We start from the raw sequence: 116,234 nt of genomic DNA, 5'->3' as shown, positions 1-116,234 counted from the left end.
AGCCGCCACACATGCAGGCATTCCCTATCGAACAGCCACAAGACATGCAGCTGCGTCTATTCGAACATTAGTATTCGAGCACGCCGAAGATACTCTGTTAGCACCCGAGTTTGCTTGCTCATCACTACATATTTATAATAAAGGTATCATCCTATACGTGTGAGTGGATAAGATTTGTTAATGTTTCACCCACTTTGCTGCTGCTGTAAAGGTAAATTAAATCTGCACCTTTCCCGCTAGATGTCAGTGGAGCCTAGCGGTTTACTACAGCAGCTAAATGGAATGAGAAATATTTGGTTTTAAGGAAATAACAATACAGTTTTACATTCCTTGTTAATATATTTCCGGGTTTGTAACTATGTCAACTTCTCTTGATGAAATTACCACCTCGATTTTTTTTTTTTTTTGGGGGGGGGGTTCTTTAAGACGTTCCCAGTATGGACTAGAAGGAACCGAGCCTTTGCCAAGTCTGTCCCGAGCCGTTGTTTAAATTTGGGTCAAATCAGAAGGTCTGTTGCCAGTTTGGAAAACGCGGGCCGTAACATGGAACTTGGGCATATGACTCTGGTCCAACATTGCTTCATATCCAAGAGGAGAGATTGCAGACATCATTTCTATGTATTGTAGTCAGATTTTCCATGAATTTAGTTTTTCACTTTTATTTAGACTCTTTATCTAACAGACTTTTGTGGCTTTTTACATATGAGAAGGCGCGTGATTCGATTGTCATCATGGCCCCATAGCTCATATTTAGTAATTCATTTTCTGAGGGCAGAATGGGATACAATAAATGAGACAAAAGGAGAGGAAGTTTTTCTGTCATTTTTACAATTTAGATTTTTAGAAAAAAAAAAGTATAAAAGTAAATATTGTAAAAAAAAAAAAATTGGACAGAATCGTCTAAGAGACTGTCCACTTACCTACAACATATTCAATAATTAGGAGAGACCGCTCCCTTTGCACAAAGTATTCTCATGAGTTGTGTATAGCGACTATTCTGTCTGGATTTTGTGTATTACTGTACCCGCAGATGCAACTTAACAAAATCTCATCCATTCAGCAGAGAAAATCCGTAACTTAAAGTGTTCAGTGATGCGGATTTGACATCTGCAACCTGTCAGTTTATGCTGCAGATCTTCAGAGTGGATTTCGCCATTATGGGGACATCGACACATGACGAAAGAAATCCATTGCGGACTATGTTGTGGATCCGCATTGAAACACATCTGCATTTACATCAGGATTTGACAAAACATGAACAGCAAAAACAGCAACTTGTGAACAGGCCCTTAGTCTCCAGGTGAGTGCTCTCTCTCGTTTGGTATATGAGATCCATATTTGCAGTGTAGTGGACAAACTCACTGGTAGGCGCTCACCCCACATGTGGTTAGTGGTATTGGTTGTATTGCTACTCTTTATTGTACAGAGTACTGATAGACCAGACATCCCCCTTAAGATAATAAAATGACAAGGAATAAAAAGAAACCATTATGAATAAATAAGACACTACAAAATTTAATAAGACAAAAACAAAAAGCATTGACAATCCTGAAGGCCGAGAGTACAGAAATAGCATTTCAGGAGTATAAAGATTTAAGCAAAAACTGTAAAAATGAAATCAACCTGGCAAAGTTATCTACAGAGAAATCGCCAGCAACATTAAAATAAATCTCCACAATTTTTATAAGTGCATCAATGCCAAAAAGAAAAAAAAATAAGATAATTATAGAGGACAAAGAAAAGGCTGAGATATTAAACAGTCACTTTTTATCCGTGTTCAATGACCTGTCTGTTCCAGTGATCTCTCAACAAGGCAAAAATCAAAGTTCACCACGTGATATAACTAGTTTAACACAAAAAGAATTACGCCTGTGTCTGAGCAAATTAAACATTGACAACTCCTCTGGCCCAGATGGTATTCATCCACGGATACTGAGGGATTTGAGCTCAGCAATTGCCAGACTGCTGCATCTCATACTCTTACACTCTCTACGGGTGATGCAACAGGATTGGAGGATGGCTCACGTGGTACCGATATTTAAAAAAAGGTGGATCCAGGCAACTACCGGTAAGCCTGACATCAGTAGTGTGCACAATTTTTGAGGGCAGTATAAGAGATGACCTGCAGAGATACATTGTAGATAATATAGTAACTGACAACCAGCATGGATTCATGAAGGATAGGTAGTGTCTAAGTATCATGTTGGGTTTCTATGAGGAGGTAAGTGCAAATCTGGATGTTGGTAATGCGGCTGATGTGATTTATCTGGACTTTGCAAAGTCACTTGATACTGTACCACGTAACAGCCTTAGGCTGCCGTCACACGTTCAGTATTTGGTCAGTATTTTACATCAGTATTTGTAAGCCAAAACCAGGAGTGGGTGATAAATACAGAAGTGGTGCATATGTTTCTATTATACTTTTCCTCTATTTGTGCCACTCCGGGTTTTGGCTTACAAATACTGATGTAAAAAACTGACCAAATACTGCTAGTGTGACGGCAGCCTTATACTGAAGCTAGAGAAGCAAGGACTGGGGGAAACTATATGCAGATGGGCAAGGAATTGGCTAAATGACAGGAAACAAAGAGTCGTCATAAATGGTACGTTCTCTGAATGGGATATAGTCGGCAGTGGGGGCCGCAGGATCTGTACTGGGAGCAGAAGGGACCGCAGGGATCTGTGCTAGGACTGATTGCTTTAAACTTTGCTGAGGACACCAAACTATGTAGGATACTACAATCTGACCTTGACATTACAATATTGCAAAACGATCTGGATAATATGTCTGAATGGGCAAACACTTGGAAAATTAGGTTTAATGTAGATAGATGTAGAGTAATGCACCAAGGACGGAGTAATCCTATAGCTGCATATACAGTAAATGAGTATACTCAGGATTACACAACAGGAGAAGGACTTGGATATTCTGGTTACAAGTAAGCTGAGCAGCAGTACTCAATGTCAAGCAGCAACCGCAAAAGCAAACCATAATAAAATCCTGTGATCCCAACATGTTGTTACCCCTATATAAATCACTGGTGAGCCCACTTCTAGAATATAGAATCCAGTTTTGGGTTCCACATTTCAAAAAGGATATTTATACATTAGAGACAGTTCAAAGACGGCAACTAGATTATTACAAGAGATGGAAAGCCTCTCATATGAGGAGAGGTTGTTAAAGTTGAGCTTGTTTAGCTTAGGAAAAATATGCCTCGAAGGATATCTCATTTACATGTATAAATATATATGTGACCAGTACAAAACACTGGCACGTGACTCATTACGGGTGGAAGAAAGTCGATGCCAGCAGCTAAACAGGAAAGGGTTCTTTACAGTTAGAGCAGTCAGACTGCGGAATGCCGACCACAGGAGGTAATAATGGCCGACACTATAACCGCTTGATGATTTCCTGGATACACATAACATTGTGGGTTATAATTGAATTAGTGACAAATGTATAATTGGTGGAGAAAGGTTGAATCTGATGGACCGTGGTCTTTTTTCAACCTATGTAACTGGTCAGTGATTTTTCTTTTTTAGATGCAAATGGCTAATGCCAAAAATTGGTAGCAGAGAGAATCTGTTCCTTTAAAGGGAACCTGTCACCTGAATTTGGCGGGACTGGTTTTGGGTCATATGGGCGGAGTTTTCGGGTGTTTGATTCACCCTTTCCTTACCCGCTGGCTGCATGCTGGCTGCAATATTGGATTGAAGTTCATTCTCTGTCCTCCATAGTACACGCCTGCGCAAGGCAAGATTGCTTTGCGCAGGCGTGTACTATGGAGGACAGAGAATGAACTTCAATCCAATATTGCAGCCAGCATGCAGCCAGCGGGTAAGGAAAGGGTGAATCAAACACCCGAAAACTCCGCCCATATGACCCAAAACCAGTCCCACCAAATTCAGGTGACAGAGTCCCTTTAACCTTTGGAGAGAGAGAGGCCAAAGGAGTTCAAGGGGTCGCTGCGGTTTAAGTTTAGCGTTCGCTCACCTTACTGTTTAAATCTGATTTTGCAGCATGCTGTAAGTGGCCGTGTATATTGGACGAGACTTACCAATGCAAGTCAGTGGGTGCGGGGGAAAAAAAATGAACGGCACGTGGACCATGCATATGCTGGCCAATGATTACATACACATCTCAAAGGAACAAAGAAATTGCATCAGCCAAGCACAGGAAGATCATAACCAGAACCCTGAGAATAGATAGATGCATAAAATCGATAGATATCCTGCAGATATATAATTTCACAACCCCAACACACACACACACACACACACACACACACACACACACACACACACACACACACACACTATAAATTTGCACCATTTAGTGCCTTTCATGTTGAGCTTGAGCTTTTTAGGCTTTTTTAACCTAATAAATTAATCAAACAATGTGGGGTCCCCCTTTTTTGATATCCAGCAAAGGTAAAGCAGACGCCGTGAGCTGATATCAGGCTGGGAAGATCCATAGTTATTGGACCCTTTGCAGCCTAAAAATACCAGCCCTCACCTCCCCAGAAGTTGGCCATCAAATAAGATCTACCAATTCTGGCATTGTGGCTCTCCCCAATTGCCCTGGTGCAATGGTAGTCGGATGATGTCAGCTGCGATTTGTCAAAAATCACAGCTGGTATGAAGCCCTGGGGTTAGTAATGGACAGGTGTCTATCAGATACTCCCATTACTAATCCGGTAATAAATAAAGCATTTTTTTGTGTTTTTTATTTGATTAAACCCTCACCGACACTTTTGCGGATTCACCAATTTATTGTGTTTGTTTTTAAATCCATGCAGCTCCGACGTAGTCCTGGGAATCCAACTTAGTCCACGGAATCCAACATAGTCCACAAATGGAAACCTGAAAATCATAAAAAGAGTGAAATAAAAACAAGACACCTTGTAACCAATTTATTAAGAAAAAAATGTCTGCCTTGTAGCCTGACACAGGAATGTTTGCATTTTATGGCTTTTCTCAATTGACATGACTCTCCCCTTACAAATCAAGCTGTGACGTCCCCTTGCTCACATCCTCCTAGAAATAAAAGGTGTGCTATTACTCAGCTGTAGGAATGCCACGTAGACTGTTTTATTATTTTATACTTCTTTGACCTGAACAAAGCTTTATTTGCCCACACTGATAGCACAAGGTTTATATCACTAACATTTTTATTAAATGACTAACAAACACTTCTAAGAATGGTCCAATCGTGGAATAAAATATTGACTTCTAATAACTTAGACTAAGGCGGCACTAAAACCGAAGTGTCACACTGCGACTTCGCATCTAACGATCTCCTAAGATGCTGCATTGTGACCTCCTACTACATAAAGACAGATATCTTGGATATTCTGTCCATGGTCGCACCTGACACACTTGCTATGTACTTCAATTCAAGTCGCACACGCATGTGACATGTCTGCAGCTTGGCTGTTATGTACAGCAAAATCAGTAGTCTGAAATAAGTGTGACAGTAAGTTGTGGACAAGTTACAAAATGTTTTTGTCATGCGACGTTTAAGAGAATTGCTGTTGCTTAACACATTAATAGAATCATAGAATATTAGAGTTGGAAGGGACCTCCAGGGTCATTTTGTCCTTCTCAATGCAGAATTCACTAAACCATCTCAGACAGATGTCTGTTCAGCCTCTGTTTGAAGACTTCCATTGAAGGAGAACTCACCACCTCTCACGGCAGCCTATTCCACTCATTGATCATCCTCACTGGCAAAAAGTTTTATCTAATCTGTATCTTCTCCCTTTCAGTTTCATCCCATTGCCTCTCTTATTTCCATGTGCAAATGAGAATAATCATCCCTCTACACTGTGACATCCCTTCAGATATTTGTAGACAGCTATTAAGTCTCCTCTTAGCCTTCTATTTTGCAGGCTAAATATTCCCAGATCCTTCAACCACATACTTTGCTGTCTGGTCACAATCCTGGTATCTCTTCTCTGAACTTGCTCCCGATTTTTAATGTTTTTTTTTTTTTAAATGTTGTGCCCAAAACTGTACCTACTATTCCAAATGAGGCCTGACCAAAGAGGAGTAGAGGGATATAATTACTTCATGTGATCTAGCCTCTATGCTTCTCTTAATACATCCTAGAACTGTTTGCCTTTTTTAGCTGCTGCATCACATTGTTGACTCATGTGCAGTCTGTAATCTATTAGTATATCCAAGTCTTTTTCACATGTGCTGTTACTTAGTTCTATTCCTCCTATTCTGTAGATATAATGTTCGTTTTTCATGCCCAGATGTAGAATCTTGAATTTCTCCATCTTCTACTAGTCGCTGCCCATTGTACATGCTTATCTAGATCCTTCTGAATTCTTTGTCTTCTCTAGTGTTAGCTATCCTTCCTTGCTTTGAATCGTTTGCAAATTTGATTAGTTTACCTTCAGTTCCCTTATCTAGATATTTATAAAAATGTTAAACAACACTGTGGCCAGGACAGAGCCTTGTGGAACCCCCACTTGAAACACTCTTCCAATTGGATGTGCAACCATTTATTACCACTCTTTGAGTACAATCACTGAGCCAGTTATGAATCCACCTTACTGCAGCCTTGTCAATCCCATGCTTGGTCATTTTTTCTATAAGGATAGTATGAGATACTTTATCAAAAGCTTTGTTGAAGTTGAGATATACTATATCTACCGCATTTCCCTGATCCACCCAGTCAGTGATTCCATCATATAAGGAAATTAGATTAGTCTGGTATGACTTGTTTGCTACAAACTCATGCTTGCTCCAATTAATTACTGTATTCTTATCCAAGTACTTTTATTATTATTATTATTATTAATTTATATAGCACCATTAATTCCATGGTGCTGTACATGTGAAAAGGGGTTACATACAGGGTTATAGATATCGTTATCAGTAAACAAATTTACAGTGACAGACTGGTACGGAGGGGAGAGGACCCTGTCCTTTCAGACTTACATTCTTCAGGATAGTGGGGAAGAGACAGGAGGTTGGTGTGCTGCAGCACTGGTGGTGGTGAGGTGGCAGCTCGGGTGGTCGTGGCGGCAGCTTGGGTGGTCGGAGACGTGGCGGCAGCTCAGGAGGTCGGAGACGTGGCGGCAGCTCGGGTAGTCGGTGACGTGGCGGCAGCTCGGGCGGTCGGTGACGTGGTGGCAGCTCGGGCGGTTGGTGACATGGCGGCAGCTCGGGCGGTCGGTGACGTGGTGGTAGAATAGTTATTGCAGGCTGTAGGCTTTCCTGAAAAGATGGGTTTTCAGGTTCCGTCTGAAGGATCCGAGGGTGGTGGATAATCGGACGTGTTGAGGCATGGAATTCCAGAGGATGGGGGATATTCGGGAGAAATCTTGGAGGCGGTTGTGTGAGGAACGCATAAGTGTGGAGGAGAGAAGGAGGTCTTGGGAGGATCGGAGATTACGTGAGGGAAGATAGTGGGAGATTAGTTCAGAGATATAGGGAGGGGACAGGTTGTGGATGGCTTTGTAGATCAGTGTTGGTAGTTTGAACTGGATTCGTTGGGGAATTGGGAGCCAGGGGAGGGATTTGCAGAGGGGTGAAGCAGGGGAGTAGCGAGGAGAGAGGTGGATTAGCCGAGCAGCAGAGTTGAGGACAGACTGGAGTGGTGCAAGGGAGTTAGCGGGGAGAACAGGATTGTGGGCTGAGGAAGGGACGGATTCTGGCAATATTTTTGAGTTGGAGGCGACAGGAGGTGGCAAGGGTTTGGACGTGCGGTTTGAAGGACAGGGCAGAATCGAGAGTTACCCCGAGGCAGCGGATTTCAGGTTCGGGAGAGAGCGTGATGCCGTTTACTATAATAGATAGGTCAGGTAGGGGGGATACATGAGATTGGGGAAAGATGATGAGTTCAGTTTTGTCTACATTGAGTTTTAGGAAGCGAGAGGTGAAGAAGGAGGATATGTCTGACAGACACTCCAGGATTCTGGACAGAAGAGAGGCGACATCTGAGCCAGAGAGGTAGATCTGAGTGTCGTCCGCATATAGGTGGTACTGGAAGCCATGGGACTTTATGAGCTGTCCCAGGCCGAGTGAATAGATTGAAAAAAGTAGGGGCCCTAGGGCAGAGCCTTGAGGGACTCCAACAGAGAGAGGGTGGGATGAGGAGGTAGTGTGGGAGTGAGAAACACCAAATGTGCGGTCGGAAAGGTATGAGGCAATCCAGGACAGGGCAAGGCCTTTGATGCCGAGGGAAGAAAGAATCTGTAGCAGTAGGTGGTGGTCGACTGTGTCGAAAGCCGAGGACAGATCGAGAAGGAGGAGAAGTACTTACATACATGCTGTTTAATAATTTATTTAAAGATCTTTCCTGGCATAGAACTAAGGCTCACTGGCCTGTAATATCCTGTCTCCATCTTATTTGATTTTTTGAACATATGTACAACATTTGCCCTTCTCCAATCTTCTGGGACTTCTCCTATTTTAAAGGATTTTTCAAAGATTCTGGCTAGTGGTTCTGCAATTTCTTCTGCTAACTCTTTCCGTACCCTTGGATGTAATTCATCTGGACCAGGATATTTAAATTAATTTAAATTAGCTAAGTGTTCCTTCACCATCACTTTATAAATAGTGTGGATTATTTTATTATTTTGATAGCACCATGAAGATCAGCTGATGTTACAATTGCTTTCTTAGAGAACACAGATGCAAAATAGGAATTTAAAAGTTCAGCCCTCTCAACATCATTTTTCACCACTTCACCCTTTTCTTATATCATCTTTGACTTTTCTTTTGACATACCCCCAAAATCCTTATTTTTACTGCTTTTGGTCTCCTTTGCAAGCCTCACTTCATTACTGGCTTTAGCTCTGCTATCTCTTGCCCTGCAATCCCTGCAAACAGCATTATACATGATGCCATTTAGCTCTAGTCTTAAGGAAAATTCACACGACCGCATAACAATTGTCTATACTGTGTCAGAATGCCTGGTAACTCAAAATAAAAGCCTCCTATCTACCTATGAGCCTGTTAGTTTGAGACACAGGACCCAGTGACTGCAGTGCCGCACTCCAATACTTCTGGCTTTTGCATTGACTGAGAACATATGCTCCTTTAAATGCTATTTTTGGTTAGAAAATAACCATTGATCTCCAATTTCCTATTGTCAGGACCCGTGAGTACGATGTAGAAAGAATGCAGCTCTATAATAGCGAGAACCTATGTGTAGTGCTCTGTGAATACTGTAGGGGGCGGCATTCCACTGTGAAATGCAATGTCTCCACCATACAGTGTAGAGGCTTTGCAGCCACGCTCATCCTATTGGCTATGCTAAGTGCTTTCTCTATTATATGGCCACTTTCGTAATTGTCTTGGCTACTGAATAATCCCTGCATTTCTTTGCTAGGAATCTTCTCAGTGTTGCTGCAGCATCGGTGCTAGTAATGGGGGCAACAATCCTTTTGCATTCAGGAGAGATAAGTTGATGATAGAAGAGTCTGGCAGCAGCTTCCTTCTCTCTCCCCATTGAAAACATTCGCCTGACAGCTATCTCGTGTATGGCCATCTTTAGACTGTTCTACATAGCTTACAATATCACTGAGATGGCCGTGGCCATATTGGCAAGAACACCAGAAATGAGAATGGAGGGACAGCGGCAGGATGCACCAGATATGCGGCAAGAGTAGTGAAATTGGAGGTTTGTGGTTGGAGAATCCCTTTAAATATTGTAAATTATTATGGTAGGAAAAACATTCCTATTTATTCGGTGGGCCATGAGGGTTCTCCCAAATGTACATCCATCAGTCAGGAACGTACTACAAACGCTAGAAAAATCCTTTGGAAAGGGATTGTCTAGGACTGGGGACTTGTGAATCCTCACATCGCGCAGTGTGCACACTGTCAGGATTCTGGGAGGAATCGTCTGATTCCAAGTATGCGATTTGCATACATGTGGTCACATGCCGACCAGACTGTGGGTCATTACAATAGCAGCAATCAATGGGCTCAGCAGCTCATGACTTATACATAGACGTCAATGCCCATCCCAGTGACTGCCTGCAGTGGTCACATGCACTCTAGACTCTCGAGCATGGGTGTGTTTGTTGTTTTATATGTTCGTAAGCCTATGGGAAAATGAAAATTAATATTTTCATAGCGCTGTCGGGCACTGCTGGAGTCAGGAGAAGCAAGTGTGCAGCTGTAAGTATGTGATTTGCATAAATGCGATCACATGCCGACTAGACGAGTGCGGGCTCACTCCATACAACTGAACTGAGCAAGGCCGGACTTGTCTAATCGAAATGTGGCCGGACTATACAAATCGCACACTAATGGTCGCGTGACCATCCGCTCTGCTCCAGAGAATTCTGACAGTGCGCACTGTCTTCAGTCACATAGACTGACTGCAAACTTGAGCCCCAAGCCTGGACAGCCCCTTTAAGGCTGGATTGACGATTTGTATAGCATTTTTACCAGCAGGGGTTGTTTGGTCAGAGCTCACAGCTCATCGCTACAGATGGAAATAGAAAGGCCTAAAATCAGAGTGCGGTGTGTTCCTGCAGCATTGAAGCATGGCGAAAATGGGATTGATCGTCTGCGTCTGGGAATAATAACACAAAAATTAAACAAAGGCTCATTCAGACGTCCGTGTGCATGTAGGGATTTTTTCCATTTTTTTTTTCACGGATATAACATGTACCCATTATAGTCTATGGTGCTGTTTACATGTCCATGTGCGCATGCAAACCTCACAAAGACAGGTCCGTTGTTCTCCAGCAACACGGATGACAAGGGCAAATACAAGTCTATGGGTCTGTGATAAATACGTACAGCCACAGATGGGATAAGTGTGTTGTTCATATTAAATTTGCCAAGTGCAGGAGAAGCTTTGTCATTTTTTTCTTTATTAGTCCATCTGTGAAAAAAATCACTGATGGTAAAAATTGACACATAGGCCAAACACTGATGACACACTGATGATGACACTGGTACTGATTTTTGTCATTAACACAAATGTGTGAATGAGGCCTAGCAGGGAGGTGCTGGACCTGAAGAGTCCGTGACGGTGAATTTAACTATCCGTGATATACTGCAACAGCACCTTAATAACAGCATTTTTTTTTTCAATCACTTCACTCCTAATTTTTCTTCTGACTAAAAACACTGAAACAAAGGCTTGTGTGTTTAAAAAAAATGTGCCTCCTGGCTTGTGAGACATACATGCTATAAGCAACATTTTTGCATGTTTTTATTTATTTTAAGTCAAAAGAAAATTACCAACATATCAGAAATGTAAATGTAACTGTCTATCTTAAATTGTAATATTTTTTTTTGCACACTTGTTTTATTAGTCCAATATTACTCAGATTTTACGGACAAATATTGTTTATCAGTTCTGGCGATTTGCTGCAAATTGATTCACTACAATTTATATTTTTCGGAAAAATTTGGGATTTCGAATTTGAAAACGAATTGGTCATCTCTGCCTCATATGTGTTTTTTGGTTATTTTGGGGGGTTTGTAGAGTTTCAGATAGTTCTGATCATGGCTAAGTGGCTGTTTTTCCCATAGGCTTCTGAGTAGGACTCAAAAAATACTTCAAAATAAATAACACTAAAAATACACTTGTAAAATTGCTGTGAAAACACTTACAATTTTTTTTTCCCATGGGGTATACTGCTGTCATGTTAGGACTAGTAATCATGTGATGTTTCTTATGGTTTAATAACATGGGCTGAGCAATGTGGTTTCGGGGAGATTTGCCGCTCAGGCATTATTTGTCTGCCTCTTATGGTACATAAGCGAGAGAATAAATGTTTGCACATCCTGATCAATATTTGCTTAGTGTAGATCTTTCAGATAAACATAGCATTTACATACCTCTTTGTAATTTTTTAGGCCCTGATCATATCACGTTTGTACAATACTGTGCAAAATTTTTAGGCAGAAAACTTTTTACTGTGCCTTTTTAGGCAGTGAAAAAAATGCTGCAAAGTAAGAATAATTCCATAAAAAGAAGTGTTAATAGATTGCAATATTTTTACCAATTAACAAAATAATGATAAGCAAAACAGACCATCATTTGGTGTATGGTCCTCATTACACTATCCCAACAGAGGCCAAAAGAGTTACTTGCAAATGTCAGACAAGAGGGTCCGGAAAACAAAATAATGTTTTAAATTTTTTTTTCTTTACAAGAATGAGTGACAAAAGCCGCTGTCTGGCATCCATAAGGCCAGTCTCACACGTCCAGATAATTCCGGTACCGGAAAAATCGGTACCGGAATTATCCGTGTCCGTGTGCCCGTGCGTTTCTGTGGCACATCAGTGTGGCACACGTGCGGCACACGTGTGCCCACTGGGTACCACACGCACCGTGCAGGAGACAGCGCTAAAGTTTAGCACTGTCCCCTGCATCTGGTGCTGAAGCCGCGATTCATATCTTCTCTGCAGCAGCGTTTGCTGTAAAGAAGATATGAATAATCCTTTTTTTTTTGTTTCTTGTGTTTAAAATAAAGGTCCATGTCCCCAAACCCCCTCCCACCCCCTGTGCGCCCCCCCCCTGCTGTTCTTAAAATACTCACCCGGCTCGCTCCCTCGCTGGCGCTGCTTCCTGTCCTGGCCGCGCCTTCTACTGTATGAGCGGTCACGTGGGGTGGAGCCGCATATTCATCACTGTAAATGAGCGGCCCCACGTGACCGCTCCTACAGTAGAAGGTGCAGATCTGTGCAGATGTCTGTTGCAGATTTTGCTGCAAATCTTAAGTGAAATCTGCAAGTCCAGCTACACTTAAAACAAAAATATATATATATTCCCAGAGTTTAAAACAAAATAAACCAAGTTGAATGAATTTTTATGCTGGATTTATGCTGAGCTTCCTTGGCACTCCCTTACACACAGCCTCCTGTAATGACATCTCCCTCATGGGTTTGAGTCGATCAAATGTGATGAAACTTCATTGCATGAAGTCAAGTGTGAGACCACAAGGGGACCAAGATACATTCCCAGTGTGCGCTCGCAAAAAAACTCTTCAAAAACATTTGAAAAACTAGTCCTATTCATTTTTATGGGAAATTCACTTTGTTATTCATATGGTTTTGATTTTTTTCCATAAAGGGGTTGTCCAATACCTATAATGCCTTTTAGAAATATTTATCTTTCACCCTTGAACACTTATGTATGGTAAGTTGCTTTATCATACGATTTCTTACCATTCTCCCTATAGAGTATTCCCTATATGTGCTTTTTTTTTGTCTTCACTTCCAGGGACGTCACAGGAAGCTAGCCCTGCAGTCGCATCCCCGCAGCTTCTATCACCTCGTCATAAACAGGACGCCATTATGAGGCGGCGCTGCAGTCACTTACCACTGCTTATGTCACCGCCATCTCCTGATGACGTCCTGTTTTAAGGGGAGAAGCGACTGCAACTTCAGTGGCTGCTGCCACATTTCTTCTGTTCACACGGCCACATCTTCATCTTCGGTTGCTACATCACTTCTGTCTGTAAAAAACAAAAGGGTTAAATGTCCTAGAAAACTGGTGATAGAAATGTTGGGAGGTGCACTATTTAATGAGTTTTGTTGGCCAGACAGGATGTGGCAACCACCAATAACAGCCATCCCAGTGCTTGTCTGTGTTATCATCCGGCGATCCACACCCTGAATAATTCACGGATCACATTATCATGCAGCAATGACGCTTATCTTTGCTTCATCTCTTCTGTTTCTTTGTGAATTTAAGATGAAGTCGGTGAGGCGTGTAATGAATGCACGAACGTAATATCACCTGAATAAATCTGTCTCTCCCAAATATCAAGTCTGGCTCATGGATCTTCTTTTAATCTTTTTCCTCCATCCCATTTAGACAATGTTGTATCTCTCATGGCCACTAAAGTAGAAATAATTTGCTTACGAAAAACTTAGGCGGGGTGGTCACACAGACGGTATCTTCTCATTTTGGGGGACAGTTGGGGACGCTCCATGGTTGTTTGGTAGTTTGTTCCATTGGTCTATAACCAATTTGTAAAACTAAGAATTGGAAATGTGGTGACCTATTTTAGTTGACAGGTATCTGCAGTCTAAATCCTGATACTTTTATCTTTTCCAATAAATGGTGTGGGAGATCATTCAATGTTTTGGTAACCGCACCCTTTTTACCATGATACGCCCCATTCACACCCGTTTCCCACCCCTTGAATGGGCACCTGGATGGCAGGACTTTATCTGATGATGAAGCATCTATGCACCACCCACCAGAAAGCTCCCAGGAGAACTGCGTATAATGAGTGAAGTAGATGTATCATGCACGGAGAGAACGTCATCCACCTACTGTATGTGGACCTGTTACTGTCTTGAAGTCACTGAAGCCATTGGTATTTGATTCAGTGTATTTTTTTATTTCATCACTGGAGTAGTATCACTTATGTATGTCACCTTCGTGTAGCAGAATATTTACCAACAGCCGTCTTCATCTGTTCTCAGTGCTGCTCCGGTCCTGTTCTGCTCGCTGTGACCTGCCTGATCGCTCCAGTTTTTGCTGGAAGTCACTTCTCAATATAAGTCTATGAGACCCAGAATAAGGCCAGATTGAGGATCTCATAGACTTACATTGAGAGCTTGTGACCCTTAGCTTTGGTTTCCGGTCAGTCAGGAGCTTCAGTAACAACATGGAAGAAAGGGAATGGAGCGGCGCCGGAAAGCGATTAAGACGATGGCTGATAAGTATTTTACAATGGGCAGGAGACAGACACTAGTGATAGCACAACGGAAGTGAAATTGAAAAAAAAAATGCTGGAGTGGTGCTTTAATGTTTATAGCAAGCAAAAAGACCAAACACTGGTGCCCAGAAATAATGGGCTCTAAGCTTACGGGTGGTAGTATTAGAACTGCACCATGTCACGGTGTGACTGTAGAATAATAGATGTCCATCTATGCTGACCCTCAGGGTGGGGGTCCCTGGCTATCTCTGTCCCAGGATTACCCCTGAAGGTGGAGATGCCTGGGCCTCATTCCTTCCTATGCTCCTAAATATCGCTAGTCTGTGGAGTGTATGGGGAAATACAAAACAAGACAAGGCAAAAACAGAAGCACAATCACACAGGAATCTCTCAAGGAAATACACAGAGGAATATAACGTGTGAAGCCCGAGAGGCAACACAGTAATATGAAAATACCTTGGGGAAAGGAAAGGGTTAACCAAACACCGCTCACAACAACTTTAGAAATAACCACTAATAACCAGGACGTGTCAGACTTTCCTGACCAGGATATAGAAATTATTACTGGCCTTTCCTACCAGTGTAGCCAACATGGTCCCCAGGAAATCAACAAGCAAAGTCCAGCAAAGATTTAACTCCTTCTAACCTGCCTAGGAGCCGCAGCAGCTCTTGATGTCGACGTTTGAGTCCCTCTGCTCTGACCATAGCTATCCATGGAGTCACAAGGAGTGTCTGTATCTATGGAGACCACAGACCCTAACGCCGCCATGACAGTTGGAGATGTTTGCGAAAACCTCCTTGTATCACATCCATTTTAAGAAATTGGGACAAATAGCAAAGCTTTTTAAGACATTCTAGTGTTAACTTTCACACAACTTGATGTCATTTGATAGGCATCCATCTCCCTGCTGTGTAACTTGCTGTTCACTGCTTGTTCTTGTCGGCTATAATCCGTCTCTAGCAGCAGAGACCCTGAGATGGATTATAGGACGGGGATCGTTATCGCTCTGCTCCTGCTCTCCTGTCTGTCAAACTCTATACAGTGTATACAGGCATAACCGAGAGACCACCTTTCAAAGCACCCATACAACATAGGACGAATCTGCCAATATATGCCGTTTCGGAGGCCAGCCTAATGTGTATGGGGACCATCAAGATTGCCTTGCGCAGGCGTGAACTATGGAGGACAGAGAATGAACTTCAATCCAATATTGCGGCCAGCATGTAGCCAGCGGGTAAGGAAAGGGTGAATCAAACACCAGAAAACTCCACCCATATGACCCAAAACCGGTCTCGCCAAATTCAGGTGACAGGTTCCCTTTAATGATGGTTCAGCTGAGCGCTATTTAAGGTGCATGGAAGGGTCTATAGTTCCAGACAGGCAAGCCATTGGACAGAGGCGAGAGCAATGCATGGAGAGAGGTGAGGGAGGAGAAGTTCCAGCACCTATGGTGAAGGCAGAATGCTGAGTAAGAGTAACCATATGTAACAGCATGAGAATCTGGACAGTCCCGGTACATATTAGTCTGGTGTGTGCACTGAAAGCTGTTTAAGCTTGTAGTGGGGGATGAAGAAGCAAGGCCATGTTTTTTTTACATGTTCCGTTTGAAAAGACAGCTACACACAAAATCTCCTCTGATCTTCGGTTATTCATAAATGTAATGGTCAACCTTGTAGACATCCCCAGAGTGAGCAGTAGATGCCATGACGTCCTGTTGGTCATACAGTGTCCAGCCTGAGTTTACTCCTGTTCTATCATCTTCTGGAGAACAGCATGTGCAGGACTTCTTTTGGGAGTGGACTGTCTGAGTGAGTTATTATTGCACAAGGAGGCCGACACCTTGGGTTACTTTATATTCAAATTCACCAACTTAATTGATGCAATTTATTTGACATATATTACTGGGCTTGGACGTTTGTTTTGGAAGCCGTCACACCATGCAAAATATCAAGCTTATTGCCCAATTTGCTTATCACTGAGCAGCCATAGCTCAAGAAATCCATGAAGCCGGCACCGTGTGATAAGACTCATGTGTGAGCTATGCAGCCGATCATCACACCCTGGGATTCACGGTATTTTTAGTGTCTGTGCTGTATGGGACTTGTATCTGGTTCACCTGAGACATTAGGTGTGTAAAAGCAAAACTAAAAGCTCTGTGCTAATTCCCTAATTGAGTATTAGGCAGGTAATCTGGGTCCACCTATTATAATCACTACTTAAGTGTTTTCTTCTATATACCAGTGTATGGTGCTGTCAAGTATGGAGTACTACTCCTGCTGCGTTAGATTTATGGGTTCTCTCAATCCCGACCTGTATTTGTATGCTTAAAACATCAAAAAAAGTCCTAAAATTATAAAATATTTAAATGGTCAATTCAACAAATTTTCTACAAATCAATAGTATGAACAAATATATGAAACTATGTAATACATGTTATCAGAAATGTTTGTTCTTTCTCCCCCTATGAGCCACTTCTTGACTTCTCAGCAATGTAGCAGAGTTGAGTATGTCCACTGGCAGACACAGACTGAAAAAGACCATTGTGCAAGATCAATATATGGGCCCTTTGCAGGCCAAGAGCTCCTAAAAATGCAAAATTGCACCTGCTTTGGAGGTAGAAATGGCGCCCCTTGCCTTCTGGGCCCCTGTGCGGCTGCGCAGGTTGCACCAATGATATGCCCGATCCTGAGTATGTGCCATTGTACAGTAGACGGATGCTGGGGAGCGTGACCACAGAGGTATGAGACAGGTTACTATGTTAGCGCACAGAGGAACAGAAGGATTCGATCAGAGTAGTAGACGAGTGGGTGATCCGGTGCGGGAGCCGGAACCGGTAAGTAACACGAAGGCTCTAGAGATCCTGTCCTCTTCCTCTTTGAAGAGACTATTCACCACAAGGCTACGTTCACACCACCACATTTTGTAGTTTGAGTGCGGTCTGTGGCAAGACGTCAAAGCACTTTGATCAACCGTGTAGTATCCTTTATTTACTGATAAATTGCAATTCTTAACATAGAGAATTTTATTTGTTCTTGTAAATGCTAATAACTACCAATGTGTTACAATGGAGGCACTTCAGATGCCATAGTCCGGCCATATACATTTTTCTGAATGAAATTTGGATGATTTTTTATGCACTCTTGTGAATTTAGCCTTTCATTTTCCTTCCCTTCCTATCGTTTTGTGGGGTCCGGGACTTTTCTTGCTGTCATTCTATACTCTATTTAGTAGTGTTCCCCGTAGAATACACTGGTTTTGTGAATAAACAATGTTGAGAATGGATCTGTGTAGATAGATTCACATCAACGCTGAATATATGGAGCGTTTCTTTTCTAAAAATCACATATTATAAATGACTAATAATAGAAAATCTTTATGTCCTAAAACATTAACGTTATGCACAGCAGTGCTGGAATTGTCAGGATAGAGGCTTCTATATACATTCTGTGGGATACGGAAGTATCTAATATGGCGTATATACTCACATGGGGCTGATACAAAGCAGATTTCTTCCATCTGGATTTTCTGATCCACAAATCTACAGAATTTTACAATACCAGAATTGTGGATTAGACTTTAGAAAATCTGCAGCATAAATTGACATCTGCAGCAGGTTTATAGTCCAATGCATGTCAGTTTATGCTGCAATGCAACGCATGAAATTAGCAGCATGTAACAGCATTTCTGCACACAAGATCTGCGCAATTTGGTGCAGAATTCATATTGTGAATCTAAAAATAAAAACCAGATGATTTTTCAATAATTAAATGGCATTTTATTGCATGAAATAAGTATTTGATCACATACCAACTAGCAAGAATTCTGGCTCTCATAGACCTGTTATTTTTTTTTTTTTAAGAAGCCGTCCTACTCTGCACTCATTACCTGTATTAATTGCACCTGTTTGAACTCGTTACCTGTATAAAAGATACCTGTCCACACACTCAATAAATCACACTCCAACCTCTCCACTGTGGCCAAGACCAAAGAGCTTTCTAAGGATACCAGGGACAAAATTGTAGACCTGCACAAGGCTGGGATGGGCTACAGGACAATAGGCAAACAGCTTGGTGAGAAGGCAACAGCTGTTGGTACAATTATTAGAAAATGGAAGAAACACAAGATGACTGTCAATCCTCCTCGGTCTTGGGCTCCATGCAAGATCTCACCTCGTGGAGTAAGGATGATTCTGAGAAAGGTCGGGAATCAGCCCAGAACAACATGGGAGGACGTGATCAATGACCTGAAGAGAGCACAGAGAACACTGACTCAAACAATAGCGTTAGTAATACACTATGCTGTCATGGATTAAAATCCTGCAGGGCACACAAGACCCCCTTGCTCATGACAGCACATGTTCAGGACTGTTTAAAGTTTACCAGTGACCATCTGGATGATCCAAAGGAGGCATGAGAGAATGCCATGTGGTCAAGAGACCAAAATAGAACATTTTGGTATCAACTCCACATGCCGGGTTTAGAACAAGAAAAAGGATGAGTGCAACCCCAAAACACCATTCCAACCGTAAACCATGGTGGGGGAAACATCATACTTTAGGGGTGCTTTTGTTCAAAGGGAACAGATGCTGGTAGGTAGGAGGTTTTCTAGACTCACGTCTGGTAGCCCTGAACTACTGATGTAGCGGCTGGACCAGGGTCCTGCAAATTAATTTTCTCACCTCTAACAGCAATTTATTATTTGCAATACATTATTATTTGGTCATACATGTATACAGTGTCAGACTGGGGTGCCAAGGGCCCATCAGTTACCAACTCCAGACCCCACTTCTCAGCTACATGCAAATGTGACATTATCCTCAATCACAAGTTTATATAACAATGATTGGACAGATTGTTAAATGAATAAGATGCCGCCTTTGTCAGTACATAGTGAATCAAGTGTATAGTACCAAGTACTGCTCATATAAGAGGGTGGCATCCCAGTCCCGCACAGGGCCCACCGGAGGATTCTCCTGTTCTCCTGTCAGCCAGTCCAAGCCTGTGCATGTAAATGGTAAATATGCAAATGGTCTCTTCTGAGAAAAAGAGGACTTAAACTCTATAGGGCCACCTGTTGGAAGTAGCGATCCTACAAGTCACAATCAACCCTTTAACGAGTCGTGCAATATGACTTAGGATAAAAGCCAAATCAGTATCTCATTTCGCAGACACTGTGTTTCGGGCTGTTGGCCCTCGTCAGTGCGAAGCATGAGAACTGATTTGGCTAGGTGAGAGGCTCTGGACTGAGGTCTAAGGGGTATCGTTTCTCCTTATGGAGAGTGACATACCAGCTGGCTTGTCAAGGTAAGGAGGCTTATTCGCCGTGCAATGCTCCTCTGGGAAATTAAATATGCAAATTGCCTCTTCTGAGGAAAAGAGGAGTTAAACTCTATAGCGCCACCTGTTGGAAGTAGCGATCCAGTCAAACACCCCACGATTGAGCAGACAGGAGGTTGTCCGTTAAACAATCCTTGAATGCTCCATGTTTACAGTTAGAAGTTGTGAATAGTGGTAAGTACAATGTAAGGGGTGGATTTGTAGAAGAGTAGAAACCCAGATTATCCCAGGATTACTAGAAGAGCAGGAGACACTGAATCACGAAAACAATAGATGATCTTTGCACCAGCTTTTGGATGAATTTTAAAAGTGAGATGAGAAGCAAAGAATAGAAGATTATAGTAATCACATTGGGACAAAATGAGCACAAACATTAGCGTATATCAGCCGAGTCGCACAGACAGGGACATGAGGAGAACATAACCTGCTAGCGCTTATATTATTAATATTTATATAGCACCATTGATTCCATGGTGCTGTACATGAGGAGGGGTGACATACAAATTACAGATATCACTTACAGTAAGCAAACTAACAATTACATACTTATACAGAGGGGTGAGGACCCTGCACTTGTGGGCTTACATTCTACAGGATTATGGGGAAGGAGACAGTAGGTTGAGGGTTGCAGGAACTCCGGTGTTGGTGAGGCGGTAGCTCCGGTAGTGGTGAGGAGGCAGCGGGGTCAGTGCAGGCTGTAGGCTTTCCTGAAGAGGTGAGTTTTCAGGTTCCGTCTGAAGGATCCAAATGTGGTTGATAGTCGGACGTGTTGGGGCAAAGAATTCCAGAGGATGGGGGATATTCGGGAGAAGTCTTGGAGGCGGTTGGGTGAGGAGCGGATAAGTGTGGAGGAGAGAAGGAGGTCTTGGGCGGACCGGAGATCACGTGAGGGAAGATATTGGGAGATTAGTTCAGAGATATATGGAGGAGATAGGTTACGGATGGCTTTGTAGGTCAGTATTAATTTGAACTGGATGCGCTGAGGGAATGGGAGCCAGTGAAGAGATTTGCAGAGGGGGGAAGTGGAGGAGTAGCGAGGAGAGAGATGAATTAGTCGGGCAGCAGATTTAAGGATGGACTGGAGAGGTGCAAAGATCTTAGCAGGGAGGCCACAGAAAAGGATGTTGCAGTAGTCGAGGCTGGAGATGATGAGGGCATGCACACGAGGAGAAGAAGGAGGATATGGCTGATAGACACTCCAGGATTCTGGACGGCAGGGAGGTGACGTCTGGGCCACAAAGGTAGATCTGAGTGTCATCAGCATAAAGGTGGCACTGGAATCCATGAGACTTTATGAGTTGTCCCAGGCCAAGTGCATAGATTGAGAAGAGTAGGGGTCATAGAACAGAGCCTTGGGGGACTCCAACAGAGAAAGGGTGAGATGAGGAGGTAGTGCGGGAGTGGGAGATGCTGAATGTGCATTTGGAAAGGTATGAGGAGATCCAGGATAGGGCAAGGTCTTTCATGCCAAAGGAGGACAGGATCTGTAGTAGGAGACAGTGGTCAACTGTGTCGAAAGCAGAGGACAGGACTAGAAGGAGGAGTACAGAGTATTGTCCAGTAGCTTTGGCTGTAAGTAGGTCTTTAGTGATTTTGGTCAGGGCTGTCTCAGTTGAATGATGTGAGCGGAAACCAGATTGTAGATTGTCGAAGAGCAAGTTAGATGAGAGGTGGGAGGAAAGTTCAGCGTGGACGTGCTGCTCCAGGAGTTTGGAAGTGAATGGAAGCAGCAATATTGGTCAATAGCTGGACATAGCTGTTGGTTCAAGGGTTGGCTTTTTAAGGATAGGCGTGATTGTGTCATGTTTGAAAGCAGAAGGGAAGGTGCCAGAAGATAGTGATAGGTTGAAGAGGTGGGCTAGGGATGGGATAAGTGTGGTAGTGAGGTTGGGGAGGAGGTGGAATGGGGTCGAGTGCACAGGTGGTGAGGTGCGATTTGGAGAGGAGACAATTAAGCCCCCCTTCAGTGATGTTGGATAGGGAGGTTATGGGGTTTGGGCATTGGTCTAGTATACAAAAGGGTTGTGGTGGCTGAACAATGAAGACTTGCCTTGTTTTGTCGATCTTATTTTTAAAGTGTGTGGTAAAGCCCTCAGCAGAGATGAGGGAGGTTGGAGGGGGCAGTGGGGGGCGGAGGAGGGAGTTAAAGTTTTTGAATAACTGTTTGGGGTTGTAGGATAGGAAAGATACGAGGGTTGTGTAGTAGGCCTGTTTAGCAGAGATAAGAGCAGATTTAAAAGCGAGTGTTGTTATATATAAACTGAAACTTTAAATAACGTTTGAACCCCATCTGTATAGTACTGCGACTATTCACCCCCTAATGGATTTCCCTGGTCTCATGACAGGTATATCAAATAAAGGCATCGTGGCTGCCACCTCATGCCATTGGCCTTAAATCACTACAGCATTTTTTTCACCCCTGGCACGGTAGCATGAATCCATATTGCCTGCCCATAGTAATATACTTACCAGCTGCCATCTTCTGCTCTTCCCAGAGCCAGTCATGTTCCTCCATCTTGTGATCACAGTAATTGAGTGATCGGAAGTCACAGACAACAGTCAGAAGCTCTCAATGTTACTCTATGAGATCCTCATCTTAGACTTAGACTGAGTAGAGACGTCCGGCTCGTCAAGCAAACATTGGAGAAGACGACCGATGAAGATGGAGGTTGGTAAATATATTACTAGGGGCTGGGAACATGCCTTACCGATACCACTTTGGAGATTAAATTAAAAAAACACGCTGAAGTGGTGCTTTAAAGATGGAGGTCATAACTTTTTTGTTTAACATAAATGAGGCTGATTTTTTTACTGGATGATTTTACTTTGTAGTAGTTACACTATACACATTAGTGTTTTTAGATTAATTTCCATTTTAGAGAAATGCAGAAAGAAAAACAATTTCGCATTTGGTATTGAGACAACACTTGCATTTGTAGCAATACCAAATTAGCGTTTACTGTTTTACATTTTGCATGTTTTTTTTAACATCATTTTATTAATTAGTTTTATTTTTTTTTAATTCTTCAGGTACATTTTTAATTTTTGATTATTAAGAAACAGCAAATATGATAAGGAAGACTTAGGTTACATTCTTACCAGGGCTGTGGAGTCGGTGAGCCAAACCTCCGACTCCTCAATTTCCATGACATTGACTCCACCAAAATGGGCTCTGACTCTGACTCCTCAATTTCCATGACATCGACTCCACCAAAATGGGTTCCGACTCCACAGCCCTAACTCTTACATCCATATGATATTCGGAGCAGGTCATAAATTTTGCGGATCATTAAAGTCTATGGGGATTTGTGAAGCACAGATAACACTAGGAAAACATTGTACTTAAGTTACATTCATTTTTCACTGATACGTTGGATGGGCGGCCCTGTTTTTAACATAGTTTTTTAATCGTTCCATTTACATTGTCTTGTGTACATTTGTTGTCACCTGACGTAATTTAATAAAATCATTACTTATTCACTATATATTTTGTATTTGGACATTATGGTCGGATTTTTCTCCTTTCCCTCTTTTCAGTGTGTTTTCCGCCTGTCCATGGGTCATACCTATGTCCAGGCTCTTGGTTGCAAGAATATTATTTCCATTATTTTAACTCATTAAATACCACATTTTTACCTTGCATCAAGAACATTCCCCAGCTCTTCTTTTCACAAGTAAACATTCTTCGTCGATTATCCCCATTTTAAGCGTTATTTTATTTTCAGAATAGACTTTTTGTGGAATCACTGTCAGAGAGATCTTAACAAATTACAAAAAATGGCAACATCGTCTGAATACTTGTGAGTTAGTACAAAAATTTAGAAAGCATGAAAATCACATTCTTCGAGCAGAATGACTAATCAAGTATATCCAAAATATCTATAAATATTTCCAGTACATGAGACGGCTTGATTGGTGATTGTATCATCGAAAACGTTTTACATTCAGTGTGTTCTGATTTTTTCATCCTAAAAAAAAGGGGAAATATTGCTTGCCGTTCTAATGCTACGTACATTGGATAACTAAGCAACAAAGGAAGCAACATAACGGTGTAGACAATATACTGTGCAAACAAACAATCTACATTCTATGCAAATACCCTGACAATATAGAAATATATTATTGTGCTATGCTAATTCACGTCAGTGCCAAAACAATTTTTTAACACAAAACCTTCTTTATTTGTATGCACGCCATTTTTTTTTTGCATTTAGTTTAATGTAACAAAGCACCACTACCCTGAAAATCGTGAGAAATACTCTTAGGTGTGTGACATATGGATGAGTTGAATGGAACAAATGAGTAACAACTGGATGATGTTGGCTCAGACGTAATAACGATGAGGAAGTATTGATGAGAAAACCCTGGTAAAATGGTTTACAGGCCTAAAAAATTGGGTTTGCTTTAAAAATAATATTTGAGCACAACTCAAAACCTCATAATTGCATCTAGATATCTTCTCTATCAGAGGACCCTCTGGTGATCAGCCGTGATCACCAATGTAAAGTATGGAAGCTGCACATTTCTCCTGCAGCGGCCACTGCTGGAGAGAGATGGTATAACACAGTGCGGAGTCATCCGAATAGGCAGGTAAATGATACACGGTCATGTCGAGTCCTCCAGAGAAGGAGGCGCTGTTTGCAGCAACTCTTTGTCTGGATAAGAAATGATGGTCACAAGTGAATAAAAAAAGTTTTGACTAAATTCATATCCCCTAAATACGACAACCCATTTTAAGCATCGTTTTATTATGCCAGTCAAGAAGCCTGAGAAATATGGAATTGTTTGGCTGGATCTTCACAATAAAGAGATGTTGGTCATCAGTGTTCTTCTTTCACTAAGAACATTGAATCCTGAGTGTAATGGGTTTCTTCAGGATTAGAAGAAAGTCAGTTGTGTCAGGTACTGAAGCCATTTCTTATAAATCTGAACAAACCCCTTACAAAATAGAACTAGAAGCCTTGACCTTGCTGATGATCCCTGGAGAACATCATCTCCACAGTGTAATAATTCTGTGAAACAACGACCCATATCTCACTTTTCGTTAACTCACAAGAGAAGTGATAAAGGTGCGGAAAAAGACACTGAAACTTCAAAGGGAATCTGTCAGTGTCGAGGATGCGATCTCTGCTCACTGTGAAATTAGCAGTGACTAAAGCCGCGCCGGCCCACCCCTATGACTGAAAGCCTAAGGCTGCCGGGAGGAATGAAGTTAATTACCTGGCAGCAGCTTCAGAATGCTATTATCCTGCAGATTGACCCCATAAATGCAGGGTAATAGCATTTTTTACATGACAGGATCCCTTTATCCATTGGATTTTCAGTGGATATTTGAAAATATTTGCAATTTGCACCTGCTCACATTGAAGGTAGATGTTTGCAAGTAGGAACCAAAAGGCTAAGACCGGTTTCACACAACCAACTTCCATGGTGTGAAGACAGACCGCTGATCTTAAAGGGAATTTGTCAGCAGTTTTTTTTGCTACCTCACCTGAGGGCAGCATAATGTATGAAAAGGGACCCTGATTCCAGCAATGTGTCACTTAGATTACTGGGTGCAGCGGTTCTGACACAATCAGAGCTTTTAGATTTAGCATGAAGCACAGCGGAGAACACTAACCCCGCCCACACCAGTCTCTCTGTATGTACAAAGTCCATAGACAGTGAGCTGCTTATTACAAGAGGAGAGGGTGTTGCCGAGCTAGTCCGCAGTGTTAATCTCTGAGTGATAAACCTTCACAGTTAGTAAACGACAGCACATACTTTGACAAGTGATACATCCCTGAATTCTGTGTTTGAGCCTCTATCATCTGCTATATTCAGATTACATAGCAAAAACCTGCTGACAGATTCCCTTTAACAACCTCATAAACATATATGAGACAGCTCAGGAGACCCCGGCCAGTCCTTACATTGACGTCTAAACATGAAGCGACCCTGGCCAGTCCTTACATTGACGTCTAAACATGAAGCGACCCCGGCCAGTCCTTACATTGACGTCTAAACATGAAGGATGAAAGTCAGATGTGTGAAACAAGCCTCAGTGCTCATTCACAAGTCACTTTTTCATGCACAAGTGATATCCATTTTTTTTTTTCACGGATCGCATTCGTACCCATGAAAGTCTATGGGGCTGTTCACAAGTCTGATTTTTTTTCCCTCAGATCGAGAGGTCCATGCAAAATCGCAGAGACGTATCTAATATTTATCCGAGTGTCGGATCAAAATCGTCAAATCAAGTCTATGAAAAATAATGGACAGTGCTCGGACGCCATCCGTTTTTCACTAACTGAAAGATGGGAAAAGGTTGAGAAACTGATGAATCTGTAACCAAATTCTGATGAAACTTGGTCTGTTTGTCTCGTATGTCAAAAAAACTGAGGTCTGAATGAGACCATATACTGGTTCAGATTGGAAAAAATGGCCTAAATTCTGTTTGAAGGCAAAATATATTGCTCTATGAGTCAACAATTGACAGCATACTAGTGATTTATCCAGCTGGCACATATGAGGAGTGCACCATTCCTGTGTATATATGCAAGTAATATAGTATTTGTGATACTTCATTAATCACATCCAGGTTTTTGCAGCAGAAGTAATGACATTTCTCTGTTTGGTTTCTCTGTTTGGTTCATTAAGAATGAATGTTACTACGATAACACTTTAAAATGAGTTAGAATTTCCAATAGGTTTTTTCATGGGGACATAGATACAATAGCTTTCAATTTAAACTAGAAACTTTTTTTTTTTTACTCGGCAAAAAAAGAACCCTAATGTGAGATTCATGTGTACATTCACAAGAACAATGTTCCCTTTATTGTCTGGCTTTATGGGTAACTATGAAGATGAAAAATGACTTCCAAAACACTATTTCAAGTAGAAGTAAAAAAAGAAAAATGTTAAAATAATGGAAAAAAAGGAACTGTTGTGTTATGGAAAGAGTAATCCGAGTCAATAAAATAAGATTTACAGGCAGCAATTTCTGATATGGCAAAAAAACAGAATGGCCAACGGTGGCAACGTAGTCCTGCAGTCCCATAGATATGATGCTAAGTCACTGCAGAGGGAGTGAACTCGGTCCCCTCACATGTGCCGGATTGTCTGCTCTCAGTCCACTGGTGACATCAGACCCTTAGTAAGGCCTCAACCAAGTTTGGTAAGCTGGAGATCTCCATTGATCTTAATAGTGTCAATAGAAGAAAGAAGTTCCACACGATGGTAAAAGTCAAAGAGCTGGTGTCCATCAACAAATAGCCTGAAACGTGGATGCTCGCAGAGGATTTCTACCTGCAAGAAAAAAAAATACATGAGTTAACAAAACGAGGTGCAGTGCAAAGTGAACAAAATGGAACATGACAGCTCCCCGATTGGTCCAAAAACCGGCAGCATGTCTATATTCTTATGTTAATACCCCGCCTAAAAAGCCCTTTGTACAATATAAGTGAGTGCAGTGTATGACAGAAAAATATATATATAAATCCATTTGCAACGTGCTAATTGTGTCAGACTAGTTGAGGCGGGCATCGATTTCTCCAGACTAGTCAAGGGGACGTTGGTTTCCCCAGACTAGTCGAGGGGGGCGATGGTCTCCCCAGACGAGTCGAAGAGGCGTTGGCTTCCCCAGACGAGTCGAGGTGGCGTCGGTTAACCAGACTAGTCAAGGGGACATTGGTTTCTCCAGACTAGTTGAGGGGGCGTCGGTTAACCAAACTAGTCGAGGGGACGTTGGTTCCCCAGACTAGTCGAGGGGGCGTTAGTTTCCCCAGACTAGTCGAGGGGGCATTGGTGTCCCCAGACTAATTGAAGGGGCGTTGGTTTCCCCAGAGTGGTCGAGGGGGCTTTGGTTTCCCCAGACTGGTCGAGGGGGCTTTGGTTTCCCCAGACTAGTCGAGGGGGTGTTGGTTTACTAGTCAAGCATGAGTTGGTTTCCCCAGACTACTCGAGGGGGCATTGGTTTCTCCAGACTAGTCGAGGGGGCATCTGTTTCCTCAGACTAGTCGAGAGGGCATTGGTTTCCCCAGACTAGTCAACGGGGCGTTGGTTTCCCCAAACTAGTTGAGGGCGCAATGGTTTCCCCAGACTACTAGAGGGGGTGTTGGTTTCCCCACACTGGTCGTCCCACGAATGATCATGAGGGACAACTAGTCGGTGACCATGATAACATGATCTGCAAGAGGCAGAGTCACCGCTGGTGTTACCTATGCCGCTTCTCGGCATCGTCGCTCCTCCGCTGCTCGCTCCGGGCGCCGCGGCTCCTGTCGCTCTGTCCCCGGGTCTGCCCCTGTCCGTCCTGCTCCTGCTCCTCGTAGCGCCGGATCCTGCTCTGTCGCAGCGCGCTCCCGGCGTTCCACTTCAGGGTCTGTGCGCTCCTGTGCTCCCTCTGCATTTCCGGTGTCTGGGTCCTCGGCTGGTGCGCTCTCTTTGCGCAGGCGCCCTAGCTTTCCTCAAGGACGCAGGCACAGAGTCTCCGTTACCTCTTCCTGAGGTCAATAGGTCAGTCTTCTCCTTAACCAATCCTGTCCCTGCCTCTACTATAAGAGGCAGGCTCTCCGGTTCCCTGGTACCAGATTGTTTTAGCTCTTTTGCTATTGCCTTTGGCTCTCCCAGGTTTTCCCTGCTTCGTGCTCTCCGTTTTCGTCTGTGGATTTGCCTTCCCTCTGTTCCTGCCCTCTTTTGGTTTTTGCCCCTTTTGCTTGCTGGTTTCTCCGCCTTTGTTGTTTAACCCTTCTTTGTTCTTTTGTTTTGTTCCTCAGCGTCCTCTTCGTCTCAGCTTCCAGTGTTCCAGCTTATCCAGCCTTCTCCTTCCCTTCTTCCTGGAGCCGTCCCTTCTGGTATCTTCACCGTGGGTAAGTGACCTCTGGGCCTGCCCCTAGCGGTCCCTGTATAGGGGTCGTTTTCCATCTTAGGTCGCTCGCCCAGGGGTAGGTCTCCCCACGGTCCAGAGGGTCCACTCTAGTTTCCTCTCGGAACGCTATAGTTGGCTCTGTACAAGTCTTTTGTCATTTCATGTCAGTGCACAATGAAGCCATGTGAACGTTCCCCAGCTTCATAGATGTATAGTGCCTGTCCGAGGAGCTCGTAGTAAATGTTCCTGGACATTTGCAGTGCGACTGTGAAGCCAGGGAACATACACCTGGCTTCACTGCGCATTGACATGTCATCTATAGATGACTTAGTACCCTGTCCCTGCTTCTATGAATTCATAGGATACGCAAGCTCAGCTGAGCCCTGGATGAACCAGAGAACTGCCTTGGTTGGAAACTAGTGAGCACCAGATAGAGATCAGAATGGGAGTGGTGATGATGAGTATAAGGGCTGGTGCAGACAACCAAAAACATCAGATCACAATTGGACTAACGTTACTCAATGAGGCAGTGTATATGACAAATATACATTGCAGGTGTTGGATGATGGGTGTAAGAGTCCCAAAAGCCCCCACCTGCTGTCATCGTTCTGACTTTAATATAACTGTGATCATTCTCCTCTGGTTGCGCCAATCACCGGCAGAGCAGGGGAGAATGATGAGAGCCGTCTTCAGCACCTGCCGCCGGGGAACAGCGCTTACTGTAGTGCTTCTTCCCCGGCGGCCGTCCGTGTAGTACTGATGCGGCACACGGGCGACACATGTTGCCACACATGTGCCGCAAGTATTACACACGGACACACGGTCATGGATATCTCCAGTACCGTTTCTCCAGTAACGGAAATATCAGGACGTGTGAAAGAAGCCTTAAGATGCATTTATAGTAGTTTTACACTTTCAAAAAATGCTTTTATACTTCTTACGTAATTACAAACGCAGCAGGTACTTATCCTCCATGTGGTCCAGCACCACCTGCTCCTGTTTCTTTGTATTGGATGCAGCGGTGATGTCATCACTACAGCCAATCACTGAGCTCAGCAAATCGCGCCTTCTCAATCGGCAAAGCAGCACTCAGTGATTGGCTGCAGAGGTCACATGCGCTGTAGTTTTGAAGTCAACGCTGCAGCCAGTACACTGAAACTGGAGCAGCAGTGGAGAGTAGTCTATGGACCTGGGGAAGGTGAGTACCTGCAGGGTTTGTAATTTTATGTGTATAAAAGCATTGGGGCCATGTGTTTTCAAAGTGGAAAATCCCTTTAATGTATGCACCAGGAAAGTAAATGTAGATTGCCGATGCAGTTTGGAAGTGGCCTTATAGGTACTTTTAAGTTGGCACAAAAATGTCTAAAAGTAACGAATGACAGGTTAGAATTTGTCCGTATTTTTTTCTTTTTCACTCCTCTTTTGTCCTGTCTTTAAGTAGCACTAATCGTGTAATTCTGGAAAATCCGCACTAAAAGAGCTTACATCCCACATGCTCTACGTCCTCTACATACGTGTTATAGATGTATAATGTAATATAGTACTGAAGCTCAGCAACTGATGACATCAGAAAGAATTTAGAATCCCTTCCCAACCAAATGCTTTTTAATTCTTTGCCACTTTTGTTTTTTTCTCCTTTTTTCCAAGATTCACAACTTTTTATTTATTCATCTACATAGGGCTTGTTTTTTGCAGGATGAGTTGTGGTTTTGTATGACCCCGTTCACTTTACCATATAAATGTACTAAAACACAGAAAAAAATTCCAAGAGTGGAGAAAAAATAACCATGCAAAGCTGAAAATGTTTTTGGGGGTTTAATTTGTATTTTTACGACGTTCATTATGCAGTAAAAATGACCTGGCAATAAGATTCTCCAGGTAGGTACGATTATTTGTAAAACTTTTCTTTTAAATTTTGGTGGTGAAAAAAAAATGTTAAAAAAAAAATTTGTTTGTTTCGCCCTTTTCTAAGACCCATAACATTTTTATTTTTAGATTTGGGTATTTATATATGTGTTTTGATCACGATTAATTGCATCTTTGGGGAGAGGTACGGTGTCGGAAAAAATGGAAATTCTGGCGTTTCCAATTTTCTTTGTTTTATGGAGTTTACTGTATGGGTTAAAAAAAATGTAAAGTTGATAAATCAGACCTTTTCTGATACAGCAATACAAAATATGTTTATTTTTAATGCCTATTTTTTGGGGAATTTTTGTATTTTTTTTTTTTTAAGTCTTCTTACTTGAACTTACGATCATCAGATTGTTTATTATATATATATATATACCGCAAGACAGGGGTCTTTCAGTATATAGCTAAAATGGCGGTCTCTTATGAAGCCCAGCCTTTGATTGAGCTTCAGAGGAATCTTCAGCAGACCCATGGGTTCCCCACAAGTGTTTCGAGGCAGGGAGCGCTGGGTGCCAAAAATGTTGGACCACCAGGACCGATCGCCTTAGACGCCGCTGTAACAGATTGATAGTTGCATTTAAGGTGTTAACAGCACCAATGGGAGATTAATTTAGATCCCTAAATCTCCTTTTTGTTGGAGTCCACACATCTCTTGTACTAGTAATAATCACCTAAGGGCACCGCAGACGTGCAGAGAGTCAAGTCTTCATGGACAGATGTTGATGGGGAAGGATGAATAGGGGGTTATTTAAACATATGTCTTGGGCACATGATTTTATGGCACATATGGGTATTACAGGTTCTCCTCCTCCTCTTGCCTTCCTCATAGACTCCTATGAATGTAGCTGCTCACCTAGGACCATATGACCACACCTGCCCATCAGATTCCTCCACTTCAAAAGTAATATGTGTAATATTTTTCTGACGAAGAAGCAGATGAACCGGTCTGGTTGCATGCTTCTACACCAGCAGCCATTTTTCAAATTTTTTTTATAAGTTATATTCTAAAAATACCTTTTTTAGGTAATGTGGAAGGCAGTCATTTAAAGGGAACCTGTCACATTGTGAATGCAGTCTGCATGGTATAGAGCAGGAGAAGCTGAGCAGAGTGACATATAAGTTTGTTGGAAAAGATTCAGTATAACTTGTATTTATTTACTGAAATCCCCAGTGTTTGTATATGAGTCCAGTGGGCGGTGCTATTCAGTGATTAAAGGGAACCTGTCAGCAGGATTGTGCACAGTAACCTACAGACAGTGTCAGGTCGGCGCCGCTATACTGATTACAATGATACCTGGTGATGAAATCCGTCTTGTGGTTGTTGTGTAATCTTTATTTTCAGTTTTGAGTTAATGATATGCTCGTGCTCCGGGGCTGCCTGTGGGGGGTCTTCATGGGGTGCTCTGATTAGGTGTTCATCAGTATGGCTTCTCACAGGTCACTGATCCCTGTGCACAATCCTGCTGCTTCCCCTTACCAGCTATCTCTTGTTGCAGTCATACAGGGAAGCCTGTCAATCACCGAATAGGACCGCCCACTGGACTCATGAGTGCAAAAAAACAGGAATTTCAATGAAAAAAAAATGTAAGTTTTACTGATAATTTTCCTATTGTATATCAATCTGATCAGCTCCTCCTGCTCTATTACATCCTCCCTCCAGATCAGACACCATGTTCAATATGACAGGTTCCCTTTAATTTCTATAATTCTATAATAAGAAAAGTGTTGCTGATTAGAACGACCCACACAGGTAGATTTCACTCTGCTCCAGAAGCGAGACTAAGCCTCTGGCAAAGAAATTGTCGGAAGAAGCTATTTCCATCTGCGATATTCCCCCTATTTATAAATGGTGGCAAGTAATTCATTAGAATGATGCCTTTATCTTGGAGATCTTAGTGACAGAACAATCCTCACAAGTATTGATAATTTACATTGAACGGAAAAAGTTGTTTTTTCTATCTCTTCACAAATATGGCCCGATTTGTCAAGACGATGTTTGACCTGTAAGGCTACATCCCCACCATGAGTATGTTGTGAGTTTTTGTGAAAATAGGGCTTGTTTAAATTTTGATACATATTTTGGAAACATTATTTTATTCACTTTTATTTTACTTTTTAGTCCCCTTAGGGGACCTGAACCTACAATCGTTGGACTAATCTATAATAACACAGTATTGCAGAATATAGGGAATTTGAGATTCTCTTATCAAGCTCAAACAGTGGTTGATCTTCAAATGAGGACCACTATGGAAGTTAAGGGGCCTTTAGCAGACCCCCGGCTCATCGGTTCCCTACAATCACGTCAAACATTGACAGTGGCATTTAAAGGGAACCTGTCACCCCGTTTTTTTAGTACGAGATAAAAATACTGTTAAATAGGGCCTGAGCTGTGCGTTACAATAGTGTATTTTGTGTACCCTGATTCCCCACCTATGCTGCCGAAATAACTTACCAAAGTCGCCGTTTTCGCCTGTCAATCAGGCTGGTCTGGTCAGATGGGCGTGGTGACAGCGCTGTTTCTTCCCCCAGATCTTGCATATATTTTCGTTGGTGGCGTAGTGGTTTGCGCATGCCCATCTTCTGAATCCACTGGGCAGGAGAAGAAAAAACGCGTGATCTGCGTTATTTCCCTGGTGATCTGTGGGGGCGGCCATCTTCCTGAGGCCGCGCGTGCGCATATGGAGTCCTCTGCTGCCCGGGGCTTCAGGAAAATGGCCACGGGATGCCGCGCGTGCGCAGATGGAGATCGCGGCGGCCATTTTCCTGAAGCCGAGATGCGAACTCGGCTTCATCTCTCCATCTGCGCACGTGCGGCATCCCGCGGCCATTTTCCTGAAGCCCCGGGCAGCAGAGGACTCCATATGCGCACGCGCGGCCTCAGGAAGATGGCCGCCCCCACAGATCACCAGGGAAATAGCGCAGATCGCGCGTTTTTTCTTTTCCTGCCCAGTGGATTCAGAAGATGGGCATGCGCAAACCACTACGCCACCAACGGAAAGAGATGCAAGATCTGGGGGAAGAAACAGCGATGTCGCCACGCCCATATGACCTGACCAGCCTGATTGACAGGCGAAAACGGCGACTTTGGTAAGTTATTTCGGCAGCATAGGTGGGGAATCAGGGTACACAAAATACACTATAGTAACGCACAGCTCAGGCCCTATTTAACAGTATTTTTATCTCGTACTGAAAAAACGGGGTGACAGGTTCCCTTTAAACAGTTAAACTGCAGGGATCGGAGCCATGTAACACAGCCGGCCTGGTATTAAGCCTGAGCTTGCTTCATGCTTTCCTTGGCAAACAATGACGAAAATATACCATTTTTATTCATTGAGTGATCGTGTATTACAAGAAACAATCATGGGAAATAATTGGCAGATAACCGGTGGCCATTGCGCTCGGCTGCAAGATGCAACTAATGATAGTGAATGTGGTTGCAAAGAAATTGAGCAGGGTGAGATTCCTACAGGCTGTTGTGTGACGGTAACTTGCAGGCAGGAATGTGACCATGTTTGCTACTATTAGTTGCACCGTAGTAATGCAAGGGTATTTGCGATCTTAAGTTTTGTGACTACAAGCTGCTGTGCAGCCCACAGGCTTACGGGTAAAAGAAATGAAAGTTCATTGGAAAGTATTTCCATGGAGCATGCAGGTATAAGATCTGTTAATGGCTGAAGCGTGCACAGATTTAAGGTATGGTCCGAAACTGAAATATATTTTAACCGCAGGCCTCTGCTTTTCCTACCGGCTGGGTATTCTTCTTACAACGAGAACTGACAGTGCGCTCTCTTGTTGGCTCGTTACTTCTGATCAGAGCCAGCGAGCGAGCGCATTGTCACTGTTCATATCGCACAGTCACAAGAATCTGCAGAGCCTACGTCGTAATTGACAACCGACGCGTGCTCAGTACGGCAAGGACTAGCTCAGTCCCTGAAACGGATGTCACCGATGATGCTTCGTTTCAGGAAGAGGGCAGAGGCTGTGGTCACTTACGCTGCTGACGACTTGTTTGACTCGCACAGCATGCACTGGGATTCTCAAATGAAGCATCATCAAGGAGGAAAAAAATAAATAAAGGAGTAAGATAGAGTAGTGAGGGAATGGTAGGGACTTATTAATTAAAATATATTGTCATACAAGCATTAAAGCCATTATGCTGACATACAGAATCAGCGTTTATATGGGAAGATCGTCAGCAGCAGTTTTATGTTTATGACTAGTTTAACAGAAAGTAAAAACCTTGCACCAGTCATATATGGTCTTATCCCTTACCCTGAATGGCTGGTCAGCAATAAATGGAAAATAAGGGATTGCAGATTCCTCCTCTCCCCACTCCCCAGACACACAGGCGTTCCTGAGCAGCTGCTTATCGGTGAATTCTGCTTTCATCTCTATGGCCACATCAGCCGGAGGATCTTCTGAGTCTCCACATGTTAACTGGATGTCAAAGCTGAAAAAGAAAAGGGAAAATGTTTAAAATTTAAAAAAAAAAAAAAAATTCTGATTGAATAAAACGAATGGGTTATCCTCTAATCCTTTACACCTCTACTGATCAGCAAAACATCTTACTTTTAGTAGCAGCTGTGCTCAGTATTTCAGCTCAGTCCCATTCACTTCTATGGAAGTAAGAAGTAATATCTGGCATAGCCGCTAAATAGAACTAAGGCACTGTGCCTGGTACATGGTGACGGGAACGTAACACTCCATTAGGCCAGTCTCACGTCCAGATAATTCCGGTACCGGAAAAATCGGTACCGGAATTATCCGTGTCCGTGCGCTTACGTTGAACATCAGTGTGGTACACGTGTGGCAGCCGTGTGCCGCCCGTGTGCCGACTAAGGACCACACGGACCGTGCAGAAGACAGCGCTAGAGTTAAGCGCTGTCCCCTGCGTGCGGTGCTGAAGCCGGTATTCATCCCTTCTTCCCAGCAGCGTTCGCTGGAAAGAAGGAATGAATAATCTTTTTTTTTTAAATTTATTTTTGCTTTTAAAATAAACTTGCCGGTAATCTGCCCCCTCCCACCCCCTGTGCGCCCGCCGGCATTAAAATACTTACCCAGCTCCCTCGGCGCTTACATCCTCTCAGCGTCGCAGCTCTTCCTGTATGAGCGGTGACGTGGTGCCACTTATTAAAGTAATGAATATGCGGCTCCACTCCTATGGGAGGTGGAGCCGCATATTCATCACTGTAATGTGCGGCACCACGTGACCGCTCATACAGGACAAGCAGCGAAGCTGAGAGGATGTAAGCGCCGAGGGAGCTGGGTAAGTATTTTAATGCCAGCGGGGGGGCGCACAGGGGGTGGGAGGGGGCAGATTACCGGCAACTTTATTTTAAAAACAAAAATAAATTAAAAAAAAAGATTATTCATTCCTTCTTTCCAGCAAACGCTGCTGGAGAGAAGAAATGAATGGGGCTTCAGCACCACACGCGGGGGTGTGGGGGGGAACATCGCTTACAGTAGCGCTGTCTCCTGCACGGCGGCACACGGACTGCACACGGACAACATCCGTGTGCGGTATGTGTTTTACACGGACCCATTGACTTTAATCGGTCCGTGTGATCCGTGCGCTCCCACGAACACTGACATGTCTCCGTGTTATCCAAACGGACACACGGTCCGTGAAAACACGCTGACATGTGCAGAGACACATTGATTTTAATGCGTGTACGTGAGTCAGTGTCTCCGGTACGTGAGGAAACTGTCACCTCACGTACCGGAGCCACTGACGTGTGAAACCGGCCTTAGGAGGAGTGCTGAGAGTCAGATCCACCGAGGTCTACTATGGATGGGATAGCCGAAAAATAGGCTACCAGTTATAAAGAAATGAAGATTTACACTAATGTGTAATGCTTGGTTTATTATTATTTTTATTTATTTTTTTCCTGGTAATGTTAAGGCAAATTCTGTAAAAGAAAATTAAAGAAACCTTAGGAATGAGCAGCATCTACTACTTGTGTAGTCTGATCACGCACCTCTCTAAGGCTGCCGTCACACTAGCAGTATTTGGTCAGTATTTTACATCAGTATTTGTAAGCCAAAACCAGGAGTGGGTGATAAATGCAGAAGTGGTGCATATGTTTCTATTATACTTTTCCTCTGATTGTTCAACTCCTGGTTTTGGCTTACAAATACTGATGTAAAATACTGACCAAATACTATAGTGTGATGGCAGCCTAAGGAGAAGCGTATGAGTATCACTGTTATCAACATGGCTTCTTCCCCAGGGGTGCACAGCCCAATGCAACGCACGCAGCGGCACGCTATTGCCCCACTGAAACATTTATAATGTGGAACCATTTTTCAACATTTTAAAATTTGTTTAGACATCCCATTACAAGTAAGACTTTACTCACACGTCAGTATTTTCCACGTACAAGATAAACGGACACATTATTTCGATCAGAGTTTGGTCCGAGTGTCAGTTTTTCCAATGAGAATTGTATGAGTATCACCGTTATCAACATGGCAAAAGTTTCTCCACCTTCTCCTATGTGGCAGTTTGTGAAAATCAGATCGCACTCGAATGTCATTAGAGTGCGGTCCAATTTTTTTTCACGGACCCATAGACCTCCATTGAGGATTTTGATTTGATGCTCAGATCAAAATTGGAATTTTTTTTTAGCTATTTTTCTGTGGACATGTGAATGGCTCCATAGACTATCATGGGTACAAGTGCTATGCGTGAAAACCAAAGAAGGCACTCGTACAAGAACATGTGAATAAGGGCATAGAGAAAGAAATTTATGCTGGATCAGATGATGGGAAACTTCTTCTATCTGAGTATATCTCCTATAGTAACAGCGCTGATTTCATACTGGCTCTTTACATAGTGCTGAAAGTGTCTGCAACCTTATATAAACTTATGTAGAACTACTGCCACTTCTAAGAAATGCCCTAAAAGTATTGCACTAGTGTGTGCACTGAACACCTGCCTCTTCCTTTGCTACTCTGTGGACTGTATACTGTGCCTAGCATTCAACTGAAAAGGACATTTGGAAAAGATGGTCTCAGAAAGTCACCATTGACTTTCTTCCCTAAGATTTACTTTTCAGAAAGATACCTGAAAAGTATGAAGGATACAAACTCATATACTAAATAAATACATAAAGGGTTTTCCCAAGTTCTATCTTCTGGAGCGCATCGCTCCCCTGGCTACCAGCTTCCTATTTGCCATGGAGAGGTGTGCTGCTGATGACTGATCGTTCACGCATTGACATGCTGCTGGCCCAAACTCTGCTCCCTCCCATGCTGCAAACAGAGGCTGAATAGCAATGAGCTTGTAAGTTCTGTGCTCATTGTCTAAAAGACAAGCCACTGCTGACCTACTGCAAAGGTGGCCGGTAAGCTAGCAACAAGCTGTCAAATATACAATTAAAATTCCCTTCATTCTAGAGAAGTGATAGCATTTTTAATAAAATGTAAATTGCACAGTACCTAATTTTACCCATTTAAGAGAGCGAGAAAACCCCTTTAATGGATTTATAAACAGATTTACTTTGGATTTGTTTCTTGTGGGAAAAAAAGGATGCACTTCAGCAAAATAATATATCCCTTTAACCATGTAACCGCTTGAGTTCTTTTTTTTCTCACTCACATACATACCAGGGAAATGGTGCTTTAATAAAAAGGGGCAGCCACTTGCAACCGCAATATCACACTAGTAAGTCCTGTCAATCACATCTCCCCGATACAGCAGGGACACATCAATAATAAGACTTGTGATAAAGGGTTCGCACCTCTCTGGGTTCATGCCCACGATTCCCATTATGAGGATCTTCTTTCCTGGTCTCATGCCGCCTTTTATGTGACCGCAGAAAGGAACTGTCTGAAATAATAATGAGTCGGATTAAAAAAAGGACATCAACATATACACTATATACACAGAGGATTTTGGAACCAATATCAGCATTCACACATTTATCACCTATCCTTTGGTAAAAATATTGTCTGTGGGACAAAGCCTTTGCGTTGCATGTACACGGGCTAATTTCCTGCCACAACCAGCATCAATCGGTGATAGAAGTCAATCGGCGCTTATGTAAAGGCCCTTTTAATAAGGGAATGAACATATACACTGCGATGTAAAAACAAATGGCTGTGCATATATTCAGTCTTTTTGCTTTTATTTTAATTACTGCAATGTGACTAGATGGTTAAATGAAGTGACCCGACTGTTCTTCACTATTCTATATACAGTACAGACCAAAAGTTTGGACACACCTTCTCATTTAAAGATTTTTCTGTATTTTCTTGACTATGAAAATTGTACATTCTCACTGAAGGCATCGAAACTATGAATTAACACATGTGGAATTATATACTTAACAAAAAAGTGTGAAACAACTGAAATTATGTCTTATATTCTAGGTTCTTCATAGTAGCCACCTTTTGCTTTGATGACTGCTTTGCACACTCTTGGCATTCTCTTGATGAGCTTCAAGAGGTAATCACCAGGAATGGTCTTCCAACAATCTTGAAGGAGTTCCCAGAGATGCTTAGCACTTGTTGGCCCTTTTGCCTTCACTCTGCGGTCCAGCTCATCCCAAACCATCTTGATTGGGTTCAGGTCTGGTGACTGTGGAGGCCAGGTCATCTGGTGTAGCACCCATCACTCTTCTTCTTGGTCAAATAGCCCTTACACAGCCTGGAGGTGTGTTTGGGGTCATTGTCCTGTCGAAAAATAAATTATGGTCCAACTAAACGCAAACCGGATGGAATAGCATGCCGCTACAAGATGCTGTGGTAGCCATGCTGGTTCAGTATGCCTTCAATTTTGAATAAATCCCCAACAGTGTCACAAGCAAAGCACCCCCACACCATCACACCTCCTCCTCCATGCTTCACGGTGGGAACCAGGCATGTAGAGTCCACCCGGTCACCTTTTTTGTGTCGCACAAAGACACGGTGGTTGGAACCAAAGATCTCAAATTTGGACTCATCAGACCAAAGCACAGATTTCCACTGGTCTAATGTCCATTCTTTGTGTTCTTTAGCCCAAACAATTCTCTTCTGCTTGTTGCCTGTCCTTAGAAGTGGTTTCCTAGCAGCTATTTTACCATGAAGGCCTGCTGCACAAAGTCTCCTCTTAACAGTTGTTGTAGAGATGTGTCTGCTGCTAGAACTCTGTGTGGCATTGACCTGGTCTCTAATCTGAGCTGCGGTTAACCTGTGATTTCTGAGGCTGGTGACTCGAATAAACTTATCCTCAGAAGCAGAGGTGACTCTTGGTCTTCCTTTCCTGGGGCAGTCCTCATGTGAGCCAGTTTCTTTGTAGCACTTGATGGTTTATGCCACTGCACTTGGGGAAACTTTCAAAGTTTTCCCAATTTTTTGGACTGACTGATCTTCATTTCTTAAAGTAATGATGGCCACTCGTTTTTCTTTACTTAGCTGCTTTTTTCTTAATACAAATTCTAACAGTCTATTCAGTAGGACTATCAGCTGTGTATCCACCAGACTTCTGCACAACACAACTGATTGTCCCAACACCATTTCTAAGGCAAGACTTGAAGCTCATCAAGAGAATGCCAAGAGTGTGCAAAGCAGTCATCAAAGCAAAAGGTGGCTACTTTGAAGAACCTAGAATATAAGACATAATTTCAGTTGTTTCACACTTTTTTGTTAAGTATATAATTCCACATGTGTTAATTCATAGTTTTGATGCCTTCAATGTGAATGTACAATTTTCATAGTCATGAAAATACAAAAAAATCTTTAAATGGGAAGGTGTGTCCAAACTTTTGGTCTGTACTGTATATTCTAAAAAAAATTAAAAAACAAAACTCCAACGGCACAGCCGTCACGAAGAAACATAAGAGATGCTGAAAAAGACACTTCAGGAAAAACACACCGTTTTCATGAAACGTTTTCTGCTTAAAAAACTTGGCCGGTTCGAGCGAGCGTAAAAGATGCCGTATGCACATACCTTTAGTCATACCTCATCGACCTTTATTCTATATTGACTTTTAGGATTACTACTTCCTATAGGTGGTGCTAGAGTTCAAGTCCTCATCCTGTTTGAAGAGTCAATTTGCATATTTCCCATAGGAGCATTGCAGGGCTTGAATGTCTCCTCACCTTGGCATGTCAAGCTTGATGTCATTCTTGGCAAGGAGAAATATTACTAATTTGATTCCTTTCAGACGGCTCTCACACAGCCAAACCAGATCTCACACTTTGCACTGATAAGGGACATAACCCTGAAATAAAGTGTCTGCATATTCAGATTTGGGACTTTATCCTAAGTCATGTGACCAGGCTCGTTGGAGAGTCGATACTGACTTTTAGGACTGCTCCTATAGGTGGCTGTAGAGTTCTAGTCCTATTCCTCTCTGAAGAGGCAATTTGCACAAACCTTTAGGGCTCATTCACGTGTCCATGGATCTCGGTCCAATCTCAGACTGCAAAGCATGGACTGGCCGCGGCTCTCCCGACCTGAGCTTCATATATTTCTATAAGGCTGTCACACTCGGATCGTGAGACCCGTGGCCAGTCCATGCATCAGCGGTTCGTGCTCAGGTCGATTAGCGCGGACGTCTGAATGAGCCCTAGGCTGCAGAAAAAAATGTCATCAGCTGATGAGCAATGTGGACTGCCTTTTGCCTGGTAGACCTGCTGCCATGTTCACATGGACCAATACAATGGAACAAGTTCTCTTGCAAATGCAATTTTGCTGGATTATTGACCTGCGTAAAAGACCTTCACATTGGATACTGTGAAATACAAAAGGAAGATTTATAATTTTCCTTCCTGATGGATTCACTTCTGGCATCCGGAACTGCAGCACTGCATGCGTGATTCCAATTTTACCAGCAAAGCATTACAGAAACAATCAGGACTGGATTTCTTACAGTGTAGACAAGGAAGGATACCAGAGTCCTGTGGCTACAGACACGCCAGAGCACAACCAGTGTACTGTGCTGAGCATCAAATAATTGGAGGGGCCATTCCGGAATAACCGGCGCAGCTTCCGCTTATAATTATAGGTGTACAGCAGGTATAATTATATATATATAGACATTCCAGCATTGGGGATCTGGAGTTTTTTTTACTCTTCCTAAGAGCACATAAATGTAAAAAAGCTAGTGCTTGTTTATAGGTTTCATAGAAAACATTGGTGTAATAATATAGCTGACAATGGGTCATGACCTCATCCTCTCGGCCAGTGTTACCTCGCCATGTACTATGTTCTGGCCCTTGTGAATCGTCAGACCCCCAGCGATCATACATTTGTATGTATACAATATATCCTGTGACTTGGGCTTATAGATAGTTAATACACAGTGGCATGTAAAAGTTTGAGCATCATCTTCTCCTTCCTGTAGAATCGCTTTGCCCTGATGTCAGCATGCTGTAACCTCTGTGCCAGTTCCTGTCCTCTCTGTTTCCGCTTCGGCGTTTTTGTTTCTGGCAACGCCAGACCTAAATCAGGGAGCTATGGGATTAATCCTTGCCTGGAGTTAATTACTCCTGAGGCCGGCGTCACACTATAAAGTTTTACGGACATATGAGAGGCGCAAAAACTACGCATTGCACACGGACCAATGATTCTCTATGGGGCAGCGCCTATCTGCCGTATATTTCTCTGCCGTATTTTACAGGCGTAGAAAATCGCAGCATGCTGCATTGGTCAGCGTATTGCGCAAAAAATACGCCAATGAAAGTCTATGGGGTGAGAAAAATACGGATTACACATGGACCAACAGTGTGACTTGCGAGAAATAGGCAGCGGTGTTCTATAGAAAAGCCGGCAATTCAGTGCGGTGTACAGTAAAATCATACTGACAGGATAGAATAGAATAGCTAAGATAAATGTCTACACATAGTATAGGGATGTATATATATATATATATATATATATATATATATATATATACATATATATATATATATATATGTATATATATATGTCAGTGAGACACATATATATATACAGTATACATATATATTTATATTTAATACGGAGCTAGATAGCATAAAAGCCGGTAATTCAATTGTTGACTTTTGTTATCTCCTTCTCAAACCCGACATGATATGAGACATGGTTTACATACAGCAAACCATTTCATATCCCTAATTTTTTTGAATATTCCTCACTACTAATGTTATTAGTGTCTGTATGCAAAATTTGATGGCTCTAGTTGCTAAAATAAAGGGTTAAATCTCGGAAAAAAACTGGCGTGGGCTCCCGCGCAATTTTCTCTGCCAGAGTAGTAAAGCCAGTGACTGAGGGCAGATATTAATAGCCTAGAGAGGGACCATGGTTATTGCCCCCCCCCCTGGCTAAAAACATCTGCCCCCATAAAAGGCACAACTGTAAGATGCGCCTATTCTGGCACTTAGCCTCTTTCTTCCCACTCCCGAGTAGCGATGGGATATGGGGTAATAAGGGGTTAATGTCACCTTGCTAATGTAAGGTGACATTATGCCTGGTTAATAATGGAGAGATGTCAATAAGACACCTATCCATTATTAATCCAATAGTAGTAAAGGGTTAATAATACACACACATTATGAATAAAGTATTTAAATGAAATAAATACACACATGGGGTTTTAAAATCTTTATTGTACACTTAATCCACCTGAAGACCCTCGCTCTGTAAAAAAAATAACATAAAAAAGCAACAATATCCCATACCTTTCCGGCGACCAGTTATGCCCCACGCTGTAAATCCTTCTGAAGGGGTTAAATAAATTTACAATCAGGAGCCTGCTAATGCAGATGTTGCTCCTGGCTGTAAAAACTGGGGAATGAATGGAATGCAGGGGAACTTAGCATTGTAGACTTGCGGTGATGCGCGCTCTGCTGGCATAAACTCATATGAACTCTAGCGTCGGAAAATATTCAGAAAAATTCCCATGCTACCATTTTGGAATTATATGTGACGTTTTGATCGTTATTATTTCTATTTTTTGTGATGGTGTTGTGAATGAAAATTAAACAATTCTTGCATTTCAATTTTGGCTCTTTACTAAGTGTGCCATCTGGGTTAATCAATTTTATATTTTGATAGATCAGACTTTTACGGATGCAGCAGTATCAAACATACTTCTTGTTATTCATTTTTAAACTGGGAAAAGTAGGGTGATTTGCATTTTGATATTGTAGAGAAAAATTGTAAAATCCATAAAGACATCTCCAGGGAGGAGACATATAACCCTGAAATTGAACATACAGGATTAATTAAAACTGGGGGAGTGAGAAAGAGCTGACATTTCAACCCTCATTGAAGTAGGAACTCCTACCATGAACAGGCAATTACAATAAGGGATCTCTGAGAATCAGCAACCAAATCTAGGATTCGTATACCCAGAAGCGGAGAAATAAAATTCCCTTTGCAAGAGCTTCCTCTGTTCAAAGGAATTAGCTCAGACACGCTGGAGCCAGTGGTCAATGATGAATATTGGGGTTTGCATCTATCCGATATTTCTGAGAGATATATTTTCGGTGTCATATCGAGGTGACAAACATAATGCATTTACTCACATCTCTGTAAGGCCAGCCTAACAAATCCAAATTAATATCGGTCAGATGGATGATGCTAGCGATGGCATGTTTCAACTCTATAGAAAGATGAAATCGTGATAGGAAATATGATAACAATATCTCCCACCTGAGACCTCCAGGGGTGAAGATATCCTGGAAGTTGGGGATCTCATAATCTTCTAAAGATCTAGCACATCCCAAAGCCAGCCCCCCCCATATGTGCTCACCAAAGGGAGGTATGTGGGAGTAACCTTGATCTAATATAAATGAGAGTTTGGGTTTGTGTAATTTGTCAGTCCTGGAAGAAACCGGTTCCTGTGATTCTGTCCGTTATTCTAAGGAGTGCTTTCCTCCACTAAGCATTGAGCCATTTCCGTGACACAGGTTTAGTGCTCTTCTTTTGTTATCCCTTCCGTTTTATGTGATTGTACATACGTATTGTTTTGTTCCCAGTTTATAAAATCTTTGCATATTTTTATAAACAGTTGTGTCAAAAAGTGTTTGCCCCCAGAAATCGGCTGTGCAATACAGCTGGCATCTGCCAAGTATGGTATGGGCCATACTCTATAAATGGGGAGCTGACATGGGGTGTACTATTATGTCCTACGCCAGGAAAGGGTTATACAATAGCTTATTTTCTGAGGACACTTTTTCCTTAATACAGAACTTCAGCAGACATAGATGGATTTTGGACGATACACAGCTTATCGACAAGTTCCAGTTTAGATACAAGAAGGAAAGAAAGGACAGTAGAAAATCTGGATCCAATTAAATCAATATTTTTACAATTGCAATATAGAAAATGATCCCTGGAGTCTCTTTATCTGCCATAGGCAACAGCAAAGATTTTCTTTCTAATGAACCACAACATGTTTTTGAAGTAAATGCAAAGTGTAATTGGTGTCCCCAGCACATCGTTCACGCTGCATTATATATTCTTCAGATCTTTGCATGCTCAGAATTTACTTAGCGTCTCACAGAGTGGTTGCTCCACAGTCCTGGATGTGTGCTACTTACACAGTGGCAGGCTCTGTTCACATCATGCCATGTGTCACGGATATGGGGCTATTCTATATTCAGGTCTGGCAATTTCTCATATACAGTCATGGCCGAAAGTGTTCGTACCTTTGAAATTGTTCCAAAAAATGAAGTATTTCTCTCAGAAAATTTTGCAATTACACAATGTTTGTTATACACATATTTATTTCATTTATGTGAATTGGAATAACAAAAAAAAACAGAGAAAAAAGGCAAATGGGACATAATTTCACACAAGTCTCCAAAAATTGGCAGGACAAAATTGTTGGCACCCTCAAATTAATATTTGGTTGCACACCCTTTGGCATAAATAACTGCAATCGTTCATTTCCTATAACCATCATCAAGCTTCTTACACCTCAGCTGGAATTTTGGACCACACTTTTGTAAACTGCTCCCGGTCTTTCATATTTGAAGGCTGCCTTCTCTCAACAACAATGGGATTTAGATCCGGACTTCTTCTGGGTGCTTCTTGAAGTATGTTTGTGGTCATTGTCATTCTGGAAGACACCACAGCTTTCTGACACTGGCCAATAAATTGCAACCCAAAATCCTTTGGTAATCTTCAGATTTCATGATGCCTTGCACACAGTTAAGTCACCCAGTTCCAGAAGCAGCAAAACAACCCCAAAACATCTTTGCACCTCCACCATATTTGACTGTAGGTACTGTTATGACCTGGTGGTTAGGACCACCCGACCTGATAGTTAAACTCATACAGGACGAGCTCTGGGATGTGGGAGCTCTGCTGACCGCAAGCCCTAATCCTATCACACACACTAAAAATAGCCGTGGAGCGCTCCTGACGCTCCCTAGGTGCCTCGTCACAGCCTCAGAGCTAGCTAGCCCTAGAGATAGAAAATAAAGCCTACCTTGCCTCAGAGAAATTCCCCAAAGCAATAGGCAGCCCCCCACATATAATGACTGTGAGAAAAGATGAAAGTCACAAACGCAGAAATGAAATAGGTTTCAGCAAAGAGAGGCCAGACTTACTAAATAGACAGAGGATAGGAAAGGAATCTTTGCGGTCAGCACAAAAACCTACAAAAGACCACGCAGAGTGTGCAAAAAAGACCTCCGCACCGACTCATGGTGCAGGGGGGGGGGGACCACTCTGCATCCCGGGGCTTCCAGCTAGCAAGACAAAATCAGGATAACCAGCTGGACAAAGAAACAATGAGCAAAAATAACAATAAGGAACTTAGCTTCTGCAGGAGAAGAAAGGTCACCAGGCAGATCCAGGAGCGAACTGAACCAATGCTAAAACATTGACAGCTGGCATGGAGTAACGATCTGAGTGGAGTTAAATAGAGAAGCCAACCAAAGGATAAACCACGTCACCTGTGTAAGGAACCTCAGAAGCAGCAGCTTCACTCATAGCCACCAGAGGGAGCCCATAGACAGAACTCGCCGAAGTACCATTCACGACCACAGGAGGGAGTTCAACAACAGAATTCACAACAGTACCCCCCCCCCTTGAGGAGGGGTCACCGAACCCTCACCAGAGCCCCCAGGCCGATCAGGATGAGCCAAATGAAAGGCATGAACAAGATCGGCAGCATGAACATCAGAGGCAAAAACCCAGGAATTATCTTCTTGACCATAACCCTTCCACTTGACCAGGTACTGGAGTTTCCGTCTCGAAACACGAGAATCCAAAATCCTCTCCACCACATACTCCAACTCCCCCTCGACCAACACCGGGGCAGGAGGATCAACGGAGGGAACCATAGGCGCCACGTATCTCCGCAACAACGACCTATGGAACACATTATGGATGGCAAAAGAAGCTGGAAGGTCCAAACGAAATGACACAGGATTAAGAACCTCAGAAATCTTATATGGTCCAATGAAACGAGGCTTAAACTTAGGAGAGGAAACCTTCATAGGAACGTGATGAGATGACAACCAAACCAAATCCCCAACACGAAGTCGGGGACCAACACAACGCCGGCGGTTAGCGAAACGTTGAGCCTTCTCCTGGGACAATGTGAAATTGTCCACCACATGAGTCCAAATCTGCTGCAACCTGTCCACCACCGCATCCACACCAGGACAGTCCGAAGGCTCAACCTGCCCTGAAGAGAAACGAGGATGGAAACCAGAATTGCAGAAAAAAGGAGAAACTAAAGTAGCCGAGCTGGCCCGATTATTAAGGGCGAACTCAGCCAAAGGCAAGAAGGACACCCAATCATCCTGATCAGCAGAAACAAAGCATCTCAGATATGTCTCCAAAGTCTGATTAGTTCGTTCGGTTTGGCCATTAGTCTGAGGATGGAAAGCCGAAGAAAAAGACAAATCAATGCCCATCTTAGCGCAAAAGGACCGCCAAAACCTCGAAACAAACTGGGAACCTCTGTCCGAGACGATGTTCTCCGGAATGCCATGCAAACGAACCACATGCTGGAAAAACAATGGCACCAAATCAGAGGAGGAAGGCAGTTTAGATAAGGGTACCAAATGGACCATCTTAGAGAAGCGATCACAAACCACCCAAATGACCGACATCTTTTGAGAAACAGGGAAATCAGAAATAAAATCCATGGAAATATGCGTCCAGGGCCTCTTCGGAATCGGCAAGGGCAAAAGCAACCCACTGGCACGAGAACAGCAGGGCTTAGCCCGAGCACAAATCCCACAGGACTGCACAAAAGAACGCACATCCCGTGACAAAGAAGGCCACCAAAAAGATCTAGCCACCAAATCTCTGGTACCAAAGATTCCAGGATGACCAGCCAATACTGAACAATGAATCTCCGAGATAACTCTACCAGTCCATCTATCAGGGACAAACAGTTTCTCCGTAGGACAACGGTCAGGTCTATCAGCCTGAAACTTTTGCAGCACACGCCGCAAATCAGGGGAAATGGCAGACAAAATTACCCCTTCTTTAAGAATACCCGCCGGCTCCGGAACACCCGGAGAGTCAGGCACAAAACTCCTTGACAGGGCATCAGCCTTCACATTCTTAGATCCCGGAAGGTATGAAACCACAAAATCAAAACGGGAGAAAAAGAGCGACCATCGAGCCTGTCTAGTATTCAACCGTTTGGCAGACTCGAGATAAGTCAAATTCTTGTGATCCGTCAAGACCACCACGCGATGTTTAGCTCCTTCAAGCCAATGTCGCCACTCCTCAAATGCCCACTTCATGGCCAACAACTCCCAATTGCCCACATCATAATTGCGCTCAGCAGGCGAGAATTTTCTAGAAAAGAAGGCACAGGGTTTCATCACCGAGCCATCAGAACTTCTTTGCGACAAAACAGCCCCTGCTCCAATTTCAGAAGCATCAACCTCCACCTGAAAAGGGAGCGAAACATCTGGCTGGCACAACACAGCGGCAGAAGCAAAACGACGCTTCAACTCCTGAAAAGCTGCTACAGCCGCAGAAGACCAATTGACCCCATCAGCACCCTTCTTGGTCAAATTAGTCAACGGTTTAGCAATACTGGAAAAGTTAGCGATGAAGCGACGATAAAAATTAGCAAAGCCCAGGAACTTCTGCAAGCTCTTCACAGATGTCGGCTGAGTCCAATCGTAAATGGCCTGAACTTTAACAGGGACCATCTCGATAGTAGAAGGGGAAAAAATTAAACCCAAAAATGAAACCTTCTGAACTCCAAAGAGACACTTTGACCCCTTCACAAACAAGGAATTCGCACGAAGGACCTGGAACACCATTCTGACCTGCTTCACATGAGACTCCCAATCATCCGAAAAGACCAAAATGTCATCCAAATATACAATCATAAATCTATCCAGGTACTCTCGGAAGATGTCATGCATAAAGGACTGAAACACAGATGGAGCATTAGAAAGCCCGAATGGCATAACCAGGTACTCAAAATGGCCCTCGGGCGTATTAAATGCTGTTTTTCATTCATCACCCTGTTTAATTCGCACAAGATTATACGCCCCTCGAAGATCTATCTTGGTGAACCAACTAGCCCCCTTAATCCGAGCAAATAAATCAGACAGCAGCGGCAAAGGATACTGAAATTTGACTGTGATCTTATTAAGAAGGCGGTAATCAATACAAGGTCTCAAAGAACCATCCTTCTTGGCCACAAAAAAGAACCCTGCTCCCAATGGTGACGACGACGGACGAATATGACCCTTCTCTAAGGATTCCTTTATATAACTCCGCATAGCGGCGTGCTCTGGCACAGATAAATTAAACAGACGGCCCTTAGGAAACTTACTACCAGGAATCAAATTAATAGCACAGTCGCAATCCCTATGAGGAGGTAGAGCACCAGATTTGGGCTCTTCAAATACATCCCGGTAATCTGATAAAAACTCAGGGACTTCAGAAGGAGTGGAAGGCGAAATTGACAGCAATGGAACATCACCATGTACCCCCTGACAACCCCAGCTGGACACAGACATAGATTTCCAATCCAACACTGGATTATGGACCTGTAGCCATGGCAACCCCAAAACGACCACATCATGCAGATTATGCAACACCAAAAAGCGAATATCCTCCTGATGTGCAGGAGCCATGCACATGGTCAATTGAGTCCAGTACTGAGGCTTATTCTTGGCCAAAGGCGTAGCATCAATTCCTCTCAATGGAATAGGATACTGCAAGGGCTCCAAGAAAAAACCACAGCGCCTGGCAAACTCCAAGTCCATCAAATTCAGGGCAGCGCCTGAATCCACAAATGCCATTACAGAATAGGACGACAGAGAGCAAATCAGAGTAACGGACAAAAGAAATTTAGACTGTACCGTACCAATGGTGGCAGACCTAGCAAACCGCTTAGTGCGCTTAGGACAATCGGAGATAGCATGAGTGGATTCACCACAGTAAAAACACAGGCCATTCCGACGTTTGTGTTCTTGCCGTTCAGCTCTAGTCAAAGTCCTATCACATTGCATAGGCTCAGGCCTATGCTCAGAGAATACCGCCAGATGGTGCACAGCTTTGCGCTCACGCATGCGCCGATCGATCTGAATGGCCAAGGACATAGACTCATTCAGACCAGCAGGCGTGGGAAATCCCACCATGACATCCTTAAGGGCTTCAGAAAGACCCTTTCTGAAAATTGCCGCCAGGGCACATTCATTCCACTGAGTAAGCACAGACCACTTTCTAAACTTCTGACAGTACACCTCCGCTTCATCTTGACCCTGACACAAAGCCAGCAAGATCCACTGAATTTGGTTCATCATAAAGCAATCCAAGCGCCAGAAAAAACGCATCTACATCTCGCAATGCAGGATCTCCTGGCGCAAGGGAAAATGCCCAGTCTTGAGGGTCACCACGCAACAAAGAAATTATGATTTTTACTTGTTGAACGGGGTCACCAGAGGAGCGGGGTTTCAAAGCTAGAAACAGTTTACAATTATTTTTGAAATTCAAGAATCTAGATCTATCCCCAGAAAATAAATCAGGAATAGGAATTCTAGGCTCTAAGTGTTATGAAAGGCAATTCAGTACTACCATGGACATAGCGGTCAGAGCACATACAGTGATCTGACAATAACCCAAAATCATAGAACGAGCTCTGAGACGTGGGAACTCTGCAGACCGCAATCCCTAATCCTCTCCAAACAAGACTAGAGGCAGCCGTGGATTGCGCCTAACTCTGCCTATGCAACTCGGCACAGCCTGAGAAGCTAACTAGCCTAAAGATAGAAAATAAGCCTACCTTGCCTCAGAGAAATACCCCAAAGGAAAAGGCAGCCCCCCACATATAATGACTGTGAGTTAAGATGAAAAGACAAACGTAGAGATGAAATAGATTCAGCAAAGTGAGGCCCGACTTTCTTAACAGATCGAGGATAGAAAAGGTAACTTTGCGGTCTACACAAAACCCTAAAGAAAACCACGCAAAGGGGGCAAAAAGACCCTCCGTACCGAACTAACGGCACGGAGGTACACCCTTTGCGTCCCAGAGCTTCCAGCAACAAATAGACAAGCTGGACAGAAAAAATAGCAAACAAATAGCAAAGAAGAACTTAGCTATGCAGAGCAGCAGGCCACAGGAATGATCCAGGGAAAAGCAAGTCCAACACTGGAACATTGACAGGAAGCCAGGATCAAAGCATTAGGTGGAGTTAAGTAGAGAAGAACCTAACGACCTCACCAGATCACCTGAGGGAGCAAACTCAGAAGCCGCAGTACCACTTCCCTCCACCAACAGAAGCTCACAGAGAGAATCAGCCGAAGTACCACTTGTGACCACAGGAGGGAGCTCTGCCACAGAATTCACAACATCTAACATAGGATTCTGAACCACAAAATCTTGAATGTTTTTATACTACGTGGCTGGACAATATACTACGTGGCTGGGCAATATACTACGTGGCTGGACAATATACTACGTGGCTGGGCAATATACTACATGGCTGGGCAATATACTACGTGGCTGGACAATATACTACGTGGCTGGGCAATATACTACGTCGATGGGCAATATACTATGTGGCTGGACAATATACTACGTGGACATGCATATTCTAGAATACCCGATGCATTAGAATCGCGCCACCATCTAGTGTGTGTATATATATATATATATATATATATATATATACCCCTATACTATGTGTAGACATTTATCTTAGCTATTCTATTTTAACCTGTCAGTGTGATTTTACTGTACACCGCACTGAATTGCCGGCTTTTCTATAGAACACCGCTGCGTATTTCTCGCAAGTCACACTGCTGGTCCATCTGTAATCTGTATTTTTCTGGCCCCCATAGACTTTCATTGGCTTATTTTTTTGCGCAATACGGTGACAAACGCAGCATGCTGCTATTTTCTACGGCCGTAGAAGACTGTATAATATGGATCAGTAAAATACGGCTGATAGGAGCTGGGGCGTAGAGAAGCATTGTACCGTATGCAATCCGTATTTTCAGCACCTCTCATACGTCCGTAAAACACGGTAGTGTGACGCCGGCCTTAGGTGCACATGCACATTGCTACACACTTTATCACCAGCTGGCACGATAGATGTCATAACTCTTCACTAGATGATTTTTTTAACAGCACATAAATGCAAATATTTCTAATTTTAATGAGCTATACTCTGAATAAGATATTCATAATCATTATATAAATTAAGTAAAGAAAGCACTGACTTACCAGTCGTGGAAAATACACTTCAGTCTGCACCGGTGACCCTAACGGACTGCTTAAACGCCTGCTGTCCATCTGCTGCAGAGAGAACATATTACAGATATTTGTATAATGTCCAGTTATCATAATTCTCATACTATACAGTACAAATCAATATTATCCTGCTATGAACAAGTGAAGGTTTTATTTTCTTCCTGCGTGAACGTGTGACCTCCAGGAATGATAAGAGGCAATGCCACCTTTGCACCTGTCTAAAGATTACAGCACTTGCAATATGATCCCCAGAGAAAGTGACACTATACAGTGCAGAGATATGGAGCGCTCTGTAGGAGAACCCTCACATGAACTTGTTAGTGAAAACAGAGCACTGCAAGAGTGAGCACAACTACCGCGGGGCAAAAAGTAAAAAAAAAACCTCACAGTTTCTCTGCTTTTTCTGTGTTTTTGCTAAAGGGAATTTCTGCTTTCAGCAAATAGAAGTGCATTTTCTGTGATAGACAATGTACCTTATTGTGTATTCACTTTTAATGGTTTTTAGGATCTTGGCTTACAGTCAATAAATAGGAACCTTATTGGTTTAATACCAGAGGGTACAAATCAGTCCTGGTCATGTCATACTTATGGTACAGTTTTCAGACAGCTCTTAACCCCTAGATAAAAGAAGGCTGCTAGGCACCAAAACTGTAAGGGCACAGGTTACCCTGTAAAGTGCAGAGTGCACACAAATATTCAACCAACAAGTAAGTAAAACAGTGAAAAATGTCCTAAATAGACATGTCAAGCTGATTGATAAAAAATAAAGTGACATATAGCAAGTATCGGTAAATAGAATATATTTAAGAAATAATAAGGATCAAAGTGACAGTACACAGAGTAAAGCTTACTGTGGTGAAGTAGAGGTAGGAGATGTAGTAAGGCTACGTTCACATTAGCGTTGTGCACGGCTGCGTCGGCGACGCAACGCACAACACACGCAAAAACGCATGCAAAAACGCTGCGTTTTGCGACGCATGCGTCGGTTTTTGCCGAAATTTGGACGCAAGAAAAATGCAACTTGTTGCGTTTTCTTGGTCCGACGCTAGCGGCAAAAAAGACGCATGCGTCGCACAACGCAACAAAAAAAAAACGCATGCATCCCCCATGTTAAATATAGGGGCACATGACGCATGCGTCGCCGCTGCGTCGCCCGACGCAAACTAGCATAACGCTAGTGTGAACGTTATCTAAGATCAGATCATGTCCCTGCACGGTCATACACAGCCATTAGGGCTGTCCCACACGTCCAGATAATTCCGGTACCGGAAAAAATCGGTACCAGAATTATCCATGTCCGTGTGCCCCTGCGTTTCTGTGGCACATCAGTGTGGCACACGGGCGGCACACGTGTGCCACCCGTGTGCCCACTGGGTACCACACGGAGCGTGTCCCCTCCATCTGGTGCTGAAGCCGCGATTCATATCTTCTGTGCAGCAGCGTTTGCTGCAGAGAAGATATGAATAATCCATTTTTTTTGTGGTTTTTCGTGTATAAAATAAAGGTCCATGTCCCCACCCCCTGTGCGCCCCCCCACTGTTCTGAAAATACTCACCCAGCTCCCTCGTTGGCTGTCGCTGCTTCCTCTCCTGGCCGCACCTTCTACTGTATGTGGTCACGTGGGGCCGCTCATTTACAGTAATGATTATGCGGCTCAACACCTATGGGAGGTGGAGCCGCATATTCATGACTGTAATCGGCGGCCCCACCTCCCATAGGGGAGGTTTCACAAATGTATGGAGGCATCGCCACAATTTTAATATATCAATAAATGTGAAGTTTTATCCTCTCCATCGCACCATCGCTGGAGGGTTCTTTCTTTCCTGATTATTACATCACACACCAACAATAGGCAAAAAAAATGCAATGTCAAAAATTCGATAAAAATGGATGTAAAAAAAACGCACACAAAAATACAAGTAACAGATTTACTTAATGGTGGCAGAAAATCTGAAACATCAAACATACACCAAAAGCTGATGATGGGAACGTCGCCTGAGTCCATGGTCAGATCTCTTTATGTGAACATGTAACAGTAGTGAGGCCACCCCCCGATCTACAGTGATGGCATATCCTCAATGCTGCTTTAATGTCCTTTTCTATGGGCCAATAATTGTGACAGAAATGCTTTTTCCTGATTATTGGCAGGGAGCGGCCGTTGTTCATAATGTGGTCACACTTATGTACAACCGAAAAAAAAATCATCACTGATCGCAATAAATCTGTGCGAAACGTCCTGGTAACAATATGCATCCTGCATGGAGACCAAAAGATCACTGGGAATTCATAAGAACATTTTTATAGAACAGATTGGTCTCACTTTCCATAAGGCGGCATGAAAATCCATTTATAGCCTATATGGGCAACTGTAACAACCACGGACCCTCAGATATGACAGTCACCATTGACAGCCTGTTACTTACGGCCCGTAATCCTATACGATCCTGACACAAGGAGAAATGACGTCACAGCGTGCACTGCAGAGAAGATCTACAGTACTCGTATACATGTACTGAACTATAGCAATCATCTATCACTACTCTGCAGTATATCTAATTGTGTATCACAATGCTCTTAGATTTCAGTATAGAACAAAATTCCACCCCCCCCCCCCCCCCCAATTTTTTTTTCCTTTTTAGCAAATACAACTTGAAATCCTATGGTTAAAAAAAAAAAAAATTCATCCGAAAAATAATCCATAACTGCATGTTATAAAACCAAATGACTGGATGTAACTTAGTAATGTGGTGCAAATATGCCATGTGCCCTGATCATTAGGTATTTGTTCCCTGCCCAAATTGCCATCCATGCGTCCAGTCCTGTGCTTCACGGAGAACCAGTTTGTTCTGCTGGGCGGAGCAGGTTCCAGGAATGAGACGTGTGGTCATCACACACTGATGAAGTGTCTTCAGGCCAGGGTCGCTCATCCGGGAAAATCGGGCTGATTATGCTAATCACACCCCGATCAGAGTGGGATCCGATAAGGAGAAGATGGACAGTAAAATTCTCCATCTTCTCCATTCTATCAGTCCGCGAAAATTGCACCGCACTCAGATGTCATCAGAGTGCAGTCCGATGTTTTCCACTGATTCACTAATTTGCATGGCCATGCGCGATTTTAGGATAGGACATCAATGTCTGATTGTGGGAGTGCGAAAAGCAGCACCACCGCCAATCAGCTGTTCTCAGTACTCAGTACGCTTTCTTTTTGATACTCCCTGGTATTTGGCTTTGACATTTTCATTGATATCCGAAAACAATTAAAGGGGACTTATTATGTAAAAAAATGCTCCCCGCTGGCAGAAGAAATCAACAGCCGACCCTAATGCTGATCCTGCTGTCAGTCAGTGCCAGAGTTACAGCTGCCGCCCTCTATGCACTGAATGATGACCGAAACCGTGTCGGCCCACCTCTATGACTGAAAGACCGAGAATGCCAGGAAGAATAAGGCTGCCGTCACACTAGCAGTATTTGGTCAGTATTTTACATCAGTATTTGTAAGCCAAAACCAGGAGTGGGTGATAAATACAGAAGTGGTGCATATGTTTCTATTATACTTTTCCTCTATTTGTTCCACTCCTGGTTTTGGCTTACAAATACTGATGTAAAATACTGACCAAATACTGATAGTGTGACGGCAGCCTTACTCTGTCAGTTGAGACTCAGATCTCGGGGGCTATTTTTCTTCAGACTCCAGCTTGTTCTGACATGTGACTAGGACGGCCTGCCTTTTGAATTACTTTATGGGTGAGCCATTTTATTACATTCTTGGAAGACCCCTTTAAGACATCTTTCAGAAATCAGCCCCAGTAATGCACGCTTATTTTGGATGACTTGTTACAGAGATGTTAAAGAGTGACTCCATACAGGGCAAAAAAAAACAAATCTAAGCGAGAAAAGTGCTGGAAATTGCACATAGACAAAAGTTATTAAAAAAAAGTGATCTAATCTATAGCAATGGCAGTACCGATACCACATTGAATTCAGGAGATTTATGCTGGGGAAATAAATATCAGCAGCTGAGAAACGTGATATCCAGAGAGGCAGAGTTTTGCTATTCGGTTTAAGCCTATGCAGTGTGACCGTAGCAGCACGAACTGAACGGCTTATACTATAAGCTTCTTTGAATTCGGAGAGTGCTAAATCCCTCAAACAAGTCATGAGAAAGCTCAGTTTCCCCTCACGAATGGTGGCCCACAAGTCGTCTTCTGATCAACAATACAACAATTGCCTGACATACTTGTTACCACATAGGGACCACCTCTGAATATCCCTCAGGTGGGCGTCACTGGGGCTAGATGTGGGACCTGATTTATATTATGGCCAACAATTTCTTTCTAGGTTACTGTGGTATCCTACTTACTGTATATTCTGAACTCTGCTTGTAGGAACTCTAGGTTCTTGTACATTTTGTCAATATGGATAAGTACATTTAGACAAACAATACCGCACCTAGACTGTGGCTCCCCTAAAATAAGAGAACATAGGTACAACATTATCTCATCTATATAGCCTTTCAAAACTTTCACCTAGAGCACACGTCAAACTCTGTCACGTGAGTGGCACGTGGCCAGCAGGGTGATTACATTTGGCCCGCGACCCCGGCATCGCCACCCCCCATTATACTGTATGGAGGACTATGTGGGGCCATTATGCTGTATGGAGGACTATGTGGGGCCATTATACTGTACGGAGGACTATGTGGGGCAATTATACTGTATGGAGGACTATGTGTGGCCAGTATACTGTATGGAGGACTATGTGGGGCCATTATACTGTACAGAGGACTATGTGGGGCCCATTATACTATATGCAGGAATATGTGGGGCCCATTATACTGTGTGAAGGACAATGTGGGGCTGATTATACTATGTGGAAGACTATGTGGAACCCATTATACTATATGGAATGCTAAGTGTGGTCCATTATTTTATATGCAGGACTATGTGGGGTCCATTATACTGTGTGGATGACTATGTGGGGTCCATTATACTGTATGGAGGACTATGTGGGGTCCATTATACTGTATATAGGACTATGTGGGGCCCATTATACTATATGTAGGAATATGTGGGGCCCATTACACTGTGTGAAGGACTATGTGGGGCTCATTATACTATGTGGAAGACTGTGGGGCCCATTATACTATATGCAGGACTATGTGGGGCCTATTATACTGTGTGGACGACTACATGGGGCCCATTATACTGTGTGGAGGGCTGTGTTGGGGTCATAGTTGGGGCATCATACTGTGTTGAGGTAATTTCTGATTATGTGTTTATCTTATTTTAAGATCTGTTAAGGGGAACCTGTCAGCAAGATTGTGATGGGTAACCTACAGCCAGTGTCAGGTTGGTGCCATTATACTGATTAAAATGATAGCTTGGTCGATGTGGTTGTTGTTTAGTCTTTATTTTCAGTTTTGAGTTAATGATATGCATGTGCTCTGGGATGGTCTGTGTGGGGGGGGTCTTCTGACAGGTCACTGATCGCTCACTGACCTGTCCCTATTTTACATACTGGTTATTATATGTAAAATAATTGTCTTGGTGCAGACAATTTTTCTTTCTAAAATGGTGCTGGCGGCGCCTGCGCAGCAGAGTCTATCGAATCGCCGATAGATACTACTGCGCAGGTGCGATCGGCGCCATTTTGATAAAGAATTTTTTTATTTTCAGAATCAATGCATATGACTAAATAAAACAATTTAATGCATATTATAGATGCGCTCATGCTGCAGCGCAGGTGCCGCCTGCCTGCTGAAGGTGATTTCTTTTACAATACATATAATATTCATTATGAAATCTAGGGGGCAGGTCAGTGAGGGATCAGTGACCTGTCAGAAGTCTTCATTTTGAATACCTAATCAGAGCACCACATAAAGACCCCGCCACAGGCCGCCACGGAGGCTGACCATATCATTAACTCAAAACTGAAAATAAAAATTAAACAACAACCACAAGACGGATTTCATCACCAGATATCATTGTAATCAGTATAACGGAGCCGACCTGACACCGTCTGTAGGTTACTGTGCACAATCCTGCTGACAGGTTCCTTTTAAATAAAATGTACTTTGTTCGTGAGAGAAACACTTTGAAGGGGTATTCCCAGCCTCAAGATCCTTTCCCAATATGTAATAATAATAATACTAGCAAATACCTCCAATTATAAATGTAGTATAGTTTTTCTGATTCGCTTTGTCTCTTTCCTCATGTGCAGACATTGCAGGACCTTAGGTATCCATGGTAACGTCCACTGATGAAATGACAGTTAGCCAGTGTCTAGTGGTCGTAACCATGGATACCTAAGGTCTTGCAATGCCTGCACATGAGGAAAGAGACATAGCGAATCAGAAAAGCTATACTACATTTATAATTGGAGGTATTTGCTAATATTATTATTGTTACACCTACTATATATTTGGATAAGATGTGAACATGGAAATACCCCTTTAAGTTTGTTTCTATATGAAAAGGTTCGTCGTTATATTTGATGTTAAGGAAAAATGTCCTCAATTGTAGACTTTTTTTTAATAGATATCATGGTTGGACTGCGACTTTGTCCAAGTATTTTATTTTGGCTCTCTGTGTATTTCAATTTGACGTCCCTGACCTAGAGCTTACAGATATCCCTATGGCAGACAGCCACTGCAAAAGAGTAGCATGAGAAAACATTCAGCTGAATACCCCGATGTCAGCAGGATCGGCAGACCATCTAAAGTGTACGGGGTAATCTCCAGAAATCAATCATCTGCTCTCTCTCATAGACAATGCTGGAAAGATTGGCCGAGCGTCCTCGTATATGGGACAGACGGAGATAGCTGTCAGCCGAGCCATCGCTTGGCTGACATTTATCCGAGGTGTACGACCAGATTTAATGCAACCATGTATTATATGGTCGTCCATTTATGTGAATGCTGCCATGCATGGGCGAACTGACTATTCTGAATAAGGACAATGCTCTTGGCAAGAGTCAGATGCAACATGATGAAAATCACTGACTCCTGATGGACTCTATTAACCTCCGCAGCTTCTTTACAGGCATCTATTTTTTAGGTAGACCTAGCTAGATTTCACAATAGTAGCTGTATTCTTATTAAACAGAACTCTTAGGCCTGATGAGACTGATGTACTTACTTTTAAAATCCATGTCAGATTGGCTGCATAATCCTGATATAATGATGAGCATTTTCTGAATTCAGCTAATGAATAAGAGAGCTCGTGAGTCCAAGTGTATTCGGTCTCTGCCCACCCAACATGACTGACAGCAGCAGCTTGTACTGAGCAGTGTGAGATTTCAGCGGCAGCAGGGAGGAGGGACACTGAGGAGCTGAGGACACTGGGGATCAAACAGCCATTCTGACATGCATTTTCAAAGCAAGTAGAGCAGTCTCATCAGGTCTAGGATTTAATCTTTGCACGTTGCCTTGTGAAATATGGTGATAGATCTGCTCTAATGACAGAATTCAGAGAATCTGCAACTCAGTTCTAAGTATAGCCAGTCTAGCATGTAATGTTTTCTCCACAGAGCCGAGCAGGAAAACTTATATAAATGAGGTATCCACTGACACCAACAAGAATTGCCATTTGCAGGTGTTGGAGAGTCATCATCAGTAAAATATATTAATACATCTCCCCCAATGTCTGCCGGTCAGAGGTTTCTTTACAGCCACATACAGATTAATAAAATTGCAAACTGTGTATGATGCAAACACATTCCCAGTTGTACTAATCAGAGCACTTTAATTATTGATGTGTTTCATGGAGCCTGACCCTGGGGAATAAAGACTGATTTAATTAGGACAGTTTAATTAAGCAAGAAGGATAAAGACAAGTTTGGTAAGGCAAATGCACTACAAGTACCTCAATACAGCAGGTATGCAGCACAGGGCTCATATACACCTGGTCTTGCTAGTGCAGCTGGCTCTTGGTACTAAGCTCATGTTGTAGCTTAGGATGCTCTCAGATGAGCGTAATGTGGATGCTTTTTTGTGCATCCAAATTCAAGGGGTTGTCTGATGCTCTGTAGTAAAGCGATGCATGTGCCAGGCTTTAGAAAGATTCTGTGATAGGATAGAGACGTTACCACATGAACTAATAATAATTCAGCTTTTTTGCACAAAATATCACACCACAGCGCTGCCACCTTTTCCTGTGTTTAGATAGACATGAGGATAGCACTGGGACAGTACAGGTATAGAATAGCACTGGCACAGCACAGGGAGAGGATAGCACTGGCACAGTACAGGGAGAGGATAGCACTGGCACAGTACAGATATAGAATAGCACTGGCACAGCACAGGGAGAGATAACACTGGCACAGTACAGGGAGAGGATAGCACTGGCACAGTACATGGAGAGGATAGCACTGGCACAGTAGCACTGGCACAGTACATGGAGAGGATAGCACTGGCACAGCACAGGGTGAGGATAGCACTGGCACAGCACAGGGTGAGGATAGCACTGGCACAGTACAGGTATAGAGTAGCACAGGCACAGCCCAGGGAGCGGATAGCACTGGCACAGTACAGGTATAGAATAGCACTGGCACAGCACATGGAGAGGATAGCCCTGGCACAGCACAGGGAGAGGATAGCACTGGCACAGTACAGGTACAGAATAGCACTGGCACAGTACAGGTATAGAATAGCACTGGCACAGCACAGAAAGAGGATAGCACTGGCACAGCACAGGGAGAGGATAACACTGGCACAGCACAGGGAGAGGATAGCACTGGCACAGCACAGGGAAAGGATAGCACTGGCACAGTACAGGTATAGAATAGTACTGGCACAGCACAGGGAGAGGATAGCACTGGCACAGTACAGGTATAGAATAGCACTGGCACAGCACAGGGAGAGGATAGCACTGGCACAGTACAGGTATAGAATAGCACTGGCACAGCACAGGGAGAGGATAGCACTGGCACAGTACAGGTACAGAATAGCACTGGCACAGCACAGGGAGAGGATAGCACTGGCACAATACAGATATAGAATAGCACTGGCACAGCACAGGGAGAGGATAGCACTGGCACAATACAGGGAGAGGATAGCACTGGCACAGTACAGGTATAGAATAGCACTGGCACAGTACATGGAGAGGATAGCACTTGCACAGTACAGGTATAGAATAGCACTGGCACAGTACATGGAGAGGATAGCACTGGCACAGTACAGGTATAGAATAGCACTGGCACAGCACAGGGAGAGGATAGCACTGGGACAGCACAGGTATAGAATAGCACTGGCACAGTAAAGGGAGAGGATAGCACTGGCATAGTACAGGGAGAGGATAGCACTGGTACAGTACAGGTATAGAATAGCACTGGCATAGCACAGGGAGAGGATAGTACTGGCACAGCACAGGGAGAGGATAGTACTGGCACAGCACAGGGAGAGGATAGCACTGGCACAGTACAGGGAGAGGATAGCACTGGCACAGCACAGGGAGAGGATAGCACTGGCACAATACAGATATAGAATAGCACTGGCACAGTACAGGGAGAGGATAGGACTGGCACAGTACAGGTATAGAATAGCACTGGCACAGTACAGGGAGAGGATAGCACTGGCACAGTACAGGTATAGAATAGCACTGGCACAGCACAGGGAGAGGATAGTACTGGTACAGTACAGGGAGAGGATAGCACTGGCACAGCACAGGGAGAGGATAGCACTGGCACAGTACAGGGAGAGGATAGCACTGGCACAGCACAGGGAGAGGATAGCACTGGCACAGTACAGGGAGAGGATAGCACTGGCACAGTACAGGGAGAGGATAGTACTGGCACAGTACAGGGAGAGGATAGCACTGGCACAGCACAGGGAGAAGATAGCACTGGCACAGTACAGGTATAGAATAGCACTGGCACAGCACAGGGAGAGGATAGCACTGGCACAGTACAGGTACAGAATAGCACTGGCACAGCACAGGGAGAGGATAGCACAGGCACAATACAGATATAGAATAGCACTGGCACAGCACAGGGAGAGGATAGCACTGGCACAATACAGGGAGAGGATAGCACTGGCACAGTACAGGTATAGAATAGCACTGGCACAGTACATGGAGAGGATAGCACTTGCACAGTACAGGTATAGAATAGCACTGTCACAGTACATGGAGAGGATAGCACTGGCACAGTACAGGTATAGAATAGCACTGGCACAGCACAGGGAGAGGATAGCACTGGGACAGCACAGGTATAGAATAGCACTGGCACAGTAAAGGGAGAGGATAGCACTGGCACAGTACAGGGAGAGGATAGCACTGGTACAGTACAGGTATAGAATAGCACTGGCATAGCACAGGGAGAGGATAGTACTGGCACAGTACAGGGAGAGGATAGCACTGGCACAGTACAGGGAGAGGATAGCACTGGCACAGCACAGGGAGAGGATAGCACTGGCACAGCACAGGGAGAGGATAGCACTGGCACAGCACAGGGAGAGGATAGCACTGGCACAATACAGATATAGAATAGCACTGGCACAGTACAGGGAGAGGATAGGACTGGCACAGTACAGGTATAGAATAGCACTGGCACAGTACAGGTATAGAATAGCACTGGCACAGTACAGTTATAGAATAGCACTGGCACAGTACAGGGAGAGGATAGCACTGGCACAGTACAGGTATAGAATAGCACTGGCACAGCACAGGGAGAGGATAGTACTGGTACAGTACAGGGAGAGGATAGCACTGGCACAGCACAGGGAGAGGATAGCACTGGCACAGTACAGGGAGAGGATAGCACTGGCACAGCACAGGGAGAGGATAGCACTGGCACAGTACAGGGAGAGGATAGCACTGGCACAGTACAGGGAGAGGATAGTACTGGCACAGTACAGGGAGAGGATAGCACTGGCACAGCACAGGGAGAAGATAGCACTGGCACAGTACAGGTATAGAATAGCACTGGCACAGCACAGGGAGAGGATAGCACTGGCACAGTACAGGTACAGAATAGCACTGGCACAGCACAGGGAGAGGATAGCACTGGCACAATACAGATATAGAATAGCACTGGCACAGCACAGGGAGAGGATAGCACTGGCACAATACAGGGAGAGGATAGCACTGGCACAGTACAGATATAGAATAGCACTGGCACAGTACATGGAGAGGATAGCACTTGCACAGTACAGGTATAGAATAGCACTGTCACAGTACATGGAGAGGATAGCACTGGCACAGTACAGGTATAGAATAGCACTGGCACAGCACAGGGAGAGGATAGCACTGGGACAGCACAGGTATAGAATAGCACTGGCACAGTAAAGGGAGAGGATAGCACTGGCACAGTACAGGGAGAGGATAGCACTGGTACAGTACAGGTATAGAATAGCACTGGCATAGCACAGGGAGAGGATAGTACTGGCACAGTACAGGGAGAGGATAGCACTGGCACAGTACAGGGAGAGGATAGCACTGGCACAGTACAGGGAGAGGATAGCACTGGCACAGCACAGGGAGAGGATAGCACTGGCACAATACAGATATAGAATAGCACTGGCACAGTACAGGGAGAGGATAGCACTGGCACAGTACAGGTATAGAATAGCACTGGCACAGTACAGGTATAGAATAGCACTGGCACAGTACAGTTATAGAATAGCACTGGCACAGTACAGGGAGAGGATAGCACTGGCACAGTACAGGTATAGAATAGCACTGGCACAGCACAGGGAGAGGATAGTACTGGCACAGTACAGGGAGAGGATAGCACTGGCACAGCACAGGGAGAGGATAGCACTGGCACAGCACAGGGAGAGGATAGCACTGGCACAGCACAGGGAGAGGATACCACTGGCACAGCACAGGGAGAGGATAGCACTGGCACAGCACAGGGAGAGGATAGCACTGGCACAGTACAGGGAGAGGATAGTACTGGCACAGTACAGGGAGAGGATAGCACTGGCACAGTACAGGGAGAGGATAGTACTGGCACAGTACAGGGAGAGGATAGCACTGGCACAGTACAGGGAGAGGATAGTACTGGCACAGTACAGGGAGAGGATAGCACTGGCACAGCACAGGGAGAAGATAGCACAGCACAGTACAGGTATAGAATAGCACTGGCACAGCACAGGGAGAGGATAGCACTGTCACAGTACAGGGAGAGGATAGCACTGGCACAGCACAGGGAGAGGATAGCACTGGCACAGTACAGGGAGAGGATAGCACTGGCACAGTACAGGGAGAGGATAGCACTGGCACAGCACAGGGAGAGGATAGCACTGGCACAGTACAGGGAGAGGATAGCACTGGCACAGTACAAGGACAGCACAGGTGACTGGTGAGGACGTGCTGCACCCGGTAGTTTACAGGAGACACAGCTGGCACAGACTGACAGGACCCCACCGCCTACACGTTGTGTGATGGCAGCTCCAGACCTGGCACCACGTCTTCTCCTACCCCCCATAAGCCACTTACCATCGTCTCCCTTTCCACCAGGGACCCCGCCATCTTGCAGAGGAGTGTCTGTGCAGAGGTGCAGCAGCTGAGGGAGCGGATCAGCTGGAGCCCGGCAGGACGAGGGCGGCTGCAGCAGCAGGGTGACGGCGGGCAGGTCTGAGCCTGGCTGAGCCGGGGATCACAGCACGAGGAAGAAGCCGAGGCTGAGCTGGCAGACTGGAAAATCTGAGGAGGAGAAGAAGGAGGCGGTGATGGTGGAGGAGGAGCCGTGCACTGCTCTGTGTAGCCACAATAAGGCGATGTGTGAGGAGGGCACCACTGCTGGCACCACTGCCCTCCCTGCCCTGGGAACTAGAGACAGGCTGGGCATGTGTGCGGGCATCCCTGCTACCTGCACCCCACTGGGCATATGCCATACATAGCAGTCACTGAGCAAGCCAGTGCTGGCCACAGTCACAGGGCAGAGATGGCCACAGTGCCCCCATAATAATAGCCACAGTGCCCCCTGACAAAGACATCCAGGGAGTCATGGTGCCCTCAATACCATGACACCCTCACTTCCCCATACCTGGCCCACCTCCCCTCAGTCCAGTGGCAGCCACACTGTGCCACCAATACAATGATCGCTACAGTGCCCCCATAACAGAGATATAGTTCCCCCAACACAGTGACGGCTACAGTGCACTTATCACAGAGCCAGTGCTAGTGCCCAGTGACAGCCATATGGTGCCAACATTATAATGATCGCTACTGTGCCCCCATAACAAAGCCAGACCAAGACACCCATTACATTGCCCCATAACAGAAACAGTGCCCCCCAATACAGTGACAGCCAATGTGCACTTATCAGAGAGCCAGTGATAGTTCCTAATGATAGTCACACAATGCCAACATTCAATGATCGCTACAGTGCCCCCATAACAGAGCCCGTCATGGGCCCCCATGACAGCCATGCGTTTCCCCATAACACAGCCAATGCTTATGTGGGTTCGAGGGAGACGGAGTCCCAGTGGGCTCCTCTTCACTTTTGATTTTTCCTCCTCGCCTCCCAAGACTTTTATATAATTTGGTGGAGTTGTGTTTTGCAGGAGAAGCTGTGGTTTTTATCATCACCATTTTGGGATCCATACATCGTTCTGATCTCTTTTTATTCAAGTTTATGGGAGATGAAGTTGCCAAAAATCAGTTATTTTTTCCCCTCTGGTGTACCAAAGTAAATGCCATGCACTGAGTGATTGGCACTAGATTGCTCAGTGCACATTGGCTGCCATTGTTCTCGACCGTTTACACAGGATGACGCACCGCCGAGAACTGCATTGTCGCACGGCAAGGTAATCTTGGAACCAGCACTGGTAACAACACTCGTTCACTATTATCTTGCTATGTAAATGCTCCTTTAGAACCAGTCGCATCATGAGGTGGTGGATGCACTTGGACTTGGGAGTCTCCTCCATACATGTAGTGCACACATCCGCCATTTGGGCCGTGCCTGGAAAGCTGAGCGTCATTGCGCGGGATCTGCGGGGAGATTGTGGTGACGTAGGGAGCAGTGACGGGAAGGAATTATAATGCTATGGCCATAGAGGATTTGAAAAAGTCATGTGACTGACTGTGACTGAAAAGCTAGAGCTGCCCACCCCTGTGACTGATACAGAAGGTATATGGGGCAATCATCAAAGTATAAAATGGGATTTTTGCGCTAAATACAGGGATGTTTTGCTTGAGATAAACATGTTAGTGATGCAATGTGCTTCACCAACAAGACATTGGGGGCAGTTTAATAGCAATAAAATACGTGACCGGTTCCATTTAACATGTTATTTATACCACACAGTGATTTCTGGAGAAAGAAAATATTGCATTATACAGTGGCTTGCGAAAGTATTTACCCCGTTGGCATTTTTTTGTGTTTTGCTACCTCACAATATGGAATTTCACTGGGTTTTTTTGGTTGTTTTTTTTTTAGGGTTTGCGTCAGTTCATGTAAAGAACATGCCTACATCTGTGAAGATTTGGTTTTCTTGTTACTGTGAAGCAAACAACAAATAGGACAAAATAACTGAAAATTCGTAACTATTCACCCTCTTAAAGTCAGTACTTTGTAGAGCCTCCTTTTTGCGGCAATTACTGCTGCAGGTCGCTTTGGATAAGTCTCTATGGGCTTTCCACTGGGATTTTTGCTCATTCCTCAAGGTAAGACTGCTCCAGCGCCTTCAAGTTAGATGGCTTCCTCTGGTGAACAGCAATCTTCAAGTCTGAGCACAGATTCTTAATTGGATTAATGCCTAGGCTTTAATTAGGTCATTCCAAAAGATTTACACGTTTCCCATTAAACCACTCGAATGTTGCTTTATCGGTGTGCTTTGGTCATTGTCGTTTTTGAAGATGAACCTCCATCCCAGTTTGAAATCATTGACAGACTGATACAGATTTTGCTCAGGAAAATCCCTGTATTTTGCATCATCCATCTTCTCCACTCAGACCATTTTCGCTGTCCCTGACACCAAAATACATGATGCCGTCACCACCATGTCTCACTGTGGGGATGGTGTTCTTGTCCTTCACACACATCACTTATCGCTCATCATGTGCTGACCTAGGAAACTTTCTCCTATTTTAGGCAACGTTCCTACGATGAGCTTTTACTGAGTTTTTGTTGTTGCAGATTTTCCTGACCTTTTCTGAACCCATTTTTTCATTTTTCAAAATATGCAGCGTAAAAAACTCATCTTGGGAACGTAGCCTTATACTCAAACCAGAAGTGGACCTACTGTGAGCGGTACAGAGATGTGGAAATTGGGACACCTCTGTATATCTTGCTATTTAAAAGACCTTTACACATATCTTGCATGCGGTGTTCACCCTATAAGAATAGATTATAGCAGTAATATTCTGGAAAATATACACCACCGAGAACGGTATATGGGAGGATCAAAGGTGACAACTGTAGGCAGTCATCATACACATAACATTTTCACAATCCAAACCCCCACCCCCAAAATAATGCAATTTTCAAACACCCATTCTTATGACACCTCTTGTTGACAACTATTTCTTGCCGACAACTCATTATTTTTGTTTACATTTCTGTTTTTCACGCTTGTCATTCTTTTCGACATGCCATGCATATAAACTTGTCAGGTTTGCTTCTTTTTTTTATAAGGATGCTGACATAATGGCATGTAGAAAACACCTCCCGTACGTTCCCGCCCTGCTGCTAATTAAGCACGGAAAGGTCTGTATAATGACGTGTTTAGCATAGCCCCTGTAGGCAGGGATGGTTTGTCGTACGCCTAGTTTCTGGCAAAGCCTGCTTTATTCCTCCAGCAATGAAGAGGTTAATATATCATCAGTGTTCTCTTAGGTATGACAGCACTTTCCATTTTTATGCCCAGCAGTGTCCGGCCCTGTATGTGTCTACATGTCATCTGCATATTTCATATGTTGGATGGAAACTTGTAATTGTTATATAAAAGGTAAACTTATATAACCAGTCACAAAGAAGTAAAACCGCTACTAGAAATGAAGATCTGGGACCATTTAACATATAAAAATGCACAATAACCTTACTAACACACCGGTAAAATAAAGGGAACAAAAAAAAAAAATATTGCATTACAATATGCTAGATTAACATGGGTGGTAACAATGCCATTTCCACCATATGAGGAAAACTTTAAAGAGTACGGTAACTAAACTTTTATTTTTTTTATTAATTTGGTTGGTCCAGCATTGAAAGTTATGAAACTTCGAAAATCACTTTTTCACCATCTTCATTTGTGTAAAAAAATGCATTTAAGTTTATTCCAAAGCCCTGCCCTTTCCCAATCTATTTGCCTGTTTTTAGCTGCATTGATATCAGAGCGTGCTCATTTTGGTGTACAGATGAGGCCAATCATCTGTGCCTTTATAGCCTTTTTACTAGGCACTGCTCCTAATAGCCAGATTCCTACTCCACACTGATGAGGGGCAAAAACCCCGAAACAGCTGTCTGTGGATGGATACCATGCTTGGCATAGGTGGCTTTCCTTCATAGGATGCTGCCCTTCCCGTGGTTGTTCCTTCCCGGGGAAAGGCCTGGCTATTCACTGCTTGCGTCGAGAAACACGTGATGGTGTCTCCGCAGCTTCTTTACATGCATCTGCATATTTCCCATAAGGGATGGGGGCAGTGTTCTGGAATCACTGCGTTGAGAAACACGTGATGGTGTCTCCGCGGTGTTGGATGTTTTGGTCTCCCCGAGGCCAATCATCTGTGCCTTTATGGAGTACAGATGATGGCAGTGATGGGTCAGCTCGGCATATATGTCTCAGGGCTCATTCACAAGTCCGATTTTTCCACATATGAGAAAAATAGGTTGATTACTCTGATCAGACTTTGACCAGAGTTTGGTCCAAGTGTCATCCTTTTTTCTTGTATGTGGAGAAATAAAGAAAAAAGTTTCTCCTCCTCCTCCATTCTGACAGTCCGTAAAAATCGGATCGTGCACAGACCCATTGACTTGCATTGCCGATTTTGATCCTACCCTCTGATAAAAATCAGACATGTCTGCACTATTTTTCGCAGACCTCTCAGTCCGCTAAAAATCATGGTAATGTGAGTGTCCCCATAGACTAATACAAGTACGAGTGCTATCCGCGAAAAATACGGATAGCATTTGTACGTGAAAATCGGACGTGTGAATGAGTCCTAACTCAGAGGCAGGAGATGTCATGCAGAACCAGATTGGTGCTGACCCGTTCACTGCCATCATCTGTACTCCAAATGAGTATGTTCTGATGTTAGTGCAACTGAAGGCAGACAAATAGACTGAGGAAAAGCAGGAGTTTGGAAGCCACTGACATGCAATTTCTTACAGGAGTAAAAACAAATTCCTTATAAAGTGATTTGTAAAACGGTCAGAACTTTCCATGCCAGACAGAATTATTACAAAAATGAAAGTTTAGTTACTCTTTTAAAAGGAATAGGATGAAGGACCAAATTCCCAGCCTGGACTGGTAGTATCAAAGCTTCTTTTCCTAAATACATTTGATTCATTTACATAAAGGAAGTACAAAAATTGTAAACCAAATTCTGTCTATTGTAGTGTGTTTTTTTTTAATTTTCCTACTCTAGAGCAGAGCTAAGTGTGGCTTGTGGGCCATATCCGGCCTTCCAGATGTTCCAGTCCAGCCCGTGGACCGAGACAGCCGAGGGGCTGGAAATAGTGGCTCAAGAGCCGCACCATGCCCTCACCCGCCGTCCCTTCCTAATGTCACCGCTGTCCGCATCGTCAAGATTGGTAGACAATGGAGCCGCTGGCACAGCAGATACAGGTGCATCGATGACAGGAGTAAGGTACCGAGGGAGTGGGAGCAAAGTGAGCATGTGTTGATTTTTTTCATAAGTGTATAGCATGTTTGCTTGTACATAGGAGGCTATGTGGGGGCTCATACTGTATTTATGAGGCTATATGGGGGCTCACACTGTATTTAGGAGCTTATGTGGAGGCTCATACTGTATTTAGGAAGCTCTGAGAGGGCTCACACTGTATATAGAAGTCTGTGGAGGCTCATACTGTATTTAGGAGGTAAGGTGGGGGTTCAGACTGCATATAATAGGCTATTTGGGGGTTCGTACTGTGTATAGGGGCCATGTGGGGGCTCATACTGTATAAAGGAGGTTATGTGGAGGCTCATACTGAATTTAAGAATCTATGTGGGGGCTCATACTGTATATAAAGAAGGCAATGTGGGGGCTCATATAGTATATATGAGTCACTATAGTAATAATAAGTCCCAAAAATGGAGCGAAAGCCTACAATAACAAATAGTAATATAATACTACTTACTAGATTAGTAAAGGGAGGTCATATGATCCGAGGTCAGGTCTAGGAAGTGGCGCAGTACATCGGGGGTAGTCAAAGATGAAATCCAATTCACTAGCCGGAGTCAGGAAAACCAGAAAGGCAAATATAGTTTACAGAGAGCAGGCAAAAGAGAAGTCAGGTCACAAGCAAAGAGTCAAGTCCAGGAAGGGAATAAAGTCAGGGTGGGTCAGGTGCAGAGCACAGAGAGATCAGACTTATGGGTATGGCTTTCCTCTAAGAATATTAGATTGAAGTTGCCCTCGCTGAAGTTGGGTCCTAGATTCATAGGTCCGTATGAAATTCTGGAGGTGGTCAATCCAGTTGCCTTCCGTTTAAAGCTCCCTCAGTCTATCCATATTCCTAATGTGTTCCACAAGTCATTGTTAAAGGAATTTATTCCCCTGTTCTGTCTTCCTCGCCCCCGCCTTCTCCAGTGTCTATTGACAGAAGCTTGGAATATGAAGTACAAAGGATCATTGATTCCCGAATGGCCCGAAATTCCCTTCAATATCGATGCCTCCAGTTACCATGCTCCAACCTTTCGAATGTAAAAGGTATCTTTGCAATTGTATTTACCAGAATGTGGATCATTCTTATGATAATCCATGCTGCTCACCACCAATACATATACTGCCAAGGTAGAGGCTGCGTGAGATTATGACCCCCCACGTGTATCAATTCTTTTCCAATTTTTTTTATATATCACTGCTATTGTCATTATATGACATCTGGATAATACCAGGAGTAATATTTTATTGTATATTAGGGTATAAATTACTACTTTATCCCTAGATCTGATACTACTTTTGGAACTATAACCCATTCTCTGACCTGAGATGTGTTAGAGTATTACCCAATTGTGTAATCCTGTTACTAAAATGGATCACATTAAAACAAGACATACAACGCTCACTAGGAACACAATGTACACAATTACCGTATATACTCGAGTATAAGCCGAGATTTTCAGCCCAAATTTTTGGGCTGAAAGTGCCCCTCTCGGCTTATACTCGAGTCAAGGTGGGTGGCAGGGTCGGCGGGTGAGGGGGTGAGGGCGCTGAGGCATACTTACCTAGTCCCAGCGATCCTGGCGCTCCCCCTGCCGTCCCACGGTCTTTGGTGCTGCAGTTCTTCCCCTCTTCAGCGGTCACGTGGGACCGCTCATTAGAGAAATGAATAGGCGGCTCCACCTCCCATAGCGGTGGAGCCGCCTATTCATTTCTCTGATCAGCGGTGCCGGTGACCGCTGATAGAGGAAGAAGCTGCAGCAATGAAGACCAGCTGTGACAGGCAGAGGGAGCCGGACGTCAGGACCAGATAAGTATCGCATATTTACCTGTCCCTGTTCCAGCCGCCGGGCGCCGCTCCATCTTCCCGGCGCCGCTCCATCTTCCCGGCGTCTCTGCGCTGTGACTGTTCAGGTCAGAGGGCGTGATGACGCATATAGTGTGCGCGGCGCCCTCTGCCTGATCAGTCAGAGCGGAGAGAGACGCCGGGACCGGAGCTGCAATCAAGAGAGGTGAGTATGGCTTTTTTTTTTTTTATTGCAGCAGCGGCACAGATTTATGTTGAGCATCTATGGGGCAGTATGAACAGTGCAGAGCACTATATGGGGCACAGATATGGGACAGTATGAACGGTGCACAGCACTATATGGGGCACAGATATGGGACAGTATGAACGGTGCAGAGCACTATATGGGGCACAGATATGGGACAGTATGAACGGTGCAGAGCACTATATGGGGCACAGATATGGGACAGTATGAACGGTGCAGAGCACTATATGGGGCACAGATATGGGACAGTATGAACGGTGCACAGCACTATATGGGGCACAGATATGGGACAGTATGAACGGTGCAGAGCACTATATGGGGCACAGATATGGGACAGTATGAACGGTGCACAGCACTATATGGGGCACAGATATGGGACAGTATGAACGGTGCAGAGCACTATATGGGGCACAGATATGGGACAGTATGAACGGTGCAGAGCACTATATGGGGCACAGATATGGGGGCAGTATGAACGGTGCAGAGCACTATATGGGGCACAGATATGGGACAGTATGAACGGTGCACAGCACTATATGGGGCACAGATATGGGGGCAGTATGAACGGTGCAGAGCACTATATGGGGCACAGATATGGGACAGTATGAACGGTGCACAGCACTATATGGCACAGATATGGGGCAGTATGAACGGTGCAGAGCACTATATGGGGCACAGATATGGGACAGTATGAACGGTGCAGAGCACTATATGGGGCACAGATATGGGGCAGTATGAACGGTGCAGAGCACTATATGGGGCACAGATATGGGACAGTATGAATGGTGCACAGCACTATTGTTGTGAATTCTGTGGCTGAATTCACTCCTGTGGTCACAAGTGGTACTGCAGCTTCTGAGCTTCCTCCCTCAGGTGTTCTGGTGAGCTCGTTGGCTGCTTTGTTATTTAACTCCGCCTGATTCTGTCTTCCTTGCTCCTTGTCAATGTTCCAGTGTTGGATCTGAGCTTCTGGATCTTTCCTGTGGCCTGCTGCTCTGCTTAGTTAAGTGCTTTTTTGCTTTTGTTGCTACTTTTTCTGTCCAGCTTGTCAATTCGTTTTGCTGGAAGCTCTGAGACGCAAAGGGTGTACCGCCGTGCCGTTAGTTCGGCACGGTGGGTCTTTTTGCCCCCTTTGCGTGGTTTTTTGCTTTAGGGTTTTTTGTAGACTGCAAAGTTCTCTTTGCTATCCTCGCTCTATCTAGAATATCGGGCCTCACTTTGCTGAATCTATTTCATCCCTACGTTTGTCTTTTCTTCTTGCTAACAGTCATTATATGTGGGGGGCTGCCTTTTCCTTTGGGGTATTTCTCTGAGGCAAGTCAGGCTTGTTTTTCTATCTTCAGGCTAGTCAGCTCCTCAGGCTGTGCCGAGTTGCATAGGTAGTGTCAGGCGCAATCCACAGCTGCCTTTAGTTGTGCTTAGGATAGGTTCAGGTATTGCGGTCTACAGAGATTCCACGTCTCAGAGCTCGTTCTATTGTTTTTGGGTTATTGTCAGATCACTGTATGTGCTCTGATTGCTGGCACACTGTGTCACTGGTTTGCCTACATAACAGTACAAGGAGCCAACCTAATAATTCTCAATAGAGGGAAAAAAGAAGTTCTGACATCATTTTTTTTTCTCAGCTCTGTGTTCAGTCTTTTTTTTCCCCTAGACATTTGGGTGTTTCAGGACACAGGTGTGGACATGGATATTCAGGGTCTGTGCTCTTCAATGGATAATCTCGTTACAAATGTACAAAGGATTCAAGATACTATTGATCAGAAATCTATGTTAGAACCAAGAATTCCTATTCCTGATTTGTTTTTTGGTGATAGAACTAAGTTTCTTAATTTCAAAAATAATTGTAAGCTATTTCTGGCCTTGAAACCTCATTCTTCTGGTAATCCTATTCAACAGGTTTTGATTATTATTTCTTTTTTGCGCGGCGACCCTCAGGACTGGGCATTTTCTCTTGCGCCAGGAGACCCTGCATTGAGTAATGTCAATGCGTTTTTCCTGGCGCTCGGATTACTTTACGATGAGCCTAATTCAGTGGATCAGGTTGAGAAAAATTTGCTGGCTTTGTGCCAGGGTCAGGATGATATAGAAGTATATTGTCAGAAATTTAGGAAGTGGTCAGTACTCACTCTGTGGAATGAATCTGCGCTGGCAGCTTTGTTCAGAAAGGGTCTCTCTGAGGCTCTTAAGGATGTCATGGTGGGTTTTCCTATGCCTGCTGGTTTGAATGAGTCTATGTCTTTGGCCATTCAGATCGGTCGACGCTTGCGCGAGCGTAAATCTGTGCACCATTTGGCGGTATTGTCTAAGATTAAACCTGAGCCTATGCAGTGCGATAGGACTATGACCAGAGTTGAACGGCAAGAACACAGACGTCTGAATGGTCTGTGTTTCTACTGTGGTGATTCCACTCATGATATTTCTGATTGTCCTAAGCGCACTAAGCGGTTCGATAGGTCTGCCGTCATTAGTACTGTACAATCCAAATTCCTTCTGTCCATTACCTTGATATGCTCTTTGTCATCGTATTCTGTCATGGCGTTTGTGGATTCAGGCGCTGCCCTGAATCTGATGGATTTGGATTATGCTAAACGTTGTGGGTTTTTCTTGGAGCCTTTGCGGTGTCCTATTCCGTTGAGAGGAATTGATGCTACACCTTTGGCCAAGAATAAACCTCAGTACTGGACCCAGCTGACCATGTGCATGGCTCCTGCACATCAGGAAGTTATTCGCTTTCTGGTGCTACATAATCTGCATGATGTGGTCGTGTTGGGGTTGCCATGGCTGCAAACCCATAATCCAGTATTGGATTGGAACTCTATGTCGGTATCCAGCTGGGGTTGTCAGGGGGTACATGGTGATGTTCCATTTTTGTCTATTTCGTCATCCACTCCTTCTGAGGTCTCAGAGTTCTTGTCTGATTATCAGGATGTATTTGAAGAGCCCAAGTCCGATGCCCTACCTCCGCATAGGGATTGTGATTGTGCTATCAATTTGATTCCTGGTAGTAAATTCCCTAAAGGTCGATTATTTAATTTATCCGTGCCTGAACACGCCGCTATGCGCAGTTATGTGAAGGAATCCCTGGAGAAGGGACATATTCGCCCATCGTCATCACCACTGGGAGCAGGGTTCTTTTTTGTAGCCAAGAAGGTTGGTTCGCTGAGACCGTGTATTGATTACCGCCTTCTTAATAAGATCACTGTTAAATTTCAGTATCCCTTGCCATTGTTATCTGACTTGTTTGCTCGGATTAAGGGGGCTAGTTGGTTCACTAAGATAGATCTTCGTGGTGCGTATAATCTGGTGAGAATCAGGCAAGGAGATGAATGGAAAACTGCATTTAATACGCCCGAGGGTCATTTTGAGTATCTAGTGATGCCGTTCGGACTTGCCAATGCTCCATCTGTGTTTCAGTCTTTTATGCATGACATCTTCCGTGAGTATCTGGATAAATTCCTGATTGTTTACTTGGATGACATTTTGATCTTCTCAGATGATTGGGACTCTCATGTGAAGCAGGTCAGAATGGTTTTCCAGGTCCTGCGTGCTAATTCTTTGTTTGTGAAGGGATCAAAGTGTCTCTTCGGTGTGCAGAAAGTTTCATTTTTGGGGTTCATCTTTTCCCCTTCTACTATCGAGATGGATCTGGTTAAGGTCCAAGCCATCCAGGATTGGACTCAGCCGACATCTCTGAAAAGTCTGCAAAAATTCCTGGGCTTTGCTAATTTTTATCGTCGCTTCATCTGTAATTTTTCTAGCATTGCCAAACCATTGACCGATTTGACCAAGAAGGGTGCTGATTTGGTTAATTGGTCTTCTGCTGCTGTGGAAGCTTTTCAGGAGTTGAAGCATCGTTTTTGTTCTGCCCCTGTGTTGTGTCAACCAGATGTTTCTCTTCCGTTCCAGGTCGAGGTTGATGCTTCTGAGATTGGAGCAGGGGCGGTTTTGTCACAGAGAGGTTCTGGTTGCTTAGTGTTGAAACCATGTGCTTTCTTTTCCAGGAAGTTTTCGGCTGCTGAGCGTAATTATGATGTGGGCAACCGAGAGTTGCTGGCCATGAAGTGGGCATTCGAGGAATGGCGTCATTGGCTTGAAGGAGCTAAGCATCGCGTGGTGGTATTGACTGATCATAAGAACCTTACTTATCTCGAGTCTGCCAAGCGCTTGAATCCTAGACAGGCCCGTTGGTCGTTATTTTTTGCCCGCTTCGATTTTGTGATTTCGTACCTTCCGGGCTCTAAAAATGTGAAGGCGGATGCTCTGTCTAGGAGTTTTGTGCCCGACTCTCCGGGTTCATCTGAGCCGGCGAGTATCCTCAAGGAAGGAGTCATTGTGTCTGCCATCTCCCCTGATTTGCGGCGAGTGTTGCAAAAATTTCAGGCGAATAAACCTGATCGTTGTCCGGCGGAGAAACTGTTCGTCCCTGATAGGTGGACTAGTAAAGTTATCTCTGAACTTCATTGTTCGGTGTTGGCTGGTCATCCTGGAATCTTTGGTACCAGAGAGTTAGTGGCTAGATCCTTCTGGTGGCCATCTCTGTCACGGGATGTACGTACTTTTGTGCAGTCCTGTGGGATTTGTGCTAGGGCTAAGCCCTGCTGTTCACGTGCCAGTGGGTTGCTTTTGCCCTTGCAGGTCCCAAAGAGGCCTTGGACACATATTTCGATGGATTTCATTTCTGACCTTCCCGTTTCTCAAAAGATGTCAGTCATTTGGGTGGTCTGTGATCGCTTTTCTAAAATGGTCCATCTGGTGCCCTTGGTTAAATTGCCTTCCTCCTCTGATTTGGTGCCTTTGTTCTTCCAGCATGTGGTTCGTTTGCATGGCATTCCTGAGAATATTGTTTCTGACAGAGGTTCCCAGTTTGTTTCAAGGTTTTGGCGAGCCTTTTGTGGTAGGATGGGCATTGACCTATCTTTTTCCTCGGCTTTCCATCCTCAGACTAATGGCCAGACCGAACGAACCAATCAGACCTTGGAAACATATCTGAGATGTTTTGTTTCTGCAGACCAGGATGATTGGGTGTCCTTTTTGCCGTTGGCTGAGTTCGCCCTTAATAATCGGGCCAGCTCGGCTACCTTGGTCTCTCCATTTTTCTGCAATTCTGGGTTCCATCCTCGTTTCTCTTCAGGACAGGTTGAGTCTTCGGACTGTCCTGGTGTGGATTCTGTGGTGGACAGGTTGCAGCAGATCTGGACTCAGGTAGTGGACAATTTGACCTTGTCCCAGGAGAAGGCTCAACTTTTCGCTAATCGCAGACGCCGTGTGGGTCCCCGACTTCGTGTTGGGGATCTGGTTTGGTTATCTTCTCGTCATATTCCTATGAAGGTTTCCTCTCCTAAATTTAAACCTCGTTTTATTGGTCCGTATAGGATTTCTGAGATTCTCAATCCTGTGTCTTTTCGTCTGACCCTCCCAGACTCCTTTTCCATACATAATGTATTCCATAGGTCGTTGTTGCGGAGATACGTGGCACCTATGGTTCCATCTGTTGAGCCTCCTGCCCCGGTTTTGGTGGAGGGGGAATTGGAGTATATTGTGGAGAAAATTTTGGATTCTCGTGTTTCTAGACGGAAACTCCAGTATCTGGTTAAATGGAAGGGTTATGCTCAGGAAGATAATTCCTGGGTTTTTGCCTCTGATGTCCATGCTCCAGATCTTGTTCGTGCCTTTCATGTGGCTCATCCTGGTCGGCCTGGGGGCTCTGGTGAGGGTTCGGTGACCCCTCCTCAAGGGGGGGCTACTGTTGTGAATTCTGTGGCTGAATTCACTCCTGTGGTCACAAGTGGTACTGCAGCTTCTGAGCTTCCTCCCTCAGGTGTTCTGGTGAGCTCGTTGGCTGCTTTGTTATTTAACTCCGCCTGATTCTGTCTTCCTTGCTCCTTGTCAATGTTCCAGTGTTGGATCTGAGCTTCTGGATCTTTCCTGTGGCCTGCTGCTCTGCTTAGTTAAGTGCTTTTTTGCTTTTGTTGCTACTTTTTCTGTCCAGCTTGTCAATTCGTTTTGCTGGAAGCTCTGAGACGCAAAGGGTGTACCGCCGTGCCGTTAGTTCGGCACGGTGGGTCTTTTTGCCCCCTTTGCGTGGTTTTTTGCTTTAGGGTTTTTTGTAGACTGCAAAGTTCTCTTTGCTATCCTCGCTCTATCTAGAATATCGGGCCTCACTTTGCTGAATCTATTTCATCCCTACGTTTGTCTTTTCTTCTTGCTAACAGTCATTATATGTGGGGGGCTGCCTTTTCCTTTGGGGTATTTCTCTGAGGCAAGTCAGGCTTGTTTTTCTATCTTCAGGCTAGTCAGCTCCTCAGGCTGTGCCGAGTTGCATAGGTAGTGTCAGGCGCAATCCACAGCTGCCTTTAGTTGTGCTTAGGATAGGTTCAGGTATTGCGGTCTACAGAGATTCCACGTCTCAGAGCTCGTTCTATTGTTTTTGGGTTATTGTCAGATCACTGTATGTGCTCTGATTGCTGGCACACTGTGTCACTGGATTGCCTACATAACACACTATATGGCACAGATATGGGACAGTATAAACGGTGCAGAGCACTATATGGGGCACAGATATGGGACAGTATGAACGGTGCAGAGCACTATATGGGGCACAGATATGGGACAGTATGAACGGTGCAGAGCACTATATGGGGCACAGATATGGGGCAGTATGAACGGTGCAGAGCACTATATGGCACAGCTATGGGGAAATAATGAACGGTGCAGAGCACTATATGGCACAGCTATGGGGAAATAATGATCTATTTTTATTTTTGAAATTCACCGGTAAATGCTGCATTTCCACCCTAGGCTTATACTCGAGTCAATAGGTTTTCCCAGTTTTTTGTGGCAAAATTAGGGGGGTCGGCTTATACTCGGGTCGGCTTATACTCGAGTATATACGGTACCAATCCATATTTGTTGCTAAAACTATCCAATTGTTCATCTGTTCACATGCAGTGTTTGCCTATAGCGTACATTTGTCATGTAGTTTGGGCCATAATAAGGGTAGGTTCACACTAGGCGTTTTTTCAGTGCTTTTTTTTTCTCCCGCAAAACCTGATCTCTTGGCAGAAAAGAAGCTATAGAAAAAACATGTTTTCCCTGTTTTATCTTGCAGTGTTTTTTGTGCATTTTTGGCTGTGATTTTGCAATGCTAGATTTGTCTCTTGTGCATGCTGATTAAGTTTAGTGCTGAAAATAAAAGTCCTATTTCATAGAATCAGGTTTTGACACAAAAAACGCAGCAAAACCTGATACCTTCATTTTTCGTGCGTTTTTTTTCAGTGTTTTTTCGCCACCCATTCAAGTCAATGAGTGAAAAACACTGAAAGAAGTGAAATGCTCTATGTCCAAAAAACCATGCAAAGCACAAAATCCTGATGACAAAAAAAACACAATGTGTGCATGACATTTCTGAAATCTCATAGGCTTTGCCGGCCACTGTAAAACACAGCTGAAAATTAGCATAAAAAAAAGCATTTAAAAAAACGCATTAAAAACCACAGCTGAAAATCAGCATTAAAAAAGCCCAGTGTGAACTTAACCTTAACTAGCATAATTTTACAGGAAAAATATACACCTCAATATATAAATATGTAAGTAACACATAAAGGAACCTGATCCCCCCCACAACCATACAGAAATACTGAAATAGTGCAGGATAGAGCTAGTTCCAGTTGAGTCATTCTGCATTCTTTGGCTCAAGAGTCGGGCGAGTCTTCTCTTCTGGCATAAAGGTGTTCAGATACTATAGATAGCTGTCGGCCAAATGAGGGTTTATCTGACCATTATCTCTCCGGACTCCTTCATGCACTAGCCTGGGATGAGCATTCATATGTTTTCAATTGGGAGAAGGGAATAAGCTTTTATATTCTGCCACATCCTTCTCTTCCCCAACATCTGTCAAAGGCCGGAGTGACACTAGCGATTTTAAAATCGGTCTGATTTTGATCCTGGAAAGTCGGAAGAGTGTAATGCGAGTGTCATGTATTTTTCATGCAAGTACAATCTGATTTTTCACACCTAGCATCCGATTTACATCCAAATGCAGTGTGATTGCTATTCGACTGCAATGCGATTTTACCATGAGCTTTTACATACAGCAATGATCTACATATGTCATTTACACATCATTTTCAAAGGAAATATTCTTCAAAACATATATACAGCTCTGGCAAAAATTAAGAGACCACTGCAAAATGTTTAGTTTGTCTGATTTTTCTCTTTCTAAGTGTTTTTTTGAGTAAAGTGTAAATAGTTTTTTTAGTCTATAAACTTCTGGCAACATGTCTCCGAATTTCCAAGCAATAAATTTTGTTGTTTATTTCTGAAAAGGAGAAATAGTCTAAGTTTAAAAAAAGAAAACCTGTGCTATCACACATCAAATAATGCAAAGAAAACAAGTTCATAATCATTTAGAAACAACAATACTAATGTTTTAACTCAGGAAGAGTTCAGAAATCAATATTCTGTGGAATAACCATGATTTTTAATCACAGCTGTCATGCCTCGTGGCATGCTTTCCACCAGTCTTTCACACTGCTTCTGGCGCAAAAATGTAAGCAGTTCTTCTTTGCTTGATGGCTTGTGATTATCCATCATCCTCTTGATTACATTCCAGAGGTTTTCAGTGGGGTTCAGTTCTGGAGATTGGGCTGCCCATGACAGGTTTTTAATGCGGTGGTCTCTTTTTTTTGCCAGAGCTCTATATAGAGTTGTTCTCAAAAGTTTACATACCCCGGCAGAAATTTTACTTTCTTGGCCTTTGTCCAGAGAATATGAATGATAACACCAAAACTTTTCCTCCACTCATGGTTAGCGGTTGGGTGAAGCCATTTATTGTCAAACTACTGTGTTTTCTCTTTTTAAATCATAATGACAACCCAAAACATCCAAATGGCCCTGATCAAAAGTTCACATACCTTGGTGATTTTGGCCTGATAACATGCACAGAAGTTGACACAAATGCGTTTGAATGGCTACTAAAGGTAACATCCTCACCTGTGACCCGTTTGCTTGTAATCAGTGTGTGCATAAAAGTGAGTGAGTTTCTGGGACAGACTCTTGCATCTTTCATGCAGCCACTGAAGTTTCTGGATTGTGAGTCATGGGGAAAGCAAAAGAATTGTCAACGGATCTACGGGAAAATTTAGTTGAACTGTATAAAACAGGAAAGGGATACAAAAAGATATCCAATGATTTGATAATGCCAGTCAGCAGCGTTCCAGCTGTGATTAACAAGTGGAAAATCAGGTGATCTGTAAAAACAAAACCACGCTCGGGTAGAACAAAAAAATGTCGTCCACAGCTACCTGGAAAATTGTTTGAGATGCAAAGAAAAACCTACAAATAACATCAGCTGAAATACAGGACGGTGGTAGCGGTGTGGCTGTTTCAAGATGCACCATAAAGAGGCACTTGAAGAAAAATGGGCTGCATGGTCGAGTTGCCAGAAGAAAGCCATTACTGCGCAAATGCCACAAAGTATCTTGCCTACAATATGCAACACAGCACAGAGACAAGCCTCAAAACTTCTGGGACAAGGTAATTTGGAGTGATGAGACCAAAATCTAACTTTTTGACCACAACCATAAACGTTACATTTGGAGATAGGTCAACAAGGCTTATGATGAAAGGAACACCATTCCTACTATAAAGCACTGAGGTGGATCACTGATGTTTTGGGGATGTGTGAGCTACAAAGGCACAGGAAAGTTCAAAGTTGAAGGAAATATGAATGCAGCACTTTATCAGCAAATACTGGAGGCAAATTTGCACTCATCAGCCTGGAAGCTGTGCATGGGCCGTATTTGGACATTCCAACATGACAACGATCCAAAATACAAGGCCAAGTTGACCTGTCATTGGCTACAGCAGAACAAAGTGAAGGTTCTGGAGTGGCCATCTCAGTCTCCTGACCTCAATATCAGTGAACCACCCTGGGGAGATCTCAAGCGCGCAGTTCATGCTAGACAGCCCAGGAATTTACAGGAACTGCAGGCTTTTTGCCAGGAAGAGTGGGCAGCTTTACCATCTCAGAAAATAAAGAATCTCATCCACAACTACCACAAAAGACTTCAAGCTGTCATTGATGTTAGAGGGGGCAATACACGGTATTAAGAAATGGGGTATGTGAACTTTTGATCAGGGTCATTTGGATGTTTTGGGTTGTCATTATGGTTTAAAAAGAGAAAACACAGTAGTTTGATAATAAATGCCTTCACCCAACCAATAACCATGAGTGGAGAAAAAGGTTTGGTGTTATCATTCATATTCTTTGGAAAAAGGCCAATAAAGCAAAAATTCTGCTGCGGTATGTCAACTTTTGAGCACAACTGTATGTAATCAAAGCAGAAATATAAGCAATTGGAAAGGGTTCAATTAGTTTTCTGGCAACTGTTTCTAAAGGACAATAAAGTAAGAGTATATGAGTCATGTAACTAAAGGGTTCTTACAATATATACTGTAAATAATATATACATGTACAGTAAGTGCTCTGTGTACTCCTACAGTCAGTTATTGTAAATCAGTTGATACACAAAAATGCAACAAAATGAACACAAATAACTGCGGGGGTTATGCTCCACAAGAAGAACAAGATGTAATCTGGATCTCACAGGACATGCCAAGGATCTGGGACTTGATTTTCTCATGGTTCTGGTTAAGGGCTAAGAAAAGCTATTGGCATTCAGACTAGAAGTCATCAAACATGTACTGCCAACTTCTAAAAAAAGAAAAGACCATGGAGCGGAGATTCCTTTATCTTTATGAAAAAAAGATGTTTTTTTCAAATTGAGATTTTTCGTGCAACTTTCAGAAACATAGACTCCTCAGAACATCCCTCCCATATTCACAGGATGGTTTATGGGATATTATCTTGGTCTTCCAAAATGTTTCCTCCACATCAGGACAGGATCTCTCTCTGTTATTTTATCCATTGAGTGGGAGGGATGATGTCACAGAAAACAAGCAGCGTAAAAGTTTTAAACTATCACTTTATGACAACCCCTCCTCAAACATAAGGCATTTTCTGGCATTAATCATTCATAGAGGATAGGCAGGTTTTCCTTGATGAGATTTGCGTCCTGACATTGCAGTAAAATAGCAGAAATTGTTACCTGGGCTTTAAATGGTTTTCAGCTGTGACAAATCCCTTATTGTTAAAATCCGTTTTCACTAGGCAACTGGCGACACTAAATGGCCACTGATCGCCGGTTGTTTAATAGTCTGTTTACACAGTCAGATGAGCACTAGATCATTCAGTGCATATAGGCTGGCCATTGTTCTCAGGAGCTCGAATCCTCTTTACACAGGATGATGCACTGCCGAGAATGATGATCTTATGGGTAAACCAAAATATCTTTTCACCCTACAAATGAGCGTTTTTCTCGTTCATCGGGTGATCAACAGCCTGTTTAGACTTCACAATTATTGTGAAACAAGTGTTTTTAGGGATGCTCATTCACGATAATCATGAAGTGTAAATGCACCTTTAGAGTGGTCCCTAATCTGATCACCTTCTTGAACCCCAAATGATCTGTTTTAAATGCAGAATCCCAAAATTCCTGCACTAAATATAAACACATTAAAGAAAATGCAGCTTTGCACCAACGCAACAGCGAGATAAGATTGCTTTTGCTTATTTTGGTGGGAACATGGTCTAATGGTGTTTAAAACTTCTCTTCTATAGCTTTGATAACATGTAAAAACAATTACTTAAACCTAAACTCCAAAGTCCAAGCTTTTGTCACACTCCACCAAAGGGCCAGATGGCGCACAGAGAGACGGATTGGAAGGGGAGAACTGCCACTAAAGAAAAGTTAGAGGGGCAACCTCTGAAACTTTCTCTGCACAACCCTGACCTCCCTGGTGTCCCTAGATGGGTTCCTTCACCCCATGCGGTGATTACATTTCTAACCCTGTATTGCCGTAAGAAAAGAAGATCCAACCAGTGCAGGCGTGCGTGGTGCCAAACACTGCGATCTTCTGACCCCTGAAATAGAGGAGACCTCTCTTTGTCATGGTGCCCCCGTGGCAGCTTTAGGGCGCACAGAGTAAAAGTTACATAGGGTGAAAAACAACAGAGGTCCATCAAGTTCAACATTTTTCAATCAATCATAGAACACTTCAATTTACGGTACCCAAGTAGAAAGCAAAAGCATAGAGAATTAGACTCAGATACGGGCAAGTTCAAACATATACTAAAGAAAGGCAGAGGTCAGTGGTAACAGCAGAAAATGAGGTAAGGTCAGAAACAAGTCATGACAAAAAGGAACAATAGCAGCATCCTGAAACAAAGGACTTTTTTGCTCAGTCCCAGAACAATGAGAGGGAGCCCCTCATATATTCCAGAGGAGTTGACTATTAATAAAACTCCTGTACACATTAGATAAAAGTCGGCACCATAGCAGATTTCAATGAGACCTGCCAACAACCTGATGTTTTTGGAGACTGATGAAATCGGGAGAGGCAGGGTTCAAGTAGTTGAAATTTCAATGCCCAATACTTGTATTTTCCTTTGTGGAAACACATGAACACTCAACTTTAGATGTATAATATTATTAGCACCATTAGCTCTTTACAAGGCTTGAAGAGCACACGGTGGGGGCAGGGCCGGACTGGGACTAAAATTCAGCCCTGGCATTTGAAGTTACACAGGTTCACTTGTCACATGGTGATTGTATAATATCTTTGTACACTTACAAGAAGTGAGCGTAGTGTAACACGACTATATAACATATAATTACAGCTGTATCCAGCATTACAGCTCAGTCCTATTTATTGCTTTTAGTTGCAGTACCAAGAAAAGCCGCTACTTTACCTACATAACTGGATCTCGTAGATAATGAAGGGATGAGACGATCAAATCTATGGAACCTCATTCTGATGCTCCATAAACTTTGCCTACAGCCACTTTTGGTTCCGCTGCGCAGAACGAGACCAGGTGACTCTGAAAAGCGGTGACATCAGTAACGTCACCGCTCTTCAGATATCCCAGGCCTTGTGCTGAGCTCAGTGACTGTGAGGAGCGGTACTGTTACTACCGTCACCGCTCTTCAGAGTCGCTGGGTGTTGCCAGTTCTGGGCTAGTAGTGGGGGTGTCTGATAGATACCTGTCTATTACTTACACCAGGGATTGAGAGCAGCTGACATTACGGAGCTGACATCAACCCTAAAAGTCATTACACATAACAGAATTAAATGCTTTGGCGGCTGGGAAAAGCAGTAGAGGTAGTGCTATTCCCAGGCACCGGGTGCTAACTACAACTGTCATCATCCTTGCCTGGTCTCCCTGCGAAGCATTTCTGTTGAATTTACATGCGCTGATCTCAGGCCACTAAACGTGTGATCGACAATACTGAAGTCGTTCGCTTGTTTCCCGGCCTCTTTACACCAACTGAGAAAGAATGAAGGGAACAGAACAATCACAATTAGATCAATCTTTCCCCATACAGTATCATGTTATCAGCAGCACATCTACTGTTTACACCGGCAATGTGCTGCTGAGAACAAGGATTTCTGTTCCCACATAAACAATCCAATTACTCGATGAATAGGCAGCATTTTGCTTGTTTAGTATAATACACCCCAAAGTCCTTCATATATTAAACATATTATAATGTGCACCTCAGTCCTCCATATAGTATAATACATTCCTCAGTCCTCCATATAGTATAATAATCTCCTCAGTCCTCCATATAGTATAATACACTCCTCAGTCATCCATATAGTATAATACACTCCTCATAGTCCTCCATATAGTATAATACACTCCTCATAGTCCTCCATATATTAAAAAACACTGCTCAGTCCTCCATATAGTATAATACACTCCTCATACTGCTCCATATAGTATAATGCACCGCCATAGTTATCCATGTAGTACAATTCACTTCCCATAGTATAATGCACCCCATAGTTCTTCATATAGTATAATGGATTCCCCATAGTCCTCGATACAGTATAATGCAGCCCACATATACTATAATGATGAATACAATGCAGCCCTCCTCATATTGTATAATGCAGCTCCACATAGAATATAATGTAGCCCCCTCCTACAGTATGATGCAATCACCCCTCATAGAATATAATAAATTTAATACATAGAATACATTTAATATAGAATATAATACAGCCTACCTCCCCATAGAATATAATGTATCCCCATAAAAGAGTATGATGCAATCCTCCCTGTTGTGAATTCTGTGGCCAAGCTCCCTCCTGTGGTCGTGAGTGGTACTGCGGCTGGTTCTGTCTATAAGCTTCCTTTGGTGGATGAGAGTGGTACTGCGGCTTCTGAGTTTCCTTCCTCAGGTGATGAGGTTAAGTCGTTAGGTGCTGCTCTATTTAACTCCACCTGGTCCTTTGATCCTGGCCTCCAGTCAATGTTCTAGTATTGGTCTTGCTTCCTCCTGGATCGTTCCTGTGGCCTGTCTATCCTGCATAAGCTAAGTTCTGCTTATGTTATTTTTGTTTGCTATATTTTCTGTCCAGCTTGCTATATTGGTTTTTTCTTGCTTGCTGGAAGCTCTGAGACGCAGAGGGAGCACCTCCGTACCGTTAGTCGGTGCGGAGGGTCTTTTTGCCCCTCTGCGTGGTTGTTTGTAGGTTTTTGTGTTGACCGCAAAGCTATCTTTCCTATCCTCGGTCTATTCAGTAAGTCGGGCCTCACTTTGCTAAATCTATTTCATCTCTGTGTTTGTATTTCATCTTTACTCACAGTCATTATATGTGAGGGGCTGCCTTTTCCTTTGGGGAATTTCTCTGAGGCAAGGTAGGCTTATTTTTCTATCTTCAGGGCTAGTTAGTTTCTCAGGCTGTGCCGAGTTGCATAGGGAGCGTTAGGCGCAATCCACGGCTACCTCTAGTGTGGTGTGATAGGATTAGGGATTGCGGTCAGCAGAGTTTCCACGTCTCAGAGCTCGTCATATGTTTTTGGTAAATGTCAGGTCACTTTGTATGCTCTGAACTTCAAGGTCCATTGTGGTTCTGAATTACCTGTTCATAACAGTACTGGAGGCCCAAAGTACTAATGCTTCTCAATAGAGGGAAAAGAGAAGTTCTGAGACCATTTTTTTTCTTTGCACTGTGTTCTGTCTTTTCCCCTATACATCAGGGTGGTTCAGAACACAGGTGTGGACATGGACATTCAGGGTCTGTCCTCTTTGATGGATAATCTCACTATAAGAGTACAGAACATTCAAGATTTAGTGGTTCAGAATCCTATGTTAGAACCTAAAATTCCTATTCCTGAGTTATTTTCTGGAGATAGAGCTAAGTTTTTGAATTTTAAAAATAATTGTAAACTATTTCTGGCTTTGAAACCCCGCTCCTCTGGTGACCCAGTTCAACAAGTTAAAATTATTATTTCTTTATTACGTGGCGACCCTCAAGACTGGGCATTTTCCCTTGCGCCAGGAGATCCTGCATTATGTAATATTGATGCGTTTTTTCTGGCGCTCTGATTGCTGTACGACGAACCTAATTCAGTGGATCAGGCAGAGAAAAATTTGCTGGCTCTGTGTCAGGGTCAGGATGAGATAGAGATTTATTGTCAGAAGTTTAGAAAGTGGTGCGTGCTCACTCAATGGAATGAATGTGCGCTGGCAGCTATTTTCAGAAAGGGTCTCTCTGAAGCCCTTAAGGATGTCATGGTGGGATTTCCTATGCCTGCTGGTCTGAATGAGTCTATGTCTTTGGCCATTCAGATCGGTCGACGCTTGCGCGAGCGTAAATCTGTGCACCATTTGGCGGTATTATCTGAGCATAAACCTGAGCCTATGCAGTGCGATAGGACTTTAACCAGAGCTGAAAGGCAAGAACGCAGACGTCAGAATGGGCTGTGTTTTTACTGTGGTGATTCCACTCATGCTATCTCCGATTGTCCTAAGCGCACTAAGCGGTTCGCTAGGTCTGCCACCATTGGTACGGTACAGTCGAAATTTCTTTTGTCCGTTACTTTGATTTTCTCTTTGTCTTCCTATTCTGTCATGGCATTTGTGGATTCAGGCGCTGCCCTGAATTTGATGGACTTGGAGTTTGCTAGGCGCTGTGGGTTTGTCTTGGAGCCCTTGCAGTGTCCTATTCCATTGAGAGGAATTGGCCAAGAATAAGCCTCAGTATTGGACCCAGCTGACCATGTGCATGGCTCCTGCGCACCAGGAGGATATTCGCTTTCTGGTGTTGCATAATCTGCATGATGTGGTCGTGTTGGGGTTGCCATGGCTACAAGTCCATAACCCAGTATTAGATTGGAAATCTATGTCTGTGTCCAGCTGGGGTTGTCAGGGGGTACATGGTGATGTTCCATTTCTGTCTATCTCATCATCCACCCCTTCTGAGGTCCCAGAGTTCTTGTCTGATTACCGGGATGTATTCGATGAGCCCAAGTCCAATGCCCTACCTCCGCATAGGGATTGTGATTGTGCTATCGATTTGATTCCTGGTAGTAAGTTTCCTAAGGGTCGACTGTTTAATTTATCTGTACCTGAGCACGCCGCTATGCGGAGTTACGTGAAGGAGTCTTTGGAGAAGGGTCATATTCGCCCGTCATCGTCGCCATTGGGAGCGGGGTTCTTTTTTGTGGCCAAGAAGGATGGTTCGCTGAGACCTTGTATTGATTACCGCCTTCTAAATAAAATTACGGTCAAATTTCAGTACCCCTTGCCGCTGCTGTCTGATTTGTTTGCTCGGATTAAGGGGGCTAGTTGGTTCACCAAGATAGATCTTCGTGGTGCGTATAATCTTGTGCGTATTAAACGGGGCGATGAATGGAAAAAAGCATTTAATACGCCCGAAGGCCATTTTGAGTACCTGGTTATGCCATTCGGACTTTCTAATGCTCCATCAGTGTTTCAGTCCTTTATGCATGACATCTTCCGAGAGTACCTGGATAAATTCCTGATTGTATACTTGGATGATATTTTGGTCTTCTCGGATGATTGGGAGTCTCATGTGAAGCAGGTCAGAATGGTGTTCCAGGTCCTGCGTGCTAATTCTTTGTTTGTGAAGGGGTCAAAGTGTCTCTTTGGTGTTCAGAAGATTTCATTTTTGGGGTTCATTTTTTCTCCTTCTACTATCGAGATGGACCCTGTTAAAGTTCAGGCCATTTATGATTGGACTCAGCCTACATCTCTGAAGAGTCTGCAGAAGTTCCTGGGCTTTGCTAATTTTTATCGTCGCTTCATCGCTAATTTTTCTAGCATTGCTAAACCGTTGACTGATTTAACCAAGAAGGGTGCTGATGTGGTCAATTGGTCTTCTGCTGCTGTGGAAGCTTTTCAGGAGTTGAAGCGTCGTTTTTCTTCTGCCCCTGTGTTGTGCCAACCAGATGTTTCGCTTCCGTTCCAGGTCGAGGTTGATGCTTCCGAAATTGGAGCAGGGGCTGTTTTGTCGCAGAGAAGTTCTGATTGCTCGGTGATGAAACCATGCGCCTTCTTTTCCAGGAAATTTTCGCCTGCTGAGCGAAATTATGATGTTGGCAATCGAGAGTTGCTAGCCATGAAGTGGGCATTCGAGGAGTGGCGTCATTGGCTTGAGGGAGCTAAGCATCGCGTGGTGGTCTTGACTGATCACAAAAACTTGACTTATCTCGAGTCTGCCAAACGGTTGAATCCTAGACAGGCTCGTTGGTTGCTGTTTTTCTCCCGTTTTGACTTTGTGGTTTCGTACCTTCCGGGCTCTAAAAATGTGAAGGCGGATGCCCTGTCTAGGAGTTTTGTGCCCGATTCTCCGGGTTTGTCTGAGCCGGCGGGTATTCTCAAAGAGGGGGTAATTTTGTCTGCCATCTCCCCTGATTTGCGGCGGGTGCTGCAAAAATTTCAGGCTAATAGACCTGACCGTTGCCCAGCGGAGAAACTGTTTGTCCCTGATAGGTGGACGAATAAAGTTATCTCTGAGGTTCATTGTTCGGTGTTGGCTGGTCATCCTGGAATCTTTGGTACCAGAGATTTGGTGGCTAGATCCTTTTGGTGGCCGTCTCTGTCGCGGGATGTGCGTTCTTTTGTGCAGTCCTGTGGGATTTGTGCTCGGGCTAAGCCCTGCTGTTCTCGTGCCAGTGGGTTGCTTTTGCCCTTGCCGGTCCCGAAGAGGCCTTGGACACATATCTCTATGGATTTTATTTCGGATCTCCCCGTCTCTCAAAGAATGTCGGTCATTTGGTTGGTTTGTGATCGCTTCTCTAAGTTGGTCCATTTGGTGCCCTTGTCTAAATTGCCTTCCTCCTCTGATTTGGTGCCGTTGTTTTTCCAGCATGTGGTTCGTTTACATGGCATTCCAGAGAACATCGTTTCTGACAGAGGTTCCCAGTTTGTTTCGAGGTTTTGGCGAGCTTTTTGTGCTAGGATGGGCATTGATTTGTCTTTTTCCTCGGCTTTCCATCCTCAGACAAATGGCCAGACTGAACGAACCAATCAGACCTTGGAAACATATCTGAGATGTTTTGTTTCTGCTGATCAGGATGATTGGGTGTCCTTTTTGCCTTTGGCTGAGTTCGCCCTTAATAATCGGGCCAGCTCGGCTACTTTGGTTTCGCCGTTTTTCTGCAATTCTGGGTTCCACCCTCGTTTCTCTTCAGGGCAGGTTGAGTCTTCGGACTGTCCTGGTGTGGATACTGTGGTGGATAGGTTGCAGCAGATTTGGACTCATGTAGTGGACAATCTGACTTTGTCCCAGGAGAAGGCTCAACGTTTCGCTAACCGCAGGCGCTGTGTGGGTCCCCGACTTCGTGTTGGGGATTTGGTTTGGTTGTCATCTCGTTATATTCCTATGAAGGTTTCCTCTCCTAAATTTAAGCCTCGTTTCATTGGTCCATATAGGATTTCTGAGGTTCTTAATCCTGTGTCTTTTCGTTTGACTCTTCCAGCTTCTTTTTCCATCCATAACGTGTTCCATAGGTCATTGTTGCGGAGATACGTGGCACCTGTGGTTCCATCTATTGATCCTCCTGCTCCGGTTTTGGTTGAAGGGGAATTGGAGTATATTGTGGAGAAGATTTTGGATTCTCGTGTTTCGAGACGGAAACTCCAGTATTTGGTTAAGTGGAAGGGTTATGGTCAGGAAGATAATTCCTGGGTCTTTGCCTTTGATGTCCATGCTGCCGATCTGGTTCGTGCCTTTCATGTGGCTCATCCTGGTCGGCCTGGGGGCTCTGGTGAGGGTTCGGTGACCCCTCCTCAAGGGGGGGGGTACTGTTGTGAATTCTGTGGCCAAGCTCCCTCCTGTGGTCGTGAGTGGTACTGCGGCTGGTTCTGTCTATAAGCTTCCTTTGGTGGATGAGAGTGGTACTGCGGCTTCTGAGTTTCCTTCCTCAGGTGATGAGGTTAAGTCGTTAGGTGCTGCTCTATTTAACTCCACCTGGTCCTTTGATCCTGGCCTCCAGTCAATGTTCTAGTATTGGTCTTCCTCCTGGATCGTTCCTGTGGCCTGTCTATCCTGCATAAGCTAAGTTCTGCTTATGTTATTTTTGTTTGCTATATTTTCTGTCCAGCTTGCTATATTGGTTTTTTCTTGCTTGCTGGAAGCTCTGAGACGCAGAGGGAGCACCTCCGTACCGTTAGTCGGTGCGGAGGGTCTTTTTGCCCCTCTGCGTGGTTGTTTGTAGGTTTTTGTGTTGACCGCAAAGCTATCTTTCCTATCCTCGGTTTATTCAGTAAGTCGGGCCTCACTTTGCTAAATCTATTTCATCTCTGTGTTTGTATTTCATCTTTACTCACAGTCATTATATGTGGGGGGCTGCCTTTTCCTTTGGGGAATTTCTCTGAGGCAAGGTAGGCTTATTTTTCTATCTTCAGGGCTAGTTAGTTTCTCAGGCTGTGCCGAGTTGCATAGGGAGCGTTAGGCGCAATCCACGGCTACCTCTAGTGTGGTGTGATAGGATTAGGGATTGCGGTCAGCAGAGTTTCCACGTCTCAGAGCTCGTCATATGTTTTTGGTAAATGTCAGGTCACTTTGTATGCTCTGAACTTCAAGGTCCATTGTGGTTCTGAATTACCTGTTCATAACACCTCCCTCATAGAATGTAATACAGCCCCCATAGAATATAATACAACCCCCCAGAGAATGTAATACAGCCCACCATAGAATGTACTACAGCCCCCCATAGAATATACTACAACACACAATAGAATGTAATACAGCCCCCCCACAGAATTTAATACAACCCCCATAGAATGTAATACAGCCCACCATAGAATGTAATACAGCCCCCCATAGTATTTAATGTAGTGCCCCCCCCCCCAATAGCCCTACAATACAGTTATCACTCATTGATATATTAAAAAAAACATACAATCCTCACCTTTCCTCGTGCCCCGTGTTGCTCCTGGCTCCGGTCTCAGCGGCCGCAGTCTGCCTGGCACACAGCAGGTACGTGATGATATGACGTCATCACGCACCCGCAGTGTCAGAGGCAGAGCGGGGAATGATGGGAGAGGAAGCGACAGCAGATGCTCTCTCTTCCATCATTGCAATCAACTGTACCGGTGTGACGCTGGTATAGTTGAATGCAGCTGTGCTGGTGGGGGGGAGTCGGCACAGCATGCAGGGATTGAGCGGCCCACTACTGGCACCAGCCCTTCTGGCATTTGCCAGAAGTGCCCGATGGCCAGTCCGGCCCTGGTGGGGGGAGAGTGTGGTGCCCCAGGGTCCTTGTCATCACAGTAGCCTTGCTTTCCTCATAGTGAGAGTTATGTTAAGCTTGAAGGCAAGAAGGGATAACTGCAACCAGGTACCACTAACATGCAACACATTCACACTCCAGGCCACCAGGGGGAGCTTTTGATCCTATTTACTAGGTGACTCCCTATATATAAATATATATATATATATATATATATATATATATATATATATATATATATATATATATCTTGTAGTTTGTAGGGAAAGTCAGTTCTAGGAAGGTCCAGTCGGGAGACGGACTGGATCAGTCGGAGGCAGCAGAAGGGTTTAAGGAGCTGTGCAGCCACAGTGCAGCAGTTCCTGGAGAGAGACATTGGGAAAGCTGAATTGATTGCAGTGAACATGCAGGAGAGCAAAGCACAGGAGAGGACATCAGGGGGAGACCAGCCCCGAGCAGGCTGCCTCCTTCTGAGGCGCAGAAACCGGTAGCCGGAACACCAAGGTTGTAAGGACCTCTATGACTTACATCAGAGACCGGCAGGACAGCTGAACTCCAAGTTACCTGTCCAACCTAATACCCAGGAGGTACGGTGGCACCCCTCAGAGGCCGGGGCGTGCTAGAGTCCCTATAAACAGCCTCAAGCCACCAGTCATACGTGTTATGTCCTCTCCTCCCTGGGGGACAGAGAGAGATAACATCTGTGAGGACCTTATGTGGTGCTTTAAGCCATAAGGGACTACACCACCGTGGTGCTAGAAGAAGGCTTTTGATTTCCACCTGGGTAAGGGGACTCCTAACTTGCCTTCAAGCCGGCCAGACCCTGCCTGCCCTGTGATCTGGTGCTCTGGACTGCGTATGGTGAAGTCTTCAGTAAACCAAGGTAAAGAGACTGCAAACCTGTTTCCTTATTCTTTACTGCACTCCTCACCATCTTCCATCTACACACCGGGAGCCCTGGGGATATATTTCACCTATGGGAAGTTATACCATCTAGCTGCCGTAACATCACCCCAGAGGACCCCTTAAAGCAGCGTCGGTCCCCACTGACCGAATACCACAGGTGGCGTCACGAACACAAACTTTATTCCATTTAAAGATCTTCCCCTTTTACATGGGCACCCAGGGCCATGGACCGGGTCACAGCCTCTGTGACATCCCCCTGTGAACACTACCAGACTCGGGACCGAGTACCCCACGGCCCTAGCGGGCGACTCAAGAGCATCAGGAGTAGAGAGGAAGGAATAGTGGCAGCTGGGGAGACAACATCTCTAGAATATAGCATTTTGCAAATGCTTTTTTCAATCAATTATGACTCCAGTATGTAGCAAATTGGTCAAAATCTTGTCTGCTCTCATAACTTGAATATTATCTAGAGCATGTTAATAGAATAGGAAGGAAAATAAAAGTTGTTTGTGGCTGACATTGTTATGTATATAGCAACTTTAAGCACTTTTAGTCACGGTTTTATGTTTTTTTTTTGGCCTAGGTACACTGTGAGCGACAGCTCAGCTGCTGTAACAACCCTGCCGGCATCACTGCATGGCCTTCCATTCCCCACCTGCCTATTACATGTACTCACTCACCCAGTGCCATGCTGTGAGATCTGTCTGCTGCCAGCTCCATGCCATGTGCTCCATGGCCGCTTACTCTGTGTACACTTCCTGGCTGTGTGCATAGGGGGGCGGCACCAGCAACTCCGGATTCTTATTGAGACTGTGTGCACCTCCCTAAGGTGCTCCTGGCCAATAGCCTTGAGGTCTCTGATACTTAAGGCATCCTCACCCATTGGAGGATGCCTGAGCAAACTATTTCCCTCAGCATTTGCTACTGAGCTGCAAGGTCGTGTCTGTTTCCTGTCTCAGAGGGCTGCAATTAGCAGGCCTTCATCTGTGTTCTGTTTGTGTCCGTTCCTGTCTGAACTCTGGTCTATGTCCGTTCCTGCTCCTCCTTTGTCAGTCATTTCCCACTCTGCTGTGCGTACCTCCGCCTTATCTTTCTGCTCTGTTCGCCACTCTCTGTGGCTCCGCTTCTCTCTGCTCAGTTCTACCACAACCTGTGGTTCTGTGTCTCTCAGCTTTTCTCTCAGCTCTGCACTCTGTGGCTTTGCTCTGCGGCTCTGCTCAGCTCTCGCCCTGCGGCTCCGCTCCTTGCGGTTCTACCTGGCTCCGCTCCTTGTGGTTCTACTTCTCTTGCTCTTGGCTCCGCCTCCTGCATTTCTGCACGTGGCTCCGTCTCCTGCGTTTCTGCATGTGGCTCCGCCTCCAGCTCTTAGCTCTGCCTTCTCCTTCTCTGCTCTTAGCTCCGCCTTCTCCTTCTCTGCTCTTAGCTCCGCCTTCTCCTTCTCTGCTCTTAGCTCCGCCTTCTCCTTCTCTGCTCTTAGCTCTGCTTTCTCCTTCTCTGCTCTTAACTCCGCCTTCTCCTTCCTGCACTTACTCCGCCTCCTGTGATTCTGCTTTGCATCCGCTCTTGCTCTACCTCTGTTCAGCAACTTGCCGTACAGGTCTCTACGTGTTTCTTTATATTCTCCAGTCTGAACAGGTTCCTACCTGTTTCCATACACCCGCCTGTATACCAGTTCCTACCAGAGTATCAACCCTGTCTGCCTGAGTGCCAGCCATGCCCGCCTGTCTGCCTGAGTGCCAGCTGTGCCTGTCTGCCTGTATCTCCGTGAAGCTAGTCTGCCCGTCAGCCAGTCTGCCGTACCCATCCATCAGCCAGTGTCACAACTGTGCCTGCCTGTGTCTTGTCCCCGGTGGGATCAGCATCCACAGTCCGACTCCACCCTGCAGTGGTACCTGGTAGCTTCCTATTGCACAAGTCTGACCTCACCATCAGAGGCTCCAGCGAACACCTAGGAAGCTACTTAGTTACGCCCCTTTCAGGGAAGTTTGGTCTGTGGTCGTGTGGGGCCACACCCCCAGGCGCCCGCGCCAACCAGTCTCGGCGCGAGCGTTACAGCTGCCCTATGTGATCTGGAGTGTGCTGGACTGTCAGTGTTGTGAGTGACAGTCCAGTCATCCAATCTGATGCTGGGGTGTGCTGGGCTGTCAGCATTTTGATTGACAGCCCTGCAGCTCAATCTGGTTCATCCTTCAGGCGTTTCCCCAGGTGCCTCCCGTCCTTAGTGATTTTGCTGGCTATTTGGCTGGCTAGCTGTGAGCAGTCCAGTGTCAGCTGTAGCTTAGCTTAGTTTGGTGTACTTAGCATTGTCATCTGTTTCTCTGATTTTGTTGTCGGACCTAGGATTTGTCGTGACTATACATGTGGATTATCCCTTTTGCTTTTGTTGCTCTCTGACTTCAGGTACCTGACCCCGTACTTGACCTCTATACCTTTTTTTAACCCCCTTGTCTTGATGTACTGTCCTGGAATTTGACCCCAGACTGTTACCTGACCAATGCTTTGTCTTGCCCCTCTGTACTACGTGCCCTCCTGGTATCTGACCTTGGATGTCCTGACTACCCCGTCTCACGACCTGTCTGTGAGTAGTGACTCAGCATCACACTTTTTTTCTGGAAAGTCTGGTGGTGCAGAAGTTTTCCCTATTATAACCTTGTGCAGTAACTGCTCAAATTTGATCATTTTCACTGCCAACCATGCTCCAGATGTAGCTCCCACTTCAGGCAGAAAAGAGGAACAGCCACCCGTATATTTCCTGAGCTGTGTAATAAAGTTCTGTTCTGTGTTATTGTGGATTCACTGTTTCATTCTGAATATTAAACCTTAGAAAAGGGCAGAGGTTTTCTAGATAATTAATATGATGACTTTTTAGGTCTAAGATGCCGCCGATTAATCATTATCAGTATTGTGCAATGTTCTTTCACTTATAACCAGTGGCCTGGTCTTATGTTCTGATGTGTATTATGTTGTTACTAGGGAGGTTCACTTTCTGTGATCATCATGTGTGATGAAAACATATGTAGTTACCATATAGGACAATGCACCAGGAAAGGGCGTAGACGTTGCATTTAGTATAAGTGAAAACTGTCAATCATGAAATGTAGATTAAAAACCAGGTAACATACACCCAGGATCCAGAATATATATAGAATTTATTGTCTCTGCAGTTTCGCACATCTTAGAACATTGTGCAACAAAGAAATATTGCAAAATTCAGCTCTCTTATTAATTTATGGTACCTTCAGCAAAGAGTGCAGTGATTGTTGGTGCTGGCTGGGTGATTCCCATGTCATGAAGTATTGAATACTATTGGTGTGGGATTCGGCATGTCAACCCAAATGCCCATTGTGGATTCCAGACATACATTCCAATGGAAAATCTCCATATTGACAGTCTTGACCAACAGCTTTTGCTTCCGATTTCTCCACTTATATGATTGATCATCCCAAGATATGAACTGGCGCCCAAATCTCCCTAAAGAAAAAAACTGTGGAAGCAAAGTATCAAAATGTCGACATTGAAATGCTGGAAAGAGGTCTTCCAGAGGCACTGTCCTCTTAATAGCGCTAGGACACTAAATAGTAACCAAACTTTTTTATCATTTAATTATTGATCAGTCTTTTCCAAATTCTGAATCTTTGTAGTATGCTCCATTATCTTTTCTCAAACTCCATGCTGAAGGGGCTATGTACCCTGCATAGGTCATGTACTTAGAGAGAACTTGTCTCATCCAGAAGTTCTGTTTACCTGCAGATAATTTACAGGTCAAAAGTGTTTAAAGGAAACCTGTCAGAAACTACTAGCCCAACCCCACACCCATCACCACTACTTTCACACAATTAATATGATTGTATAGTCCTGAAAAAGATAAGTCAATAGCTCTTCTTGTGACCACAAAGCTCCAGTAGCAGAAATCATATTTTGAATTTGAGTCTGAAAGTGCATTTGGGAAGTGTTGATATCCTTCTTGCTTCTCTGCTTCAGGCCATGTTCACATATTCAGTATTTGGTCAGTATTTTACATCAGTATTTGTAAGCCAAAACCAGGAGTGGGTGAAAAACACAGAAGTAGTGACGTGCTCAGGGCTGTATTTGCCACTAAGGCACTTGAGAGCACGTGCCTAGGGCGGGGACGATGCGGGGTGGGGGGGCGGCACCTGAGCAAGGTTTTTTTTTTTTTAAAGTCCTGGGTCACCTCCCTCCCGACCGCCCCCCCCTCCTCCCCCCGCCCGCCCGCCCCCCGCCTGCCTGCCTGCCTCCCACCCTCCTTGAAGACGATACTAACCCTGCTCCAGCGATGCCTGGTCTGAGCGTCTGTAGCGCGTCCTGAGTGAGCGGTCACGTGGTACAGCTCATTAAGGTCATGAATATGCACATATTCATGACCTTAATGAGCGGTACCACATGACCGCTCACTCAGGAAGAAGGTGCTGCGCCGGGAGTCGGGACAGAGCCAGAGGGATGTCGGCGCGGTGTGGGACAGGTGAGTATGAGAGACGGGGGGAGAGGGGGGAAGAAAGGACGGTGAGCAGAGCCATGGGAGAAGGAGCGGGGGGTGGAGAGATGAGCCATGCATACGGGGGGATTATGAGCCATGCATACAAGAGGTGGGGGAATTATGAGCCATGCATACAGGAGGGGGGGAATATGAGCCATGCATACAGGGGGGAATTATGAGCCATGCATACAGGAGGGGGGATATGAGCCATGCATAAAGGGGGGGATTATGAGCCATGCATACAGGAGGGGTGATATGAGCCACCATACAGGAGGGGGGGAATATGAGCCATGCATACAGGAGGGGGGGGATATGAGCCATGCATACAGGAGTGGGGAATATGAGCCATGCATATGGGATGGGAGGTAGATGAGCCACGCATACAAGATGTGAGGGGGTCATTATACAGTATTGAGCATCATGTGGGGTCATTATACAGTATGGAGCATCATGTGGGGTCATTATACAGTATGGAGCATCATGTGGCGCCATTATACAGTATTGAGCATCATGTGTGGCCATTATACAGTATAGAGCATCATGTGTGGCCATTATACAGTATGGAGCATCATGTGTTGCTATTATACAGTATTGAGCATCATGTGTGGCCATTATACAGTATAGAGCATCATGTGTGGCCATTATACAGTATGGAGCATCATGTGTAGCCATTATACAGTATTGAGCATCATGTGTGGCCATTATACAGTATGGAGCATCATGTGTGGCCATTATACAGTATGGAGCATCATGTGTGGCCATTATACAGTATGGAGCATCATGTGTGGCCATTATACAGTACTAGATGGTGGCCCGATTCTAACACATCGGGTATTCTAGAATATGCATGTCAACGTAGTATATTGCCCAGTCACGTAGTATTTTGCCCAGTCACGTATTATAATGCTCCATGCAGTTATGGCCCCATAGATGCCCCATATAATGCTCCATGCAGTTCTTTATGGCCCCATAGATGCCCCATATAATGCTCCATGCAGTTATGGCCCCATAGATGCCCCATATAATGCTCCATGCAGTTATGGCCCCATAGATGCTCTATATAATGCTCCATGCAGTTATGGCCCCATAGATGGCCAATATAATGCTCCATGCAGTTCTTTATGGCCCCATAGATGCCCCATATATTGCTCCATGCAGTTATGGCCGCATAGATGCTCTATATAATGCTCCATGCAGTTATGGCCCCATAGATGGCCCATATAATGCTCCATGCAGTTATGGCCCCATAGATGGCCCATATAATGCTCCATGCAGTTCTTTATGGCCCCATAGATGCCCCATATATTGCTCCATGCAGTTATGGCCCCATAGATGGCCCATATAATGCTCCATGCAGTTATGGCCCCACACGGCCCATATAATGCTCCATGCAGTTATGGCCCCATAGATGCTCCATATAATGCTCCATGCAGTTCTTTATGGCCCCATAGACGCTCCATACAGCATTGTGCCACATGTAATGCTGCTGCTGAGGCAATAAAAACAAAATGATGATTCCAGAATTTGCGTCAGACTGTGCCCGTCGCTGATTGGTCGAGGCCGGCTGGCCTCGACTAATCAGCGACGCGGGATTTCCAGGACAGACAGACAATTAAACCCTTAGACAATTATATATATAGATGGAGCATCACGTGTGGCCATTATACAGTATGGAGCATCATGTGTGGCCATTATACAGTATGGAGCATCATGTGTGGCCAATGGCCATTATACAGTATTGAGCATCATGTGTGGCCATTATACAGTATGGAGCATCATGTGTGGCCATTATACAGTATGGAGCATCATGTGTAGCCATTATACAGTATGGAGCACTGTGTGGCCATATTTATTTTTGTTTATAATTATTATATATGAAACAGTGGGATCAGCAGTGCTAAATGGGTGTGGTTGGGATGTGGATATGGGTGTGACTAGTTGTGAAATGGGTGTGGTCAGAGGCGTGGCCTAAAATTTGCCGCGGCGCACGTAGTGCACAGCAAACTTTATACCTCTTTCCCTTCTTCAAAAGTTGGGAGGTATGGTACCACATTTCCCAGATCACAACAAGTGCCGCAAATCCCATAGGGAATGAATGAAACCAAACGCAGTGTTGCCGTAAGTGATCTGTTACATGGCAGATGCAGAAAAACTGCCCGATCTGCTGCAAAAGGCGACTTTCACATCAGCGATTCTTGCCAAAGTCTATGCCGATAGTGTCATACTCACCAATGGGGGAGGCAGCACTAAAAGTGCCTAGGGCAGCAGAAACTCTAAATACGGCCCTGGACGTGCTTCTATTATAATTTTCCTCCTGATTTTGGCTTAAAATACTGACCAAATACTGATGTGTGAGCGTGGAGTCAAGCTGTATTCCCTAGCAATCTCCCCTGGCTGATTGACAGGTCATTTGCTCTTGTTCATGGCTACTGAGGAGGGTGCTGCTAGGTAGGACATACTATGAGAGGCTGAGAAGCTAGATGTGCATCTATGCCTCAGTGCCATTCCAGACACAACTGCAAAACATGATTTCTTGCTGCTGGAGCCTCACTTTGGGGTCATAAAAGTACCAACTTTTACAGTGCTACACAGTCATATTAATGTTGTTTGCGGGAGGTTTAAGTTTCTGATATGTTACCTTTAAATTCTGTTTAGCCAACTTACCAGAACAGTGGCAGAAGGGAGAATATAAAATTACATTTTCCCTGTAGCCTCTCGCTTCCGGTCATCAGGTCGGTGCAGGGAGTTGTTACATTCACCACTCACTAAGCAGTCAGCTATAATCATTCTCTGGCAAATTGATTGACAGTCAGTTCTGCAGTGTATATATGCAGAGCTAGCTGTCAATCAAAGTTCTGGGCAGTGAGTATATTGCACTCACTATGTAGTAAGCAGTGACTGTAATCGCTCTTTGCACCTGGAAGCGAATGGCAGCAGGAGAATATATCTTCATTTTCTCCCTCTAGCTGCTGCTCCTGTAAGCCGGCTACCCAGGATATAAATGCTATTTATTAAGAGATTACACAGTATCTGCAGGTATATGGCATTTCTGAAGATAAAGGCATCCGAAACAGCCTTTTCAGCATGAAGATGAGAGAAAAAAAGCCAGATCAGGCAGTTGAGTATAATACAAATGTAATAAGTTTGCAAAGATTGATCAAAATAAAAATAAATGTTTAGTTACTGTTTAAATATATGATGAACCTGAAAATCTGTCATAGAAAAGCTAGTTTAGATAACAGAGTGCTCTTCTGATAGAGATGATTATTTGGAGCGGATTCACTGTCTATCATTTCCTAAATGACAAAGGTTAGTTCCTTGATGACAACCCCTGTCATAGCACATGGATGGTGGACTTGAACGGTTAGTTTGTAATATTACATTTTTCATGTCGTAGCCAAAAGTACTGTGATTGTAGCAACTAAGAATTGGACAGTGAAGTTTTGATGATGGCAAAAATAGGTATAAATGCTGAGCCTGAGCAACAAGTCTTAATGTCTATTGGCATCTTTGGATTCTACGAGGGGAAACAACACTGTCCCATCACAAGCAGGTTCAACTCGTATATTTTAATAGACATTTGTATTCTACGGATAAGATATCACACGGCCGAGATTCACACCCTAGAATAAGTCTCAAAGTAGACTGAGGATTGTAGGAAGGCTTTATGACACCATCTACAGGTCATAGATAACACTGCCGGAAATTATACCCTCTTACCAACGGCAACAAAAAACCTGTAAATTATGGCATATAGTGCACGTGAAACAAGGCAGCAGGCGTTGGATGTATGGTATGTATGGTACTTGGTATGTGCCAAACGGAATGCAAACAAATTGCAGCCTACGTGGTAGTGTACATTGAAAAATCACAGCATTCACTAGTCTGTCCTGTTTTGCCAACCATTAGTTTCAGTCAGCTTTTGCACCAGTCTGATATGCAGAGGAGCACATAGACCACACACAGCCATTTTTTTGTAATCTAAGATTAAGCTCCCACGATGAGTTTTTGGTGAGTTTTTTGAAGATGCGTACTTCAACTACACCTGGATCGCCCCCAGGGGCCGTGGGATACTCGGTACCGGTTCCGGTCGGCTCAAAGGGGGATGTCACGGTCGCTGACCCGGTCTGTGGCCCTGGGACGTCCGTATAAAAGGGGAAAGGTCTTTAAAGGGATAAAGTTTATGTTCGTGACGCCACCTGTGGTATTCGGTCAGTGGGGACCGACACTGCTTTAAGGGGTTCGCTGGGGTGATGTTATGCCAGCTAGATGGTATACCTTCCCACAGGTGAAGTATATCCCCAGGGCTTCCCAGTGTGTAGATGGTGAATGATGAATGGCACAGTGAAGAATGAGGACACAAGGTTGCAGTCTCTTTACCTTTACTGAAGACTTCAGCATCCACAGTCCAGGGCACCAGATCACAGGGCAGGCAGAGTCCGGCCGGTTCAGAGGCAAGTCCAGAGTCCCCTTGTCCAGGTGGGAATCAATAGCCTTCCCTTGCGCTGTAGTGGTGTAGTCCCTTACTGCGTAAGCTTCAAATAAGGTCCTCACAGATGTAATGTCTCTCTCTGTCCCCCGTATAGGATAGGACAAACCCGTATGACTGGTGGCTTGAGCCTGTTTATAGGGTCTCTTAGATAACCCTGCTCTGTGGGATGTCACCGTGCCTCCTGGGTGTAGGTGCGGGCAGGTAACATGCAATTAGCTGTCCTGCCGATCTCTGAAGTAAGGCATAGAGGTCCTTACTACCTCGGTGTCCCGGCTACCGGTGTTTGGCGCCTCAGAAGGAGGCAGCCTGTTCGGGGCTGGTCCCCTTCTGGTATCCTCTCCTTTGCTTTGCCTTCCTTCACGCTCGCTGCAATACAGTTCTGCTTTCAAAGTGTCTCTTTCTGGGAGCTGCAGCTCTGAGGGCATGCACAGGTCAGTGGACCCTCTGTCCTCGTCAGACTGATGTCTGGAACTAACTGAGCAGAGCTCAGCCAGCAACTAACTAACTCTCCCTACAGACTACCAGTTATATATTTATATGGGGATTGACCTGATAAATAGGAGCAGAAGCTTCCCCTGGTGGCCTGGAGTGTGAATGTGTTGCATGTTTGTGATACCTGGATGCAGTTTCCCTTCCTTGCCTCCAAATGTAGCATCACTCTCCCCGAGAGGAAAGCAATACCACTGTGACGACCAGGACCCTGGGGCGCCAGGCACCAAAAACGCAACGTCTTACAATTCCAGCAAAGTGAATGAGATTCATAGAAATTTCATACAACGTGTGCATTTGTTAATGCAGCATATACTAACCTGCTGTATCTGTACAAAATCCGCAACATATTAATTTCTTTTGCGGGTACGTGGATTTTTATGTGCGGATTTTCCCCATAAAATTGCATTAGATGCCGAAAACCCGCTGGTAAAAAAACATGTAATCCACTTATGACTATACCAATAAGGTTTTATTTGAGCAAAATATCAGGAAGTATCAAAAACAAAGCAACTTTATTTACAACATGACATAACAACAAGAGACAAAAACGCAATATAATTGCATGTAAAAAGACTCACATAAACTAATAGGTGCAGAAAATCTGCAGCATCAAAAACTGACCAAAAATCATTGTGAGAACCTAGCCTAAAGAGCAGAGGCGGCTAGCTATGGCGTCCTCGAATGTACCTATGACAGTAAAAATATTTGGTCCCCTTTTCAGTTTGCAGGGAGGCTACATTTTATCCAATTTTCTTTCAAACACTGCAGGAAGGAAAGAAAATGTTATCTTCTCAAAAAATAAAACGCAAAACAATAATGCACTTTGCCTGTATACATATATTGAAAAACTTGTTTGGTGCACAATATCAATTTTCCATTAAATTAACCAATTTCCCACTGTCTCACAAAGAGACATTATCCAATATCCATGTAATTTCTTCAGACCCCGCCAACAGACTGCTGTTGCTTAGAAACATTAATGTATGATTATTTGTTAACTACACACAGATCGCGCAGACCTCGTATACTGCGAAGTATCCAGTCTATGAAATCCTCTGTAACCGAAGTATCCTGGACTCCAGACCAGGCCATAAAAGTGATGTGTTCCATTGCCGCGGCCAAACTAGGACATGCTTATGTGTTATGACCTGGTGGTTAGGAGCACCCGGAATGACCTGATAGTTAAAACTCATGCAGGACAAGCTCTGGGATGTGGGAGCTCTGCTGACCGCAATTCCTAATCCTATCACACACACTAGAAATAGCCGTGGAGCGCTCCTGACGCTCCCTAGGCGCCTCGTCACAGCCTAAGAACTAGCTAGCCCTAGAGACAGAAAATAAAGCCTACCTTGCCTCAGAGAAATTCCCCAAAGGAAAAGGCAGCCCCCCACATATATTGACTGTGAGTAAAGATGAAAGTCACAAACGCAGAAATGAAACAGGTTTCAGCAAAGGGAGGCCAGACTAACTAAATAGACAGAGGATAGGAAAGGTAGCTTTGCGATCAGCACAAAAAAACTACAAAAGACCACGCAGAGTGTGCAAAAAGACCTCCGCACCGACTAACGGTGCGGAGCTGCCACTCTGCATCCCAGAGCTTCCAGCTAGCAAGACAAAATCATGATATCCAGCTGGACAAGAAAACAATGAACGAATTAGTTACTATCAGGAACTTAGCTTTTGCTGGAGGAGACAGGTAACCAGAAAGATCCAAGAGCGAGCTGAACCAATGCAGAAACATTGACAGCTGGCATAGAGTAACGATCTAAGAGGAGTTAAATAGAGCAGCAAACCAAAGGATAAACCCCGTCACCTGTGTAAGGAACCTCAGAAGCAGCAGCTCCACTCACAGCCACCAGAGGGAGCCCACAGACAGAACTCACTGAAGTACCATTCACGACCACATTAGGGAGCTTGACAACAGAATTCACAACACCTATGGTTCGGAAGAATGTCAGTCAGGAAGATGAGACAATTCTCCGCAGTTTCTAATCTTGAAAATTTCTTCATATATGAACCTTTTCCTCTTCGTCTCCCCCTCCATCTTTACAGCTGTTAGCCAGACATCTGGCGCACATTGATTTCAGCTCCACTTGTGCTCTCTTGTCCTTATTTGTGAGTTGAATTATGTGTGGAAAATCACGCACATGCAAAATTATTTTTTTTAGAGATTACCCTTTGTTTAATTTGTAACTTAGACTCCTGTCTGCATCATGGCAGATTTACTTGTTTTAAAGCCAAGGTCTTGGTCTTCTGTCTGCCTCTTCCCTTTCCCACCAACCCCACTATGCTCCTCTAGGATCCTTATGTGTCAAGACCTTGTATTGGCAGCACACTGTAGCGCCAAAACCTGCAAACATGAAAAAATGTGAAAATTTGAGAAAGTTTAGCGCAAAAATTGGCCAATTTATGTGTACCTTGTAGCCACGATAAGGCATTTCTCGTATAAAAGGGCCTAACAATACCTGTCCTCTCTGAAAATGAAGTTTCATCTGAATGGGAACCTAATGTGAATCCTCTCTTTGACTAAAAATCTCTCTCTCTCTGTGGAGGGGTAGTAGTCCTTCTGTAACATCTGTCAGAGGTCATAGACTGAAAAAGGCTATCTTGGACAAACTTGGAGCTAGCCATTGTGTCTTGCAAATTCCAGATTCTAGAGGCCTTCGCTCTTTAACCCCCGTGCAGGTGTGACGGGCGCCAGGGCCGTAGTCATGGCTGACATGTATTGCTCAATCGCGCCCTGGTTCCCCGTCACATAAATACAATGACCCTTTTTTGGCATATCTTCTGCTTCACCCTCTGCACGATCTGGGTCCCATCGGGGCTGCTGAAGTTCTGCTGGTGGCAGTATTACACACAAAGAGACAGAGTCCAATTCAAACTTTAAACGTAGAACTTTACTTGTTTTCAATCGCAGCATGTTCACATCAGTTACAGCATCAACACAGAGTTCAGCACCGTTCACATCCTTTACTTTCCCTGTGCTCTTTTCTATGTCCTTCAGTTTGTACCTGGTTCATCCCGTCTTGTCTGGAACTGCGTCCTCCCTGTTCAGCTTCACTACGTTTAGGGATTCCCTTGCCTGTTTCGCCCCAAACATGAGGGCATCTGCCCATGTTGAAAGCTGCCACATCTTGGAGCGACCTGCGTCCTTCCCTGCTGTAACCTTCTGCTGTAACCTTTTGGCCCACTGGCCCTGGACAGCTTGACCCTTTTCTTAAATGTTGCGCAGCTGACCACCCTGGCTGGCTCTATGGCCCCTATTCACTAGAAACAGGAAAACCCTCTATCTTATCCATGGTTAGCTCCTCCATTGTGATCTATGTGCACTATTATACCCCATCTAGTATTCAACTTGAGGTACTGTACTCTCCCTATCTACTCAATATATAAATATATCTACATAGTAGCCTTAGAAACATATATAAATATTTATATACAAAAGTACATTTAGCAGCATTAAGAAACATAGTAAAATACATTCAACATTTACCAACGTTTGAACGGGACGTGCTCAGGGAATAAAACAGTCTCTGTGACCCCCTTACACAGGGTTCTTGTCTTACAATGTAGTCCACTGGAATGTTTTCATGGGAGAGCTGCTGACCGGTGGAGCGAACCAGAGGAGAGAGAAGTCAAACCACAAGACAAAAGAATGGTCAGGGGAATGGTTGCGGTCAGACAGCAGAAATTCAAACAAGCAAGCAACATTTTAGAGCCCCCTTAAGACTCCACCCCAGCTCCACCTCCACTCCGCGGACTTTCCACAGTCCCACAGCCCACTCTTGGGAAAACTCCAGTTCTGCACCATGACTTCCCCAATCACACATTATATTGTCAGTTATCGAGATCCACTTCAAGGAGACATCATTTATATGGAAACTTAACTCCCACCACAATTGCCGTCGTACCGCATGGATTCTACTGCTTCTTGGAAAATAATAGCGAGCTCAACCTCTATAGAGGATTATTTCTTAAAAAAAGACGTCTCAGCAGTATACTCTCAGAACGTGGAACGTCCGCAACTTGGAATTGTCGTTGGGCTGTAGGGTCACTCCACCATTGACAGCAGCAATTACAGACAGGGAAAGCACATGACTATCATGGGCCTGCGTTAATGTTTTGAACTACAGTGATGCACTACCACAAGTGGGCTAGGTGGTGGCTGGTGACACCTCCAAAAAAGGTGGTGATTATGCACCTCCTTCCCCTCCTCCACCTTTTCTCAATGCACATCTCCTCCGTCCCTGAAACAACATGAATACATGAACTCCAATATTACTGTAGATGTTAAAAACACAAGATAGTGTTATGGTATTTAATCAAAGAATGCAATTATGGATGGTCCCTGTCACTAATGTCCTACCTCTCCATTTCCCAAACCAGGCCTCACCTGAATGAGAAACCAATCAAAGCTCACAATTAAAAGCTTGTGTGGGAAATATGGGTGGATAAAGTCAGAGTACTCGAATAGTGGAGTTCATGTATTCGCTAATCGCAGTGTACTGACGCATCGTGTATGATATGTTTGTATTTTGGCTGCAAGCGTATTTCTGCACTTTTACATTCATTTAATACTAAAGGTATGTGGGTCCCATTTTTTTACTTTCTTTCTTTCTTTTGTTCATTAATTTATGTTTTTACTTTTTCTTTACTGTACTAAAGGTAACACTGGATGACCACAATTGGGAAACTTAGTAAAAAGCCTTGATTATTGTTTTCTCTACCATCATTCTTATTTATGGTGAAACTTAGGATTATTTGGGCATTGGCTGGTGTACATTTTCCCTGCAGGCCACAAAGGGCTAAAAATATAATAAAAAAAAAAAACAATAGTTTCCATGTCTACCATTTCTTTGTAAAAATAAGGTGTTTTTTTCTTACTGGTTTGGAATTCCCCCAACAGGCCCCTGCATACTGGATAAGACCGGGAACGAAAAGGCTAAAATATATTTCTATTTTCTTTATTTCATAGCTTCCGTATTTGATTTTTTATTTTCGGCATCCTCATTTAAAAAAAAATAAGTATCTTATGGGCATTCCGTGGGGCCTATTTCTCCGGCAGGCTCCTGACCTGGATTGTGAGAATAAAAGACTGTTGTAGTGTGATTTTCCTTCTGTACCTCACTATGTTGGTTTCTTCATTAACTGTGGTCCAGTCACCAATGTAGCCACATAAAGTAATATACAAAGTCGATAGGCTTGGAGCTTTCAATTTGTGATAGTTTTTTTTGGTAAAAATTCAACAAAACTGACAAATTTGAATTTCAAAAGATCCACTCATCTCTAACAGAGAGTGATCTGTGTTGGAGGAATATGTAAGGGCGCATTATGGGGTCAGTAGGTTAATATGGCACAAGAATCGGTGTGTGTGTATTTTTATCAGCTTTATGTATTACAGTACCATTCTCCGTCCACAAGGAGGAGCTGGTGTACACACTGATATTTCCATGTGCTGCCATACCGAAGAAAGTGAGTCTGCCCGGCCAGTCACTGTAGGACAATTAGTGCATTTATTATATCAGTCACAAGACCGTATAAAAAAGTTTAATCGCTTCCATTTCAGCCAATTTTCGTTTTTGTCTTGTTGCCGTATAAAGGTATTTAGTTATAGTTTTGAAAGACACCATTCGATTTACCATATCATGTGCTAAAAAAAAACGGAAAAAAGTGGGGTGAAATGTTGAAAAAAAGGCAATTCCTCCATTGTTTTTCAGGTCTCATTTTTCACTGTGCAGTAAAAAGTAGCTCTACTGCTAAGGCTAGGGTCACATCAGTATTTGGTCAGTATTTTACCTCAGTATTTGTAAGACAAAACCAGGAGTGGAACAATCAGAGGAAAAGTGTAATAGAAACATCTGCACCACTTCTGCATTTATCACCCACTCCTGGTTTTGACTTACTGACGAAATGCTGTACCACACGTACCTAGCATTAGACCTCGCTCCCACTCGCTCTGATTCTGATACCGAAAAGTCGGACGAGTAACATGTAAGTGGCCTAGCCTGTGCTGCTTATTAGTTATAGGGGGTCCTCCATTTTAATAACCAGTAAAGGCACAATAGTGAGCAGATATTAATAGCCTGGCAACCTCCAAGGCTATTACCCCCTTCCCAGGCTATACACATCTGCCCCCAGCTGTCCGCTGTCCCTCTGCTAGTTACCTAATAGAATTTCAGGGGATCCCACACCCATTTTTTTCCAGAAATGTATTTATTTATTTAAATACATGTGCAGTAAGCTACACAAGCACTGGACTAATTATATATGTCACTGATAGAATAGATATAAATATACGTTTATCTATCTATTCTATTCAGACTTGTCTCGCTGTGATTTTACTGTACGCGGCTGATGAAACGTCGAGTTTTCAAGGAGATGGATGCAGAAAAATCGGAAATCACACTCATGGTCCGAGTGCCGTCCATTTTTTTTCTCACACCCATTGACTTGCATTGACGAGTCTTGACCGATATACACAGTCAATCACAGCATGCTGTAATTTTTTCCTCACTCCGATTTCGGCTGAGGAAAAAATTGCAGATGAGCTCTGATTTCATTGATTAACATTGGTGCAAGTGCAATGCGATTTTTTTTCTCACATTGTACTCGCCGTTTTTATGCACAAGTTGGAGCGAGCCCTTACATCCATTTACTGAAAGTGCTGGCACATGCCTTATATGAAGCGGGTTTCAGCTCTAGGGCCAGCTTTCAATAGCCACACCTGATGTAAGACTTACCTTGATAATACATTGTTCAAAAAAATAAAGGGAACATTAAAATCCCACATCCTAGATATCACTGAATGAAATATTCCAGTTGTAAATCTTTATTCATTACATAGTGGAATGTGTTGAGAACAGTAAAACCTAAAAATGATCAACGGAAATCACAACTAATATCCCACGGAGGTCTAGAGTTGCAATGATGCTCAAAATCAAAGTGGAAAATTAAGTTACAGGTTGATCCAACTTCAGCGGAAATGTCTCAAGACAAGGAAATGATGCTCAGTAGTGTGTGTGGCCTCCACTTGCCTGTATGACCTCCCTACAATGCCTGGGCATGCTCCTGATGAGGCAGTCTCCTGAGGGATCTCCTCCCAGACCTGGACTAAAGCATCCGCCAACTCCTGGACAGTCTGTGGTGCAATGTGACGTTGGTGGATGGTGCAAGACATGATGTCCCAGATGTGTTCAGTTGGATTCAATTCTGGGGAATGGGCGGGCCAGTCCATAGCTTCAAGGCCTTCGTCTTGCAGGAACTGCTGACACACTCCAGCCACATGAGGTCTGGCATTGTCTTGCATTAGGAGGAACCCAAGGCCAACCGCACCAGCATATGGTCTCACAAGGGGTCTGAGGAACTCATCTCGGTACCTAATGGCAGTCAGGCTACCTCTGGCGAGCACATGGAGGGCTGTGCGGCCCTCCAAAGAAATGCCACCCCACACCATTACTGACCCACTGCCAAACCGGTCATGCTGAAGGATGTTGCAGGCAGCAGATCGCTCTCCACAGCGTCTCCAGACTCTGTCACGACTGTTACATGTGCTCAGCAGGAACCTGCTTTCATCTGTGAGGAGCACAGGGCGCCAGTGGCGAATTTGCCAATACTGGTGTTCTGTGGCAAATGCTAAGCATCCTGCACGGTATTCAGCTGTGAGCACATCTGTGGACGTCGGGCACTCAGACCATCCTCATGGAATCAGTTTCTAACCATTTGTGCAGACACATGCACATTTGTGGCCTGCTGGAGGTCATTTTGCAGGGCTCTGGCAGTGCTCCTCCTGTTCCTACTTGCACGGTGGAGGTAGCGGTCCTGCTTCTGGGTTGTTGCCCTCCTACGGCCCCCTCCACGTCTCCTGATGTTCTGGCCTGTCTCCTGGTAGCACCTCCAGCCTCTGGACACTACGCTGACAGACACAGCAAACCTTCTTGCCACTGCTCACATTGATGTTCCATCCTGGATGAGCTGCACTACCTGAGCCACTTGTGTGGGTTGTAGAGTCCGTCTCATGGTACCACAAGTGTGAAAGCACAACCAACATTCAAAAGTGACCAAAACATCAGCCAGAAAGCATTGGTACTGAGAAGTGGTCTGTGGTCCCCACCTGTAGAACCACTCCTTTATTGAGGGTGTCTTGATAATTGCCAATAATTTCCATCTGTTGTCTATTCCATTTGCACAACAGCATGTGAAATTGATTGTCAATCAGTGTTGCTTCCTAAGTGGACAGTTTGATTTCACAGAAGTTTGATTTACTTGGCGTTATATTCTGTTGTTTAAGTGTTCCCTTTATTTTTTTGAGCAGTGTATATTACAAGGGATCTGTGGCTATTAGGCAGGTAGGTTCTAATATAGGGATACTGTGCTGTTCTCTTTTCTGGAGGTACCAATGCCTGTACAAAGGGTACATGGAGTCTAGCGGCATAGCGAAGTTGGGTGCTGGGTGTCAGAGGGATGAGACTACAACAAGCCTTTCTGGAGTGACATGATTCTTCAAAAATGGAGAAAAGTGAGCAAATTTCACTTTGATACTTTTTTGAAGATTCACTGAATAAAGGGATACCTTGATATGTACGTTCTGATCTTTGATTCCAGAGAAACTCATGTTTTTTATATTTAAGTGAGTTGTTCCAGAGTATGGGAGAATACTGATCTGCATGACAATCTTCCTCCAGAGCGTACTATAAATGAAAGCGAAAGTTACCAGTGTGGGACCTGTAACTAACACAGAACAGTAGAACTGAACCTTGTCTTTTTGCAAACACATTTTTTTGCAGCTCTCTGAGCTCTGCTGAAGCCTAACAATATTGCAACCTGTCTGACTGAGAGATGGAAGCTGAAGCTAAGCGGAAGCTGCAGATATGTCAGGTATAATCACACACAGCTCTGCAATGAGATCAGGAGAGCAGAGAGCGGCCATCACACATCACACTGGTAAATCCTCCTTTTAATTCTCTGGAGGCAGATTCTCAGGGAGATCAACACTGATGAACAACACGGAAACAATGTTTTGAACTTATGACTGTCAGGCTCCATATCTCACCATCCACTACACCTTCGAACGCGAGACAACCATTATTTTATAGACAATCATCTTGGATATCTCATACATATTTAGCATATGATTAGTTATGCAGATTCTTGTCATGTCACTACATTGTTACTGTTTTGCTCCTAAAGATCTAAATTTAAATTTTTATTATTTTTAGTATTTTGTAAATCCACCTTTGGCTTTCAACACTGCCTGAATCCTTCTGGGCATTCTCTCGATCAGATTCAAACATATGTTGACCGAAATCTGATCTCAGGTCTCTTCTACATGTTCCCAAAGTTGGTGCATACTGGTCGACTCAGGTATGTATACATCTTCTTTTTTCAACTCTACCCACAAGTGTTCGATTGGGTTGAGGTCTAGGGAATGTGGGGGCCAATGCAGCACCTCTACTCCATTGTTATTGAATAATTTCTTAAGTTTGGTGGAAGAAGCCTGATTATGTGGGGTTGTCTTCACTTACACGCTGCAAGCACATCAGTTTATATCCCAATTCATTCCTTTGGGTTTTTATCATGTTGAAATAGTAGGAACTTCCAGAATTTCCTTGGCGTTGATTGCTTTAGTATACGAGCCACAAAAGATCTCAGTCTTTGTATAACATAATAAATACTTACAGGTCACGTGGAATCTAGCAGCAATAAATGTGTCCGGTAACCTGAACCTTTTTGTGTGCTGTTTTGCTGTATATAATAGAAGAGGGTGGTGTAATATTATAGAACAGATCCCTCCATCAATTCCCAAGCATCGTATACCTTACAGCTCTCACGCTAAACTGGGGCAGTGGTGCATGTTAGGGCAATATTCCCAAAAGAATAAATTAGCCCCTATCCATAGATTAGGGGCTAATTACTAATCACTAGGGATCCGACTGCCGGACTTGGCCTTCTGTGGAAGTGGCATAGACAATGAATGGCGCAAAGGTCTAGCGTGTGCACCTCCACTTTATTCGAGATGGGGCTCTGCAGAGCTCAGCTTACGTGTGCCAGAAACCTGAGGATCAATGGGGATGCCAGAAGTAGATTCTGTTTTGGAAATAACCCTTTGAATACCCTATTAAGTTGATAATAATAATAATAAATTTGTTTGAACAGTCAAAATTTTGCAATATTTGGAATGAGAAAAACAGCATGTCATTAATCATTATTAGCTTATGTACAACATTTTGTACAACCTAGAAAATTCTGCTAAAAAGGTCATCACTTTGGACAATCTGCTTTTTTATAAAAAAAAAAACACTGAAAATGAGCAGATCATAGGCCGCCCACTACTAGGACCTGCGAACATCACCTACAGCCAACCTGGCAGTAAGCATTCAACTTTCCTATAGTGCCTCTACAGGTGAAATGAAGTATTACATGTGCTCTGAAATAAGATGTCTATATAGTACACAGAAATGTCGGGCTTTCTAGAGCTAATGGTTCTCTATAATCTGCTCTCTCGTTTTGGCTCATTTATTAAATCCCCAAACCTGATCTATTATAATATATTATGAGAAACAGCTTTTCTAAAACAGACAAGACTCAAGGCCAATATCTTCTGGGATTGTAGTGGTTCTCTTACTTGGTCGTGGTCAGCTTGTATGTCTCAGCAGCTTCCAGGGAAGACATCACATTTCATTTTTGCTAGAAGACACAATTGTTCAGTGACTTCTCCTGGGATTTCAGCATCTGCATTGAGTTTACATGTTGTTCCCAAATTCATGTTAGTTTTCAACAATGCTCAAAACCAATCACTTAGGTTAGGCAGTTATTAGGGCATCCGCTGTACAATGCTATAACATTCCATATTATTTATTATTATTATTTATTATGCATCCCTTATACAGCACCATCATATTTCACAGCGCTTTACAGAAATTATCATTGCTGTCCCCATTGGGGCTCACAATCTACTTTCCCTATCAGTATGTCTATGGAGTGTGGAAGGAAACCGGAGAACCTGGAGGAAACCCACACAAACACGGGGAGAACATACTTATAATATAAAGAACGGTAATTAATTATATAAATCCTTGGACAGCGCACAATGAAGTAATAATAATAATAATTTTTATTATAATGGAGCATAAAGAGGGAGAAAAAACTAATTAACTAATTATGTGATTATCAAATCATTTCCTTAAATGGAATCTATCAGCACCGTAAATCTGCCGACAGCTCCGGATAAGAGTCCAGGAAGTATTGATTGTAGCTACACACTCATCAGTCGGCGTCTTCATCCGTTTTCAGTCCCTCTTCGGTCGTATCGACTTTTGTAACCCGCCGGATCATTCTGTGTTAGTTTTGTTAGAAAAGATAGAGTACACTAGCGGACACAGACAGAACACGGCCCCTGTGCCAGAACAATACATGGGCCCTTCGCAGTTCAATAGATCATCAGCATTGTACATATAGGATACGACATTGTGCTACAATCTGTTACAAGATTGCAACTCATCACATGCGTAGATTAAAAGTATCTGCTGAAATGGTTTCCCTGAAAAAAAAGAGGTTCTGTATATTAGGGCAGTGTATTTTTAAAGGCTTTGCCTTGGATTCATGGGACCCAATAAGTGTACGTGCCAGGAACTACTGCGGGTTTGACGCCGCATGTTTAAGCAGCGCCAGCTCCGCAGCGTCCAGATGTTACAGCATTTCTTGAAATCCCATGTCCATGATGTGTCCATAGACGGATCACTCGCAGAGACTGACATGCGGCGCGTCTTTCCAGACTGCAGCATGTTGATTTCTCTTGTGGAGATGCAGCAGAAATTACATGAATAGATTATATTGAACGCGGTAAATCTGTGAACACCGGTGGATTTACCAGCGTTCAATAGAAGGCAGCGAAATACTCTGCGTCCAAAGCGCTGCTACTTCCGAATCGTGGGAACGTAGCCTAATACAATATCATGGAGAGGGAAGCAATTTGTGTGCCCCTCCCTGGTGCCTCTACAGCATTGCATCCGTGTAGATCTAATAGATCTAATACAGACATGCACGCTACCTCGGTTGTATAACATGTCCCATGGAGAGTTGCATAAGCCTCTCCATTCATCACTTTCCACCCAATCACTGGCCAGGACTGTGACTCACTTCTCCGTCCTCCCTCGGTTCGGGCCCCTGTACCCTTTCCTGCTATTGTGTAAGTTTTATGTTACTAAATAACGTGAAGTTTCCCATTTTCTGTACATTGTGGATAAGCGGAGCAGACCGGTGAGTATGGGGCTGATAATGTGTGTGTGCAGGCTAAATGTGCAAGCAGCTGAGTATCTACTAATGTAGATATACAGGGCAGATATCCCATACTGCAGAACTTCATGATTTCTTCCACAATATCTCTGAATTATGGCAGCAGTAAGTAGAAAATAATCAGTTGCAGATGGGATGGGGGATACGTATGTTCACTAGTAAATTGTTGTAACATACTTCTTTCACATAGTCCATCACTATTACTGTTCTCTGCACATCATTTATCGAGGTTTGCTATTAAGCTACTCATGATGGGTAAATATTTATTATTCCTTGCTCCTACAGCACTTTACAGACATCATCATCACTGTCCTCATTGGGGCTCACAGTCTAAATTCCCTATCAGTATGTCATTGGAGTGTGGGAGGAAACCAAAGAACCTGGAAAAAAAAACACGCAAACACGGGGAGAACATGCAAACTCCTTGCAGATGTTGTCCTTGGTGGGATTTAAACCCAGGATCCTGGTGCTGCAAGGCAACAATGCTAACCACTGAGCCACCGTATAGTGTTAATCACTGAACCACCATGCCGAATATTTACTGATTGGTGCCACTTGTTAGTCCGTGTGAATGGGCCTTAAGTCTATGGTTATTGGCAGAGCATGAAGGTGACATGTTGTATTTTAATTTAATTGTTCGAGAAACATAGTAAAGGTGTCAAGCGGCCATAGACATAACCTGCCCATACAGCTGACCCATA

General features: G+C 44.0%; 2 protein-coding genes across 2 annotated transcripts in view; one reads left to right on the top strand and one right to left on the bottom strand.

The window, feature by feature from the left end:
- Positions 1-23,689: 23,689 nt before the first annotated feature.
- Positions 23,690-65,237, bottom strand: LGALSL (galectin like). The gene is made up of 5 exons (XM_069768707.1): positions 64,856-65,237; positions 52,389-52,460; positions 38,496-38,584; positions 35,026-35,203; positions 23,690-27,284 (listed from the first exon to the last, which is right to left on the bottom strand). The coding sequence occupies exons 1-5, from the start codon at positions 64,886-64,888 to the stop codon at positions 27,141-27,143; spliced, it is 516 nt and encodes a 171-aa protein (XP_069624808.1). The 5' UTR covers positions 64,889-65,237; the 3' UTR covers positions 23,690-27,140.
- Positions 65,238-115,476: 50,239 nt separating this feature from the next.
- LOC138681304 (uncharacterized) overlaps positions 115,477-116,234 on the top strand; it is a 25,838-nt gene continuing 25,080 nt past the window's right edge. The window contains exon 1 of the mRNA XM_069768706.1: positions 115,477-115,497. The gene's annotated coding sequence lies outside the window, so the exon portion shown is untranslated. The remainder of the gene's footprint in view (positions 115,498-116,234) is intronic.

Source organism: Ranitomeya imitator, chromosome 5, assembly GCF_032444005.1.
Source record: "Ranitomeya imitator isolate aRanImi1 chromosome 5, aRanImi1.pri, whole genome shotgun sequence".
NCBI classification, from domain to species: Eukaryota; Metazoa; Chordata; class Amphibia; order Anura; family Dendrobatidae; genus Ranitomeya; species Ranitomeya imitator.
Note: the sequence above shows the minus strand (reverse complement) of the source record. Positions and strands in the feature narration are given on the sequence as shown.

Bases quoted from the DNA above. Each gene is read 5' to 3' on its own strand.
- LGALSL (XM_069768707.1), bottom strand. From the start codon at position 64,888: ATGGCGGGGTCCCTGGTGGAAAGGGAGACGATG. The intron at 52,461-64,855 runs GTAAGTGGCTTA...TTCTCTCTGCAG, and splicing joins TGGTGGAAAGGGAGACGATG to CAGATGGACAGCAGGCGTTT. The intron at 38,585-52,388 runs GTAAGTCAGTGC...TTATTATTTCAG, and splicing joins AAGTGTATTTTCCACGACTG to ACAGTTCCTTTCTGCGGTCA.